Raw genomic sequence first — 144,179 nt, 5'->3', positions numbered from 1 at the left:
TTTGTAGGGAACAGACTCCAGCTTCCATGACCTTCCCTGAGTTCCAAAGGGTGAATTCAAATAGTTGTCAATCAGGGAAGGAAGGGGATGCAGAGACAAGGGAGGAGCAGTCAAGAAACAATAGTGCAGCCTTGGGGCAGGTTCCTGGTTCCACCTCAAGGAATACACATAATATCTTTGAGCTCTTCTGCAGAACTAAACCCCCAACAAATGGAAGATGTTAATTACTTGATGAAGCATTCTCCATTCCAGAGAGAAGGTCACCGTTTGATAACCTTGAGAACCACAGAAGCTCATCAGGAGACCATCTGAGGCCAGATTAAAGGAGTGCAGGCCCTGCACACACCCTGATTCTTATCAGCAACCCTGCCCTTGAACCACTGCTATAAAACTCCTCACTAAATTCCTCTGGGTTGGGACATAGATTTTAAGGGGCATAAGCCTGCTGTGTCCCCCTCTGCCTGGCAAAGCAATAAAGCTATTCATTTCTACTTCACCCCAAACTCTGTCTCTGAGATTGAATTCAGCACCAGTGCACAGAGACCGAGTTTCGGCATCATTAACAACAACTTGGTACTTATATTCAGAATGGCCATTGGGCAGTCAGCCATTGAATTCTCTCATTTTATAGAGTGTTTAACTGGTTTATTCAAGTTGATACAGAGATTTGTGGCAGGTCAGAATTTGGGTTCCCAGATCCTTATACCCAAACTCTTTCCATCACTTTCTATTGCTTCTTAATGCTTTGCATATGTACTTATTTGTTTTTCTCCCAGACCCTCGGCTAAAATTGTATCTCATCATATGGTGTGATTAAGAAGAAATGGGCTTTGATTCAGATAGCCTGAGTCTGAGTCTGGCCTCATGAGATCACCAGCCTTCAGTTTCTTCATCTGTAATGTAGAGCTAATGTCACATTCGCCTCACTGTGTTTTAGTTTGTTTTTGTTTTTGTTTGTTTGTTTTATGTGAGGATGCACGCAAAGCACATTGCAATGCTTTAAAAAAGTCAAGCCCATACCAAGAATTCCACAGATGTTGGCATGATTGTTGTGTTGGCACTTGTATTACTCTGCACAGTGTATTACGGCATCATGGTCAAGAATGAGGGCTTTGAGATTCAAACCAAGTGTCATCCCTTTCATATACGGAAATGCAGGCAAGAGTTATCATAAAGAGTTATTAACATTTAAGTCTTATTAACACATGGAACAAATGAGTAAATTAAGGTTTGCAATAGTCACCATGCTCACTATTGGGAACTTGTTACCCATGCCTGCAATGACTGTGTTATTCTGCACTTGAAGTCTCCAGTCAAGATCTAGAGCTGATTGGTCACCACCCCTCTCCTAAATCTCTGCAAATAACTATCGATTTGGGATAGACACTGCTTCCCAGGTGCAAGAAGCACATTGCCCTAACCTTTATGAATAAATGTTTTATAAACAAAAGTAACAAATGTTGAATGTGCCAAGGTAACAGCCAGCACCCAAGGAAACTAAACTGAGGGAGGTACAAGGAAGGAGGAGGGGTGAGCTTTGCTATTCAGAATCTGGAAGGATTCTGCGTAACACAGCCTCCTTCTCCATTACACTTTTCCCGGCCAAAATATTTTTTCATCGGCAAAATGATGCTGAAAATTCCACAGTTGTGGCTAGGAGTCTGTATGGTATTGTCACAAATCCATGTGATAATCCAAATTCCCAAAGCATACTCTGTACGAATAAAAGAATTTGTCAAAGGACCATAGTAGTGCCATATAGACCTCTCAAAAGTGAGTATTTTGCAAATATCTGAAGAATCAAATGAAAAAATCAGAAGTTTCCCTCATTTGATCTGTTAGCAATAAGAACTCATCTTTACAGTGACCTCATCCTAAGCACCTGGCAGTAACTAGCTGTTTAGATCCTGATTCACAATTCCATGAGGGGGGTATTATTATTAGCCCATTTTTTAGATGAGAAAATTGAGTCAAGGAGAGGTTAAGCAATATGCCAGTTCCAGTAAATGGTAGAGGCAGGTTTTGCTCCTGAGTACAAACCCTAGTCTCCTGAGTCTGGGCTCTATCACCTCTTGTTATGCTCTGTGAGGCAGTAAACTGTAAAATCCAGGAGATCCTTTGCAACTGATACATTTCTTCATTGGCTGATTTCTGATGGGTCCTCTGAAAAGAATGTCACTATCAAGGTCATAGTCCATCAGAAAATATCTATTTTCCTCAAAGACCAGCACTGAATCGAATTGTTGGGGGTAAGACAAAGACAACACAGCTATTAAAAATGAGTCCCAGATTCCCTTTTGCCTCCCTAATTCCTTAACTTTCAGACAATATATTCCAGACTCTCAAAATTACTCCAAAAGAGCAAAAGGAACTAAAGAGCAAAATCAGGGGGAAAAAGATATTGTTTGAGCACTTTGACTTAAGAAAAAAATAAAAAGCTTTCAAATTCATTTTCTGGACCTGAGATGTTAAGATTCTTTCCCAATCAGCACCACATCTAATAAAACAAAATTAGTGTCACCCCCCGGAAGAGCTCATTACCTCTCCTCCTCTTGACATGTCAGGAAGGAGTTTTCTTCCCCAATGCCAGCTGTTTCAGAAGCCTGGGGCCTTCTTCACCTCTAGGAACGTTAGCTTTAACCTTTCAATCTCATTGATTTAATCATATAACCATGTAATTAAATTCCAATAGTCAAGTTTCAAGGGCAGGGAGGCGAGGGCTGGGCAGTTCCATTTAGCCCAAGCAGATGGCAGACACTGCTCTTGGAACAGTGTGCTCAGATTGCATGTTGCCAGCATTTGTGTTGAGTCCCTATTAAACACAGGCAACAAAAAAGTAGAGTCTGCCTGCTTAAAGAATGAAAGCCTCTTCACCTGCTTCCGTGAGATAAGGTGCAATGTATTTTTAATGTACACTTTTATCTCTCCTTGGCAGTCAGATGGTTTCCACGTGATAGCCAAACCATCAGGTGAGCAAAGCTAATGGGTCTGATTTGTAGACAGCATATGGATCCCTAGCTTCAAATTAACGCATTCTTTCTTCTTCTGTTGCCTGAAGCTTTTCAAATGTTGAGGAAGAGCTTTCAGGATTGAGTTTAAAGACGCTTCTACAATTTAACTGTTGTTAATAGCCAGGTGTTATTTCAACATCTGGTTGAAGTCTGTTTTATGATTTTACCAAGAAGACATCAGCAACATCTCCAACCTTGTTGCATTAATGATGTGTTGATGTGGACAGAGTAAAGCTGGAGTTTCCATACACTGCAGGTAAATCTGTAAATCAGTACAAACTGTTGAAAGAATATGATAATATGAAATAAAATTTTAAAGCTATTCATGCATTTGCCCAACTTTCCCAATTTTTCAAAGTGTACAGGCAAAAAGATGTGCATGTTACCTTATACATTGTACTAGAAAAAATTAATCTGAATATCCTTCATTTGACCACTGATTAAGTAATTGTTGGTACATCAATAAGATAAAATATTATGTTCACGAAGTAAATTTTATGAATACGTGTTGTTCAAGTGGGAATCAAATCTGTTTAAGTGGATTATCCCAACTTAATTTTTTTAAACAATATACAGACAGATGTGAAAATGGTGACATTAGTCAGCTTTGGCTAATGAGACATGGGTAATTTTTATTTTGTACCTTATATGCTCTTCAGATTTTCAACAACAAATATATATTATAGTTACATGCAGAGGAAATCTGATTTACATATTAATCACATGAAATTTTCATGGCTGTCTGAAATCTATGCTATTATTCATAGAAAGATCACAAACCGAAAAGCCAGTCTCTTCATTGCAGCCATCCCATCAGAAACTCATCAGGATAATATTTGGCACAAACATAAATGTCAAGGTACTTTTTTTACTAGTTTTAATTTTAATGTTCCTTGCATTAAGTGAAATTGTTCTAATTTTCATCAGATGACTTTGAAAAACCAGACAATAAATGACACTGAATCAGTTAATATCAAGTTAACATTAATATGAGACGAGAGATAAAATTTTAGAATCATACTCTCAGTATCATGAAAAACATAGGTACAGTTTCTTTGTTCTTTTATTTAGAAGAAAAATAGGCATTAATTTTCCATTTCCCTCATTCATTTTTTAGAAAGTTTACTACTCAGATCAATCCTCATGTCTCTCTAAAAGCAACACACAGAGAAGGATTCACACATATGCACATATTCTCAGAATGTCCCTGCAACACAGGCCAGGGATGGAGCTTAGAAGAGCACAGAGGTTAAGTGACTCAATCAAAGTTACTGTGTGGCTGAACTCTTAATAAAGCCCAGGTCTCCGTATCTCAGGATGGGCTCTCTACTAGGTGGCTTTGGTAAGGGGAACACAGCATACTTGGATCAGAGTTTCTTTCATGTGTTTCTAGGAAAAGGCAGCAAGTTTGAGTAGCATTGTGGGGAATACTAATAAGTCCCCCAGCAGAAGCATTTTTAGCTTTGCTAGAGGTTTTCCTGAAATCACCAAAGGATACAGTTAAATTGAGATTCTGGGCATCACTTGAGCGGAAGTTTGGTTTAAATGACTTAATGGAACATCCTCTGTGATGGGTCACAGAATCTCTGGATATTCTTCACCCAGGCATGACTAGCCAAATGGCACTCCATTGATGCTACCAGACGATTTGTCAACTAGGATGATCAAGTTGGTAGCTTTCCAAGTTACATCTGTTCCCTAGCAAAACTGTTCTGTGGGTAGGGTTACGATTTTTTTTTTTTAACAACGTTTAAAACCTTCCGCTTGTATATGTGACTCAGGAAATGTCTCCAGCCTATCTATGCAAGTCCTCAAGTGGATCACCATTGAAAATGTTTATTTTTAAAATTGTGTTTTGAGTTCAGATGCATCACTGTAAATGTCTGGAACGCATTTGCTGTTTTCTCTCTTGTAGGTAATGACTGTTATCACAGCGATTGCATGTCAACTGACTTAGGTTAAAATCTTGACTTTCTCCTAATTGTTCTCATGTAGTTAAAGGCAAATTCCATTCACAGCAGGAAATATGACATACCTGAAACAGGCCAAATCAAAGGGCTAAAAGTTCCACAGCTTCAGAGGTAAGTGATTTTAGGGTGTTGTTATGTTGATTAATGTCCTAAGAATATTCTTAATCTCTTTCCTTTGTTAAAAAAGTTGGGGAGATTTGTATACGAAAAACTGTTCAAAATAAAAACATCAAATTCATTGGTAATTTCTAGATTTTTGTAAATCACTAAATGTATTTTTATGCTTATAAGTTTAGCTATATATTCACTGTGAGCAACTAACTTGATATCACTCTTTTTGCCTTTTTTATGTTTTTGTTGAAGTATAGTTGATGTACAATATTAGATTAGTGTCAGATGTACAACATAGTGTAATTTGACATAACTTAACATGAACAAAAAGCCAAAATTTCAAATCTTACAATTGGCTCATTAATAGCCGAAGATTAAAGTTGTATAAAGTTGTATAAAGTTGAATAAAAGCCGTGATCTCTTCTTCAATTTTCTAAAAGTTTTATATTTTATTTGATTTATAGCCTAAAAATAAAGATGACTTTGTTGTTTAATCAGATGAAGAGCATTACAAGAAGAAAGTTCTCAGGAAATATTTTCTATAGCAACAAACAAAAAACTAAAACCCACTTCAAGATAGAAAATTAATTTTGCTTCTAAAAGAAAACTTGCTGTCTTGGTTATTCTTCAATGGAAAGGAAGTATGTCAGAAAATAGAACTTCTTTCCCAACAATCAGAAAAAAGCTTCTCCCCAATGTAAATCTTACTGCATATGAGAGCATCTAATAGTGCTATTTAAAGATTCACCAAATAATATTTTAGTTCAAATCACTGACATATTTTCTGAGCAAATACCGCTATGAAAACAGAAGTCTAATTGACTTTAAATTATGTTTATGAAGGAAGCTTCAGCAACATGAAACATACAAAACATGCAAAACAAAATATTATTTTTGTCCTCACGTATAAAAACTATTCTGTATTTATTTGTTCATTGCTTTCCTTATAAACAGCTGCTTTAATAAGAACTATCTAGAATATGTTTATGGTGTTGTTTTAAATCCCATATTTAATATAGAAATCTTTTTTTAAGATGTGTATATGTGAGCTTTCAGCCCTACTGAGAAAGTATATGTAAGTTGGCAGTTGATGAAGGACAATAACATATTTGAAATTCCTTTTATTACTTAGGACAAACAAGAAAGCATTGATTAATTTTAGTCAAATATGCACGCTGAGATTTTCAGGAAACCATTAAAAGAAATAGAAATAGAACATGTATCTTCCAAATCAGTTGAAGGAATAAAAGAACCTTCCTCATAAGAGACACAGTTTAAGCATAAGGACATAGAAAGACTAAAAATAAGAAGAAAATAAAATGAAAATATAAACCAAAAGAAAACCAATATAATTATGTTAATAATTATTATATAAAACATAATTTAAGGCAATAAAACAAAATGTCCCTCTGAGAAATTAAATGTCATATGTAATTACAAAAGGAGTGTCTCATCAACAAATATATAACTATTCTAAAATCTACTCATTGAATCACATAGTCAAAATTATGACACAATGTGCAATCTTTTAATACAGTATCCCAATAAGTGATAGACCAGGCAGGCAAAACAAAAGTCGTAAGAGATAAAAGGAGGCAATATTAGCTCAACATAATGGAGTTACATAGAATCCTGTAGACAATATTAGGAAAAGACACTTGTTGCAAGCAATTGACCAAATTACTAAGTCATAAAACAAATCACAACAAATAACGTAGAATTGATATACTCCAGGCTATGTTCTCCAACTTAAATGAAAATAAATCAGGAATAAGTAATTTGAAATATCTACAAAACAAAAAAAGTGAGACATTCCAAATAATTTATGGATCAAAGAAGACATATCAATCAAATTAGAAACATTTATGAGCTGAATGTTAATTTAAAATTACATATCAAAAGTGGAAAGAGGCACTAAATTAGTGCTTAGAGGGAAATATATAGCCTTATATTAAGAAAAAAGCTTTAAAAATTACTGCAGGGAATATAGCAAGCTAATTTTTACTATTCAGCATACAGAGGAACCAATAAGAAAAAATAAATAAACAAAATTCATGAATAGATAGTAAATATATGAAAAGAAGCTCAAACACAACAAGAAGGAGGGAAATGCAAATTAAAACCGAAAGGAGACAGCGTTTCCATTCCTAAGGTAGACAAACATTTAAATGTTTTAGAATAGGAAATATCAAGGATATGGAAATGAGAACTCATATATTACTGGTGGTAATTAAAATTTGTAGAAACACTTTAGAGAGCAATTCGGTAGTATCTACTAAAGCTAAAAATGAAAACTTAATGTTCAATCTAGCAATTCAAATCCTAGATATATGCCTAAGGAATTCTCATATATGATACAAGACATTAAAAAAATGTTCACTAAAAGAGGTTTTATGATACTAAAAAATGTAAAACAGCTAAAATGTTCATCAATATGCTGAAGTACAGTTTAAACTCATATATTTGTTAAGTGTTATATCTATATAGTAAAATACTATTCTGTATTGAAAATAAGTGAATTAAAAAAAATGGGTACTTTTCACAAATATGATACTGGGCACAAACAAGCAAAATGCAAAATGATTCATAGATTATAAAACCATCTATGTGTAAATTTAAAACATAAAATAGCACTATATGTTGTTTATTTATACACATGAACACGGCAAATATTTGAGAAAGGAAAGAGGCTAGTGTGATAGGTGGGCACAAAGGCTTCAACTATATTTATAATTTTTTTCTAATGAATAAAAGATCTGAAGCAAATTTAGAATACTATTTAGATCAAACCTAGTTGATGAGTACATTAGGCTTCCTGCTGTCACTCTCTTTACTTTCCTATGAGGAGAAATAATAATTTCCTAATAAAAAATAAAATAATGAAGAAATAATGAAATAAAGCAACAAACTGTGTGATCAACTAGGACAGAAATACTACATTCTTCCTCAGACTATGAGAAAATCCTCTACATGTGTATAAGGTATCTATTTTAAAATAAACAAATTATTGCCTCTGCCCAAAACATGGTCTCTTTGAAATCACTGACACAGTTTAAATAAAGATAAATGAAGAACTCAAAGTTGACACACAAAAATAATATGTTTCACTAAATTTTATAATGAGGGAAAGTATGGACAATATGAGAAATTTCATTATGAAAGAATTCATCTTAAAATCTTCTGCCTAAAACTAGTCTCATAGAAACAAGGTTCTGTTCTGAGCTTTTCATTTGTGGAGATCAGTCTGACACCATTCTTGCACATTATTCAAACAATCCAATACATTCTGTGCCACTGATAACAAGTGTGGTTAAGGAGTTCATCTGACAAAATATTTTGTACAATTTTGAATTAAGTTCTGCCTCGAGACACACATATCTGTCTTGGTTCCTGATTATCTTCTTGTTTTTAAAATTATTAAAGCACATAAACCAAAAGACCAATGGTTGCAAATAGAAGTTATAGCATCTGCGACAGATTTTGTCATCTGCTTCAGGCTAGTTCTTCTGATGAGCTATTAAATCATCAAAATTTGGGTCAAGTGATTTCTGTTCAAGTAAATTGTTACCCAAAATAAATACATTGGGGCTTGGAGGAAACTGTAGAATAGAAAATTAATAATTACTTTGTTTCCAGATTCTTACATTATGTCTAAAATATATATTTTTGCATTTACGATTCTGCAGCCAGACTTCAGGGCAATGTTAAGTCACGTTGAGGTATGTTGATAGGGACAGTACCAATTCTCCCCCAGAGATATGGGATTTCTCTCCACATCAGTTATGGAGCAATGTCTCTGGGCAAAATATACTGCATAGGTGCTACAAGTTCAAAGGAACTGGTAAGTTATAAAGAGAACTACAAATTCTGTACGTGCTTAGACACAGCTTAAAATCTATTCATTCAAAACTTTTCATCAAATTTTTAAAAATTTAGATCTTATTCGTGATAGCATCTCTCTATGATTAAACTTTAGACTGTCTCCTCTGAGCCCTACTTTTGAATAGGCCTCATCCTTGGGTCTTGTCCTAAAGCTTACCTATCTTAGTTGTAGGAAGGATCTTGCTGGTCTGTTTAGTGAGAATTTCTCAGCCTTGATATCTGACCTCCCTGGCCTGTGTATAAGAAGAATCCTATTAGGTTGGTTTAGCAAGAATCCCCCTACCCTGGACGTTTCCTTCTACTAATTTTTCATCACTAACCCCTCGCTCTGCTGCTTAGCTATAAATCCCTACTTGTCCTTGCTGTATTTGCAACTGAACGCTATTCTATGCTGAGGTGTCTTTTCCCTGAATGCAATAGTTTCTAAATCAAATCTGTTTTTACCACGTTAGTATCTGGCTCTGGTTCTCTTCAACAGTGCTTAGCACTGTGCTAAATTCTGATCAAAACAACTGTTGTTCCTACTTTCGTGGATCTTATCCTTTAATGGGAGATAGGCATTGAACACAGTCACAGACATAGATGACCTCTTAGAGTTGATATCCTTATTGTAGTTCTGAGGGCAATTAAGGATGCAGACAGAACTTCTTATCTGTAACTAGTCTGAGGTACAATTCAAGAAATAAAATCTGGGACTTCCCTGGTGGCGCAGTGGTTAAGAGTCCACCTGCCAATTCAGGGGACACAGGTTTGATCCGTGGTCCGGGAAGATCCCACATGCTGCAGAGCAACTAAGCCAATGTGCCACAACTACTGAGCCTGTGCTCTAGAGCCTGCAAGCCACAAGTACTGAGCCTGCGTGCCACAGCTACTGAAGCCCACACACCTAGAACCTGTGCTCCACAAGAGAAGCGACTACACTGAGAAGCCCGAACACTGCAACGAAGAGTAGCGCCTGCTCACCACAACTAGAGAAAGCCCGTGTGCAGCAGTGTAAACCCAACACAGCCAAAAATAAAAAAAAAAAATAAAATAATAAAATAAAAAAATAAATTGATAAAAAAATAAAATAAGATAAAATCTACCCTAGGTATTTAGGCAAGAAGGGAAATTATGTACTTGGAAAATTTTATGAAGAATTGAAGGATCAGAGAAAGGCAACTGCCAATGGAAGTATTAAGTTCAAGAGAGCGTCCCAGTGATTGTGCTCTGGGAATTACAAAAACACTGCTGTATTGCCAGCCACTAACCCCACCACTACTGCTCTTGACACTCATGTCTCAGTGAGCTTGCTAACAGAAATAGAAACATAAGGATGAGTTTATCTGATGGTGGAACAAAATTCCCATCTAGACGACTAGCGACAAAGGGGTCTGGAAATGCATTTTTAGACATATAATTTCTTTAGTACCCAGAAGAATATGGGAATGAATGCTGAGTGCCAATTGACTATATCCACTAGAATACACCCTTTGGCTACTCAGGACAGTGTCTTAAACTTAAAAGAAAAAAACAGCAATTTCAACATGCACCTGCCTGTCATACAGCAATTACCCCTTATACAAATAAACATAGGCTTATCCTCTCCCCAAATTTTATTAGTCACTGCATCTGTAGCTGAGTTATCATCATCCTTCAGCTCCAGTCATAATTCTGACCTATAGCCTGTAATTTGAGGGCCAAATTACAAGCATCATAATTTATATGAAATTGTAGGGGGAAATGAAAGAGGTAAAAAGGAAAGACAGGACATACACAGCAGAGCAAGGAAGAAAACAGTTGTTATTAATTCCTTATTCTGTAACTGGTCACAGGATCACAACTGTTGTTTGTGATGCCTTTTATCATCTTCCCATTCCATTGACTTTTGACCAGCACTGTGACTAGTCAGTGTTCTTTGCTCAGTAGGGGACCCAAATCCTCATTCCTGATGGTTCTTTACTCTTGGATCATTACTGTCCACTATTTAACATTTGAAAAAAAAGTTTGAAAGTAGTAAGAGGTGCTGCTAGAGGATGCCCTAGGTTCCAGACGTACAACTCCTTGTGTTTGTAGAAACAGTTCTATTTCTCCTTGATAATCAGGATCAATCATGCCAGCCAATGAAGTTAACGTCCTCATTGCCTATTGGTTCAGTGTCATGGAAACACCAAATTATCCAATAGTAACCTTAGAGTTCAAAGGAATCACTGTTGTGTCATCTTGGAGGGGAGGTGCTTCTCCTTTGAGTACTAAGACCTCTAAACCATCCAAGCCCAAAGTCATGTGCAGGTGGAGAGCTAAATATTGTGAATGGTCTTTAGATGAAAGATAAATGTCTCTTCTCCCAGTTCCATCTCTTGGTTTCAAGACATATACGTTGGTATGATTTGCATATGTCGTGTTGTTAGACAATATTCAGTTCTGTTGTAGGAAACACAAAAACTTATAAGATGTGTAAGTTAGTAACCTATGAGACAAACTAAACATAGACAAAGCAAGTATGTCTTATGTGTACTGAACATGGATATAAAGGAATGGTTAGACCAGAAGTCACCTAACATTCATAAAATACTAAATATACATGAGGCACCTGAGGCAGCAAGTATTCTTGACACACTAAATATATGTGAAGCATATGAGGTACTCAAAATTTACAAGATTGTGTATCAATTGAACAATAGTGACAATGATCCCAAACCCATGTTTCCTGTGGACCATAAATGCAAAGAAATCTATAGCTGCTCATCTAATAATTTGCGAGCTACAGCTTTATCCAGGTGTACATGTCCCTTGGCGTCCTAGATAGAGTATGTTGGCCCTGGACAACTTTCATATCTTAGGGACCTTCCCTTAAACCTCAACTCTGGTTCTCATAACCATGCTATCAGAGGGGAGGCTGAAGGCTAATCCATTCAAGAGGCAGAAACATAAATATGCTCAAGTGAAGATTAAATATTAGGGTCCATTCAGCCCACTGGCACCTTATTCTAAGGGCATTAACTGAACTCAGCCCTTTCCCGTTACTTCTCATCTTTTGTTTCAAATTGAATATGCCATCTGATTTGAGCATCTTATTTTGGTCTGTGAGTCTCTGTTCAATGACCTCTGGGAAGCTTAAGATAACTCCCCACATGACATTTAACTGTAGAAAAAAAAGTACCATGTATTGGTCACTAATTCAGATCATATACCCTATTATTGACGGACAGTGCCTTCAACCTCCAGGTGAATCTTCTCCCAAGTGGTGCTATAAGTGTGTCTTCATTGGTTCGTTACACGGTCTTAAAAGGCAAGTTGCTTCAGGCGGTTTGTAGCACATGCTACACAAGTGAATCCTATTGATCTGAGCCCATTTTTTAAAATTTGTGTCCTGTGAATCAATCCACTGTTCAAAAACAATGTTGTGTGGGTCACGTGATGATGTACCATTAAATAAATCAACAGATGCAGAAGCATGGTAACAAGAAAGCAAATCCATATGCAGAATAATTATCTTTCCTAAAATGAATAGATGCCCTTTCCATAATGGAAGGAATCCCATGTCATTATCTGTCATCAGATAGATTACTGGTCCCCCTGTGAATGGTGCAATGTGAGTATCAGCGTTTATCCCTGAGGCTGGCAGTTTGGATGCTCAGTATTGGCCATACCAAATAAGCCATGTTGTTAAATTTGTGTTGAACTTACATCCTTGCTGTCTTGATCTCTTTATTTGTGACTCCATTGAGAAAGCAAGGGAAGGTGGTTGGTAAAAACAAACAAACAAATGAAAATAAAACTCCTTGGCATTTATATAATGTGTCATTGTATTCATGTAATCATTGAGAGATTCCTCATCTAGGAATGTCTTCTAAAGAGAAATCACCTGGGACATTAATATCCACATAGGTTCTGTCAGTTCTGAAAGGTCCTTCCACATTCCTCTCCCCTATACCTCCTTATTATCAGTCCTCCAAATTGCATCCATACTTCTGGCAACCTTTGTTGCCAAGCAAAGTGAGCAAACAGATATGCCACTCACAGATCTATCTGCACACTTGGAAGATTTCTCTTCTCTATAGTTTTTCCGGGAAATAGGATGATTGAAGTGGAAATGCAGCAAAATAAAGTCCATTGAGAAGGTAAAAAATTGTTCAAGTGACAAATTTGAGCTTTCAGCCAATCTTACGTATTCTGTTTCTGCTTGCTGTAGGCGGTTTGTTGTCCAAGCTCAAATTTGTGGTGGGTTGAGCAAAAAACATGACAATTATGGTTGCATAACCACTGAAGGGGTCCAATGGTCAAGTGTTTGGCCTTTCCCAGCATCTATTAGCAAGGAAGGATGTTTTCTTTAAAAGGAGATTAATACTTTCAGGAAGAAGACATGATTTGGGGGTTTTTGTTTGTTTGTTTTTATTTTTTTAATTAATTAACTAATTTGTTACATTGTGTCTTCGTTGCTGCACACAGGCTTTCTCTAGCTGCAGCAAGTGGGGGCTACTCTTCATTGTGGTACACAGGCTCCTCATCGAGGTGGCTTCTCTTGCTGCGGAAAGGAAGAAGCAACATAATTAAACAGGGATGAGGAGGACTCTACTGGCAAGGGAGGTTCAGTGGATTTGAGCATTCAGTATGGTTACAATAGTCTAAATCCATTTAATGTTCCCCTTCAAATTTGTTGAGTTCTCGATCTTTCCCCACAGATGCAATAACTTTCACATAGGAGACCTGGTGAGGCTGTGATTCAGTCCACATCACAGTTTAACAATAAACAAGATCAGACTACACTGTGTGCCATTTTTTTGGCCAACAGCAGCCCTAAAGCTACAAGATATAAAAGACTGTGGGAGGTGGTCATGAACACTGCTTGGGCTCCTGACTTGCCTTGAGCAAAGTATTTAAAACTCTGAGTTTGTTGTTTTCTTTCTCTACAGTCTTCAGGCCAGTCAGAGAGAACCAGGCTACCTTACAATTATTTTATTTATATTCCCATCATAAAAGTCTATTGAAGAAATCACAAAACCTAGGCTTTCATAGGTACTTCATTCCAGGTGACCTCAGGTAATAATTGGAGTAGCTTTTTATTTTTTTTCACTGTAAGCCGAGAATTAGCAGTGTTTCATTACTCACTGATAGGGTTGTCTCCTCTTTCGTACTCAACCAAGTTAGGCAATTCCAAATTTATATCCATCTGTAAGTAGGTCTGCAACCAGTTTTGGAATCAAATATTTTATCTGACAGGATAAAATTAAGAAATGGAAATGATTCCAGCTATTTTAAGCAAGAGAGGATTTAATACAAATATTAGGTGTGTACAAAATCAGTGAAAGAGCCTGGGGATGCAGGGGTGGGGGAAGAAATCCAGGGCCATTTCTTAAACTATTACATCCAAGGACATTCTGCTGTAGCCTTTATTCAGAAAGCAAGCTCTCCTGCAACTACCTCTTGACCTCAGTGAAGTTAGTGACCAGACACTGGAACACTGATTATGGCTACCTTGCGTGACTTGTACCTGAGCCCAAACATTACAAGGCAGATAGTTTTGACTTCACTTCTGCCTTGAAAATTTTGTACACATGCTCATAACTGGTAGAGCCTAATTCACATATAGACCCCACCTACAAAGGAGTCCAGTAACTATGGTTGACTCCTTCCAGAAAGAAAAGTATCTAATAAATTGAGAGAGATGAATACCAAACGAATTAGCTATATTTAGGGCTTTGTTGAGGAAAGTTGACTTTCACAGCTTGTCACCGCACCATTAAGGACCGCATTCCCTTCTTTTATCCTTTGAGGGTTTTATGTCCTTTAAAAGCTCTTTCTGTTTTTAGTTTTCACTTTAGTGGGTTTCAGCAGAAATAAATCATAGACTAAATACATTGTGGGAAGGATTAGAATTGCCACCCACGTTATAGAGAACTGCACTAGACGTCGTATGCTTTACGTGTATTTAAACTCATTCAGAGCACTTACACCAAATCTACCAGGAATTTGGCTAGCTGTTTAAACAACTTGCCCAAGGTCACATGGTTAGTAAGAAGCCAGGTCAGGATTTCCATACCTTAGCTGTGCTGTAGAAAATCCTAAGGTGAGATCTACACTTTAGAATTGTTCACACTAATTCTCTTAAGCTATTTGTGAGAGAGAATAGGCGACAGTTTCTAATGAGGTGTTTGCCAGGTCGTTTAAGTAGTTTGTTATGTTCTAATCAAGGGGCTTAAATCTATTTGTGGAGATGCTAGACTCTAATAGAAAAGACTGAACCTGACCAGTGAGAATCCAGAACATGTATAAAGATGTAGTAATATTCACAAAGCACATTTATTAAAAAGTAGGAAATTTATGGCAACCAATGTTTCTGTAATGGCCAAGACCTTAATAAGAGAACTTAATCTCTATTATTATTACTAATGAATTCTGCTTCCTCTAATTTGCTCCTGGAGAGAAATCTCTTCATGGTTTTCCCCAGGATTAAACAAAACAAAAACTCAAGATATCTAATACTTGCTATATATACTTTGGTGACTAAATTTTACTTCCCAAGGGAATCTGGGTCATGATCTGCCTTAAAAACTCATAATTGCATGATTCTAAATGTAGTCAGCAGGACGGCTGCATCATTAATCCACGGAGTGCCTTGCTATCCTGATAAAATATATAGTTTTGAAAATAAAGTGCTCAGGTTGGTCATTTTTAAATGTCCTTGGCTTTAACTGCAGAGTGGTCCACCACACACCTCCTACAATGGGCTTTAGTTATCTCATCTTTAAAATGAGTGATGTACTTCATGATGCAAGAGTCAATAAATATGAATTTTCAACACACTCTAATTCTAGCTAAAATCAATGATAAGAAAACTCAGAAGCTCTCTGATAGGGTTGAGACACACCATTCACTGCTACCATTCTTTGGGCACATTAGAAAACAAATAGCCAAAAGTGAATCACAAGTCTCAGAATTACTGTTGGGGTCCCTTCTTCTATTGGGTTGGCCAGAAAGTGCCTTTGGTTTGTAAGTAAAAATAAAAGACACATGTTTCATTTTCACCAAGAACTTTATTGGACAACATTATTCACCCTTTTGTTCCACTATCGTCTGCCATTTCTCAGGCAACTTCATAATTCCATCTTCCCAAAACTTTTTATCTTTTTGAGCAAAGAACTGTTCCAGGTGCCTTTTACAATCTTCCAGGAATTGAAGTTTTTTCCATTAAGAGAATTTTGCAAAGACCATAATAAATGGAAATCCAAAGGTGCAATGTCTAGTGAATGTGGCAGATGAATCAGAACTTCCCAGCCAAGCTGTCACAGTTTTTGCCTGGTCATCAAAGAAACATGCGGTCTTGTGGTATCCTGATGGAAGATTATGTGTTTTCTTTTGACTAATTTTGGACGCTTTTTGTTGAGTGCCTCTTTCAGTTGGTCTAATTGGGGGCAGCACTTGTTGGAATAAATCATTTGGTTTTCTGGAAGGAGCTCATAATAGAGGACTCCCTTTCAATCCCACCATTTATGCAACATCACCTTCTTTGGATGAAGACCGGACTTTGGTGTGGTTGGTGGTGGTTCGTTTCACTTGCCCCACGGTCTCTTCCATTCCACATTATTGTACAGTATCCACTTTCCATCACCATTCACAATTTGTTTTAAAAATGGAATGTTTTCTTACGTTTGAGTAGAGAATTGCACGCAGAAATATGACCAGGAAGGTGTTTTTCGCTTAAATTTAGCGGAACCCAAACATCATAGCAATTAACATAACCAAGCTGGTGCAAGTGATTGTCAGCACTTGATTTGGATGTTTTGAATATGTCGGCTATCTCAGCATGGTATAATGTTGATTGTTCTCAATTAATGTCTCAATTTGATCACTATCAACTTCAAGCTGTCTGCCCAACCGCAGAGCATCGTCCAGCGAGAAATCTCCAGCACAAAACTTCACAAACCACTTTGGACACATTCGATCAGTCACAGCACCTTCTCCATATACTGCACAAATCTTTTTTTTTTTCTTTTTGCGTTTCAATTGTGTTTTTACCTTTCTTGAAATAATAAAGCATAATAGGCTGAATAGGTTGCTTTTGTTCTTCCATCTTCAATATTAAAATGGCTACACAAAAACTCACCAATTTTGATGAGTCTTTTTTTAAATGCACGCTATGATAGCTGTCACATGCAATCTAATAAAATTGTTTTGAATGAAGTTAAAGACAGCTAAGTGCTGTTAGAGCCATCTTATGGGAAAAACGGAACGAACCTTTTGGCCAACCCAATACTTGCGTTACAGAAAGTAAATGTGGTACCTTGAATACCTGATGGCCTTTAATACTCATCTTCTTTTTGCCCATGTGGGTAAACTGCTTTCAAGAAGAGCTGCTTAGTTCAAAAGTATAAACCATTTCAGAAAGAGAATTCAGTACGCTCTTACTCCTGTCAAGATTTTGTCAATTTAACCAGAAGCCATGTTCATAAGCAACTTGCTATCTGGTTAACTGAATTTGTCAAGGAGTATTGGGACTGGAAGAAGGAAACAGGAAAACAGTAAATGAGTGGTGCCATTTTCCCAGCATCCAGCCAATGATTGAGAAAATCTGGGGGATCCTACAGGGATTATTAAAATAATTGCATCATAAGAGAAAATTGTTACAGAGTAGGGCTGCTTACTTTGGGAATTCTTTTGGTTTCATTTCCGTTTTTATCTACCCACAGGAGACACTTATTTTAACACAACAATCATTTTGTCTTTTTCTTAGACATTTTTATTTTCATATAGAATTGATATACTTGGTTTCACTTGGCTTCAAAGAATTGAATGTCAACTATTTTTGATTTTTGTACTTTGTGTTTTTAAATTTTCACTTTTAAGATATATTAGGGTTATTTCCTTAGAAATTTGATAATGGTCAGAGAAGGGGAAATGTCAATTCCAGATTAATCAAAATAGGTTTGCCGTAAACATGCAGTAAAATTTGGGTCTTCTTCATGTACATCATTTAAATGCATAATAGTCAGAGGTTATAACATAAAGTTACTTTTACTTCATGTTGTTCAACAAGTAAGGAACACCTTTAAGCTCAGTCTCACACCTTCTTAAAATGATAATCCTATGTGTGGTAAAATTTAATCCTACATGTGGTAAAATTTAAACCTTGAGCAGAATTGTGAAGTAGGCTATGGTAGGTTGGGTTTCCAGGGAACGATGCAAGATTAGCATGCAAGAGGCTTATTTGTAAGGGTTCTTGAAATTGACAGCTGTGTAAAGGATGGAAAAGAAGGAAGGAGAGGGTAGAGGGAGAAGTGAAGCTGTAATGAAATCTTTTTTTTTTTAATTACTTTTTTTAAAGAACTTTTATTGAGATACAGTTAACAGAGAATAAACTGCATATATGTAGAGTGTACAATTTGGTATCCCATTCTCCCAGTTCATTCCCACCAACCCTCCCCACTTTCCCCACTTGGTGTCCATATGTTTGTTCTCTACATCTGTGTCTCTATTTCTGCCTTGCAAACTGGTTGATTTCTACCATTTTTCTATAGTCCGCATATATGTGTTAATATATGATATTTGTTTTTCTCTTTCTGACTCACTTCACTATGTATGACAGTCTCTAGGTCCATCCATGTCTCTATAAATGTCCCAGTTTCATTGCTCTTTACGGCTGAGTAATATTCCATTGTATATATGTACCACATCTTCTTTATCCATTCATCTGCTGATGGACATTTAGGCTGCTTCCATGACCTGGCTATTGTAAATAGTGCTGCAATGAACATTGGAGTGCATGTGTCTTTTTGAATGATGGTGTTCTCTGGGTATATGCCCAGCAGTGGGATTGCTGGGTCATGTGGTAGTTCTATTTTTAGTTTTGCAAGGAACCTCCTTACTGTTCTCCATATCAATTTACATTCCCACCAGCAATGCAAGAGCCTTCCCTTTTCTCCACACCCTCTTCAGCATTTACTGTTTGTAGATTTTCTGATGATGCCCATTCTAACCGATGTGAGGTGATACCTCATTGTCGTTTTGATTTGCATTTCTCTAATACTTAGTGATGTTGAGCAGCTTATCATGTGCCTTTTGGCCATCCATATGTCTTCTTTGGAGAAATGCCTATTTAGGTCTTCTGCCCATTTTTTGATTGGGTTGTTTGCTTTTTTTGATATTGAGCTGGATGAACTGTTTATATATTTTGGAGATTAATCCTTTGTCTGTTTATTTGTTTGCAAATATTTTCTCCCATTCTGAGGGTTGTCTTATCTTGCTTATAGTTTCCTTTGCTGTGCAGAAGGTTTGAAGTTACATTAGGTCCCACTTATTTATTTTTGTTTTTATTTCCATTACTCTAGGGGGTGGATCAAAAAAGATCTTGCTGTTATTTACGTCAAAGAATGTTCTTCCTATGTTTTCCTCTAGGAGTTTCATAGTGTCTAGCCTTACATTTAGGTCTTTAATCCATTTTGAATTTATTTTTGTGTATTGTGTTAAGGAATGATCTAATCATTCTTTTACATGTAGCTGTTCAGTTTTCCCAGCACCACTTATTGAAGAGGCTTCCTTTTCTCCATTGTATATCCTTGCCTCCTTTGTCGTAGATTAGTTGACCATAGTTTATCTCTGGGCTTTCTATCCTGTTCCATTGATCTATATTTCTGTTTTTGTGCCAGTACCATACTGTCTTGATCACTGTAGCCTTGTAGTATAGCCTGAAGTCAGGAAGCCTGATTTCACCAACTCCATCTTTCCTTCTCAAGATTGCTTTGGCTATTTGGGGTCTTTTGTGCTTCCATACAAATCGTAAAATGTCTTTTTCTAGTTCGGTGAAAAATGCCATTGGTAATTTGATAGGGATTGCATTGAATCTGCAAATTGCTTTGGGTAGTATAGTCATTTTCACAATGTTGATTCTTCTAATCCAAGAACATGGTATGTCCCTCCATCTGTTTGTGTCTTCTTTGATTTCTTTTGTTAGTGTCTAATAGTTTTCTGAGAACAGGATTTTTACCTCCTTGATTAATTTATTCTTAGGTATTTCATTCTTTTTGTTGCAATGGTGAATGGGATTGTTTCCTTAATTTCTCTTTAGGATCTTTCATTGTTCATGCATAGAAGTGCAAGAGATTTCTGTGTGTTAATTTTGTATCCTGCAACTTGACCAAATTCATTGATGAGCTCAAGTAGTTTTCTGGTGGCATCTTTAGGATTTTCTATGTATAATATGATGTCATCTGTGAACAGTGACAGTTTTACTTCTTCTTTTCCAATTTGGAGTCCTTTTATTTGTTTTTCTTCTCTCATTGCTGTGGCAAGGACTTCCAAAACTATGTTGAATAGTAGTGGTGAGAGTGGACATCCTTGTCTTATTCTTGATCTTAGAGGGAATGCTTTCAGTTTTTCACCATTGAAAATGATGTTTGCTGTGGGTTTGTGGTATATGGCCTTTATTATGTTGAGGTAGGTTCCCTCTATGCCCACCTTCTGGAGAGTTTTTATCGTAAATGGGTGTTGGATTGTGTCAAAAGCTTTTTCTGCATCTATTGAGATGATCATGTGGTTTTATCCTTTAATTTATTAATATGGTGTATCACATTGATTGATTTGTGTACATTGAAGAATCCTTGCATTCCAGGGATAAACCCCACTTGATCATGGTGTATGATCCTTTTAATATGTTGTTGGATTCTGTTGGCTAGTATTTTGTTGAGGATTTTTGCATCTAAATTCATCAGTGATATTTGTCTGTAGTTTTCTTTTTTTGTGATATCTTTGTCTGGTTTTGGTATCAGGGTGAAGGTGGCCTCATAAAATGAGTTTGGGTGTGTTCCTTCCTCTGCAATGTTTTGGAAGAGTTTGAGCAGGATGGGTGTTAGCTCTTCTCTAAATGTTTGATAAAATTCACCTGTGAAACAATCTGGTCCTGGAGTTTTGTTTGTTGGGAGATTTTTAATCATAGTTTCAATTTCATTTCTTGTGATTGGTCTGTTCATATTTTCCATTTCTTCCTGATTTAGTCTTGGAAGTTTATACCTTTCTAAGAATCTTTCCATTTCATCCAGTGTGTCCATTTTATTGACACATTGTTGCTTGTAGTAATCTCTTATGATGCTTTTTATTTCTGCGGTGTCTGTTGTAACTTCTCCTGTTTCATTTCTAATTTTATTGATTTGAGTCCTCTCACTCTTTTTCTTAATGAGTATTGCTAGAGGTTTATCAATTTTATTTGTCTTCTCAAACAACCAGATTTTAGTTTTATTGATTTTTGCTACTGTTTTCTTTGTTTCTATTTCATTTATTTCTGCTCTGATTTTTATGATTTCTCTCTGTCTACTAACTTTGGGTTTTGTGTGCTCTTCTTTCTCTAGTTTATTTAGGTGTGAGGTTAGATTGTTTATTTGGGATGTTTCTTGTTTCTTGAGGTAGGATTGTATCGCTATAAACTTCCCTCTTAGAACTGCCTTTGCTGCATCCCATAGGTTTTTGATTGTTGTGTTTTCATTGTCATTTGTCTCTCGGTATTTTTTGATTTCCTCTTTGATAGTTTCAGTGATCTGTTGGTTATTTAGTAGCATATAGTTTAGCCTCCATGTGTTTCTGCTTTTTACAGTTTTTTTCCTGTAATTGATTTCTAATCTCATAGCATTATAGTCAGAAAAGATGCTTGATATGATTTCAATTTTCTTAAATTTACCAAGGCTTGATTTATGACCCAATATGTGATCTATCCTGAAGAATGTTCCATGTGCACTTGAGAAGAACGTGTAATCTGCTGTTTTAGGATGTAATGTCCTGTAGATGTCTATTAAATCAAGCTGATTTATGGTGTCATTTAAAGCTTGTGTTTCCTTATTAATTTTCTGTCTGGATGATCTGTCCATTGGTGTAAGTGGGGTGTTAAAGTCCCCCACTATTATTGTGTTACTGTCAATTTCCTCTTTCACAGTTGTTAGCATTTGTCTTATGTATGGAGGTGCTCCTGTATTGGGTGCATATATATCTTTAATTGTTATCTCTTCTTCTTGGATTGATCTTTATGTAGTGTCCTTTCTTGTCTCTTGTAACATTTTTTATTTTAAAATCTATTTTATCTGATATGAGTTCTGCTACTCCAGCTTTCTTTTGATTTCCATTTGCATGTTATATCTTTTCCCATCCCCTCACTTTCAGTCTGTATGTGTGCCTAGGTCTGAAGTGGATCTCTTGTAGACAGCATATATATGGCTCTTGTTTTTTTTATCCATTCAGCCACTCTGTGTCTTTTGGTTGGAGAATTTAGTCCATTTACATTCAAGGTAATTATCGATATGTATGTTCCTATTTCCATTTCTTAATTGTTTTATTTATGTTTTTGTAGGTCCTTTTCTTCTCTTCTGTTTCCCGCTTAGAGAAGTTCCTTTAGCATTTGTTGTAGGGCTGGTTTGGTGGTGCTGAATTCTCTTAGCTGTTGCTTCTCTGTAAAGCTTTTGATTTCTCTGTCAAATCTGAATGAGATCCTTGCTGGGTAGAGCATTCTTGGTTGTAGTTTCTTCCCTCTCATCACTTTAAATATATCATGCCACTCCCTTCTGGCTTGCAGGGTTTCTGCTGAGAAATCAGCTGTTAACCTGATGGGAGTTCCCTTGTATGTTATTTGTCATTTTTCCCTTGTTGCTTTTAACAACTTTCCTCTGTCTTTAATTTTTGTCCATTTGACTACTATATGTCTTGGCATGTTTCTCCTTGGGTTGATCTTGCTTGGGGCTCTCTGTGCTTCCTGGACTTGGGTAGCTATTTCGTTTCCCATGTTAGGGAAGTTTTCAACTATAATCTCTTCCAATATTTTCTCAGGTCCTTTCTCTCTCTTGTCTCCTTCTAGGACCCCCATAATGTGAATGTAGGTGCATTTATCATTGTCCCAGAGGTCTCTTAGGCTGTCTTCAGTTCATTTCATTCTTTTTTCCTTATTCTTTTCTGCATAAGTGATTATCACCATTCTGTCTTCCAGGTCATTTATTTGCCCTTCTGCCTCAGTTAATCTGCTGTTGGTTCCTTCTAGTGTATTTTTCATTTTAGTTATTGTGTTGCATATCTCTGTTTGTTTGTTCTTTCATTCTTCTAGGTCTTTGGTAAACTTTTCTTGCAACTTTTTTTTTTTTTTATTATTATTATTTTTTGGGGGGTACACCAAGGTCAATCATCTGTTTTCATACACATATCCCTGTATTCCCTCCCTTCCTTGATCCCCCCCCCGAGTCCCCCCCACCCTCCCCGCCCCAGTCCTCTAAGGCATCTTCCATCCTCGAGTTGGACTCCCTTTGTTATACAACAACTTCCCACTGACTATCTATTTTACAGTTGGCAGTATATATATGTCTGTGCTACTCTCTTGCTTCATCTCAGTTTCCCCTTCACCCCCCGCCCCCTCCCATACCTCGAGTTCTCCAGTCCATTCTCTGTATCCACGTCCTTGTTCTTGTCACTGAGTTCATCAGTACCACTTTTAGATTCCGTATATGTGAGTTAGCATACAATATTTGTCTTTCTCTTTCTGACTTACTTCACTCTGTATGACAGATTGTAGTTCTATCCACCTCATTACATATAGCTCCATCTCATCCCTTTTTATAGCTGAGTAATATTCCATTGTGTATATATGCCACATCTTCTTTATCCATTCATTTGTTGATGGGCATTTAGGTTGCTTCCATGTCCTGGCTATTGTAAATAGTGCTTTCTTGCAACTTTTTGATCTTTGCATCCAGTCTTTTTTCAAAGTCCTGGATCATCTTCACTATTATTCTTCTGAATTCTTTTTCTGGAAGGGTACCTATCTCCTCTTCATTTAGTTGTTTTTCTGGGGTTTTATCTTGTCCCTTCATCTGGTACAAAGTCTTTTGCTTTTCATTTTTTCTATCTTTCTATGGCTGTGGTTTTCAGTTCCACAAGAGGAAATACTGCTGATACTGCTTGATACTGCTGTCTGCCCTCTTGTGGAGGAAGCTATCTAGGAGGCTCATGGGTACTTCCTGATGGGAGGGACTGATGGTGGGTAGGGCTGGGTGGGCAGAGCTCAGTAAGACTTTAATCTGCTTGTCTGCCAATGGGTGGGTCTGTGTTACCACCTTGTTGGTTGTTTGGCCTAAGGCTACCCAGCACTGGAGTCCACAGGCTCTTTGGTGGGGCTAATGGCAGACTCTGGGAGGGCTCACACCAATGAACACTTCCCAGAACCCCTGCCACCAGTGCCCCCATCTCCTCAGTGAGCCACAGCTGCCCCCTACCTCTTCAGGCAACCCTCCAACACCAGCAGGTAAGTCTGGTTCAATCTCCTGTGGGGTCACTGCTCCTTCCCCCTAGGTCCTGGTGAGCACACTTTTTTGTGTGCCCTCCAAGAGTGGAGTCTCTTTTTCCTCCAGTCCTGTGGAGGTCCTACAATCAAATCCTGCTGGCTGATTCTCTGGGGATTCCTCCTCCTGTTGCTGGACCCCCAGGTTGGGAAGCCTGACATGAGGCTCAGGACCCTCACTTTAGTGAGTGGACTTCTGCGGTATAAGTGTTCTCCAGCTTGTGAGTCACCCACCCAGCATTTATGGGATTTGATTTTAACGCGATTGCACCCCTCCTACCATCTCATTGCAGCTTCTCCTTTGTCTCTAGATGTGTGGTGTCTTTTTTGGTGAGTTCCAGTGTCTTTCTGTTCGTGATTGTTCAGCAATTAGTTGTAATTCTGGTGCTCTTGCCAGAGGGAGTGAGTGCATGTCCTCCTACTTCACCATCTTGATCCTCTTACAATGAAATCTTAAATGAATCCTAAACTGAGTCTGCAGCCCATGTGTGAGAAGATGTGGCCCTTCAGAGCTGATCCAATTTGCGGTAAGATGCCCAAAACTTCATATCCCCGTGGCTACCTGTCATCAGGTAAAGGTGACCTGGAGAAGAGGATGGAAGTGAATATTCTCTCTTCAGACTCAAGCTTTCTACCAATAGCATTAAAGCACTTCCTGGAGTGCCAGCCACACAGGCATACCTTGCTCTCCTTAATGTTGCTCTCAAATTTGGGATCCCTCCTGATGGCTATCTATTTTAGGGGCCACTGCTCCAAACTCTTCCATTTCTCCATTCTCTATCCACACTCAATTGTCTCATCACATCCTCTACTATTAATTATTACGTTGGGATATGACATGCATTCCCAACCCCCCTCATAATGGCTAGTCAACACGTTACTTCTTGAAAACCTTGGTACTCATTTTGGTAATGATGCTTGGAATCAAGGAAATGAAGACACTGGTGGCAACTCCAAGCAGAGTGGAGAATGACAGAACAAAGAGTAAGAACAACAGGGAATTTAAACTGTTTTTAAATGACATAACTATGGGGGTGAATACTGGTAAACCTTACTGTTATGCTGTTGGGAGATTATATCATGAAACATTTTCACATGTTCCTCACCAGCTCTCCCAGAGACATCCACAGAAATGCCAAAGGAAATGAATATGTCTTAAATCTTAATTTAATTCAAGCAGTAGGTGAACATACCCAAAGTACAGCAGGATTGGTGGATCCTCACTGAAACCTGCATTACTCCTGGACACATGAGAAGCATCTCTCTCTATCTGAGGATCTCATGGGAGGACAGATGGTGAGTACTCATTACAGGAGTGCAGGAAAGCACTTAGTTCTACCAGAAGTGATAGTAAAGGATAGGAAAGAGGCCAGAAGTGACAGGAAGAGGTTGGATGCGGTTAACACAGCTAAGTGACTGCTGTGAACTAGGCACTCTGTTGGCAACTTTAAATGAATACTCACACCAACACTATGGTAGATGTTTTTATTATACCATTTAAAGATAAGAAAGCAAATATTAAAGAGGTTAGTTATTTGGCTAGGGAACACAGCTGGTAAGTGAATGAACTAATCGGAACTCCAAAGCCAATGCTGTTTCCACCATCTCATACTCATGTGCCATGGGGATTTTTAACAACTTTTAATAACAGCAGTTCAACTTTCTAGTACTTGGAGTGTTAATATTTTAAACTACTTGTTAATGCTTTTAATAACTTCCTGGTCGAGATGTAAATTTTCACATATTTTCTAAACTAACCCTATTTATTTTAACTTGTACCCGTGCCACAAATGATTTCTATGTTCAAATGTGTTTATTCTTATGCCCATAAAACATGTTGCTTCTTTTACCCTAAAAAGAAAAAAACTGTACACCACACCACAATTTCCTTTCCTGCACTTTGGTTGTTTTTCTATAAAACATATATCTTTATGGTTTTTATTTTGTTTTGTGTGTGTGTGTGTTTGCCTGTTAAAATGTTGGTAATGTTGCATAAACATTTTATTTGTGTCTTTCTTGTACTGTTTTTTGTTTGTTTGGTTTTTGTTGTTATTTTTTTTTACTTTTAAGGTTACATTAGCTTTTAAAAAAAACACTTTATACTAATTCTTTCATTAGTAAAATCTATCTTTATTAAAATAAATGATTTCAAAAACATGCCTCAATTTTTGAATTTCCCTGACTATGGAAAATTAGTTAAGATTAGTATGTTTTTCCTTGGGGTGACTTCATCTTTGACTTATTTATATTTATGCACCATTAGGGATGTTCCTGAATTGGTAGGTAGAATTGCAATGTTCAAAAAAAAAAATACTATTAAATAATCTTCTAATATTTACTTTGGTAAATTCTTTTTTAAATGCTATTTTGGTCCTTTATAAAGGTAGCATTGTGCTTACCTAACATCAAAAAATAATTATTTTACTAATTTGGTTATATTTTATTAAATTCCCTTTCTAGAATTAATGGACTTTTAAAATTTCATAACAAAGAGCTAGTGAATGAGAATCATAAATAACAGTTTGTAAAAAAAGTGAACAAATAGAGATGCCTCAACCTGAGTCCCAAGGATGACTTTCCAACTATACAATTAAAAGTCATTCATTTAAAATATCAATCATTAGTCTGTTATAAATTATTGGGAAATCTGCATTATATAACATCTTTGATAAAACAATATATACGTATTAAATTCAGGTTATGGTGTAATCAAATGAAACTAATGTTTACTGGCAGGAATTCTTAGCAACCACTTCAAGGTTAAACATTTTGAAATTAACATCCCATTGTTTTTTGTTAAGCAGTGGTTTTATAAATATATTGAAGGTCCTAAAAAGATGTAATATCTAATTATTCTAAATGCTTGTCCTTTACTTTTTTTAGACTGTAAGTATACTTTTTCAAGGTTTAAAGATAAGAAGTGGCAGAGTCAGTACTAGAATCTGTTCTATTTCCTCTAAAATAAACCATATCTATCAATCATCATTTTCCTGGGTATTCTTCTCACAATTTCCTACTGAATATTTAAAGTTTAACAGCTATTACATAAAAGGCCTGCAAAGATATAAGAAGCATTCGATATTTTAAGAAATAATCTTGCTTTATACAATTGTTATTGTAGGGAAATCTATCTTTGATACTTTTTATTGAAATTAAGTTTTTTATAAATGTGTCTACTTAGTAATATTGCTTGAATTCCCCTGTTTTGAAGGAAAATTGAATCAATAAGAATGAGCTTTGTTCCACTTTCTTCTCTTTCTATTCATTTGCCATTTTTCAGCAATAATAGTTATGAATGAATCCCTGTCACTGCACTGAACACTGGAAATAAATGATCTCATTGGCTCCTCGTAAGTTTTAGCACCCCATTTCACATATGAGGAAACTGAGGCTCAGGGACATTAAATAAAATCACACAGATGCAAAGTGGAGAGTTATTTATGATCCCACAACTCCTGCTTTTAATGGTTGTGCATGTTGCTTCCCAAGGATATTGAGTTTACTATCATTATAGCTAATGGGGGACATGTCACTCTTTATGATACAGTTAAGGAAACTGAGTGAATGCTGCCTGTTTTTCTAGTCCATGTACATCTTTCTAAAATTTATGAGAAAATAGGACTCAAAGCAGCCCAATTAAATAGCACTAGACTTCATGGAAAATTAACAAGGACGAAATAGAATTTAAAGTTTAAAGAACTTAAGAAATCAACCAAACTTTGATGCTTTCAAACATAAGAAACAAGTCAGAGAGATGAATGGTTTTAACCAAGATGCAAGGGAGACCTGAGCTATGTAGCCCAACTTTTGGACATTAATGCCATACATTTCCAGAAAGTAAGTGGCATTTATTGAGCACTTGGTACGTGTCAAGCATGATGCTATATTGCTGCTGAAGTAAGTTTTGTAACTACCCTTTGTACAGATGAGGAAATTGAAGCATAAACATGTCCAAGGCCCAAGATTAGTAAGGGTTGCAGCAAGGATGAATCTAGCTCTAGGTAGCTTTGAACTCAGATTGAATTACTCTTTCAGTAATTTAGCTCCCCACCCAATAGACTGTACAGAACCTGCTGGTCTCTGTGAGATGTGATTGACCTCCATTACAAAGCAACAGGTTTTCCCTTACTCGAGATACGCCTCAGGAGCATCCTGTATTCCAACGAACCAGGGTTGCTATGTAAAATATTTAATAATAGAAAGAGCTGTGGGCCGATATGTTGAACAGAAGAGTAATTGGCTGTAGACCATGGGAATGGTAATATTGACTTACAGCTACCAAATAATTGTCCTGAAACCAATTAAACTCTGTAGTCAAGGACTAGCATAGAAAGTATTCTTTTTCTCTTAGCATCCGAATATCTGATCTCTGTATTTATTGATCAAGGAAAGGTGGGATTAAAAGGAAAATAATGCTAATATAGACCCCAGTGAGTGAGCTGCTTTGAGACTATTTTAACTACCACGAACAGAAAGTATACAGAAGGAAAAAAAAAAACATGACCCAGCTGAAGAGGATGCATGTTTCTTAATTACAACTAGATTACAAAATCAAGAATGGTATTGATTGCATAAAGGAACTATGTGACAGCTGGTAGACTATCGCATCTGCATTGCAGGGCCGTTAAAACACTCTTCCATTTGGTTGCTACCATCCCCAACATCGATCAAGCTTAGATGTAGATGCCACAGTTTTTTGTCTAGTAGAATGAAATAAAACTACGTCATTTAACATTATAGATTTTTGAAACAGTTATTACCTTGATTTTTTTAATGTTTCAACTTCCCAATGTCTTCTGAACACTCATTCTGATACTCACCCATTTGATACGTTTCCTGAATTAATTTTCAGCAGTCACCATGCCTGCGTGGCCTTTGCAGATACGAGAGGAAATAGCTATGCTACAAAGAAGTCTATTCTCTTTCCATTCATCTGTACTGTTTCATGGATCCCACTCACCATGAGAAAAAGGACCTGGTATTGTTTGTGTTACCCTATGGGATCTCACTTTCCCCAGCTCTTCCAGAAAAAAAGAAGAGGGAAAATGAAAAACTCCCTGTCAAACTGGAATTGAAAATGGTTGTACACAGTGATGGTGAATTTTGGATGCTAACTACCTTTAAATAGATGATTCCTACATCTAATTCTGATCTTAATTCTTAAGAAGCTTGGTTTCATCATATAAAGTTGGCAAAATGTCACCCTGTGCTTATGAATTGGGTTTGCCTGAAAAATACATGGTGCTTAAGGTCATTTGTTCAGTCCCAGATAATGCATTAACTGCTATACATGCCTTCAATTCTGTGAGCCACCATATGTGTTAGTCTTCACTGTTTCCATTTAAGGTAAAAGAAACTGATGAGCCTAAAATGTAGGTTATTAACAAGGCTGATTAGCAGGTCAATGGCAAAGGCAGGTTTCCAAAATGTCAGCCTGATTCAAGTTTGAAAAACCACCACTCTCTACTGCATCCTTCTTTATGGGAATATCATTTCTAGGAGAGACTATTTATTCTCATGGTAATAAACAAGATAATACAGTGTGAACCTTTAAATGATATATGCCGTATTTTTTATATAGGATATGACACAGTGAATAATGACTGTCCCTTTTGATATTGCTGATGGAAACTAACAAACAAAAAATCTACCTCTGCTTTTTACATGTGAAGAATTCATTTTGACTAGCAAACTGCCAAAATGTTTTACTTTGACTTTGCGTCTCTCCATACATTCAGTACTTTTCATGGTGGTGACATTTTGTTGCAAGACAATATTTGAAGATAGCTCTTTATATGCCTTTTGCAAGCTGGCTCAGTTTTGAGGTTGTGTGTAAAAGATAAAAGTGATATTCTTCAAACCATTTAAATAGTTCTCTTAGCCTTCCCGATGGGTATAAAGATATCCTGAGTCCATCTCAAGCTTTCAAATCAGATAAATGCATGGCTATCACATAATCACAAAACAAAGTTTCTGTAAAAAATAGTAATGGGTAACCAAGAGATGGTAAAGAAAATGTATGTTTTGTTTTTGAGCAAAGCTTATTCTGCATAATTCACAATTCTACAGCTCTTTCTGGGGCTTTGAAAAAAATCATCCAGCCACAAGAGATTGACAGGGTAGCTGTTATCTGAGGTGCTGCTGTGTATGGAGAGCTGATCCCACAGGGAGCCTGAGGTCACCGTGGGGCCCTTTGTGCCCCAATCACACTTTCCCCAAAAGCACATACAAGGCACCTGCCAGAGGCTGGACACCATGCTCAACACTGAATGAGATACAACAGTTGACAGAATATGTGCTCTGTCTCTCCCAGAGTATAGGCATGAAACAGACCTATGAAAAATTACAATATATAAGTGCCACAAACAAAAGTATTTTAAAGTTAGATTAACTGCACAGAGAGGTCAGATCATTAACAGATATGATTCAAGAAGCTTTCCAAGTGTTGGGGGGTGGTGTGTGCATTTGAATTGTATCTTGAATTGTCAACCAGACAAGGAGCTTTGGATCTCTTAGAGATAGACTGAAAGATTTTCATTCATTTTCTAATTTAAAATATATACCTAACCTAGAGCACATAATGAATGGGAAAGAAATACTAGTAAGGAATACCAGGCAGCAATGTGTAGTAGGACATGTATGTCACACAAGGAGTTTTATTTCTCTCTTAAAGTAAGAATAACAGAACATTCTGAAATTGAGAGTGTCACACCAGGCACGTTTTATAGATTATCCCTCGTCCCACGGTGTGTAGACAAGGCTGCAGTGGGAACAGACTGAAGGAAGCATCTTAACCATGTCAGGGTTAGGAAACTGAGAGAAGAAAACACATTTGAGAGAGTGTGTAAGTGCCGGAACTAGGATTGTTAGCTGATTATTTAAATATCAGTGTGTGAGCCCTCCAAGAAGTCAAAGAGGGGGGAATAGCCTAAGCTGTGAGTTAAATACCAGCAGCTTCCAGGAAAGATTTTTGATGATGCAAAGTTAAGTCTCTTGAAAAACTGTCTTACTTAGCACCAAAACTTACCAGGCTTCAGGGAATATTTGCTGAATGAAAACAAAACTAAACTACCCAAACCAGAAAATTTAACAGATTCTCTGCTCCAGCATATTTTCATATTTGATTAGGAAAAGATAGACCCATTCTGGAGGTTTATTATGTCAAATGATAAGAATCCCCCTAAGGGTATCCTGAAATGTTCATCTAGTTTAGACTTCATACCAAGACCACGGACAAATGGGATCATCTGTTGGTGTGTGCTACAGCGACATCCAGTTTGGAGTTTAACATTAAAAATTCTTTATCCTTAACTTTCTGTATAACTAATGAGATAAAGCTTGTATAATACCCTCTGAAGCACCCATTCTGTATCTGTGCTATGAAAAAATGTATAAATCCTGAAGCCGGTTTGCTAACACCCTAATCACTTCTGACATATAAGCATCTTCAGCAGGATCTACAAAATATTTAGAGCAACCTCTCAAGTATGAAACAAATTCATTACTAAAAATAACCCGACTCAAGTTTTTTTAATAGTTCTCTCAGCTCACCCTGTGGATATACATAGAGCTTGATTCCATCTGAAGCTTTCAAATCAAATCAATGTGCAGGCACCAAGTCATCACAAAACCAGAATTACTATTAAAATATAGGAACGGATGACCAAGGGTGTTCAAAGATATAGATATTTTGAGGTTTGTGAAAATATTCCCTTGATTTGTCACAAACAATAATCAATGGATGTATTCACTTGGTGTAGTTGTGGTAAATCCACCATTGAAAAATCCTAAACACTAAAAATTTGTCCGGAAGGCTAGTCAGTCTTGAGGCCAGTCAATTAATTAAGAGGCAAGAAAACAGTTAAGAGGAGTCCATGGAGTCAGGTGCCATTGTGATTATTATTTTGGATTGATTTCCATTCTGGCGCTCAATGGGAATTTAAGAGGTTGCCTGTGTAATTACCAAAAACAATTCCAAAATTTTTAATTACTTGGTGTAAATCTGAAAATTTAATTCAATTGAATTCTGATTTTATCAAGGCATTCTCACTTTGTTTCATCTATTAAACACCAAGATCATCTAATATCTTTCTCTCTAAATATCTTATAAACTTGATGAATTATCAAATTAACCAATAGGTATGTATCTCTCTTTTGTTATCTTAGATATCCGTTGAGTTTAATGAGAGAATGTAAAGCTATTACATGGGCTCTGAGGCACTGGAATGTGTTAGAAAACAAGTTTATTACACAATCTGTGGGCTTCTTAGCAGCAGAGTCAAATTTTTCTCTGAATCCCCAGCAGAACCTAACAAAGTACTCTGTAAAAAGCAGATGAAAAGTAAATATATTGGGTGAACAAACTTCTTTAGGAACACGATGCAGCTGAAAATATACTTGATTTGGCTAAGACTGTATTTTATTCTTCTATGAAACCTCTGAACTCAGACCAGTGCCTGGGACATAGTAGACATTGTTTCATAAACTCTTTTGAATGAACGGTATTCCTTGACTAAGGGTTTGGTGTCCATAGAGTACAGTCTGTAACTCTTGGCAAAAGTAACCAAGAATTCGTAGACTCATTGAACATAAAATCTCCCAAATGTAATATGAATCACCTGTTACAACTGTCTTTCATAGTTAATTCTCCAACAGAGAGTCTGTAAGTCATTAATACCAGTAACTGAAGTATCATCATTTTATTTCCTGATTCGGTCTCTTGTCAAATACATGATTAGTAAAGTGGCCAAGAGGGGTTAGACAAAGGGGTTCTGGAAAATCAGGAGGTGTGTCCCGGATTGAACTTGAGCATATGAATAAATACATTTTCATGAAAGCTTACTGAAAGTATGGGTGAATGAGCTATAAGCAATTCTGAAGTAGAAAATACCGCGAGATTTCTTTAGGAGAACTGACATTTAAAACCAATAGTGTATATTATGAAATAGGGGAAAAGACTATTCTGATGATGTAACTACATTGGTATTTATCTATATTCTAAACTACACATTTCACAAACACAAAATAATATGTTCCATGTATGTGTGCATATTTAAAAGATATTCATAGCAACACACAACTCAGTCAGGAAGTAGAAAAAAACATGAAGATTTCATGTAAACCCCTCATACAAAAAGAGTAAATGGCCTTAAAACACAGAAGTTGTCTTCAAGGGAAGAGAAAGTGTAAAAACCCTATTACCTCCTTCATTCCAGCCATGGTCCTGCATCGGGAAGCGTCCCTTATTTTTCTTTGACATGAACCAAGCAAGGATGAGCAGTATCCCAATGAACTTACTCAGATAAACACAATATGGTTTCTTTTTAAAATAAGCCTTTACTGAATATATCAACAAGGTACTGTATAGTGTAGAGTGAAGTTTGTAGTTAACAAAGTGTGCGACACGGTAGGTCTCAGAGGATGTGTGATGCAGAATCTTCCAGCCCCTTGCAGTCCCTTGTCAGCAAGAACGCACTACATAGAAACCAGAAGCAAATCAACATACGGCTCAAACAATAAAAAATCATCAGGATTAACTTTCAGTGAATATAAACTGGTCCTACGAGGGATGCACAGAAGCGACGACTTCACCCTGCCTCAGAAAGGTTTTATGTCTTACATCCCATGAATGTCTTTACAATTACCCCAGTGTGTGGTGTGTATGTGTGTGTGTGTACACAAGTGTACGTTTTTTACTTGTCAAAAAATGCCTGTTTGGATGGCCTTGCTTTGTGCTCTTCTGGTAGGTGTGCCACTAGAAAAAGAAAAAACAAACTATAGCAAAAGAATGTGAATTTTTTGTTATAACAATAGTATCCCACATGTACAGAACTTTCTCCCTACAATCAGTGACAAGCATCCCCTATTGTCAGCAATTGTCTTTCGACCCCACTGAAGAAATTAGAGAAGGATGTAAACTACTGCTTCCTACAGTAGTATTTTGACTTAAAAAAAAGAGCATCAGGCGAGGTTGGACAAGACGAATAATGAAGAGGAGTGTTTTGGTTTTTTTCCTGTGTGCATCACTTTCTCTTTGGGGCTCTCTTTTCTGCTCTGCTTTCCCATAAAGTTGGAAAAGTAACTCATGAGCAAAACCATGCTCCTCAAGTTCTAACATGAAACAATGACTCCTCGTGATAGGGTAGAGAAAAATACTAGAAGTAAGAAGTGACGGAAATTTATCACTTCACTGTCAAAAGCTGCAAAGGATTCTGCAAGAGAGATTAGCTGACCAAGCCATCTGCTCCCTGCGGAGGACAGCAACTATATCGCTTTCTGCCTGGAATGGATGCTCTGCTCACAACATGGAGAGCTTGTCCTCCTCAGAGGGGAAGGAAGTTCTGACTCCTGTGAAATGATTAGGACCATTATGATCTAGTAGGAAATGGAGCCGTAAGATTAGCTATTTCATTCATCCTTCTTAGCAGACTGGTCACGTTATACTTTTCTTTTTTTTTTTTTAATCTCAGGGAAAACATCCAATACATCTTCAACAAACATCCAGATAACTAGAAATTGCATGATTTCTCACAGGGTAGAATGTTTTCCACTTCTCACATAAGAAAACTAGGCAGGAGGACACCCTTTTCCTCTCTACTTTTAATTATCCCATGCGATAGGCTAAGGGCGTCTCCCTGTTCAAACATATCTCCCCAAATAAGTAGGTATTCATGACAACCCTGGGTGTGAATAATGGTCAATAATATCTGTGTGCTCATGGCTACACCTTTTTCTTTTAGAATTTCCTCTGCAGAGTGACAGTTACCCAGCTCTGAAAGTAGACACATAGCATCTGAAATCACTTCGCTTGGTCATCCAGCATCAAGCTCTTTATAAGCCGGTGTGTATGGCTTTGCTCATGGTCTTGTCCTGCACCTTCAACTTTGACCCTTGACTAATCTCAAAATGCATAATAATGTATGAGCCCAAGAGAGGTCCAAGATACAGAGTTGATGTATCAGCAAAAATGCCATTCAAAGCACAATCCACCACTGATGGTTGTTACAGATTCCATGATGTGCTTTCTATCCTGGGGTAGATGAGAAACCCAGGTATACCATTACAAATAGGAGACTGATCTCAGTTTTAGCAGTCTCTGTCATGTTGTGCACAAGCTCAGAATTAAGCCCATAACTAGATTCTATCTCCTCAGGAATGTCTTCTAGCAAAGGAACCATTTCGGATCATCCTAATCATTTCACATTACCAGGTCTCCGTTGTAGGACTTAAGCCCCAAGTCATTCTGTGAATCTCATAAGACATTATAGAAACCTCTTTAACCTTGGTCTTCTTGGCTCAAAGCAAAGACATTTGTTTCAAGCAGCCAAATATCCCGCTGAAGGTTAAACAAAATACAAATAAATGAGAATGATTATTTTGTGGATAAAAGGAAAAAACCCTCAAAAATCAAAGTACCATCATTGGAACATATAGTTTTATCTACACAGCCAAGGAGAAAAGGACAGTGGAAGGGAATTACCAGTTAAATACACAAAACCCCATGTCACGGTCCTGCATTTCCAATAGCATACTGCTACAGTGATCACTTTCACAGATTGTCATATCCCTTCACTATGTGGACCTAGCTTTAAAAAAAGCAACAGTCAAAACGAGCTAGCGATCAGACTAAAATGAAAACCAAAGTCATTTTAGAATTAATTCAAATTAATTCGTAGTTAATTTCAGCTCGACTGACTGCACAGTTTCGGTTCTTGTGTCTATAACATTATAACTTCAGTTATATTTTCTGCTTATTCTGAGGGACAAAGAAGGTTAAAACATACGAGTTGGGGATATATTATTAAAGAAAATAAAGCTCTTACTATAAAGAAAAACTTGCATAGCATTTTATACCTAAACTCTTACAAAGAAGACACATCACAGTTCTATTTTATTAAAAGAGGGACAGAAAAAGAGAAAGCAAAATGATTGTGACATTAACTTCATAGGTTCCTAAAATAATGGCCAGTGATCAAGGAAACATGCAACACAGAGTGAAATGCCTAAATTTGATTTTAAAAAGAATTTTCAAGGGTGTATTTTTAAGATAATGTATGTATGTGATCGATAGCCCTTCTACATCTAAGGGATGGAAAGGAGTACATTATACATGCTTTCTGAAGATGGACGTTGCTTCAAAAAAATATCTAGAATTAAGCCTGGACATTCTTCTCTTCTCCATGCCCTCTGCTCTATGCCCTGCTCTGCCAAGATTAGGGGAACAAGCCTTCCCTCTCCAACTTGTTCATTTTTCATCTGTTATCCTGTTAATATAAGATTGATTATCCCTCCACAATTTCGAAAGAAGAGGAACATCCACGATTGAAAAGGAATAAATGAAATTTAAAAAATGGAAGAGGATCAAAGTCAGTTCAAGGTGGAAACTTGGTATTGCTTTTTTAAAAAATTCGTTATTTTGCCAGCTTTGATGTGTCCTTACAGAATTATTGGCAGGGACAATTAGTATACATTTTAAAGTGTACATGGATATTTTGTGCAGCCAAGACTGGCATCCATAATTTTCGTTTGAATTTTGAGCAGAGGGGGAGCAACAAATGTAGCATCAACAGCTAATTACGAAAATATACATGAGGTGATTGGAAGACAGGAATTTCTGAGGGGATAAAGGTATTAATTCAAGCTATTTCAACATGATACTAACAAAGTTGGTTGATATAGTATAACAGAACCACTGATCACTTGCTTTTGTCTAAATGGTATCAATAATTTTTAAATAACAAGTTTAGTATATTCCAAACATTGATCCCTTGTTGGTCTAAATATCATGTTGACATAGCTGCAGTGAATCTACCCAAATAGTTCTCATTATCAAAAATAATTCCATTCAATATAATTCTTCCCATTATTTTATTAGCCTCTTCTAAAAAAGTATTCTAGAATATATCTCTGTTGAATGTGATTCAACCTGATGTGTAATTTGAACAGTAACGCTTTTAAAGGGAGTTTTCTTGCTGGGACATCCTACCTACCCCCCGAAGATGACTGAAATCAGACTCAGATCTGTAACTGTTTCACATAGGGCCAGGGAAGCCTGAAGAGTGATTTTCAAGTTCCCAGTCAGAAAGCCAACCCCTGGGTTTGAAAGTCTTTTCAAATCTCGTCTCATTTTCGTGATTCTGCCAGGATGGGTTAACTTATCTCACAGGAACTGACTTCCTCGAGAGATGTTTGCTGCATTTCTTCCTTTGGGTCAAATCAGGGTGATTACCTCCTTTCTCATATTCTAGAAGTTTTCACTTTTCTTCCAGAAGCAGGAAGTATAGAAATAGCATGAAGATATCTGGGGGCATTTCTTGTTCTACACCTATTAGTTATTCTACCCTGATGAGTACATTTTAGCCTGCCATTTCATCTGACCACCAACTCTAGGAAAGGAATTTGTTCTGACGCTTTCAACAGCAAAGTCGTGAATTGCATCAGGAGGAAGAATCACTCTTTCACCTTGGCGTTGGGTTCTCATTGTACAACCCTGTACAGTACTTCAGCAACTATTTTTTTTTTAGATTTAAAAAGCAAAGAGTTACAAAACTGTTTGTAATTAACTTGGAATAGAAAAGATAGCACTTTTTTTAAATCCCATTATATAGTACACCGTATAAATTACAGAGTATTCAAATGCACAAATGCATCTGTGTAACATTTATCAAATGTAATTTGCGTGTCTTTATGTGCACACACGTGTGTGTTCTCGAGAGTCTTACTGTCCGCCTTTGTAATGCTGGACCTCTGGCTGTCACGTATGGCAGTGCTCCAGGTCTGGCACACTGCTGTTGCAGTATCGCATGTTGTTGGGGATATGGCAGTCTGTGTAATTAATGCCCCCATTTGGGGTGTAAATGGGCTGCAGTCTGAAATCTCCTTTAAGGAGCTGATCGTTATTTAAGGAGACGATCTGAAAGCTGGTTTCTGTCATCTCCAGGATGGAATTGTCCTTTTTGGTGCCCGCCTCGCAATAGTCATCTTTCCGCCGTCCTCGGTTGTATTTCCACTTCTGGGAGGTGTAGCGCCCCTTTTTGTGCATGTGCCAGCAAAAGACACTGAGCAGGACCACGAGCACAAATATCACTGCGCCCCCGATCAGGCCCGCCAACAGAAAAGGGGAGCCCATGCTGTGGGAAGTCGTCTGCTCGTGGCTGGAAGCCGTGTTGCTACCATTGTTCATATAGGAGGCATGGGTGGTGGCCTCAGAACAAATGGTGTCTTCTACAGCGCGGTAGTTAAATGCATCCAGTGGCACTAAACAAATCCGATACGTGGATCTGGGCTCTAAATTCACCAGGCTCAGATGCTGCTTCTCACCACTGACAATGCGCTCCTGCACGATGCCCCCTACCAAGCTGTGGCCCATTTTCACCCACGTGAGTTTGTACGCCATCACAGTAAAGAGAGAGAGCCAGCTGACTTGAATGGAGGTGTCATTCACAAAATGGATAGAGAGTTGGATCCGTTCAGAAAGGGGCGGGGTCACTCTTTCTCTGCCATCCCAGTCGGGAATCGTGGGGAGTTTCGATGCCATGGGAGTTAGAGGCGTATAGCTTCTGCTACGGGTTGGGCCAGAGACTGTGGGGGGCTGAGTCGTGGGAGAAGCTGAACTTGGGGCTGGGGTGAAGAGAGGCAGCCCGGGGGTGGTGGTGGGACAGGACAACAGATTCATATTCAACTCCCGGACCGCCATCCCCCGGACTTGTTCAGGACCTTGGCACATGAAACCTCGCACGTTGAGAGATGAGGGTATGTGTTTGAGCCATTCCGTGACCCATTTAATACTGCAGTCACAGAACCAAGGGTTATTCCGAGCAGTGAGCTGCTTCAGGTTGGAGAGGTTATCGAAGACCCCTTGAGTCAACATGCGCAGCTGGTTGTTGGATATATCCAGCCGTTCCAGCTTCCGGAGATTCGAGAAGGCTGTCAGAGGGATGTGGTTGATCTGGTTGTCCTGCAGGTAGAGCCTGATCAGATGTGTACCTGGAAGATCAGGAGGGGGGTGGGACAGCGAATTCCGGACGATGGAAAATTCCTTTAGTTTGGTGAGGTGGCTGAAGGTGCCCTCGGCAATGCCCTTGTTGGTCAGGAGGTTTCCGTCCACAATCAGACGCTCCAAGCTCGTGAGGTTCTGAAAGGCCATGTCTGAGATGACGGCAATTCGATTCTCATCCACTCTCAGCTCTTGCAGGTCCACGGGAAGCCCCACAGGCACACTGCTCAGGTGATTCTTGGATAGAAACAACAATTTGAGGCTAATAGCCTCCCGGAAGGCCCCGTCTTCCACCCCCACGGTGGATATCGAGTTGTCATCCAGGTGGAGCTCTTCAAGCTTCAAGAGCTGGGCCAGGGCTGCCCGTGAAATGGTCTGAATGTTGTTTTCCTGCAGATGGAGAACTCGGACATTCTTGGGAAGGTTCATGGGGAACTCATCCAGTTGGTTGCCGTAAAGGTAGACGGTGTGCACAGACTGTACGTTGTGCAGTTCTGCAGGAAACCCAGCATTATTAATTTGGTTGTTGTGGAGGTAGAGTACAGTGACGCCCTCCGGGATCCCAAGAGGCACTGAGGTCAAGCTTCGCTCGTTACAGTAGACAAAGTTCCTGTCACAGCGACACACGCTAGGGCACGCCAGGAGTTTTGACACTTGGGAGTAGAGCCCCAGGGAAATGAGAAGCCAAGATTTCAGGAAAAAAGCCCCCTGGCCGGGCCCTTTTGTGGTCTGTAGGCCCATTTCTGAAGTACAGAAATAAAACACAATGTGGTAGGGAAAAGAAAAAGAAAAACAAAATAAAACAGAGAGCAAAACCAAAATGATTGAATGGGGTTCTGTTAAAGTCCAGAAGTCCAACTAGAGGAAAAGTCCCAAAGGCCAAGGTCAGAGAATCTTCCTGCAGTCTCTGGTCTGATCAGCCTGTGTTGCCCTCTCGGCTACTGTCCTCCATGTGCAAAAAAATTTCAATAGGGAGAACTTTCCACCCAGGCAACAAGTGAAGCCAAGTTATCAGCGGTCAACAGGGGCCCAATGGGGCAAGCGGAATCCCTTCTTCTGTGGTTGGTCAGGTCAGTGTAGATCAGCCTATGAACTTCTTGGTTAAGCTCAATCTGCAATCTGTTGTAGGAAAGTAGAGAGAAAAGAAGCAGTTAAGGGTAGTGAATGGATTAAGGGCTGATCTGACTGTAGGCTTTTCAAGAATGCTGTGATTGGGACTAAATGCCCAGAGGCAGGGAGTTGACATTAACTGATATGTTGAATAATAATAATTCAGTTGAAGAGGTATTCAAGAAATGAAAATGATTCAATTATCTTTATCATCAAAAGAAAACCATATTGTTACCTCTCACTATCAATAATCACACTGTGAATTTTACATCACAGTCAGTGTCTTCTCTCAGAGATCTATTTGCATATCCAAACAGAGTCACAAGAGGCCCAGGGCTGAATCCACTGAATCAATGATGACCATTTACAATGCAACTGGTCACAGTTGTATTTCCAGATGAAATGAGTGACTGAGCAAAGAATACAATTTAAGGGGAAAAAAAAATATGAAACCCTTTCCAGTTACAAACAAATGCAAAATGAGAACTGATAGTTATTTAGAAAGATGCATCCTTTTGACCTGACACTGTGATGAAGCAGTTTAAAGGTGATGCACAGAAACATAGGTCAAGGCAGAGAGAAGACTTCTCTTTTCTTCCCCACTCCCCCCCTCCTCTCATCTCTAACTGCCTCCCAAATAGCTGACACTTGAGTTACCCACTGGAATGACCAAACTCCAATCCATGATACATTTCCACTTATCCCCTCTTTGGAGACCTCCAGGTACAGATGAGACACACCACTGTGACTCCTCTGAGAGTTGACAAGCTCATGACTGGGAATAAATTATTTTCCAACAACTCAACTTCCTCCCATCTGTGAGTGTTTTACTGCCTTTAGAAAAGGACTTTCAGCAAACTGAAATATTAGAAGACACAATTGGGGAAATAAAGGCAATCTACAGATAGTAATCAAAACTTCTTGCTCCAGAACTGTTCCATCTATTTTTAGATGACAGAGGTAAAGAAGTTAATTGAAAGGTGCCAGATTTGATTTCCCTACAAAATAAGCTAACATGACAGGACCTGGCAAGCTAGAAGTCTCTTAATTCTCACTAATACACAGAGATTGAAACAACTTATATCTAAAGCACAGAGGAACTATTTGAAATTGTTCCCTTAGCTATCTTTAGAAACATAATTAAAAAAGAAAAAACACTGTAACTGCTATTTGTGTCCAGAATATTGTAAATGTGTTCTACAATTTAAAAGATTGTGAGTCACCTAAAAAATGGCTTTGATGACCAGAAACAGTAATAGTCACTTTTTTTTTTATTGTTCAGAAAACTTAAAAAAAAAAAAGGAGGGGGTATAGAGAGTCTATTTCCAGGTAAAACAGAGGGATGTGGTACTTTATTAAAAATAGGCATTATTTAATTTGTTAAAAATTACAAATACATGTTTTATCACATGGAACAGGAGCCATCCCCTCTAGCAAAAATCTCCCTATACGCTTAAAGAATAATTTATAATAAAACTAAGGGTATTGCAGGAAAAGTGAATTTAATGCCATGAGCTTGAAGCCATCCTTAGATCAGGTTTCAAATCCTCAAACCATCTCAATGTTCCTTAATAGCCTGCTACTCAAGTGTGATCCCTGGTTCAATAGCATGAACCTGACCTGGGAAGTTGCTGGAAACACAGAATTTGCACATTAGCAAGAGCCTAGGGGTGCACATTAAAATTTGAGAAACACTGCCCTAAACACAGTGCCATCTTATTTAATCGTTTGAATGTTTTAATTTATTAAATGTAAAATAAATTCAAGAGCATATCAAATGATTCATTTGAGAAGAATAAAAGCATAAGGCATACTAATGACTTTTGTCCCCAGGAGATGGTCTCAAATTACATCTTATATGTAAATGACATCTTTCGGTAGAGTAGCACAATGACTAAATATGTCACTTGGCTTCAACAGACCCCTGAATGGTTGAACTTGGTGTACCCCCAAAAAAATAATAAATAAATAAATAAAATTAAAAAAAAAATAGACCCCTGAAAAAAGTATGTCTGAATGAGAAGCACTAATATCCAGTAGGAATTTAAAGGGTTATTTGTAGTCAGAGAGGCCCACTTTCACAAAACATGATTTGTTTAAGGACAAAAATCTGTTCGGTGCTCTTAACATTTACTCTTCAAAAGAGGTAGGTGAGACTAAAAGAACAGACTCTAACTCATTTTTGAGTATTCCACAGGAATCCTTAAAGTGTCATAGTAGCAAATAATGAACAGAATTTTCCAAGGGAGAAAAACAGCTGCCCAGGGTCTTTAAATTCCTATGTAAAAAGAATAGATGCTTCTTAATTGCATGTATAAGCCAAGTTTTAAGACCCTAGAAACAACTAACCAATGCTTGAGGATGATAGAATTTGTTTAGAAACTTTATCAGGGAATAACCTCAAGCCAATAAAGACTGGAAGCTAACAAAGTACCCAAGGATGGACCTGGAGACTGTCACCGTCACTGTGCATCCAAATTGCAAATCTTCCACTTACCTTAACTGTGTCCTCTGTAAGGATAGAAAAAGCCCTACCAGCCAACCCTTTGCCCCAGGCCTTGCTCTCTGGTAGGTGTGCTTTACTTATGACTGGTTCTTGTATAATGACATAAGAAGAGGATGTGGTCCTGAAGAAAGCTCCTAATGGGATTACATGTGGCAAACTGTCACTGTTTATCCACCTCATCAGGAGAAAAGTCCCATCTAGATCACAGTGTGTTGATCAGCTATGACAAGTTCAATGTTGAATGAAAACAAACTCTCAGGGTTTTCTTAGTGCTTCTTGGGAATCCCACAAAATAACTGTGCATGGTAGACTTGTTCTAATTCTTGGATCAACAGCAGCCTACATATTATGTCATCCAGTAGACTGTATCTTTGTTCAAATTAGTGCAAATGTAAAATTGGAACCACCTAGGCAATAATGACTTTTGCAAATTTAAGTAGGCTAAAATCTCCATATTTTCAGCTGTGATTCCTACTAATTACTAAGGGGAGAAATCCCTTGAGACCCTAAGATGGAGACTGTATTTATAGAGAATGTAGTACAGTATAATGGTCAAAAGCACAGTCCCTGAGTTCTCATCCCACCTCTGGCACTTAGGAGCTGGATAAGTTACTTAACCTTTTAAGTCTTAGTCTTCTTATCTGAAAAATGAGGATAAAATAGGTCCTAACTCAACAGAACTGTTGAGAGGATTAAATGGGATAATATTTGTGAAAAGTTATATGGTGCCTGACACACAGCAGGGACGTAATAATTAAAACCGTTATTCTCTGTGTCCGAAGAGGTGAACTCCAAAATGTAGAGTAAAATAAAATCGCCTTTGACCAGCCAAGTTCTCTGTGATAACACCTACTCCCGGATTTCTCAACACCAGCACTATTCAAATTTTGAGGCAGATAATTCTTTTGTTGTGGAGCTGCTGTGAGCATACAAAGATGTCTTCAGACATTGCCACAGATATGTCCTCTGGGGAGGCAAAATGCCCCCAGTTAAGAACCACTGACCTACCCCATCTTACAAATACCTTAGAAGGTTAGTATTTTTATTCTGATTTTATAGAGGAAATTAAAGGTACGTTTCTAATAAACAGAGCCTAAAAGTGCTTCGTGCCATGGACACCAAAAAAGCATGAAAAAGCAATGTGTTTTTTATTCATCTATTCAGCTAGTATTTATTGGGCACTAGAATGAGGGTACCGCCATGCAGAGCTGATACGGTTTCTGACTTTGTGAGTCTTAAAAGTATAATGAAGGGAGAGAAATGAATAAGCAGGGAATTACGGTACTGTGTAAAGATCTCCAACCTCAGGGCATCAGGGAATTACGGCACCAGGTAAAAAGCTCAAATTTAGTCCATGGGGTATCAGGAAAAACACAGCATGGGAAGGTTTGTCTACATGAGGATCTGAAGGATAGGAAGGTGCGAGCCAGGGAAAAGATTCCAGAAGTTCTGCGCATGGACGGCTGTCATGTGGATGAAGAGGTGAAAGCCAGCCCAGCTCAGAGAAGGAACAAAACTTTGATTGCACAGCACTTTCCCAACTCTTTATCTGCTTCCCATGGAGACAGTCCTGTTTCTAGAAGTTAATAAACAAACTCATGTTTCAAAATCATTAGCCATTTCACTTATAAGTCTCTACAGGTTAGGAACAAAAAGATCTTGCTTTACAAGATAAATTTCAAATATTGAGAGCAAAAATTGTGGGTTTTTATTTCTTCTCTCTTTCCTATTTGTTTGAATACCACATTGAATATGTCTCCCCTCTAGGAAATGAGAGATTATGAAGAATGGCTTAATGGAAGATGCTAGGTAAAAACAGACATTTTCATTTTAAGCAGAAAACACAGTTTCAAAAGCCTGAGTGTAAAGCAACATGCAACAAATGCTCTTTGGAGACAGCAAGAACCTGACCCTGCCTGTCTGTTAAAGATAACAGTAACAGCGGCAGTTATGCCAGTTACTTTAACTCTTTTTATAGGAACTGAGACTCAAAAGATATAAATCATGGAAAAGCTTTCCACAAAGTGTTTCTCTCCTTGTGTTGCCTAAAAAGTTTTTTTTTAAATTAATTCCAGGATCTTGCATTCCATGAGCGCTTACTAAACTCAGACTATAAAAATCATAGTAAAGAAAATAGGGATTGTCAATAAGCACTGCCTATTGCATAGTATAATGGCACCAGGACCAACCTAATAAAATCTTAATGGTTTCGGCATTGGCTGGATAGTGCCAAGACAGCACACTGCCTGAAGTGATACAAGTGGAAAAGCTAACTTGACGAGGGATTCTCCTAGAAAAGTTTCCCTGGATACATCGGATTTAGAGCTTCTGGAGTTAAGTCTGTGTTTCAAACCACACGTACACAGGTGCAGAATCCATAGGCCCAACTATACTGCAAATGTCTCTATTAGAATCTGGAAACACTAAAGCAATTTATAGATCTTGTGCACATTTCCACATTCCTCGAGATGGGTTATAAATACTGTTCCTACAACAATCAGGAGAGTTCTGTAGTTAACGGGCCAAGATGGGGGGCTAAGCAGAGGAATTTAAGGAAAAATATAACAATAGCTACCCCCTAACTTGAAATCATTTTCCATCTCATTCACTGAAGCTCAATCGAGCCCCTTGAAGTTTTTCTCATTAGACAAATATTTTTCTTTGCTAAAAGAGAGAACGAGAGAAGGGAAGAGGGAAAAAAGGAGGGAAGGCGGGAAGGAAAGAAAGGAAACACTTTATTTAAATAGCTGACAATTTTCTGGCTCCAGTCAGTCTAGAATTGAAAACATTAAAATTAGACCCAAAAAAAAGAAGAAGAGAATCTATTCTCCTGACAAGCATAAAATTCTCTAACACATTTGAAGGGTTGTTCTCACATGGTTTCCAATGCAGTTGGTTTAAATAATAGGGATAAGTTTAGAACAAGTTACAATGTTACAAACTCAAATGCAAAAACTTTGAGGACACCTTTATTACTGCCATACGCTGCTCTCAATCCACTAGGGAGCTCCCACTGACCGTTCCCTGGGTTCACATAAATCTGCATCATCTAAGACTGCAAGGCTGAGTCTTTCCTGAATTTAATAAGCCCAGTGCTGAAGAGACACTCTTAGAGAAGAATTTTATTGAGACAGCACCAACAGGATTAAAAAAAAGAAAAGAATATGGCTCACAAAGGATGGCATCCCCTACAGCTCATATCTATACCCTTTTCAACCCATTTCAAAGGGAATTAGTCATTCATATATTCATGCATTCATTCATTTGCTCAGAAACTGAGCACCTCATGGTTCAGGCATAGGAAATAGCTGATTTGCTAGACTCTTAACTTTGGGAGAGATTTTCCCATCATCCCATCCCCAAGGGTCATCAAAGACACTTGGGGAAGGTGGTGAAACATTAAGGTTTCTGCATCCCCCCCACCCCTGCAGATTCTGGTTCGATTGGTCTTCAAAGAAGGCAGGGCAGGTACATTTTGTCAACTTTCCCCAGATGGGTCTGATGATCAGCTACTTTAGGGTCCCACTACCCAGACACTCACTAATCAGGAACAACTGGTCCTTCTTGCTACTGGATCAAACCAATAAGTGAGAGGTGGAGGTGCTGCGTGGGGGCATGGAAAGAGCAAAGGGTTTCAAGTCAGAATTTAGTCTGACATAAGCTCAGCCACTCAAACAGCATGACAATGGACACTTCACTTAACCTCTCTGAATATCACTTTTTTTTATCTCAAAAGGGGATAATAATCCACGCTCATGTTGGGAAGACTAGATACAATGCCTATAAAGTAATTAAAAGCACCAAGTAGGAACTCAATAAATTGTGATTTAAGAGAGGTAGAAGGCTTCCCTGGTGGCACAGTGGTGAAGAATTCACCTGTGAACGAAGGGGACACAGGTTTGAGCCCTACTGCAGGAAGATCCCACATGCCGCGGAGCAACTAAGCCCATGAGCCACAACTATTGAACCCATGTGCTGCAACTACTGAAGTCCACGCGCCTAGAGCCCGTGCTCCACAACAAGAGAAGCCATGGCAACGAGGAGCCTGCGCACCACAACGGAGAGTAGCCTCCCCCCCACCACAACTAAAAGAAAGCCTGAGTGCAGCAATGAAGACCCAACAGAGCCAATAAATACATAATTTTTTTTTTTTTAAAAGAAAGAGGTAGAGATTGTGTAATGAGAAAGAGCTGGGCTCTGGGGACAGTTGGCCTGGACAGCTTAGTTACTTACTAGCTGTGATAACTTGGGCACATTACTTCATCTCCCTATGCCCCAGTTAACTCATATGCAAAATGGGGAAAATGATAGTATTAATCTCTCATGCTTGTTGTAGGATTATAAATCACTTAGAATATCATCTAACACGTGGAAAACATACATTCATTGTGTCATTCTTGCTATTAGCATTTTAAAAGAAATAACAAAAAGCCCCCTATTCCAGGGAGATTTTGTCCCTTATTTAATAGAGAGGTTATTCCTTTGTTCATCAAATTTTATTTTCCTCTGACTTTCATTCCCTATTTTTATCATAGTTCTTTCCTTTGGGGATATATACATACACCTTCCCATCCATTAACCCTGCAAACATGGAGACATTTATTTGGTCTCTGAGATCTTTTCCTTTCCTGTGTATATGTCCCTTTTCTTTCATTTGCTCCAGAATCTTAGCAATGCTGATTCCTTCATTGGCAATGACTTTCTTAATATGTGTTGCTCTGAATGGAAAATAAGACTCATAATGGTCTGATCAGCACCAAGTACAGGTCAGCGAATACTCAGGGAACGCCCATGCCCTGCCAGGCATGGAGCTGAGAACTAGAAAGACAACTATGACATGGCTCTTGGTACTCAGTAAAGGTTCATGTCATATCAAGTCACTTTTTGCATAAAGCTCTTTATAATTTCAAAGATTTTTAATATGTTTCATTTCATCTAATCCCACAACATCCCATAGGAGATATTTATATCAACCTCAAATGAAGTCCACAGAGACGAAATAATTTGCCTGAAGCCACATAGAGGGTATGGATGGAAGACAGTATTATAAATTTTCTGCATGAAAATACAAGTTTCAGGTATATTTTTATGAATGGTGTTAGTTACACTGGTATTAAAACCAACACCCACTATCCTGAAAAAGCTAAAGCCCTTCCCCACTGCTCAAATTTTCAAAACTAACAGCAGCCTGGCATTTAAACTGGGTAACACTTCAAAGCTGGACTGGTGCAGAAGTAAAAGGTAATTACACCAGGGGGCCCATTATCTGCTCTGCCCACGTGACTCCAGGACTTGGCAGGAATGGGACATCCAGGGCTGCCCAGCTGATGGGCAACAGCAAGGTGCGACGGATTGGAGGCGTCCAAAGGATTTGATGGCTACTGGTAAGTTGGTAGCAAGACAGACAACGAAGTCTCCTTTCCTCCTTCATATCCAATCATCCCAAGTTTGCTGCCACCGCATTCTACAGCTTGGGAAGGTCTTTATGTGTGGCCACTGGAGGAAAAGATGTTGAAAAGATAAACTAATTGCCAACTGTCTGACATATGGCCACCTTATGTATACCAATTAACTGAAAAATTGTAGGTGTCGTGAGTTCCTTGAATTCCAAGTGAAAAAAACCTGTAGGAAGTGGGATCATTGAGCTACCAAGCAGTAATTTTAGGGAAAATCTTCCTACATCTGCTTTTCCTCTACAAGAAACTGTGTTCAGGCGATCCCACAAGAGCATGTGACACCAGGCAGTCTAAAAGGTTTTCTCTTCTCTCTTCCACTCTACAACTCAAACATGTAGCACTCATTCTAAAAATGTGCGTTCCTTTCCGTGCTGTCCCCCAGCCTGCCATGCGCCGGAGTGCAATCTGCCAGCACTGACTTGGAGCAGCGGAGGAGAGAATGAGAATTCACCCTCTTTTCCTTTCTTTTTCAGAAGGCAAGCTGTGCAGGGCTAGAACAGAAGATTCGAGCTTAATATTTAAAACCATTCTTGATAATTCAAGAGAAGGAATAAACAAGTAACTATACTCACATTATTCACCACTAGGTTTCTGTACATTTCCAACTTGAGTTTAGATTCAACTACATATTCAAATATCTATTGAGGGCTAGCCACTACTAGTCTTGTGAAATACCTACAGACCTATGAGAAATGCCATTATTATTCCTAATTTACAAATGAGAAAACAAGCTTGGAGAAATCTGTGACTTCTACCAGTTCAAACAGTAGCATATCCTAGAAATAGAATCGCAACTCAATTTTCCCAGCTAACAAACAATCAGTGCTCTTCCCACTACACCACATTTCTCTCCTTATCAGTTTAGGGTATACAGTCTCTCACGTCAAAAACTTCTCTGCTAACACCCCAGGTTCTCTTGCCCTCTATTCTTTCACTACACCCATCAAGCAAACGCTTCCCGCCCAATCACAAGCCCTGTCTCCCCTGTGCCTACCTGAGTTTCAGATTCCCACTAAAGAAAGTCACCTAACAGCATAGGCAAGGTCTACTTTATTTTTTTTTTTTAATTTTTATTTTTTTTATCTATGGCTGCATCAGGCCTTAGTTGTGGCACGCGGGATCTTGGTTGCAGCGCGAGGCCTTCTCTCTGGTTGCAGTACCTGGGCTTCTCTCTAGTTGTGGCAGATGGGTTTTCTCTTCTCTAGTTGTGACATGCAGGCTCCAGGGCATGTGGGCTCTGTGGTTTGCAGCACGTGGGCTCTCTAGTTGAGGCACACGAGCTCAGTAGTTGTGGCTTATGGGCTTAGTTGCCCAGTGACACGTGGGATCTCAGTTCCCTGACCAGGAATCGAACCCATGTCCCCTGCATTGAAAGGCAGATTCGTTACCCCTGGACCACCAGGGAAGTCCCAGACTGGGTCTACTTTAAATAAGAAATTCCCAACCTAAAGTAAGACCCCACCCCATCTAGCAATTTTATTGTACTTCTCTGGAAAGTACCCTCTCCCATTCTCCTCAAAGATGGCGTTAACCTTCACTCTCCTTCCAAACCCTTTTCCCTCACTCTCAGTAGACAGCCTGACTTTAATCTGAAGATAAGCAGAAGGCATCAGACAGGATCACCCACGCCTTTCTGTTGCCAAACATACGAGTCTACCTTTATGTCACCCACTTTCTTTTCCCTAAAGGTTGATCGCATCATCTCCTCCTTGAAGCCCTTGCCCTACAGGACTCTAGAGGATAACTATCTCCTCCTTCCCTGTGTGCACAATCTCTCCCTCTCAAACTGGATCTATGTTTAAACATTCCCTAATATTTTCCACTAAAAAAATCCCCTTGACCCACAAGCCCCCTTCCAGCTATTCCCACATTTCTCTCCTTTTAGCCAAATTCCCCAAAGAATAGTCCATCATCAATATCTCTGTTTTCTCAACTCCCATCCATCTCATACCATCACATTCCACACTGGCTCTTGCCCTACTGTCCCACAAGCTTCTCTCCTAATGTTAACAATCAGCCCCAGGTCGGCAAATCCAAAGGGCTTTCTTTAGCTTGTCTTCTTAATCTCACAGCATCATTTAGACTTGGGCATGCCCTTACTGAAACATCCTCATTCCTTGATTGCTATGACAGCTGCTGGTTTTCTTACTATTTCTTTTGCTATTTCCTATTCTGCAGGTTCTCCCTCTTCAATGTAGCCATTCAGTGTGAGTCCCATAAGCCTGGGTCCAGGCACGCTTCTTCTCTTCCCCTTGTAATGGCATCCAAGCCTTAAGCTTAAATGATCATATTTACAAATGATGCTGGAGAGGGTGTGGAGAGAAGGGAAACTTCCTACACTGTTGGTGGGAATGTCAATTGGTGCAGCCACTATGGAGAACAGTATGGAGGTTCCTCAAAAAACTAAAATAGAACTACCATGTGATCCTGCAGTCCCACTCCTGGGCATGTATCTGGAGAAAACCATAATTTGAAAGCATACATGCACCCCAGTGTTCCTTGAAACACTTCTTAAAATAGCCAGGGCATGGAAGCAACCTAAATGTCCATTGACAGAGGAAAGATAAAGAATATGTGTACATATATATAATGAAATATTACTCAGCCATAAAAAAGAACAAAATATAATGCCATTTGCAGCAACATGGATGGACCTAGAGATTATCATACTAAGGGAAGTAAGTCAGACAGAGAAAACAAATATCATATGATATCACTCATATGTGGAATCTAATTTAAAAACAAGATACAAATGAACTCATTTACAAAACAGAAACAGACTTACAGATATCAAAAACAAACTTATGGTTACCGAAGGGGAAATGTGGTGGCGGAGGGATGAATAAGGAGGTTGGGATTAACATACATGCACTACTATATATAAGATATATAACCAATAAGGACTTACTATTGAGGGAACTCCACTCAATATTCTGTGATAACCTATATGAGAATAGAATCCAAAAAAGAAGGAATATATGTGTATGTAGAACTGAATCACCTTGCTGTGCACCTAAAACTAACACAACATCGTAAGTCAACTGAACTCCAATAAAATTTTTAAAAAATGATCATGTATGCAAATGAGTCATAAACTCAATCTCCATCCTAGACTGACCTCTCAGCTCCTCACCTGTACACCCAAACACCCACCTCACTTATTTCAATGTTTCAAGAGCACTTCCAACGTAGCATTTACAGTTTTAGATACTTTAAAAGAAACTTACGTACATGGGCTCATAATAAAATAGTGCATTTTATATTGTTATTATCCCCATAGAGGGAAGGGAGGCTCCAAGTTAAATAGCCTCTCCAAGGCGGATGAGTGGAGAAGTGACACGGATAGACTTGAACTCTGGTGCGGTCTGCAGGGCCTTGCTCCTAAGCTGTGTTCTGTCTCCCTGTAAACTCCACACAGCCAGGGGCTGGTCTGCTTGTGCTCACTATTGCCTCCCCAGAGCCCAGAGCAGCACGTGGCAGGCATTCAAGAAGTGTTTGTAGAATAAATGGACGAATCAAAGAATGACCTTCAGATGATTACTCTGTTTGAAGAGGCAGTCTGTAAAAACGCTTTGACATCTTCAATCTGAGGCCCCATAAGGAATCACTGAGATGATATTTCACAACAGGTTTCAAGGGTTTTACGCTGCACTAACCTAGCTGGAGTGATTGACGGATAAATAGCCCCCAAATGCAAAGGAACTAGATGACCTTAGGAAAAGACACAGAACACGCAAGTGGAAAATAATTGTAATTACTACGGCACTGTGCTTATTTTACAAAACAACATCAAATTCTGTGCTCTTCTTCAGCAAGAGTACTACTCACATAAGATCAGTCTGATCTATTACTACAAACTCCGTTTGAGGAAAGGCACGTCGGATCACGCTAGATACCTAACACCTCAATTCAAAAATGGTGATGACGTTATGGTCTACGGCAAATATGTGTTTGTGTTCATATATACCAACAGCTTCGAAATATTTACATACATTCAGTGTAACGGTTCAACTGCGTTTTAATTGCACATGACTTTACCACTCCGCATAGTTACAATCAACACAAAATAAGCCACTATCTTTGAGAGCTGCAAAAACGCTGATGAAAAAAATAAGTTGAACCCCAAAATATAAAAATGGCCTATTTTCCCACCAAAATACTGCACCCCATTTATAAGAGACATAATGAAACAGAAAATCTTGTGTCTCCTTCACAAGGAGAATACAGATTTCAGGCCATGATATTGATTAGGTGTGTGAAATGAAATTACATAGTGTGTATTTCCAGATGAGTTATCTGGTTTTGAGTCTAAAAAAATGAAAAATTCATTGCTTAAGGCTATTTCAGTATGATAGGGATGGCTCTGAATGTAAATGTTACAAAATTTCCTCACTGAATAAAGAGGCTTTACAATGCACCTTCTCATCGTCAGGACACCTGTCATGCAGAAGTGTCAGGCTGTGTTCAGGGGACTATTTCTGGATTTGGAGGATGAGAAGGGACAAGAAACAGGAGAAAGAAGATTATTCCTTATCCTTGACCCTCTCCTTCTCTCAAGGACATTCTCCCCTGCCCTGACCCTGGAACACGTGCAGGTTGAGGTTAAGATTACATCAAGTGATATCTAAGACATAAAATAAAACCTCAGATGAGAGCCATCAGTACCATATCCAGTATAGCTACACAGTTCAGATAAGGAACGATTCAAAGGAAAATAATAACACACACACACACACAACAGATTTCAAAAGCTACCTTTAAAAAATCTATACTGGTGGCCTCTCTCATTTGAATGAATTTTGAAATACGTTCCCCCAATCCTGAGGAATTTAAACATATGAGAAGATCCTTTTATAGGTTTATACACAGTCAGAGCCCTGCTTTCATTTATGAACTCTGCAGGTTTCCAACTTCACCCCACATGCAAAAAAATTGTATCCTCTTAAGTATTGAATATATGTTGCCAATCAATTCCAACCACTTAAGTTTTTGTTAAGGGGAAAAAAAAAAAAATCTTCCACCAAAAAAAAAAAAAAATCAGGAGAACACAATAACATTTTTTTCTTTTATTTCTTTTCTTTTTTCTTTTTAAGAAAAAAGGAAAGCAAGCTACAGTCTGACTTAGTCCATGTCACCCAGGCCCATGTGCACATAGCTGGCAGCAGGGGGAGGCAACACAGCTGTAAGATGATCCCAGTCTCACACACACACACACACACACACACACACACACACACTCGAGTCACATGAAAAGAAATTTTTGACTGCTGTTTCACCTTTGTGTCAGCTACTTTATGGTTGTTCAGAAAAGAGTTCCCACCTTCACTTGTAAATAAAACTAAAAACTCAAGTATTAGAGAGTAATGTACAGTTTGGGATGATAAAGCAGATTTTAAAGACTGAGGTTAATGAGGGGAGCATCATATGTTTGAAATGAGATCGGATTACTCATTCCTTCCTTAGCTACATTTTCACACTTGACTGAAATGCAGGGCCCCCTGGTCCTTGGGAGTACTGTGGTGGGTCTAGCAAGATTTAACTTCTAAAGTATCACGTCTAAATGGCAGGCCTGCTCTCTTAGACAAAACACTCAAGAAACAGATCAAGGAAAAAGACTTGCGGGTGGGCAGCTGCTTAATGTGACACAGTTTCCCAACGGACCTCTGTTTCCTCAAAACCCTTTTTACACCAGTTCCCTGACACTTACAGTTCATAATTATAAACCAATCTCTTTGGACCAGAATGCTACCCTCTCTAGAAATCCAAATATCCTTGGCAGACATTCTAAATCAAGTGAAGTGTATCAGACTTCCTCCTAAAGCTAGTGTTTCTCATTCCTTCATTCATTCTTCAAACAAGTGTTGAGTGGCTACTTTGTGCCAGCCACAGTGTGAGGCCCTTGGGATATGAAGATGAGCAAGACAAAGTCCCTACTGTCGGGAAAGTGATCTGTTTCGAAAGCAGGACAGAAAAGAAATATCAAATAACAACTACAAACTTGAGAATGGAAATGATGACTACAGGAACAGTGTCATGAAGGACACAGAGAAGTACGATAGAGAGTATTGAGAGGCTGTGAGTGTGGGTTTAAATATGGCATGCATGGCATCATGGAGGATGCGATGCCCAAAGGATGAGTATGGGGGAGCTGGGACAAGGGAGGGCAGTGCATGGGAGGAGAGAGGCCAACACAATAGTCCAGGTCTTAGCAAGAGCAGGCCCAAAGGTAGAAGGGAAGCAGAATCTGATCTTTTCCGGGAACTGAAAGACCAATGTGGCTGGGGATGTTTTGTGAGGGATGGGGTGAGTGGAGAGGCTGAGGGTTCGGATGGGCCTGGACACACAAGGCCTTGAGGTTTTGGTAAACCAGTTGGATTTTATCCTAAAGACAATGAGAAGGCTGCAATTAATGGACTAGAGCTGGGAGGGTATGGTGAGGGATGGTAAAGATGAAAAGGGATGACCTGAATCTGTACAGCAGAGAATTGAAGGAAGTTTACTGCGAGGGGAAGTAAAACAGGAAATTGTATCAAGAAGAGGAAAAGCACCTCCAAACTTCTGTCTGAATTGTCTCTTCAAATGTCTTGTTTCAGACAGCTTTCCAAATACCATCCCCTCTCCCATTTTCTCATCTGTCTTAAACTCTCTTTGAAAATAGATACTGTATAAATAATAAATAAATAAAAGAAATACGGTTTTGCCTAATGAATCTTGAGGACAAAGTAAGGTACCGATGCTACGTAAAGACAGCCAGGTAATTAATTAGAAAGCTCTCCCCCCTTCCATGGTGAGCACTGAAGCCTGTCACCCTGCTTAGCATAATATCCCTTCCACTGGGAAAGGCACAGACCACCCACTGTTCCCAAGCAAGTAAATTGGTCCTTACCTATAAATTATTCTATGTGGTGAAAAAACACATTAGCTTTTTTTTTCTGAAGCTATAAGCAGAGCCTGGCAAACCACCATAGATAATTTTGAAGAAGTGGCTTTTCCTGACCCTATTGACTTGAAGGTGGCTACTGCTGTCCAGGGTTTGGCAGGGCTGCATCATTCATGAGAGGCCAGGCTGGCTCACCTGAGTGCAGGGGTGGCACCACTGACCTGGCTCCCTGCAGGGGAAGTGGGCACCCCTCCAGGGAGCCTATGCAATTTCTGCTTTACCTGAAGTCTGCTTACAGGTTTCTAGATCTGAATCTGAGTTGGTCTTTGCAGGGACTCAGGGGTGCAGAAACTGTAGGTGTTTAGTGTCAGGACATAATGACGTGAATTCCCAGGTGAAAAAAACCACCTCCATCAGCTCCCTTTGAACGTGGCTAACCCCTGACCCTGGTGGCTTTCGCAGAACGTTCTGCCCCTCTGACTCTTCAAGGAAGTCAGAGTATGGAGATAATCTCAAAACTAGTACAAGGTCCTGAAGGAGTTGAAACTGATCACAACACCGCCCTCAGAGCAAGACCTGCACCCGCCCATCAGGACAAGGGGTGCATAGGGCCAAACAGCGTGACTGTCTGAAGACCTTACAGCCTCTTCTTAGCTATGCTCTTTGTACCCAAGGTCCATAATTTCCTGCCCCAAACCTTCTCCCAGGGCCTGGGTGGGCTTCTCTGCTGGGTCTGTCCTCCCGAGGTTCTGACACCTCTAGGTGTCACCTGTTTATCTGGGGGGAGGAGAGTGCAGACCTGGTGTGCGTGGGCAAAGACCCTTGTGGTTCAGGATGGACCCCTTGTGGGAAGAGAAGAGGCTTGGGATCAGCTCTCTCTGTGCCGCTACTTTCCCTGCAGCACTGGTGGAGTCAGACTTCAAAAGTCAAGCCTGCCTGGCCTTCTAGGACATTCTGAAAGGCAGATCAGTCATGGTAGGAGGACTGTATACACTTTATAAAACAATTTGCTAATCAGATGAATTACTTCTTAGAGATTAGCTCCGCGCTGGCCTCTCTCTAACCCTTGCTCAAGGGTCTACGAATGTTTGGGGCACACTTGCTGATGGCAGGAGCTCTTCACATGATGAGAGGACCTTCCTCCATGAAGAGAAGAGTGGTGTATAGTTATTGAATAAATATGAACATCCCCTTGGGATTTTATTTCCTAAGCATATCCTCAGGGTGAAAGAAATATAAAAATGCTAAGAAACTTATTAATAACTCACAAGTATTGCTAGAATTGCCAATTCTGCAAACAGTAAAAATATAAATAAAAACTTATTTATTGGGACTTTCTTGGTGCTTTAGTGGTAAAGAATCCGTCGTGCAACACAGAACACAGGGGACGCGGGTTTGATCCCTGGTTGGGGAGCTAAGATCCCACATACCGCAGGGCAACTAAGCCCACATGTCACAACTGCTGAGCCCACATGCCGCAACTAGAGAGCCCACGTGGCACAATTAAAACCCGATGCACCCAAAAACAAAAACAAACAAAAAATGGTATTTATTCATTCATTCATTTACTATTGAATGCACACTACCCAACAGATAGTGGATTTTTATGAACTGAGTTGTGTCCCTTAAAATGTCGAAGTCCTAATTCCCAGAACCACACAATGTGACCATATTTGGACAGAGTCTTTTAAAGAGGTATTAAGGTAAAATGAGGTCATTAGGGTGGGCCCTGACCCAATATGACTGGTATCCTTGTAAGAAGAGGAGATTATAGGACACAGAAACACACAGAAGGAAGACCATCTGATGACATAGGTAGAAAACAGCCACCTACAAGCCAGGAAGGGAGGCCTCAGAACCCTGCTGATATCTTGATTTTGCACTTCTAACCTCCAGAACTATGAAAAAATAGATTTCTGTTGTTTAAGCCACCCAGCATGTGGTACTTTGTTATGGCAGCCGGAGCAAGCTAACACTGAGATACGCTCAGGTCAATAATTCACAACACAGCAGAAAAGAAGGATATGCCGCAACTGATCATAAGACAGGGTGATTAAGCACAGCTCACCGACATCTAACTCTCAGAGCAAGACTGAAAGCAAACTTGTTTGTAAACGAGGAATGTTCTTCTTCTAGGCGTACACTTTAAACCTAATTTCAGCTTCCAGGCCTCCCCATAAGGATTTCTCATTCTTGGAGCTGAAAACGTTCTTTTCCCAGGTGCCTTGGTCATATCCCCAGCAGTTCCAAGAATCCACCCACCTTCCACTTTTCAGACCAATAACTAATGACTCCGTATATTCAATGGCAATCCATTAACAAAGTGCTTATTTTAGGAGGGAAACATCAACAGGATAAGAGAGCATCACTCCCAGGTCAAACCTTGCTCAACCCCACATTATAAAGAGTCAACCCCACTCTAACATGGTACCCTAATGCCTTGGGTTGGGGGAGAACACATCATCTGAAATACAGTAGATTACACACTCTCAACCAGGGCAATGTTTTCCCCAGAGGGTGAGAAAATTGGTTTTAAGAAAGGAGAAGAAAACCTCAGAAATTATGATAGTTTATGATCCTCCAAGTTGCCACAGGACGTAAGCAGATATACAGCATATCTATGGTATTAAAATGTTATCAGGGAAAGAGATATTTAGGGAAAAAAATCAAAGCAATCTCCTTAGGGGAACAATGATGATAAAAAGTTTGAGAGACACACTCATAGACTACCAAACAAGGAAATAAGAATAGTAATAGCGAACATGTACTGAGTGCCACCTGAAACTGTGAAATGCACAATCCCATGTGCTTGAGATCTGCCAGCTCATTAAATTTTCCTGGCAAGCCTGCAAGGCAAGTATTATTATTATATTACTATTGTAAGTGGCATAGAAACTGAGGCGTATGTGGTTTAAGTCATTTTCCCAAGATTACACAGCTCAAGTATATGGCAGCTGGGATATCTGTGGCAGAAAGTTTCTGCCCAATATTCCACTTAATCAATATACCAGAAAGGTCTATGGTCTCACGTTCTCATGAAATGCACTGACCGCCACCCAGCACGTACTGGGCGTTAGCAGCTGCTCAGGTAATCTTCCGGCACCTCCGCACGTGTGCTCTTGTCCATCAGGCCCTTACCAAGAGTTCCAAACCATATTATGCCAACTATACTTTAAAAACAACTTACTGAAAAAAAAATATATATTCTTTTTTCAGATTCTTTTTCCTTATAGGTTATTAAAAAATGGGAAGCTACTACAGAGCACAAGGAGATCAGCTTGATGCTTTGTGAAGACCTATGGGTGTGATATAGGGAGGTTGGGAGGGAGGCTCAAGAGGGAGGGCATATGAGGATATATGTATACATGTGGCTAATTCACTTTGTTGTACAGCAGAAACTGACACAATACTGTAAAGCAATTATACTCCAATAAAGATAAAAAAATAAAATTTTTAAAAAACGAGTATAGTTCCCTTGTTTGTTGGTTACCTATTTTATATACAGTAGTGTGTATATGTTAATCCCAACCTCCTAATTCATACTCCCACTTCCGCTATTTCTTTTTTGTAAATAAGTTCAGTTGTATATTTTTTTTTAGATTCTACACATAAGCGATATCCGATGATATTTATCTTTCTCTGTCTGACTTACTTCACTTAGTATGATAATCTCCAGATCCATCCATGTTGCTGCAAATGGCATTATTTCATTCTTTTTATGGCTGAGTAATATTCCATTGTATTTTTATATCACATCTTCTTTATGCATTCATCTGTTGACAAACATTTAGGTTGCCTCCATGTCATGGCTATTGTAAATAGTGCTGCTTTGAACATTGGGGTGCATATGTCTTTTTGAATTAGAATTTTCGTCTTTTCCAGATACGTGTCCAGGAATGGGATTCCTGAATTATATGGTAGCTCTATTTTTAGTTTTTCAAGAACCCTCCACATTGTTCTCCACATTGCCGGCATCAATTTACATTCCCAACAGTGCAGGACGATTCCTTTTTCCCCACACCCTCTTCAGGATTTATTATTTGTAGATTTTTGATGATCACATCCTGACTGGAGTGAGGTTAAATACCTCATTGCAGTTTTGATCTGCATTTCTCTAATAATTAGTGATTATGCCAAAAATACTTTCATAATTATATAAGAATACATATTTTGTAATGCAATAAAATAGGGAAACAAAAAAGGAGTTACGCATTGTATGAAAATTGCTTGAATGCCTTAGAAACGTTCACAAAAGACAAGTCAGTTAAAATTTCTGGCAAATCAGGGGACATGTGGGTAAGGAAAGGGCAGAATCTTAAAAATCTGGAATGATTCTACACTCAGATTACTCTCTGAGTGCCTACATGTTTTTATTCCAGTATAAGAAAGCAAACTGGAAATCAGAGTTGATGCACTTGGGGAAGGAAAATAATATTAATTCATTCAGTGGATCCACATACAGGCAGTAACTTGGGTTCCACATCAAAAGATTGGCAAATTAGTGTCCATTTAAACAGTTTTTTGTGTATCACTTATTAAATATTTTTAGAACTTCTTAATTTAACTGAAATTAGTGTCCCAATTATGTCTGATATTAGATAATTTGTACACTATACACATTTTCAAATGCAAAACATGGTTCTGTTAGCCCTAAAACCTGGAAAATCTGTGACTTATTACTGAGGCAAACACTTAAGTAGAAGTGCTGAGCTCCATCCAATGGAGAGAATTACTATTACCAAAGTAAATGATGCTCCCTATTTCCAACTATATTTGCAAGTCATTGAAAGAATAAGGTAGCTGAGAGAAAACAAAACAAGGGGCTTCCTAAATGGTCCTTCCTTTTTTTTTTTAATTGGAGAATAATTGCTTTACACTCTTGTACCAGTTTTTGAGGTACACAAAGGTCAATCATCTGTATTTATACACATATCCCCGTATTCCCTCCCTCCCTCGACTCCCCCCCCCCACTTCCCTGTTTCAGTCCTCTAAGACATCATCCATCATCGAATTGAACTCCCTTTGTTACACAGCAACTTCCCACTGGCTATCTATTTTACATCTGGTAGTATATATATGTCTGTGCTACTCTCTCACTTCGTCTCAGCTTCCCCTTCACCCCCCGCCCCCCCAAAACTCGAGTTCTCCAGTCCATTCTCTCCATCTGCATCCTTATTCTTGTCTTGTCACTGAGTTCATCAGTACCATTTTTAGATTCCATATATATGAATTAGCATACAATATTTGTCTTTCTCTTTCTGGCTTACTTCACTCTGCATGACAGACTCTAGGTCTATCCACCTCATTACATATAGCTCTATCTCATTCTTTTTATAGCTGAGTAATATTCCATTGTATACACATGCCACATCTTCTTTATCCATTCATCTGTTGATGGGCATTTAGGTTGCTTCCATGTCCTGGCTATTGTAAATAGTGCTGCCATAAACATTATGGTACATGTCTCTTTGGGGATTATGGTTTTCAGTGGGTATATGCTCAGTAGTGGGATTACTGGATCATATGGTAGTTCTATTCTTAGTTTTTTAAGGAAACTCCAAACTGTTTTCCAAAGTGGCTGTACCAACTTACATTCCCACCAACAGTGCAGGAGAGTCCCCTTTTCTCCACATCCTCTCCAACATTTGCTGTTTCCAGATTTTGTGATGATGGCCATTCTGATCAGTGTGAGGTGATACCTCATTGTGGCTTTGGCTTGCATTTCTCTGATAATTAGTGATGTTGAACATCTTTTCATGTGTTTGTTGGCCATCAGTATGTCTTCTTTGGAGAAATGTCTATTTAGGCCTTCCACCCATTTCTGGATTAAATAAACCTGCCTAAGGAGGCAAATGATCTGTATGCAGAAAACTTTAGGACACTGATGAAAGAAATCAAAGACGACACAAACCGATGGAAGGACATACCATGTTCCTGGATTGGAAGAATCAGCATAATGAAAATGACTGTACTACCCAAAGCAATTTACAGATTCAATGCAATCCCGATCAAATTACCAATGGCATTTTTCACAGAACTAGAGCAAGAAATCTTACGATTTGTATGGAAACGCAAAAGACCCCGAATAGCCAAAGCAATCTTGAGAAGGAAAAATGGAGTTGGTGGAATCAGGCTTCCTGACTTCAAACTATACTACAAGGCCATAGTGATCAAGACAGTATGATAGTGGCACAAAAATAGAAAGGAAGATCAATCAATGGAATAGAATAGAGAACTCAGAGGTAAGCCCAAACACATATGGGCACCTTATCTTTGACAAAGGAGGCAAGGATATACAATGGAAAAAAGACAGCCTCTTCACTAAGTGGTGCTGGGAAAATTGGACAGCTACATGTAAAAGAATGAAATTAGAACACTTCCTAACACCATACGCAAAAATAAACTCAGAATGGATTAAAGACCTAAACGTAAGGCGAGACACTATAAAACTCCTAGAGGAAAACATAGGCAGAACACTCTATGACATCCATCAAAGCAAGATCCTTTTTGACCCATCTCCTAGAATCATGGAAATAAAATCAAGAATAAACAAACGGGACCTCATGAAACTTAAAAGCTTTTGCACAGTGGAAGAAATCATAAACAAGACAAGAAGGCAACCCTCAGAATGGGAAAAAATAGTTGCCAACGAAACAACGGACAAAAGATTAACCTCCAAAATATACAAGCAGCTCATGCAGCTTAATACTAAATGGTCCTTCTTGACAAAAGAGAGTTAGAGACAGATACAGCCATGTAGAGATAGTGACAGAGACAGAGAGATGTGACACAGAGACAGAGAGATTGAGATTTTAATTGAATTGGAAAGGAGGCCAGGGATAATATCAAAGGAAAAGATGAAAAAGCACAGTTAAAGTCTTTCATACCCAGGCACTTCTGACTACCTGAATTATTTATTAGGTGCACTGAAGTTAGGCCCCAAAAGGGCTATGAATTTTTAGTAGTGACTTCTTTGTGACCTGTGATGATTCTGAACCTTCCGTGCCAAAGAGTCACGTCTTCACTAATCAGCACCGACAGCCAGAAGAGGCTGAGAGGGCCACTGTGGTCTTCCCATTTTCTTTCCTAACCCCCCTCATCCTACCCCTCTGTGCACACACAGCAGGAAAGAACAATTTCTTTCCATTTTCTAAGCCCTCTTTGAAGGTATTTCTCTAGGACTGCTCTGAACTGCAGCTATTTAGAGCAATTTAGTGTATCTGCATCCTTTTATTCCCTCTACCATTAGTCCAATTTCAAAAACAGTAAGAACAAAAAAAATTCTTCTCAGTTTTAAAAACAATCCTTAGGCTTATTTATCTTGCTTCTGATGTTTTGCTTTGTTTTTTTTTCTTTTTTTCTTTTTGGTGGAGCTTTCCATCTCTGGCTCAATTTCTTCGCCCACAGTAATTTGTGCAAACAAATGCTGCCCAAGGCAATCATTAATCCTTAAAGGGTGACCTACTGTGCATAACAATGTTCAAAGACTTGGGCTTGGTTGTGAGAGGTCAAGAGAAGTCAAAGATATGATGTGAGTCCTTGAAAAATGTCCATTATAGTTGCATAAGTAAAATATACACATTAGAGAGGATTATCTGGTAGCAGGTAAACATGTGAAATATACATGAAATAAGGTATAAGTGAAGGAGGATCTGAGTAAGAGTTTGGAAATCATGACTTTACTCCTAAACATTCCACTAATACGGGCATATCACTAACTTCTCTGGGCCATGCCGTCATACATCTTTATGGAAAAGGATGGATTCCATTACATCTAAGCTCCTTTCTTCCAGCCCATCCCACCCCCAAAAAAATCAACCAAAAACTCCACAAAAAATCTTTTCAAAAGCTAATAAGACAGGGTAGGATGAATTTAGGTAGGACTGACTTTTCTTGAGTTCATAGAAATATATTGAAGAAAGTGATAGATGTGGGTTTCAGTACGTTTTAACATCGTTAAAACGGTCCCGACAAAATACAATGAAAAGTCACCTTTTGTTACCCAGAAATCTGTACAATTCTAATCTCTGATCCCTTCTCCATTCTTTATTCAGGTCTCAATTACTTGCCAAGATTTGACAAAAAAGAAAAGGGAAGAAAAAATAAAGAGGGAACCCCTTCATCTTCTACCAGAAGTTGTTTATCAGTCCTTATCTAGTCCTCAGCAGAAAGCATCACTCATCAAGAAGCAATAAGACAAGGACATTTTTTAATATGCTGGTTTTGAGCTTATCAGTTATCCCAGTCAATGCCATTATTCTAGAAGGAATTATGACACAAGTCTTTTTTTTCTCCTCCTTAATATTCAATGCCCAGAACCTCAACTTTCCTCTTTCCTACTGATACAAGCAAAGGGGCCTCCATCTACTCTTCTCTGGCATTTACCTCATTGGAGCAACAGTAGCAGATACCAAGGGAGCACGTACTAAGTGAAGGGCTCCATACTAAGTGCCCTCAGGGAATTCAGAAATGAATCAGTTCAAGTCCTTGCCTGAGTGTTACTTAGGAGACAGGAAGACAAGGAAGATGGATAAATGAATAATTGAAGGCAGAAGCTCATAAATGCCATAACTAGAGGTATCAACAGAATTATAACCAGACAGAAAAGAAAGGGAATATTTGATTGGGAATATCTGAAAGACTTGAAAAGAAAGTGATTTGAGATTAGCTCCATTTCTAAGTCCCTGTTGAGCTGTAAAGAAGAAAAACCACCTCACAATCCCCAGTGCCCCCCAAATAAACCCAAGCACAGAGATAATCATTAATCTGGGGTTATGACAGATTTTTCGCTGCAACAGATCTTTAAAACAGTTATCAGTTTTATTCTAAACAGGAAAGAAGGGTCCACACACAGAACTCACATGCATCAAAGGATATGCCATCCACATATGACATTCTAGCAACTCATTTCCCTATAAATAATTTGCCAGATATATTCAGCTACAGGGCAAATAATGTGATGTGAAGGTAAAGTTCCTAAAACGCAATTACGCCCACCCTTTCTATTTCACTCTCCGTAATAATTGGAGCTTTTGCCAAATCACAGTTTTCTGTACTGAATGTAGAGCCCCACTAAGCTACTCTCACTTTGAAAACTCTAACTTGGCTTTGAACAAACCCTGACAAAGACAAAGACAGCACAGAAAATGATCAATCCTGATTTCTCCAGTTTGTTCTCTGAACCACAGGGTGTGGTAATGAAATCCGAAACGCCATCTCCCTTCCAGTGGAGGAGGCGGGCAGGCAGAAGAGCTGGGAGGGGACCAGGAATGATTCCACAATGGTAACTCCAAATCTGAGCCCAGAGATTAACGCAAGGTTGTTTTAACAAGATGGTTAACGTTGAGAAACTGGAATAGATGTATCATTAATTGAAAAGACAGCTTTGTAGGAGCCAGCAAAGAAAATAATGCAGTTATGTATACATTTTCGTATAACATATATGTAAAATTTTATATGCATTTGCAGGATGAGTGTGTGTATGTATATAAACACAGAATACATTTATACCCATAAAATACTTTTCACTACCCTTTACTGTAAATGAGTATTTCGTGACAAATTTCAGATATGGTTTTAAAAAAACTGTCTATTGCAGAAAAGGCCCTCCTCCAAACAGACCAACAAGCAGTGTTTGTCATAGACAATGCACTCTTCTACCTGAACTCCCAGAGCAACTCTCTGCATAGCCTGGTATGCAGAACACTCCATGGTGGACTCAAGGATACATCTCCCATTGCTGCATGCTGTATGCCAGATACAGGGCAATCCTTCTGCTAGCACTGTTTCTCAGCCATTCACATCTCTGTGGTTTTAGCAATAATAATGATAGTCGTCAAAAAACTAATATTGGGCTTCCCTGGTGGCACAGTGGTTAAGAATCTGCCTGCCAATGAAGGGGACACGAGTTCGATCCCTGGTCCGGGAAGATCCCACATGCTGTGGAGCAACTAAGCCTGTGAACCACAACTACTGAGCCTTTGCTCTAGAGCCCATGAGCCACAACTATTGAGCCCACGTGCCACAACTACTGAAGCCCGTGCGCCTAGAGCCCAAGCTCCGCAACAAGAGAAGCCACCTCAATGAGAAGCCTGCGCAATTCAACGAAGAGTAGTCCCTGCTCACCACAACTAGAGAAAGCCCACATGCAGCAACAAAGACCCAACACAGCCAATAAATAAATGAATAAATTTATAAAAACAACAAAAACTAATATTTGTGTAGAATTTAAAATTTACAAAGTACTCCCACACATCTCATTTGATCTCCACTACATCTCTACAAGGCAAGTCTGTCATTGGTCCCATTTTGTAAATGGCAGAACTGAGGCTCAGACAGTTTCCAAAATTTGCTCAAACTTATCTAGGTAGTGGGTAGCAACGCTGGGGTTTAAGTCCAAGTGTTCTAATTCCAGAGTTGTGCTCTTTCCTTTGGGATGGGAAGAGCTTTAGAGCTTTTCTCCCCAGGCCATTAATCCACTGCAGCCTGCCATTCTGCAGCTGCTAGAGCGGCCTGCTGCGCCTTCTATTATCCAGACGCCTGCAGTCTCTCTGGGGAATTGGTGATGTGGGGCATATTTTAGTCCAGGAAGCCTGGCTGTGCTCCAGGACCTCTTTATTAGGATCACGCTGTGTCACTTAAAGTTCAAGAGGGCTTCTAAGCAACGCTGACAAAATGGCTCAACAATGGTCTGTAAGAGTCCATGCAAGTTCAACCCAGCCTTGATAGGTCTGGGCTGCCAGGTCACTGCCTGCCCTTGGCCGTTTTCCATCAGTGAGTCTCTTGCACATTTTGCTTCCCTCCAATCTCATCCTATACTCTCTCCAGCACTTCTGCCTCTGTCCCTGCATCCTCACCACCTTCCTGAGCCTTAGCGCCACCTGACCATGAGCTGAACCTTCTCCTTTCTGAGGTTAATCCATGTCCTTCATCCAATCTCCTTCTCACCCTCCTGCCTACCATAGGACATGGTTTCCATTTGTTTGAGAACATGCTTTTCTAAATTTATAAAATTAGGGTAATATCTATCTCTCTAGTTTGATAAAAGGGGGAGAGTTTTAAATCAGTCATTTAACAAACATCTACTAAGCATCTAGAGTGGATGAGGCAATATACAGAACGATGCGTATGTCAAAGACTTGATCTCAAACTAGATCTTCTCTGATGACAAAGATGATCAGGTCTCCACTACTCAAAAAACTCAGTCCCAGCTCTGGAAGTCCCCCAAACTCCCACTCCATCTTTCTCCTTGCATTCTTGTAAATTATATTATCTCTATTTCTTAGCCTCTGGATCTTTATAATTCAGCTTACACTATCCTGAAATACTATTGAAACTTCTCTCTAAAAAGTCCCCATTACGATTTCATAATATAAAGTCTAATAGTCTCTTCCAATCTTCCTTCACCCTGACTTTTCTACAAGGAATGCTACTCCTGACCACTCTTCCTTTCCTTAAACTCTCCCCTTCATCAGTTTCTCTGATATCCCATCAGTCTTCCTATTACTTTTCTGACCCCATTTGTTTTCTTCCCAACCCATAAATGTGGACAGTCCTTACAGTTCTGTCTTCATTCACCTTCTCTTCGATGCACGATGAAATGTTATTGCTTTGATCGTGTAAAGCTGGATCCCAAATCTTCAACCCAATTCCAACACCTGAGGAGAAATTCAGTCCTACATTTCCATACACATGGACATTGCCAGCATTACATCCATCTGGAACTTCAAGCCAACTCTCTCAGGATCTTCTTCTGATTTCTTCACTTTGACCAATCGCATCAGCATCATCTTAGTCACTCACAGTACAGAGGTCACCACTGTCCCCTACTTCTTCCTAACTTACCACCCAAATGAGTCACTGATGAGGTCAAGTCTTATTTTAAAACTCCCTCTTCAGATGTTTACTGCTAACCTCATAAATAAGCTACATTGAACTTGCCTCCTATCTCCTTGTCCCCAGTTTCTCTTTTCTAGTCACCCTCAACTACTTACAGATGAATATCCTGAAAGTATTATTGTATTGCCCTACTCAAAACTTTATTTCTACTGCCTGTGAGGATCCTGTCATTTAAACCTTTCCATAGCTGGATGCAGTCTTTTTATTTGGGTCTTGGCTTTAAATCCCAGATTTACCACTTCCCGGCTGTGTGACCTTGGGGAAGTTACTTAACTTCCTGTGATCTGGTTTCCTCATTTGTAAAATACTCATGTATTTGTTAACTCACTGATAAAAGAAAGCAAGAATGAATGAATGAATAATTAAACTGAATGTCTAAAGTGCAACTTAAGAAGGAGGAATTAATTTTGTTGTGCATGGCATCATTAGACTTATTTGATAATTTTTCAACTTTAATTAATACTTTAATTTTGTTGGTCCATTGTGGTACAGAGGGAAACACATAAACTTTACAGTTAGAGAAATGAGTGTTCAATTCCTAAATATTCTATTGGTACCTGGATGACATTGTGAAAGTCATTTAACTTCACTGAGTCACAGTTTTCTCCTGGTACACAGGAATAACAATACCAACCCTACAGAATTACTTTCAGAATTAGGAATACCAATGCATTGTATCTATGGTAGCTACTAAGACTAGTCTGAGAATGCTCAAAGGAGGGGTATCCAGAACATGGCCATCTGTGACACTGGAAAATATTTTTAGACCATGGAGTCAGGCGTTTTTCATGGAGTCAAAAACTTTTTGCATTTATCATCTGCATTTAAAACAAAGAAACCAACCCATTTCCTTATTTTTTCCTAATGCATAGCTGCATCAAATTTGATGTATATTACTAAATCTATTACTCAGCACTACTTTTTAGTGAGAGGCTGTCTAAATAGACAAGAGAGATAAAGCCATGGATTCCAGAGACTTGGCTCTTTGCCTAAATTTTGTCACTAACTAGATGCGTGGCCTTGGGGAAGTCATTTCATTTTCTAGGCTTGAGTAGTAAAACCATAACAGGAAGAGGGTTTTTATAATACCTAATGGCTCTTTCAGCTCGAAAATCCCATGTGTCCCTCGGATGGCTTGCCACCCATTGGCAACTGAGAAATGGTTTTAAGATTTGAAGGATTTCTCAGAGCATCTAAATGTTCTCAGCAGAAGCCAAGGCTAAGGATGAACAGAGTGGACATAAAGTGTTGATGAGGAAGACAAAGAAGACTGGGTTTCCTGATTCTGCTTCCAGTATCTGGTTTTTAGTAAGTATCACCTGTGCACTGCAACCAAAAATCACCTGAAAATCTAAGGAAGTTTAGAATTCCAGTAGAATATCTTTACTCAGTTAAGAAACTTGTTTAGGTTCAGGATGAACAAATGTAGTCAGACAGACTTGTGGGTCTGCACACTTTCTCTGCTGTTAACGAGCTGTAGGCAAATATTCAGTAAATCATTTAACTTCTCTAATCCACAATTTCCTTTCAGCATGGTTGTAAAGATTAAATAAAGGCATTTATGCAAAGCTTTTACTTAGTAAATGGCCTGAATGGAGTAAGTGCTTAATAAATGGTAATCAATATTTTCATCACTTGACTTAGACGGTATCTATAAGAAGTAACTAAATTACAGTAACTAAATGAAACAACTAAACAGAAATAGTGACTAGTGTAGAGAAGCCATTAAAGAGAGTCTAAAACTCAAGAGATCAAAGGCTTATTTCCCAACTGTAGACAATTATGTTTATGACTGTAAATAAGTCCGTTTAGCTGGTATAAAAAAATGCCACCAGCGCATACTACCTCTGTAGTCCCACAGAACAGTCACATCCTATCAGTATATAATTTTAAGCCACACATCTTACTGTGTAATTCACCAACACCTGTGAATTTCTTCAGAAGTGACTAAAGTGTAGAGAAGCATGGTGTCTTTGTGAATAAACTGGACTTCTCACGAGTTGTGTAAACCCCTAAATATCCTAAAGTTGGCTGCATTTTGGTATTGCCAACATTCAGTTTTAACTATGAAAACAGTGCAATTTAAGAAAAAATAACCCCATAGGCTTTTGTCATTTAGCTGGGAATGACAGCCAGCAAAATCTGACAGGACAAATAAAGAAAACAAACATTCAATGGCACCTCCAAGTCTTTGCCCATAAAGAGATCAAATATCTCCAAATGACTCACCTCATTTACTCAAGTATTTCTCTCAGTTAATAGGAGACTATGTACTGAGTACTATATATATCATTGTAGTTCATGCCTAAATAGCTAATATTTCTCTTCATCTTTCTTTCATGCCCTGACACATTTTCTCTCATTTTCCAGCTCCTTGAACTACATTTTTCCTTATTATATTTTAATTGACTTTTCATATTAAATTTTACTGGAAAGGATGATTTGAGTTCAAAAGCACCAGGCATCACACCTTTTGAGCAAAGCCTTATGTCATATTTAATTTGATCCAAACTTCGATAGCAAATTTTGGTTTTCCTCTTTATTTTTTTTTTCCTATCCACACAATACAATATAATAAAGGCATGGCTAATAATAATAAAGAGGGAAGAAATAGTTTCTGTCATTCAAACACTCTGACTTCACCTTGAGTTTCACACTAGTGAAACGCCATCATTTTTAAATGTTTGCTTGCTTTCTGAGAATCAAATCATTAAAGCCATATGCTATCTCCCAGCTTGGCATTCTCATTACCATTTAAAGTGTGCTTAAAATCAATTGAAAGTCAGCACATCACATAACAAGGCCCAGCTAACATGTTCTGATCTGTGCAGCTGCATGGTAACTGCTCGCCTATGAAGCATCCGAATTCTCCCAGGTACCATGGTGAGAGGCAGAAAGAGCTTCAACAGTGAAAATGTTTAAAAGAAAAATAAAACAAAAGAAAATCTTCCAAAGATGACAGGCTCAGTTACTTCAGAATTTCTTAAACTGAAGTTCTTTTATCTACTTCTGCATTGGACAAATCCAGAAAATAAATTCTCACATTAAAGTCCTTTTCCACTTAAGAAAAAAAAAGTTGCTTCAAAAAAAGCCTGCCTCGTGTTCCTATCTGATCTCTAGTTTGGTCCATGGCTCCACAAGGCATAAACATGACAAATAGCAAACAAATGTGGTGGAGCATCTCAAAAAAGAAAAGAAAAACGAAAGAAAAAAAAAACTACATGAAAAGTGCGTGTCCAAATGCTTTACTATTTGCAGAGATGTCTGATTCGTTTGAGGATTCTTGTGAAGATGAGGGCTGGTGGTTATTTAACTGACCCCACCTAAATCTGTGAAGATAGGTTCTATGTCAGTCTCCAGATCTGGAAGAGAAGATAACCTGTGAAAACAAACCACGGCGAAAGTTCAGAGGAGTCTGTTTCCTGGCCCCTGGGTGAGATGCGGCCTCACTGCCCTGTGCAGGGAGAGACTGTTTGTTTGTTGGATGCCAGTATTTTAAAAGGCCCTTCCTGAACAGTCAAAAAATGAACTGTAATTTCCTGAGAGAGGCAGCAGCCACAAGCCTGTCCAAAGATGAATGAAAAAAAGCCCAGTCCCGACAGCAGAAATCTCAAAGCCCTCCAAATCCTCCCCAGGGGACTTACAGAAGTTGACTCCAAGCGACAGACCAAGCAAGGAACATGCTCACTCCTTGCCATTCAACTGAATCATTCTAAGGCACCAAGAGAATATATATGTGAAGACAGGAAAATACAGTAAGACAGATATGGCCTAGTTGTCCCACTGGGCCTGTTACTTGATATTGAGAACTTATCACCCTTAGAAATAGCTATGGGTTTCACTTCCAGGCCTTTCTATATTAGGACTTCAAAGAAAATTTGGAATATTAATCCTGTTGATGCTATTTGAACATGGTAGGCACTTATACCTTGGATAGCAGTAGGACATTAATTCCTAAGCTCTTTTCACATAGACTTCAAAAGGTTCTTTCTTCCCTATCTTTGAAAGGAATCCATGAGTTCTCCCAGCTCTCTGCATATACACATACAGAAATAAATAAGCATGAATATATACTCACTTTGTGTCTACCAACTATGGACACGTTCTCAAGGCCAAGAACCTTGTCAGACATTTCTTTACATCTTATCACTAATCCTTACAAAACCTGTGCAGGTTATTATTTGTAATTCATTATTGAGAGTTTTTTTTTTAAATCTAAATTTAATTAAAGTGAAATAATTTGCTCAAATTCACACAGGTTATAAACATCAGCTCTTGAACCTAAGATGATGTGAGCACTAAATCCCAGGGTCATTCTGACAGATCACAGGTATCCCCTGTTAGGTAATGACTGATGCTGTGTATGGAACTACAGAGAAAGCTGCAGTTCTTATCAGAATTACATGAAAACTGAGTGGGAGGACAGAATCCAATGTGTCAAAAGATAAAAGCCTCCTGTATGTTTACCAACTGAAAATGACTGAGATGGGGACAACTCTTTTTTTTTTTTTTTTTTCTAAATTGGTACTAAGTACAATATCTCTACCAGAAGCAAGTTATTTTTTATCTTTTATTGTTTATTTTTTGGCCTTGCCCCCAATGACTAGGGATCGAACCTGTGCCCCTTGCAGTGGAAGTGCAGGGTCTTAACCCCTGGACCCCCAGGGAAGTCCTGGGGATAACTCTTAAGGTTCAAGTTCTTTCAGAGCTCAGAGAGGGCATTCCCAAATGTTTACTGAGCACCTACTAAGGTAAGAGGGATTGAGGGTGTGTGGTGCAATTTTAAATAAGGCATTTGAGCTGAGACTTGCAGGAGGGAAGGAGCTGGGCACAAGGACGCCTGAAGGAAGCAATTCAAGACAGCTCTGCACACACACACACACACACACACAGAGCCATACTCCAAAGACACACATTCACACACACTCCATACCATACGCAACACATCCTCAATCCTCCCCAGATCCGTCATCTCGGCCCCCATTTCTCCCCCTTTCCCTCCACTGAGGACAAACTTGAAATACAGACAGAACCTGAGCAAGACCCTTGCACCCATGTACAGTCACTCCACCACGACACGCATTTCCAATCTCCTGCAAAAAGTGTCACTTCCTTGTGCAGACTGTACTCTCCTAAAGGTCAAGCCCCTGCCTCTTGACGTACTTAGGGCGTGTTTGCGAAATCTTTTCTCCTGTTATTCCTGCTACCTCCTCAAGTCAGATGGTTTGTTCCCTGTGTCTTCTCCTTTCCAAAGACATCTCCCCTGGGTTTATTGTTATTCTAAGTTAGAAATCAATACCATCCCAGTTTTAGGGCTTATTAGTATTAGGAGACCCCTTCCAATTAAGATAAACTTTTATTGGAAAACACATTCTTATCTGAAGAAAAGCCCTGGGATCCAAAGGAAAGAAGCTGCGCGCGCAGATGGGGACAGACAGTGGGGCTGGTGCTTGGGCAGGGCGTCCAGCCCGTGGCATCTCCTGCCTCCAGCCACACGTCATGCTCTCAACCACAGAAAGAGGCTTGTGTTAATCACGTGACACAGAACCTCGTCTACTTTTCATGCGGCTGACGAATGACCTAGGTCTACCAACTGCAATTTGAATTTTCTAGAAAAACTGTATTGAGGAGCTTAAATCTAGGGTTGGTTCATTCACATATTCAGAAGACCACAACTGGAGGAGACTGGAAACCTCATTACTGTTGAAAATCTAAATTTTAACTTAGGTAACTTATTTTAGGTAAAAAACAATGGTGGCCATTCACTTACCGATAAAAGTTTCATTACTAGTTTGCCTAATATTATTTAAATAATCATATCTCTGTAGTACATACTTAACATTGAATATTGTTTTTAGACGAATGGGAAAACAAATTAACAGATACCTGTGACTGGAATGTTCTAAATAAGCAGACAAATGATAGGATCCACAGTATATAAAGTGAGTAGAAATTTTTAAAATATTATTTAAAAAAATCAGATGTTGAGACGTTTTAATGCCCAGAACCAGGTGTAAAATAATTTCAACTTGAGAAAAAAACAAAACAAAAAAATGCAGGTATACTAAGAGCCGTGTAAATGATGCTAAACAACCGAAAGAAGCAGTTAAGGGTTTGGAATGCCATAAAGAGTTCACAATCTATAAAATATCATTGATTGGTTCCCAGGTAGACTCTAAAGACACACCAGTACCCCTCAGTTCTGATCCCCAGAAAGTATATACATGGCACATTGAAAATCCTCCTGGCACCTACTGATTTTGACTAAACACATTTTTAATCTTATCAAATCAACAAGGTTTCACCTGTACTTAAAAAGAAATTATATGAAAGGTATGACAAGCCTTAAACTAACCTACCAGCTATGCAGCCAGGAGATGAGGTGCAGAAAAAGAGCTTGAATGTCATGAGGAAGAAACAACCATGAGCTTCACGGAGTGCCAAAAGCAGCACAGAATAGGAGCACACAGACATCACAGAAAAATTCAGAAATTTTAGGAAAAGTCTTTATAACTCATTGATTAAGCATTTGAAAGCTGCACTCAAACGAATGAAAAGTTAATCCAGAGATAGTATATAGACATCTAGTCAAGTACTCTTTTTCTCCTTCTGAAGAAACGTTTCTTCTAAATGTTCTTAAAGGAACATAGTATAACCCAGTGGCAATTATGTAGCATAAAAGGAAAAGAAAATGGTACCCATATCCAGATACGTATTGAGATTTAGTGTAAAGTAGATGAAGATGTACTTTGTGTATTTTCCACCCACTGATTTGAAAATATTATGCAAAATATCTATGTATTTGAAAACGGTATGGAATGACTACAAAGAAAGCCTTGTGCTTGTGGGACAGCAATGCAGCATGTTCTGCATGGCTGAAGGCCCCACAGCACTCTGCACAGCAACCTGGATGAACAGGTGCAGACAGAATTCACGTGGTTACGTTTTTTGATTGAGCAAGTAATACCAATACTTCTTTGTACACACCAGATTCCGTTTATTTTCAGAGCTGATGCACTTTTATCACCGAAGGGAAAAGGACGTACCAGTTCTTCTTACCTGATACAGAAGGAAGGGAGGGAGGAGGTCTCCATTTACTGTGTGTCCCACAATTAGCGGTCCAATCGCTATCTGATTGGGTGAGAAACCAGGGATATGACCATAGGGATGTAAAGAGCAGGAAAAAAGGAGGAGCCACCTCTATCCTTCTCTAGAGTTCTCTCCTTCCTTTTCTATTTTGTCTTCCATCATCATAGAATATATTGATTAACACTAAGAAATAAGACAGTCATCTTTATCCGATCCTTTTTTGTTTGTTGTTGTTAAAAAAACAGTCATAAAAGGTTTTTGTTTGCTTTGTGTCACATCTGTTTTTAATGACCCATCGCAGACAGGGTGAAATCAACTACAACGTAGAGAAATATTTAATTTGACACTTTAAAAATCAATTGGCGATTTACTTTGCTACTTCAATTTACTGGAGTGAGCCATTCATTTCTTGACTGTTATATGTGTTTAAACCACAAAGATGAATGCATATTAAATTTATATAGCATTCTATGTAAGTATAATGCCCCTTTATTTTCCACACCCAGAAGAGTCAGGGCTTAGCTCATGAAATATTTATTAAGCAATAAAAATGCTATATATATTCAGCAAACAAAACTCTACCTCATTTATAAAGTAGGTACCTATGCACACCTGTAACTCAATAAATCAAAAGCAATTAAAAAGAATTGCATTTAGTTGCCTGCTAACCTAGATTTATAAAGACTTGTTTTATTCTCAGCTAACTGTTTTATGTGCTACTAACTGGCAAAAAACAATTTGATGGCTATTTTGGAGGCCTGAGGTGACAGGATTTCTAATGACTGAAGCATTCACCTAGGTTACCTTTTAGGAGCTACTGGAACCTGCCCCATAAATTCCCCGAGCAAGGGGTAGGGCTGTGGCCTGTTCCCTTCCTGTGCATCTTCAGATCTTCAGAGTCCAAGCACTTTTCCACTGCAGACTTTCTGACCTAGAGAATAAATTTCCACAGGACAAGGCACTTCAAACGCACTGACACCGGAAGAAAGCAAGATGTGTTCTCAGCTTCTGTGAAATGAAAGTTGACACCAACATCAAGACACCACTGATGTGTGCTTTTACTACCTTTTTCCAAAATAGTTTTGTATTTACCCAAATCCTCAGCTACAAGAAAGCCTGAGAAAACCAAAACGAACCATGGCTTGGGAAAGGTATACGTGGCTACCTCTGGGCTTCCTTCCTGTAGTATTTTACGTATTAATGGCTGACCAAAGGACTATTTCATCTTGAAAGCTATCTTAATGAATGATACTTTTATTTTTCAAAAGTTATATTTACTTTTCAATGAACTGGATGTCTTAGAGTTCTTTTCAAAGTGTTCTGCAGTTAACACACCACTCTCCAAAGTGAAAAGTAAGAGGCCTTGTGATAGAAGAATGGTTCTCATCTTTTCAAAAAGAGAAAAGAGGAAACACAAATGATTCAGCGACTTGCTCAAGGCCCCTCAGGCATTCAGAGGAAATCGATAGAAGGCTCACTCTGAACACATAACGACTCGTACCTCAAACACACATTCAGCAAGGGACTGAAACAGATGAGCTGCGTAGTTCTTCGGGCATGCTGCTATGTGTATGCTATTGCCTTCGCAAGGCAAAGACCCTACACCATTTTAAACTGACTACACCCACAAAGAGAATAGAAAGGTGTTTGTCAATGTACTTATTAGGTCATCATCAAGATGAAGAAGCGGACATTAAGAGCTAAGGGCTAAATCTCTAAGCTCAGAAGAAAGAGAGAGAGAGGAAGAGAAAGAGACAAGAAAAGCTGATAGCTGTAGCTACGTGCTATATACATGAACAGGGAGCAGCAGAACAGTAACAAGAAGGAAAGGAATTAGTCCAAGACATTCCCAAGCTCTGCTACATAACTAGTACAGCGGTTCTCAGTGGGACAATTTTGTCCCTCTCCCCAGGGGACATTTGGCAATACTGGAGACTTTTTATTAGTCACGGCTGAGGGTGCTACGGCATCTAGTGGGAGGAGACCATTGATGAGACCATGGGTGTTGCCGAATCTCCTATAAGGCAGAGTGCAGCTCCCCCCAACAAAGAGCTATTCAGTTCAAACTCTCGATCGTGCTGCAGTGGAGAAACCCTGAACTAGTGATATGACACTGAACAAGTTATTGAACTTTTAGAAATACAAACCTCTTCATCTATATAATACTATTAGTAATACAGCAGTCCCTACCTTGAAGGATGGGCAAGGTACTGCAAGAGGTCATTCAAGCCAAGTACTTCATCTCATGACTGGAATGCTTATAGAACCAGAAGTATTTTTAATATTTTTATTAATAATAAAGCCCATGTCTTTCACTTAACAGCACATGAAGAAAGGAAAATATATAAGAAGGCACCAGAATAATGACACATTTTAAGCTTACGATAGTATTAAAAAATAAAATTCACAATCAAACAGTCACATTTGGTTCAGTCTAGAATATTTTAATCTAATCCCATTCCCACCAATAAAAAGAAAGCTAAAAAAAAGCAACGTCCCAGATCATTCCTCATCATTTACCGTGTGAGTCTCTTCCAGAGACTTCCCTAAAAGGATGATTAAGACAATGCAGCCCTACAGTTCTGTGGGTAGTGTTTCATCAGGAGAAATTTATGCTAAAAGGGGATACTTAAAATTATTATCATTTTAATATTGTCTTTGAAATACAAGCTTTTATTCCAAGAATGATTTTTTATTTCAAGCCTTAAGGGTTTTGATTTCATTCTTTTGAACTGTCAACTGTGACCACATCTAAAGAGACAGTTTGCATTTGCCTGCTGAACCTGTGGTAGGGTTTGAGTCACAGCAAAGCGTTCACTTAAAAAAAAAATTCCACAGTCAAGTCCTTTAATTTGTTGAAATAGAACTTGAGCAAGTTCTACTTAAAATGCCCTAAGAATCGAATATGTTTTTCTGCTTTAGGTGGTGAAAAGGGGCCAGAAACCACAAGATTATATATCAAATGAGCAAACAAAACAAATCTGGAAAATCTCGGACAGCAGAAGTAGCTGTTCCTAAGGAATTCTTTGGAACCGTTGGCACACTGGTGTCTGCTGTCGGTGACAATTAGAGTGACCAAGATAAGCTGTTTTTTTTTTCATTCCTTAGCCAGCTACAAACTAGATGACCAAGCAGTTTCAAGGCTAAAATCTTTTTATGCCCATGTCCTGAAATGCTGAAAGAATGTAAGTGTGGTTTTGTTTGAATATCATTTTGAAAACAAAGTCAAACTGAGCTTCCGCATTTGATGGTAAAACTGGAAATTACAACACCTTTTCTAACACATAACCCAAGGGCCAAATATCAAGTAAGATATTGTTTATATAAAATAGTATAGATTTCCTTGTAGCCAAACTAGAGAATACTCATCTATAAAGGAAAACCAACTCAAAACCAAAAACAAAATCCTCTACTATTTTAACATGCACATGCTAGGAATTTCTTTGATTCACCTAAACTCCATGAGAACCAGCTTACCTTCCTATGCTGATCTTTTGAATTTGAACATTTTTCTTCCGACTTCGAGAAATATCATGGCCCCACCATATAAATGATGGAATCATTACTAAATTGATTCCATGTCTACCATGCTCATGAGAACTTGCCTGAGTGGTGTTCTAGCTTTAACTGTTTAAAAAATTTTTAACTTTGACATACATATAGAATGAAACACCATATTTTCAATTCCTAAACTGTGAGTTTTACCAAGATTGTAAAATGATCATTTGGGGCATTATTTCATTTATTAAAAAAAAAAATTATTTACTGTGGAAAGAACACTTAGCAAGATTACCCTCAACAAATTTTTAAGTGTATAATACAGGATTGTTAATGTAGGCACAATGTGGTAAAACAGATCTCTAGAACTTATTCATCTTGCATAACTAAACCTTCATGCTCCTTAATCAATCATTATTTCTTATTCCAGCATTATCAGTGCAATAAGCAGAAGATAAAAGCTCATGCTCCACAGCCCCTGGGATGAAGATGGGCTCCATTGTTACAGGCTGTGTGACGTGTGGGCAAGTTACTTAACCACTCTGTGCCTCATTTTTCTCTTCTGTAAAAAGAATTAAATAAATCATATATGTGTATATGTTAATACACACATATATAACATGTAACATATATGGGTGGGTATACATGTATTAACCACGTATGTGTGTGGCATGTAGAATCAATGCCAAGAAGACAAATGACATAAAAATATTTGCAATACTTATCACTGACTACCAGCAAAGCTGAAGCATCGGTACTCCTGAAGACCATCAAGAAAGGAAAATGTGTATGAGTTTATGTTCTCATTCTAAAATGAAGAAAATAAAACTCACCCGTCCTTGATCTCATCAAACCCTATCCTGCAGAATGCAGAACTCTAAATAGCATATTAACATGATAGTTAATAAAATACCCATCATATATGCTCTCATGCCTATATAACACACATGCACACACATGCAATGATTCTTTCTGTGTACTGAGATCATAATTGCTGGTTATTTTACTCTTTAACTTTGGATTTTCCAAATTATCTACAAATAAACTCACCCTACATTTGTAATCAGAAATAAAAAGGTTCTCATTTTTCAAATGGGGATAATTTTGGAATTCTCATTAGAACTGAAAACTATCGAGCCCCCCTGAGGTGGGGAAGGCTGGATTAGCAGACTGATAATACAAAGACTTCCCTGAAAAATGACACCTGGGATGAACCAAGTGGGACAAAGAAATGTAAGAGAAATAAAACGTTTCAGTAACATCTTGCTCTTTGAACCCAGATGACACTCACCTCACTCAGACCTGAGGAGGGGTGGCTTGAAAAGGCTCAGGGGCTGGAGACCAGATAATGTGACAAGCACTGTCTACCTCAATCTCACCTCCACCTCGTAGGGAGCTATGCAGACCACCACTTTACAAATATGGACACCAGGGTTCAAGGTCGGCGGCCATGGTAGAATGCCACATTTCCCAGCTCTAAGTTACATATCTTTTCACGATGCCACAGAGACCCTCGTCCACCTCTTGCCTTTCCTCCGCCCTCTCATATCTTTACTCATCGACCCTACCATACTCCCCCTTCAAGCCCACCCTCTTCCCTGCTTTTTTGGATGCGGCCCCATTTGCGATGAAAAGTCAGCGGGGGTACAAAAGCCTCATACAGCTCCCACACAGAAAGCCTGACTAAGGTAGGGCCCGTGATGCCTGGACCCACCAGTATTCTCGCAGACGTGCAGCTGCCGGCATGCACACCGCCTCTGCAAAGCTCATAAAGCAGCTTTCAGCACCACTCAGAACCCTGTGTCAGTGGGCATCTGCGGCGGAGGCCAGCTCTCGCACAGCAAGTGATTCTCTGCTGAACCCAGGCAGGACTGCCCAGGACCCCAGAGAAGAATGTCTGTCCTCTGTGGCTCTGGAGGGCATATTGTCATGGCCCGAAAGACAGGAAGGGGAGAGAGAGCTGCAGAAATGTCTAAGGAAGAGCCTCCAAGTCTGACTGTTTCCAGTCACCCAACCTAGGCTCAGAATGTCTACTGCTTGACAGAAATGCAGAATTAAGACCTCATTAAAAAATGACTTTTATGGCTTTAACTGGCCCCCACATTTCTCTCTTCTATACCTTTCAGCATATATTTTTCGTGTAATTTCTCCTGCTAATTATTTAAAGAAGGAAATGAGTGCAATGCCTAAGTCATTGCTATAAGGCCTGGTATGTGCTCATACTATTCCTAAAAGGCATTTCCGAGTCCTGTGCAAACATTAATCAACTCCTGCATTTTACGAAGCAAGTAGCTAAGACACTCTAGTTCACCAGTGCTTAAATAGCGAGGTTAGGACAATAGAGCTGTTTAATTGTGGAGCCTTCCTAAAACGGAAAGCGAACAGGTAAGAGAAAAGGGAGCCCATATTCCCTGAGGGATAAATAAATAAATCCTATCACAGGGATAAAGACAGACCAGGGAGCCACAGAAGCCCATGGATAACAAAAAAACTAGTGCCAATCACCTCCTATTCTTAAAACATCCATATACCCACTGTCAGATTCTGATTAGCTTAAGAAAGGCCCATTTTTCTCTTCCTTCTCACTGATTTTCAGGAGGTACAGATCAGTACAATCAATATGCAGCATGCATGTTATATAAAGTAAGTTATATTTTCTTCCTTGCACAATGCCTTGAGGAAATAGTCTTTAAGTGAGCCACAAGCTCTGATCTTGACTTTATCCCGTAGGAGCCCTTGGATGTGCTCGGAGGCTCTCCCCACGACATCTACTGCCTGATTCCGGGTGTACCTAGGGATTCAAGCCACTGTGGCCAAAATGGGCGTGTTCTGCTCCCATAATTCATTGCTTTACCCCACATGTGAATTCTGTTCATGGGACAGAGTGCCCCTCAGCTGCTCCCTGGATTAACTCCTTGATTGCTGCTATTGGGGAACCCTGCCCACACCAGTTTACCAGCAGCAAGGATTTCAAATGGGTTAAAAGTGTTTCCTTAAGTTTTGATCTAACAAAATGGATGAACCTGATCTATCCTTTCTTGTGACCTCTGCTTCTTTACATAGTATGACAGTGTAAAAATTTAAATGAATCAAAATTAATTAAAAATAAATCAATGTACCTGAAGTACTTACTATTGGAAGGATTGGAACAGTCTAACCTTCAGAGTTGATCTCTCCCAGTAATTTTCAGAATCTTGTAGAGATTATCTTTCAAAGATTTTTCTGCACACAGTTCCTAGAGCCCTAACTCTCCACAAGGACAATTTCATTCCTCTCATGGGAATTTTCTCTAGGTTCTTTCTCTTCAGATGGGTTCTACTTTAGATAAGGGTCAGGAGAGGCGAGTGGGCAGCAAGCTTAGCTTTAACCTCCCAAGTTGTGCAGTGAAACAATGTGCAATTGTTATTCTGAAAAACTATGCAGAATATTACAGAAATACATAGTTAAGCAATAAAACTGATCAACATACACAGAACTCTATAAAAGGATGCCCTTTTTCATAGCTACTACTTAACAACTCTCAAAATTAGATGTTTCCATCCCAAGTCAATAATAAAAACAGCTAGACTTTATTGAGCACTTTCTTTGCAGGACAACTTTATGCATGATTATTGCATGTAATCTCCACAGTGACTGCATAAGATAGGCCGAACTATCATCCCCCATTATACATAGCACAGTAATGATTATAACAACAACAACTGCTATGATTTATCTACTCGGTGCCTAACTACGTGCTAGACACTTTACTTAAGATGTCTTCATTTCACGTGGGCAGTTGCATTATGAACCTGGTTCTCTAGTTACTCCCATTGTACCGATGAAGAAACTGAGCCCACAGAGGTTAAGTAATTAACCAAGATCAACACGAGTAAGTGCCCGCATTTCACCCCAGACTGGACTCATTCTCGACTTCTTAACCACTTTGCTCTACTGCCTCAAACAGGAATTACAATGAAAATCAATGAGTGAGGTTGAGGAAGACATCTACGAGTCTTTGAGCAAATAGTTTCCACCTCCTCCTTAGGGCTGCAACTCAAGCTTTCTGTCACTTTCACTGAGGTTCCTAAATCAAAACAAATTATGATTACCCATTACACACACACACACACACGTCACATAGTCATAAGGCGTATGTATCAAAATAATACTCATCTTGCTGTTGAACAGAATATCAAAACTCCACTTGCTTTGCCTTACCACCAGCCTGTAGATCTAAGAGCAGGACCTAAATACACCTTGAACCAGGCAAATCACACAGACAATGGGATGGTAGATTTTATTAAGTAAATATCTTCTGTTGTTAGAGATAAGTAACTCCTTCTTTAAGCTTCATAAGAACATGGCAGAAAGGCTTCTTTTGTACAATTTAAAGACATGAAAACTCGGATGCAGAAAAATAACAATCACACATATATTTAAGATTAGTTCTTCCTCCAGTGCTGGTGTTCTTTCCACTAACAGACCATATCAATAATGCTCCCTTGACACCACCCCTCCAAGAAAAAGAAACCAGCCAGTGTAAACAATGAACTCCATGAAAAGAGAAGCCCACCCCCTCAATGTAGGAAAATACCTGAGTTGAAGTCAAACTGCATCTGTGTTCACAGGTACAGCTGTCATCCATAGCCAAGACTTCATCCCCTTCAAAGGCTATGACCCAAGTTGAAATGAAATGACAGAATTATACTTGTCACACATCCTAACTGTGGACAAGACAATATGGAGAAATAACACTGCAGAATGACCTCAAATATGAGACCTTTCTTCACTCAAGTGAAACATGGCAAAGGAACTTCTGGACACCATCCTCAAACCCGCTCCCCCCCAAAAAAAACCCCACACATTTTTAATAAAAATAAAGAATTTTATTACTTAAAATCTAGTTCTTCAAATGCAAAAATAATAGATACTGTAAAACAAATGTTATAAAATATATGTAATGCCACCACTGCACAGGGAAGAATGTTTAGCATTTTGCTCGAGAAGAAAATGTAAGTCTTCATCCTGGGGTCAAACCTCAATGCTAACGTTACTGGACTCATGACTGTGAATGCCCGTGAGGACTGACCGGGTCTCTGAACCAAAGGAAGGGAACAACCGTCATTTTGTTCCAAGAAGTGGAGACGTGATAGAATTTTCTAAACCGTTTGAACTAGGACTCAATGGTACTGTCAAACTATTGTTTTTCTTTCTTTGACCACAAAATATAGAGGCTGGTCTTCTCCAGGGGTAAGTGGCATCCTGTAATAAGCCATGTAAAGCTACCGACTTGTCATTCAGGGCACTGCTTGCTTTCTTCTAGAATCTTGGAACACCCCACGACGGCTGCCACCTCCGGACCATCTCCAAACAAGTGGCAAGCTGATTTGCATAAACCTCATTTCTAGTTTATTCATCCCTGGCCCAAATCTAGATCAGAATGTTTAATATCATCCCCGCTGTGGGAGGGCTCGTGAATTTAAAAGCCATTCGTGGTGAACGATGCGATGGCCTGGGTTCCAGAGTTGGGTTTATATTTGAAATTAAAAGCAGAAACAAGAGAAAGCCTGTTGCAAAATACAGAGCGTGAAAAACAAAAGGACCAGCTAAAAAGTATAAACGTGGCTGAAACCAGAAACCATTGCTGAGGTCTTCCATTTCTACGGGTGAGCTAGCAAGTCACCATTTAGGGATGCCTAAGATGACATCAGGTACTTTATTTGCATTTCCACATTTAATCATTTTTCACTCCCTGATATACAAGGACAGAGCTAGAGGAAAAAGAAATTCAAAAGGTAGGAGGTTTTTTCAACATTAAACATTCTCTAAATAGCAGAAGCAAGATTCAAACATAGTAGTGTCTGCCTGTAACCCCATTTTTTCACCCACCACCCCAGCTCACCTCCCTTCTCCTGACCCCTTGTTTTCTGACATGAACCCAAAATACAACAGAAAAGTATCATAGTACGTGTAGACAAAAATTTCAGTGATTCACTCAGCATTTGAATGTTTTCTTCTCCTTGGACACTAATCAGACTGAGACAAACTGTTAACTTAAACTAAACTCCATTTAGGCTTCTGATCCAGATTTTGAGGTGTGTGTGAATGTTTGTTACTGAAAATAAATAGGCTCTATGTTATAATAAACATACACATACATACATGAACACATATTTCTTGAGCAAACACAATCCCATTAGAAGGAGAAAACAAAACCACTCATGAAAACCCTGCAAAAATCCTGCAACACCAACAGCATCTTCCCTGGCTCATTAATTCTGGCCCAAATGCACTACTGTCAGGCAAATCAGGCACACTGTCCAGCAGACACCCACCTGCTATTAGGCTGAATGTGCCTGGCATCTTGACATTCTATTGATTCCAATCCAAAGCTTATGTAAAAAAGGCAGCTCAGAGTCCAAAAGGAATTTTAGCCACAAATACTTTGGGAAAAATCCAAACAACTAAAAACAGAATGAAAGACAAGATGCAAATCTGAGTGACAAAATTGAGACAACCCAGACCAGACTGGTAGATGCTCAAGGACAAATCTACAAACGACGCAGGCCTCCCCTTTTGATAACTACTGATTTTAAGAAATCTCGATCATCTACACATTGAATGACCGCCCTCTACGAATCTGGACTATCACTACTGGTGCATATATCCACAAAAAGATTCGTTATTACTCCAGAGGTGTTGCTTTCAAAGAGGACTGTCAATTTCTGCCCGCTAGAGTCCTGTACATACGCAACAGAAATTTGCTGTACCATAAATACGATTCTGATAATGACAAAGGCTCTTTTAAGCAGTTCAGATGAACTAGAAACGATACAAAGTGCTTAAGAATATTATATTCTTTAATCTTCAGAACACCCCAATGAGCTAAGACTTTTATTTCCATTTTACAGATAAGGAAAATTGAGGTTCTGAGAGGTAACTTTCTCCAGGTAGCTGGAAAATGAGATACTAAAGAAGAGAGAGCATCAGGATTCATTTGTAAATTTTCTGACACCTCCCAGCCTTCCTCCACTCCCGAAATAACCAAAGCCTAAATGGGATGGGTGTGCGTCCAATTTCCAAGTCCTGGCACTAGTGGCTTTAGTGGCAGCTGCTTGTTACAGTCAACTTTGCATAAACAGGCTGGCTCTGGTGGTGTTCTCTGAAACCAGAATAATTCTGTCTTTACTTTAGCCAAGAGAAGACACACATTTCAAAATAAAAGTAAATATATATTTTAAAAAGGAGGCCAAGGAGAAACCTGTAATCCCACTGAGTAACATGGATTTCAGCCGGACCCCACTCCTCTCCTCCACCCACCTCCCCCTAACATTGGCCACTTCACAGCCCCCTCTGACTTCAAAGGCAGCTCCAGGGGGAAAAGCAGCACAAGGTCCATGAGGGCCAGCTGGAAGGGGGACCGTATCCCTAGGGAAGGGTGGAGGAAGAGTAGAGATTCACTGCCGAGGCCGGTCAGCTCAAAGAAAAGAATTCAAAGTGTTGCCAAAAGCTGATTTCTATCAGGACTGCCAGGGCAGATCAGAAGGTATGAGCTTCCAACTGGGAGAGATGTGTTTCTGCTGCTCGGATCTCAGGTTTGCAAGATGATCCCAGGTTTCTGAGTGCCAGGCTGGATTTGAGGAGCACGGGTAGCCATCCAGATGTCAATTAGATTCAATTTATCCCCACCATGACAAGGCAGCAGTATTGCACGTGCCAATAAAGCTGTCTGTGACCCTGAGCATTTCTATAATTTGAAGCAATACTCTTTTAAAAGAATGCTCCTGAATTGAGCTGTATAAACTAAATATGTGAAATAACCAAAAAGTTCCTTAAACACTCCTCAGCCCCCATTTCCCCCCACTTTGCTGCATTTATTTTTCATTTTTTGTCCATGATAGGGGATGGAGACCCTGTCTGGAAGTCAGGCCAGCGCAACCTCTCTTTCTGCTTGGCCTCTGATTTACAAGGTGACTTCTTTAGAGACAGCCACTTAGCTGTCTATTCTTGGTTTATCATCCATCGGTTCTCATTGTTACTGCGGCCATTATTATTCAAAATGATTATGGACTTCTAAAGATGTTCTCATCTAATAATAATGTTTGCAATATGCTTTTACACTGCCTAGTTAACGTAACGTGCCTGTGATTTTTGTTCTGGCACAAGTCACAAAAGCTGCTGCAGTGGAATGTTTAGTAGCTTTCTGGATGATTACATGTAGAACTGGGGGAGAAAAAACAGGTGCCGATATATGTATTTTTTAAACAAACTGGGTATTCTTTTGTGCACAGATGACAACAAAACAGGCATCACCATATGCAACATTAAAAATATCTGGCCCTTTCCTCCTCAACTCAGTGTGACAAACTCTCTAAGGGCCGTGATTGCCATTTGCTGAATAAGGGCCCAAGTCTGTCCTTGACCGTCTCACTCAAGTCCTGTTGACAGCAGGGGAAGTAGAACAGGCATACTGAAGGCAGGGCATGGTCCTCAGAGGCCAATAAACTGAAAAATAGTATACTAGCTAGAAAGCAGAATCTTGAAGCGGAGCACGGCTGCAGGAAATTAATAAAAAATCTGTACATCTCTTTTTAAATGCAGCAGCAGTGGGCTGTGACTAGAATCTACCTCTTCATGTATGCCCTTAACTCCCCTTAATGCGGACGGGAGTTCTGTAACAGCATCACAGGAGAAAATGGATTCATACATCATTTAAAATGAATCATTTCACTTCCTCTCCTCCATTTTTATACATATTGACAAAATATAAAAATACATTTAAAAAATCAATTCAGCTTTGTAGTTTTCTATACCAATAGCAAGAGGAGACATCAGAATTACGAGATTCCATACCCTTTGAATAATTATTTAAATAGGTTACCCACAATGGCATTCCACAGGCCTCAGATTCGCCAACCCAAAATGAAAAACAGGCAATGCGTTACAAACCGCTCCTTATTTATTTTGAGATTTGAATTTCCATTTTATTTTTAACAAGAGCTTCACAGTTCGCTGACAAATGTCCTGAGCTATATTTAGAGGAATAACAGTATTTAAGATCAGGAGCACACATGCACAGAGTTGGTTTTTCACTTTTTCTAAACAGAAATACAAAACATGTGGGCATTGTGTGAATTTCATGTCAAGGATTTGGTCTGGCCATCAGAATTTCTGCTCCTCTCTGAGCACCGTGTGTCAATGCTCTTGGAGGTGTATCTGCAGTGCTTCTGAGAGGTGCCTATAATGCCTTTTCTCTGATGCAACAGAATATTTCTACCATCAAGCAAGCAATTAGTTTTAATATGGAGAGCTGCAAATCTGAAATGCATTTGAAAACAAAATCAACAAATGACTTGCTAGCCTACTCGCAAAAGGTACAGGCAGTTTGTATTGCTATTGCTTTAGGAATTAGATTTTCAGAAGTTGGAAAACACAGTCTTTGGCTTTCCTTGAAAGAATGCTAGAGGCAGTATGCTGATTATTTTTCAAAGGAGGAAAAGCAGGTGTTGAAAGCTTTTAATAACATGTAAAATTCTGCGTTTGCAAGCACGGAACACAAAACAATGATAATGTTTTAGCACTTTATAAATGCAAGGCACTCTCTCTACTGTTTGGAGACAGCAAATACTTTTAGACAAATTATAACATCCCTGCCTCTACGCCCAAATAGAGGAAAACAGCCAAATACTTTGAGGCATCAGAAGATAACCATGGGGATGAAAATACATATCTTTTGTGACAAAAGGAAAATAAGAAAACACATATAATTAAAATAGCAGCATACCGGAAAGAAATCTGAATAACTGAGGGTTTGGTCATAAGTTTCTGAGATTGCCTCTGACAACCAGAGTTTCAAACATAGCACAGACTGCAAGTAAAGAAAGATCATTTTATCTCAAGATTGGTCACTGGTGAACTCAATGGTAGATTATCAATCAGAGGAAGTGCAAAGTGTAAACATACAAGGTCATGAATAATCTCTTAAAGCCTTAGTGCAATAAGCATCCTTCCCAGTTCTAGAATATGCCCTCACAAATAGCTTTACAGGCAAGAGAGAATGAAAGTTTAATGAAATTAAAAGCCATGTCCCTCCCAGACATTGTGCCAAGCACTTAACATATATTCCTCGCTTTAATCTTCTGGGTAGCCCAGCCAAGGAGATAGTATTATCACTTCTTTACAGATGAACAATTTGACACTCAGAAGTGAAGGCAGCGGCACTATGGCTGGAAGGTGGCTCTCCTGGAAGAAAGGGGGCCCCGTTCTGTCTTCCCTCCTGCACCCTCTCCCTCTCTGCAGCTCTTAAAGAGGCTTGAAATTGCTACTGCAGGTTGTTCACTCATTAGCCCATCCACCCCGTGGGAAGAAGCACAGTCTGGGTCAGGTTTTTCAATACTTGCTATGAACAATTTTGGTTCAGAGCCTCAGGGAGCCAAACTGGTCGTCTCTCCTTAGTCCGCTTACCTCCCCTTAGCAAGGGATTATCGTTGTGGGGCCCGATGTGCCCATCCCAGAGCAGAGAACTTTCATTTTCCCATTTCCAACCTAACTTATACACATTTACAAAAAAGGTGAGTCAATGTGAGGACACTTTCCTTTCTTGAGCTGCAGAACCCCTTAATCCATTCCAAAACAATGTTTTGAGGGGGAAACAGAGGTATTGGTAGATATTTGTTGAGCTTGAAGAAATACTTCAGTAAGAACAAACTGGCATCAGCTCTAGAAAATGGGAAGTGGGGTTCTAAGTCACAGAATCCATTGTTCCACCCACATACACGCCAATCCGAGGTACCCAGAAGTATCAGATGCAGACATTCAATATTTATCTAGAACCTGTTTTAGACATAAGGACTGTGTAGGATGATCTGGGTCCAGGTTGCAAGATCTCAGTGAGATGGTAAAAGCCCAGGAGTAAAGGCTGAGGATAAAGAACCTTCAGATGATGAAGGTTGGGTCCAGACTGCTGAACTATTTCCTTGGCAATCACAACCACCTATTTCAGGCTCTGTGCTAGTATGGCCATATTCATAAGACAAGTGTGCCCATTATGTGTATCTGAAAACTTATTAAATTAAAGCCAAAGTGAAAATATTTGCTGACCTAATGACCACAAGTCTCTTCTGCTGAAGCAGTCTATACTAAGTATGGGTGGTACCCAGAGATCAATTTCCATGAAAAAAGAATCCTGGTGTTGTTGGCCATGACCTGGTCTGCTCCTGAACAATAGCCAAGGCCTTTGTTTCCTGCCTTATTCAGTATGTCTGGGGTAAATTTTTTCCAAAAGAGACTAAAGAGATGCAATTCACAAACAGTGGAAAAGTATTCCATTTGGAAGAATAACTATCTGGGAAGACAATAAATTGGTCAACGGGGAGATCTCAGATTCCTCACAAGTCTCATCAAAATAAAGTTCTGAAATTTAGGAGATGGTAGTTGTATCCACACGAGAAACGTTGGGACACATTTCCACATGAAGTGATGGCTTAATAGAGCAGCGTGGTTAGATTCCTTTGCACTCTAGAAAAAAAAGGCTTCAATTTATTTCAGGAATAAAAGTGAATGCAGCACTGGCAAAATACAGCATAAAGGGAAGAATACAAGCGAAGGATTTAAAAAAAGGCGGCTTCAAATTTCCTTCTAATACAATGATTCTCCAAAGGTTCAAGATACAAGTTAACAGGCAGTACCAAAGCCTCCGCAAACCTCTCTTTGTCTAGAGTTCCTTTTTGACCCCTTGGTATTAACATTTGTAAAAGAACCAAGACTGCCTTGGCTTTCTGTAGCCTGAAAGATTTGCCACGTGAAAAAAACATGATACAAATAGTGCATGCAACTATGCATGCAAAACAAATGTTCACTGCTTATCAGAAAATCAAATTTAACCGGGCATCCCGTATCTGTATTTACTACATCTATTAACCCTATAATAGAACAACCAAGCAGTCATGAACAAATTTTGAATGAACTATTTTTGAGCTGGTTAATGGTGCAAACAGAGGTCCTTAATCACTAGTGTGCTTCATGCTTTCCTGGGAAGATCTTTGAAAATGCAGACTCCTGGGACTTTCCCCTAAAGATCAGTTCTCCTATGGGCCAAACATCACTGTGTTTACAAGTTCCCAGGTGAATCTTGATGCACACATATTTGAGAATGACTGTTTTAACTGAGACTAATAAAAATAAATAAGGAAGACACAATAAGCCAGATTTCCTTGGTGGCTCAAATCACTCCATTAGGCCTTTCAAGGTGGCTCAGATGTCCTAAAACTTAACATAGTGTTAACTTGAGAATGTCAAAAGGAGATAATGTGAACCCAAATACTGGTTAAGAAAATATTGTCACGGACCACTTCATTACCCACATTAGGACACTGAGGGAAAATCACTCACTCTAAATTAGCAACCCAGAAGCACAACCAAGAATGGAATCTCTGACACCTGATGCCAGAATTCACCCCGTGCTGTCATTTCTAAACAATTCCTCCTTACATCCTGTTTCTTGAACAGCTGAAAGAGTTGGCACACCCAACAGAAGGAGCTGAGACATTCTTCTACCCTTAGCTAATGTGCGAACTCCTATACCACCATGTAACTGTCCAATCACAGTATAACATAACGACATCCACATCTGAATCAGGAATTATCTCAACAATGAGAGCTATGTCTTCATTGTATCAGTAAATGCTAACACAGCATTAAAAGTGAGTAAAGAAAAATCAAATTGTTTTTCACTGAAAATAAAGCTCAATTAGTTTCTGCTTCCAAGGATATGCTGCATGTGTGTGTGTGTGACTTGTAAACAGACAGGAATGATGGAGGAGGGAGTGTTCCTTTCTCTTACCATCAGCAGAATTTCTTCCCTGGGACATACTGGCCATTTACACTAGCTCCCCACACTTCCTTCCATTTACAATACATAAAAACTTCCCTCCCAGGGAGGCTACGTTTGACAACTCTGGGTTGCTAACTATGAGGTCCTAATAACCAAGAGGATGACTCAGCCAAAGAAAGATGCTAACATGGAAACTGTGGCAAATCAGTAATTAGAATGGCCAAGAACTGGAAAGCCAGAACCGAAGCCTGGGTCTGTAGGCAGCAGGGAGTCAGCAGAGTGAAAAGTAGGGATCAGAGCTCTCTTTGAGAGTTACTCAGACTTGCGTTCAAATCCGTATTCCATCTTGACTGGTCCTGAGACCTTGGGCCGGTCACTCAAATTCTCTGTGCCCCTCAGTCATCTGGAAAATGTAAGTAACAGCAGCTAATTCAAAGAGCTCCTGTGAGGAAGAAATAAATTAGTGTGTGAAGTACCTACCCCAGGACAAGGCACATGTTCACTGCATGGGAAGAATAAGAAAGAAGAGTGTACATTTCTGTGGCACTATGACTCAGCCCATCACCATGTATTTGCCAGCACTCAGGCACAGACTCTGTGCCTGCTACATGCAGGACAAATGTGCAATAAAAGAATATCAAAACTACTTACTGTCTGCACACAGCTGTCTTATAATCCACGTACCAATATATGCTTAATAACAGCCCCTGCCATGAACAAGCGACCCAATTAACTGATTAGATAATACAAAACACTCTAAGACACGCTGCCCTGCCCCCCATGTCTTGGTTGAGGAAATAACACGTACCTGCTGGAGAAGTTAATGAAAATGATGGTTGAATAATAACAACAAAAGGACAACATAAAAGTACAAAGAACAGTAGATGAATCACTGATGAGCAGTCAGGCAAGTGGTGTAACTGATAACGCAGCCCAGAAGCTCAGAGGAAAAGGGAACTGCCCGGAGCGAAAGCAGTCTGGGAATTCTTCATGGAAGATAAGCCACTTGAAATTGGCCTTGAAAGAAGAGGAGGATTTAGATAAGCAGAGAAGAGGAAATCCTAGGTTTATGATACAAGGAAAGTTACCGAAATGAGAAAACACAGGGCCACCTGATGACTTAGGGATATACAGAACATTATCCATGCTGTTTGCAGCACTGAATGCCGGGCACAGAAGTGGGACCATTGCTACACAGGCCTGTGGGTCCCAACATTCTATTGTTTGTCTCACCACTATATAGCTGTCAGTAACAGTGATCATTCTCAAGGCTTCACTCAAAAATACTTGGGGTTACCTAGATAAGACTGATTGCAGATTATGTAAAGTCCTAGTAAATTGGCACTAGCATCCCTCCCCCACTTCAAACACACACACACACACACACACACAACCCCCACACACATTTCCATTTCACTGACTGCAAATCAATGGTCCCTTGATACATGTTTTACATGGCTGCCTTGGGATCAGAGCCTCTAAGAGCTTTGGTAAGCCAAATCAAGAGACACTTGATAAGGAAAGAAGGTGCTGTCTGTGTTCTTCAAACATCAAGGGCACTGAGTCAGAGAAGGAGTGTCCCTCTACGGCTCTGCCCAGTGTGCTCATCCCAGCCCACCTTGTTACAATTTCTCCCACTCCACCATGGTAAGAAAGTCAAGGAAATATTCAATATCAGATGAATAATAATTACCTTTGATTCTCTTTTTTGGAATCAGTCTTTGATACAGCTTTTACACATCTCAATGGAAGGGAAGAGCCCAGAGATTAGATAAACTATTTCTCCATTCTTATGCCCACAACTACCGCCCCCTCCACTGGGTTATACTTTTTAAACTGCCAATTATAAACCATTAAACTGAAATGTCATAATAGGCACTATTTGACCACTTAATATTTCAATATCCTCCTTACCCCATAATGTTCTTTATAGTTTGTTAAAGCTTCTGAAACTAATGTATAATAGAGTGATAATTTTCATTTTAAAAGAAATTCTAGAAATATAAAAATGTCACAGCAGATCCAAATATAGATACATTACAGGTGACCCTAAGCTGTCATCATGTTGACTCTTAAAAATCATGCACTCTTCTGAGAAAAATCTTAGCATATAGGATCCTGTGATGAAATAAAAGTATGTCCATTTTAAATACTTCATCCTTGAGCAAATCAGATGAAGAAAAGCCCTGGGTTCCAAATCCTTAGGATGTCACCAGGGCCCAAGATACACTGTAATCACCTTATACCACCCAAGTCTAGTACCACTGAGAACCATAAACAGATACTTTCTTAAAAGATAAGTCTTACAAATACTTGAAGCAACAAATGCCTTAAAATCACAACTCTTGATTCATTGTAGACTTCAATGAAAATTAGTATAATGGAATATATTAAGATACCAGAGCTGTTTTCAAGGAAATAATGAAAATTTAAGAGAAAACCCACAAGCATAAAAATTCCTTAAAACCATGCACTTCATTCTTTGCTCTTTCAGTAACTGTATAAATTAGAGCAGATCTGTGCAATGTTTTTTTTAAAAAAAAAAAAAAACTCTAAATGTAAATTCATTTAGCTGCTTCCAATACTGTGGTCAGGTTGAGGTAAGAAAGTACAACTATGAATCCCAATGCCTAAAATGAAAAGACTTCAGTTATTACATGTCCAATTTTGTATGTGTCTAGTCAGTTATTTACAATAGCCTCACACAGATTCTAACCTGGAGTTGGAATTTGAAACCTACAAAAACCAAGGGCTTTCACCTTCAATATTCAACACAAACTTGCCATTGGAACGAAAGAACATCTTTGAAGAAGTCAAGGTATAATTTGGGACAAAAATGACAACTCTACTCTCCTGGGTGATGGCTGTCAATACTGGAAGCTGGAGAATGGTGATGGTGGTGATACACAGACTTCTGTGGTGTGAAAGCTTGTCACTTTCGGTTCCTGACTTTCTCCTAAGGTTGAAAGATGATATGCCCATTTGGACAAAGCCTGTTTAAAGAATATGGTAGTAGATGAAATGGACATACCAACATCCTATCAGTGCCACTAAGATTCTCTGTCACATTTAATTAGCATGATCCCAAAATTGAACTGGCCAAAACTTTTAAAAGAAAACATCTTGGTAATGACAGCACTTGTGATGATTTTATCGCTAATGTAAAATCCTTCCAAAGGCACAGAAAAGAAAAAAAAAAAAAGCTTTAATAACATTATTTCAAGATTGGTATCCTGCCATTGTCTCACTGGTGTCCAGCAAGATAAATGTATTTTTTAGTAGCTCTGATAAAATCAAAACAAACTGTGGTAACCAAAGTGCTCAGTGACAAAATAAACCTCATCTGAAATTCTTAAAACACACTCTTTACTGTGACTGTCTGAAGAATTTTATGAGAACTCTAAAGCACACTCACAATTGTCCTGGTTCCTACTGGTTCTTAGTCTCTAACATTTATCCCTAAGGGCCCATTTAAATGCATCCAAGTGTGCTGTTCGCTGCAGGAAATGATCTCTTCCTCCTGCTGCCCTTGCACTGCTCTGATCCACAGTCCCAGCACAGAGGACAGGGTTCCACTCCTCGATGCCCCTGGAGCCATTTCCTGATCAACTCAGGGAACCAGAGGAGCTCGTTTTTGTCCTTCCCTCCATCCCAGGCTAGAAACCTGCATTGACATGGGTCTCCTTAACAACAGATGGTCATCTGTCAAGGATGTGGGGTAATGACACAGCTGCTTTAGGCAGACATAGCTAGAGGAAATCCAAGAACACTGCCCAAGAACAAAACGATAACCTCCTCTAGTGGCTAAAGTGCCTTCCTTTTGTCCCGCAGAGCTCTCAATAGTTTGTCACAATGTCCAAAAGGTCCACCATGAAGAGTCCTCCTTTTTCCTTGAAAGGTTGTGGTTGCTAGGCAATTCCTGTCACAAAGTTACTACTTAGCACAATAGAGTTTACTCATCAATTAGTATCACAGCTGGAATTTCTAAGATAAAAGACTGACCTGCAGATCTTTAAGACATTAAGATAAGAGGGGATGGAAAGAATGAGAAGCAGAGAGAGGTGGTTAAATATATACCAGGCACTGTGCTCGACATACATACCATGTCCATTAACCTCGGAAGTCATTAGAGGCTTCTCCATTTTACAGACAATGAAAATGGATTTCGAGAGATCAAATAATTAAGAGGAGAAAGGTAAAGAGCCCAAGAATACGAGGAGGGAGCAGCCTAGGTGGGGATCCACAGTGAGGTGTCCTCATTCACTGAGGGGGAAGGAGCAGGATTAGCATACTGGATCCCTGAGGAAGTTCACGGACACAAAGACAAAAGAAACAGCAGGTAAACTAAGTGTGAAGCTCAACTACCATCTTTTGTGCCATTTGACCCAGAGGTGCTCCAAGCTTCCTGAACATGAGCACATTTTTAAGGAAAATCCCCACCTACATTATAAAAAGAAGGAACATTAAATTCAGTTGGAAATACACCTATTGATGACCACTGTCTTGGTACTAATGCCTCCCTCACAAATGGTTCTTAAGGTTTTCCAATCATCTTTTAATTTCAGCATTCATCCTCCTTACAATAACCCTTTCCATTGTCCAAACAAGGCAGAGAAATGCTTTGCATTCAGTAAGAAACTGAGTGACCAGCCTAGGGCAGACCTGGAACAAAAACCGTGTTTTCTGCCTCAAAGATCCATATTCCTTCCTCAGAACCCTCCTTCCCCAAGTCAGCGAGGTTCTACGAACAGAGTTGTGCTTACTGCCTTCTCACTTCTTTGTCTTTACTTGTCCCATGATGAAATAGGGAAAGGGGCAAATTCTCAAAGAACACACCATGAGGAGGACAGAGATGGTTAATATCCAAGTAAGTAGTAAGACTCCTTGCTCTACAGAGGAACTGTACAAGCCTTCTGCAACCCACCTGCTGGGAGGAGGGTAAGCCATGCTGTTCATGGAATTTAACGGAGCTGAATGTTCCCCTGATCTCTACAGGAAAACAAAATTACTTATAAGTCCTTTGCCCTGTGCTAAACCCCATTCTAAGCACTTTACAGATACTAAGTCATTCAAGTCTCACAACAACCCTATGAATAGGAATTGCGATTGTCCGCATTATACAGAGAAAGATATGGAGGCAGAGTGATGAAGGACCTTCCCCGACCCGCTAGATACATAAGCCACAAAGCCAAGGTATGAGCCCAGGTGGTGAGTCTGGCTCTGGAATCCATGCTCTTAAACCATACAACATGGCAATAGGGCAAACACGCATATGACATACACACAGTGTACGTCTTCCGAGAAAGTTCCATTTGGGTCTAACAGAGGAAGAGTATGGAAGGAGCTCCGAGGTTCCAAACCTTTGGAGTTTCTGTTATATGCCGGCAGCATGCCAGTGATGGGAATACCACGATGTTCAAGGCACTGCCCAGGTGCCCATGGGGTTCCGAGGGGATGTGTCAAACGTGGCGGGTGACCTGGGCTGGCTGCAATCACTTCTGCAAAGATCAAATCCACTATCCTGCTCCCAAATGATGGATGTATTTGCACACACCTTCTCTAGCTCCTTTGTAAAAGACTACCACTGAGCAAGGCATCAACATATTTTTCATTCAAGTAGGTTCCAACAGATGTGTCCTTCCTCCAACTTTTAACGCACTGCTTCAGTCATGAGCAATTCTGGCGACCTGTAGAATCTATTTTCATAACTTTTTAGTCTCAACACAAATATTAATACTGTTGAAAGTTCTGCACTGTATTATCCTTCATCTGGCAGAAACGGACTGTTTTTTTATCATGACTAATTCACAAACGACCAAACTGAAAAATATTTACACTAGCTTCATTCCTGGGAAGCTGATACACTGAAGGGGTCTGTTCCTTTTTAGTCATGCCAAAGATTTGAGAGGATGCAACACTGCAACTGTTTTTCAGCCACCAGATGACTTTTTTTCTCCCTGCAACTAGGCCAGGAGTATAAACCCTGAAGAGCCTACCATACATATTTGGACCAGCTACTGAACAGTACTAAGTATTGCATTTGCCCAAGTGCCTCCACCAAAATAGCAGCAGAAATCCCCATCTTAAACACACACACACACACACACACACACAATCATGGGAGTGGTGAGGATGGTTCTTTAGGATTAGACTTGAAAATTTACCAACAATTATATTATCTTATGGGTTGAAAAATCAAAATGATCCTCCAGATTTCTTTACAAAGCCAATTTATTCTTGAAGAACCACCCCAACTTCAGCCTTGAATGTAGTAGTAATGTGTGGTATTCACTCAGTGAGTACCATCGTCCTGACCCATGAGTGAGTGGCTCATCAAGGTGCCTAAGGCCACAATACTTTGATTTTTTTTCCCTCTATTACATCTAGAGATTATTGCTTGTTGAATCGTGTGCACTCTTCAGGGCCCTCAACCAGAGTGAACTGGGCAAGTGCCAACAGGAAAGTGGATGTCTGTCCAGGTACATCCTACTTTGTCCTCCAATCTCCACTGTGTGAATCATCAAGATAATTCACGAGAAAATAACTGCTGGCATAGTAGCATTTGCAAATGTCCCTACACTTGTCATTTTACTATGCTGGTTTATCTGTCAGCATGGCCTAGATCTGGCAGAAAGCAGAGACCCATCTTTTTTATTCTAATGATTCGGGGTGGGGGAGAATCTTACAAAAATGGATGCACTTTGCTTATTCATCCTCCGGAGGACTAACAAAGCAATGGCTTTTCTCCCATAAGATATGGCCTGTCGGTAGGCATTTTGTAATAAATTCCATTACAGGTTCTAAACCTTCCCAAGGCCCCATGGATTCAATAGGTAGGAATACATCAGTGTCACACGTCAAGTACATTTTCCCTTGTGACTTGCAACAGCTCTTTCAATACAGGAGTTTTTTTATGCCATTTCCAAGTGTCTTTTAAGCATGGCAACCCAAAATCACAATCTTTTTTTAAAAAGCTAACAACCTGTATTTTAAAACCAATAACCTGAGTACGAGGACCCTCAAGCATATACATCTTACTATAGCTCTGTGTGTTTGGTTTCTGAAATCATTTGAAAATTTAAAAAGGAAACAAATTCGGTCACTAGCCATGAATGTACTGGAGCAATGGTGATATTCCTATTAATCAGATTAAGAAACTATCCGGGTTCCAGATGCTGTATAACACTCCAAACAGCTCCATTAAAGTCATTATTTTTACACCCAGTGCATTAAAACAACTGCAGAATCCCCTTGTCTCATACCCACATTTTAACTGAAAATGGATGTGACAGATTTCTTATGAGAAAAGTAATAGCACACAAGTGACATTATGACAAAAGCTATTTTTATGACTCCATTCATCCTGGGAATATTAATATCACTACTCTTATGCAAAAACATATGACACCATGGACTGAATGCCATTTGGGTCAGGAAGAATTTTGCTATCCTCATCCCGATAAAAACAAAAACAAAATGGTTTTTAAAGTAGGGTATTCCATTTCCTTTTTCCTAAGATCCCTGAAAGAAATGGAAATGATAGAAATGGAAGTCTAGTTTAAAACAAGACTTTAGGATTTCTATGGCTTTGTACCTTGAATGTTCTATAAAACATCTTATAAATTCTGTTCCTAAGACTGGTATAGCTCATAACTCCATAATACTTTTCCTACTGTCGTAGAAATAGTGAGACAGAAACAAGATAAAACCAGTGATCATATGATAAATATCTTACCTCCTTCTTACTCTGAAACAACCAGTGTACATTCAAAATTTCCCTTTCAATATCATATAAATTCGTTGGAACCCAACAATTCAGGGGTTTGAATTCTCTTTCATATTGAGGAAGCAAAATTTTAAAGTCCCAAAGACTTGATTGAATTATAAAATTAAACTGTTTGCTTTCTGGTAAGACCAGGGATGCAACTGACAGCGAATTCATGGCTATGCAGGAAATATGAGGAGAACAACTTCGTGAACCAAAAGGAAATAGATTTAAATGGGTTTTATTGTACAAACTTAAGACAGGACAAGATAAACCACAGGAAAAATGTCTTAATGTATGAACTACCCCATAGAATCGGAATAATCATAACCACTAGGACTCACATGTGTAATAGTCTTCAACTTGCAAATCACTTTTAGATAGAATCTCACACCTGATCACCACAAAAAACCTTTGAGTTCAGCACTATTATAATGTTTGTCATATAGATGAAAAAGTTGATTTGCAGAGCTGCACAGTTTAAGAACTATTACATTAAATTACATATCATTTGTTTCAATCACGATAGGTACAGTAGTATTTTTCTGCGATAGTGTTAACCACGCTTACAAAAGACACAGAAAATGGTTCATATTACAGAACCTTACTTACAAATACTTTCTTTTCGTGCTACCTATGAGTCTAATGGAACATTCAGAAAACCAGCCCTTTTTTGCCAAAGTCAAAATGTCTTCACGTAGATTTTACATAAATACATTTCGAGTGGTCTTGGTTGGCACTCTTAATTACCTAAATATATGTCTAACTCAGGTTGTTAGTTATGGTTTTTGTTTGTTGAATTTTTGATTGTCCTGCATCTCTCTAAGATAGTTAATTTGTACTAAAATGAGGGAAACCAATGTTCCTTTTAATACTCCCAAATGGGTTTAATACTCACCAAAGGGTTAAAAAAATCACTAAAGCTTCTAAACCTATCCATCAAACTCAAGCAATACAAAGTCATCAACCAAATCAATCCATGAGACACGAAAAAAAAAAAAGTCATTTGGCTACAATATTCTCCATATACAGGCAGAAAAGAGCAGGTTGCCAAGTGCCACTTTGGTTTTCCACCATGTAAATACTGAAAACAGCACACTGAAGAGTGAACCCCCCTGCCTGCCCTGTACTTCCCTTGATAACATCATCTTATGATCAACTGAAGGAAAGGGATCAATGTCCTGATGTCCAGCTATCCATTCAGGTGTCAAACGTAGGAGTACTTTTTTTAAGGGCCTTTTCATGCTGGGACTTTTACCTGTATCAACACTGTCTTCCTTTCAACTCCAGTATCTTCATTGAGATTTAGAGTCAACTATCATCTATGACGTTACATATAAATATCAGATACATCCTCCACCTTGAAGGAAATACATGTAATATTTCATATTTTTCGAGAGAGAAGTCCAACTCTCTCTGTTTTTGTTTCTCTTTCCCAAGATCATATAAAGTACTAGGATTTGGAGGTAACAGAAAATCTGAATGATGTCAGTCACAAAAGAAGTACCCTTGGGAAGCATTCAAGGAATGTGGCATTTGTTAAATGGCATAGACTTTGGAGTCACATTGAGCAGGTCCCATTCCAATCTCATCACTTCCTGGTTGTGTGGCCCTGGTAACTGCTGTGATGTTACTTCTGTGTAACTGTAATTATGAAATAATTCATATTCCATAAGTCTTCTGTAATGGTTACATTGAGTAAGGCAACAGTGTTCAGAAAACCATAATTCTCAAAAAATGGTATGTGTTTCTCTTAAGAACTAGATGTCCTATAGATGTTTCTAGCTATCTAACTTTATTTAAGAAAAAAAATATAAAAACACATTTCTTTATTACTAATCTTTATATTGAACGCAGTGACAACAGTCTTCAAAAACGCAAAACAAGAAGCCCAGGTTCTAGTTCACACAGCTTCTCAGTGACCTCTGGGTCTCTGGGACTCAAAGCTTTGTCTCTCCTTGCCAGGTTCTGTTACAATGCATTGATTTTTCCTCACAGTATAAAATTTCCTTTGTTTAATTTCATTGGGCCATTTCCCCTGGGTCACTCTGACTGATCATGTTCCTTGTTGTTTATACTGTTCAACCATCAATAGATTTCATTTTGAAGAACATGATGCAATCATGTGATGGCATTCTTTCCTGTTATTGAACTGTTGTTGCCTAAAGAACAGGAAAATAATTGATGCCCATAAGCATCACACTCTTTATGACAATTATGAACTAAATCAGAGATCTTGCATTTTGAATAAAGAAAAAAAATGTTGGAGTAGGGTTGAGAGTTGGGAACTAGCCTCAAGTAGCTGACATTATACACCCATCTACTCTCTCCCCCTCTCCGATATTTATATCATCTCATCTGATTCTCAGAACAAGGCCATGAGTTAGTATTATCACCTCAGGTTACAGAGGAGGAGACTATATTTCCAGAAAGTCAAATAACCTGCCTCACAGCCAAAAAAACGGTAAAGATTGCACTCAAACTTGGTCTTCTTGATGTCAACTGCCATACGTCCTCCGTGGAAAATCCAGAAATCATATTAAAAATTTACATTGTTTACATTACATTCCAATTTCTTTTGGTTTGAATTTCAGAAATATCCATATCTAAGTGAAATGAAATGTCCCTTTGGAAACCTGAATCAGATGGACTCAAGATGCGTGCAGTAACTTTCAGAAGGAAATGATGCCTTTCCTCCCATGAACACTTTTTCCCAGTTGTTCAGTAGCTGCTCCAAGCATTCCATTTCAGAAACTATCTGCATTTAGTCCAAGGCCTTACTTATAGTTTTAAAATGTAAATACTTTCAGAGAACGAACACGGAGCATTGGTGTCAGTCATATTCACTGTAGTGGCAACGAGTTCCAACTTTTCTTGAGACCAGTTTTATTGGTAAGAGAGCTTGAGGACAGAAAAGAAATATGGCGACAGAAGTGTCCTACAGAAGTGAGGATGGGGAGCTCTGGAACTGTCGGGCACTAAAGCCAAACAACAGCCACAAAATACAAACACAACAAGAGCCACAACCCGCAACAATTTTGTAGTTTTACCCAAGGCTGGGGTTGTCTTAAAGAACTAATGATTTTCAGGGCTATATTATTATACATTTTAAAATAAGGGAAATTTGCCATTCTACTTGGAAAGGCTTCTGGTGTGATTCTATGTGATCTCACTCCTACTTTATCACTGCATACTAGGCGGCCTATCTGCAGCTTTACTTGTTGTCAACAACATCATCTGCTGTAATAACTGGAAGAGAATTTCCACACAGGCAAGAGCCATGTATCAGGATGCCTTGTCTTCTACCTGCCAGGGTTCTGTGAGTGTTCTAGTATATTTCCAGCACTCATTCTGCACAATTCATCATCTACCAGATGGCACCATTAAGCAAGCGTCTCTGGTAGTCAGTCTCTGAAAACGAGGGCAAAGAAATGCAGAATAAAATTCCGTTGACTAGAAGAAAACACATCCTATTCCTTACAGTAATGTTGACAATGGCTGACAAATTCCTAGCGGATATAATCTCACAGAACATGCATGGTAACGTTTTACAACAACATAAACTGAGATTGTAAGATACCTTGATAAATAGCTACTTTCTCACCCCAGGCTGTGCACTTCCCTCTCCAGACACGCACAGCTCCCATTACCATCCAACAGCCAGGGGAGAATTACATACTGCTCAGGAGATGGCTTCTGAAACGGTGAGGAGATGTTAAAAAGCTGCACTGAAATCACAGGGTGGTGGAGCAGAAGTAGGTTAGACAGAATGTAATATCACCTTTGCAGGCAAAGAAATATCCACTGTGCATCAGAAAGGTAATGGGGAAAAAAAAACTGTAGTGTTCCACGCACTGACAGTGAGCTGTTAACAAGGTAAAATGACCAAATATTGGTGCAATCTGGAGCTTGCATTTTCTGGTTTGGGAATTATGATAATGTCACAGGTTATCGTTATAATTAGGAGAGTAATTAAAGTAGTGGAGTAATTGCTCTTCTGCATTTTTTTCATAGTCAAAAAGATCTAATTGTAGAAAAAAAAGGAGAGAAAAGAACATTCTTCATTTACTTTTTAAAATTTCTCACAAGCATCTCAGAACTCAAGAGCAAGCAGACTAGTCACACTGCACCTAGCACCTTTCAATTTTCTTCCCTTGAATCACTTTTTTTTTTCAGCTGTTACAAATTACTTGTCACATAGCATGGATTCTACGTGTGAAGGCTGTCTTTATTAGGAGTCAGTTTTTGGTGTGTGATATCATTTCTAAATCTGATAGGTTAAGATGTTTTTCTCCTTCGTGCTTCCTGATCCTGGACTTAGTTTCAAGTAATCGTATGTTCACATTGTCTCACCTAAAAAATGAGGAAAAACAAAATTGTTTCACATGGGTGGGTACAGAGCCACATCCGGTAGACAAGTAAAACTTTAGAAAGAAAGAACTAAACCCACGCATCCCTGAAGAGTCAGAGCTAGGACTTGTCTGTCTGTCTGTCTGTCTAGCAGAAACACTTTGAAGTACGGAAATGAGGAAGCAGCATGGAGAGATTTGCTGAAATTCCGGGGGAGAAGGGAGCAGCTCTGGCAGAGATGCAAGAATGTCAACATTTTTGCTCAAATCCTATGGGCTTCTTGAGACAGATAAAAAGCCCTGTCCATCCGACATGAATTGAGAATGATGGAGACAGGCTGCTGATGCCAGGGGAAGCCCAGGGTCTGAGATCTAACCTATAACCTGACATCTAACCTCAGGGTGGCAAAGGGCAGCACAGACCTGGGGAAGAGTGGTGAGTCCCAAGAACATCCCTGGAGGGAAACTGAGCCACATGATCCTGAGCAAGTGACAGCACTTCTGGGAGCCTCCCCTTTCTTACCTGGAAAATAATGATCCTATTCCTCTAACTCGTTGAGCTGCTAAGAGGTGAAAAGAAAAAAAATGTGTAAAAAGACTTTATAAACAACGTCTACATTACATGTACTCATACGTACATACATTACACATATATGTATATATACATACATTACACAGCATATATAATCTTTATTATATGCAACTATGGTTTAGCCCCCTGGCTCCCTTCCCTCTGGGCAGTGTATTCAAAGGACAGCTGAACTACCTGGAAACAAAAGAACTCATATTCATTTCCGTGTAAATTTAGCCCCAAAGTGATTACTTACTTTGCCCGGGAGACCTCACACTGCTTATCTGCTGAGCTAATTCCTGTTCCTTTGTCAAGGATCAGTTTAAAGGTTACACCCTTGTGGAGCCTTCCCAGACTCCTAGAGGGAAAATGAGCCCCACTTCTATTCTGCCTCCAGACCTCTGCAGACCTCCCACCATCCCAGCCTGCCCTCTTGTCCATCCACCACCAGACTGTGAACAGCTTGAGACAAGGGCTGAGTCCCCTGCATCTCTGTACTGCTAGGATGAGCACATGCTCAAAAAGCATGTGTCAGCTAGGCTGAGTAACAAATTCTTCAGCAGGAGTAACTATGACAGTTATATATGTGTGTACATGTGTATGCATATTCATGTGTACATATCTGTGTATGCATGTGCTTTTACGTGTATTTATCTGGCTGCATAAATATATTTTAAATACAGGTTTCTTTGATGAGGACACTAAACTCCTAGGAAGCCACTAGACACCCACATTACCAGATCCAGAGAAAGTGATGGGAATAACTATTTCCTTTATTTCATATTACCTTATTCCTTAAATGTGATTAACTCCTGTGGCAATAGCAGCATCACAGTGATCACTCTAGAGAAACACTACCCAATCTACAGGATGCAAAAGCACTGGAAAAACAAAACGTTGACCTGGAAGGGAATCATGTAGCAGGAACTCACCGATGAATAAACACCTTGACTCTGATGCTACGGCTGCTATTTATCTGAGCAACTGCATCTTCCCCTCTTTCTTGTGATGTGATTTTAAACTGAAAGCATTAGGTAGCAAGGAGCACTGTAATTAAAGCTTCAAACAGAAAATGACTGAAGAAACACTGAAAAAGTCTTCTGCTTTGAAAGTGCATTTCAATTCTGCCTGTGTCTCTAGAAGAAAAATGCTTCTGACAGTCTATATTTTACCCCTATTTCATTTAATAATGCATATTGACATTTATACAGGAACATCGGCCATTGCTCTACTTCTCATTTTAAATCAGCTAAGTACCTGCCCATTCCCTTGACTCCAATCCCCTCCCTCTAAACACCCAGTTTGTTTTCTCTGTTCGTTCTCATTTACTTACTTTTTAAATTAATTTTTGAAGCAAGGATATATGTTTCAGGGTGAAAACACTAATTCCCTAAAAGACCTGAAAACAACTCTGGGGCCAAAGGAGAGCCCCTTGCCTCTTGTTCTGCTTACAAAATGACAAAGTCATAACCCAACTGAACATACACACACACACACACACACACACACACACACACACACACACACCCCTTCTGGGTCTGTGTAGGGACATTAAGTAGCCCATCTCCATTTTGAAAATCCAGGTACCCTACTAATAATACCTCATAGTCATAATGCTGTAAACTTAAGGAAGAAATCATTTAAGCAAATTCATTCATCACTTGATTCAATACTCGGTTAGGAGCTATGGAGGTATTTCAAGATAAATATGATACAAACCTTGCTCTCAACGAATCAGCAAAGTAGTAACAGAACTACCTCATAAAAATGCTTTAAAAAAGAACACTCTAAATTAGTTATGGCTTTAAGCTTCCCATCAAGTAAGAGGGTCTGTGTTTTTTTAGGGGGTTTATCGCTTAGAAAACAGGAAGAGTTAAAGTCATTTACAAGGTCAATTATAAAAGGTAGAGAAATTGTGCTAGTAAAGCATTATTCATAAGGAATACTGACAGTTATTAGTTTAATGTGCATATACTACATGCCAGGCACTGTTTTGAGAACACTGTATTAACTCATTTAATCCTCTCAAAAGTTTTATGCAGTAGACATTATCTCCATGCTCTAGTTGAGAAAATTAAGGCCCAGAGAGACAAGTAACCTACCGAAGGCAACCAAGTTCAAGGAAGAAGAGGGATCTGAAACCTAAGGAGTCTGCCTCCAGGACTAACTTAATCATTTTCTACAAGTGCCTCTAAGCATAGGCACACACCTGCCAAGGAAAGCATATGCAGCATACAGGGTTGAAAATGGATCTTCTCCAAGGAACATGTGTGGTCCCCAGACCAAGCTCAGGCTATGATTCCATTTTTAAAGCTACGATATTTTTAGCAATAGAATTTTATCACTAACTTTTTAAAATTAATAGTGCACTACTTGTAGGTGAATTTAGGGAAGGAAAACAGGGTATTTGGGATATAGGATAGAGCTTGTCAAAAGGTAAGTTAAATATCTAAAATGAAGCTCTTACCAATAAAATTAGTATACCATGCACACACCTATGTACACTTAATTTTCAACCACCCAGTGGGCATTCTCTTAGAATAGCGAATACTGCGGATGAAATCCATAGAGCTGTCTCTAGGATACGAAACTTTAAAAAAATTATAAACGTCCAGACAGCACTGCTTATCATTGCTTTAATTTTAAGAGAATCACCTGTATATTCCAGACAATTTTACATAAGTACAAATCTTCTCTATTCACAAGACTGAATTTATCAACTTAATAGTGAATTTCTTAATTACATGCCGTCTATATTGTATTAACATCTCATTGCTAGAAAGTAAAAACATGCATATATCTTTAAGCTTATTTCTTCTGCTAATTATTAAAAGTATTAATAGTCATCACTTTTCTAATTTTTAATAGTTGGGTTTCTTCCCATTTTCTTCTCTCCTTACGAGGTTCATTTTAAGATTTTGGATAGGGAAGAGATATGAGGGTGAGTCAAAAATTATCCACACTCTGGCTGTAGAATTTATGGAAGTTTTAATATAACCAGAATGTGGATAATTTTTGACTCACCCTTGTAGTTATGTTGTTCACCTGCAGCATCTCATAGGAATTTAAGTATATTCTGACATACGGACTAGTTCATTTCTGAAGGTACAGCACAATTATGAGGGCTGCTAACCTCCTTTGGCCCCATAGCTCAAGATCCGAATCTACTGCAAACTCTGACGTGAAAAGACTTCAATACCTCACCACTCTTAGATTTTTCCCTCCCTCCCTTTCAATAAAGATAGCTTTTACACAAAGAGTAAAATCAAATTTCTAACTAGTATACCAAGTCTCTAAGGACCACAATTACATTACCAGAATGATGCCTATCTCCATTAGAAAGGCATTATTAGATGATGTTACAGGTCTTTAATCCATATCAGTGTGTTCTGCGGGTGTGATGTATACCCGATGGGTGAGAGCGTGTGAAGCTGATGCAGTACAGAGCACCACCTCTGACTGCAGGACAGCGAGCCACCTTAAGGGAAAAAGGACCTCAGAATCAGACTTCAGCAGCCATCCAGTCGTGATGTAGAACTCTTTTCTTAACTTGGCCGAGTCGATTGAAATTCATAACAGCAGCTCTCTGTCTTTAAATTCAGAAAGGAATGGCAAAAGAAACATAACCATCCCTCGGATTAGTTAAACACCACACGCATATTCACAATGCTGATTGTTTGGTCATAGTCAATGAATTAAATTTTACGAATAATGAATCAGGTAGAAATATCACAATTTTAAGAGGGGAAGAGTCTCAACCCAATTAGGTGACTTGAATTCATTGTCAGCTCTAACTGGAAAGTCAGGATTCAGTTAAGGAAAGAGGTGGAGGATTCGAAATAGGTATTCAAACCACATAGAAGCGGTCTGATAAAACCTCAGGTCATCTGTATGCCACTGGCAAGCTTTGAAAAAAATGAAAATGTAGTACATCCTGGACTGTATCTCTTAGGTGCACTAATATATCAGGAAATGAAGGACATAATACTTCCACTCTGTAGGAAGGGCGTCTGTACCCTGACAAATGTTTATCTTCTACAATGTCTTTTTTGCAAGATGACAGTTTATTAAATCCCACAGGAAGAACACTAAATTAGCACTTAGAAGTTTCTGGTATTTGGGATTTCAATAAATATTTGCTGATCTCTGGCTCAATCATGAATCTTTTTTCACTTAAAAGTATGTGGTGTCTTGCACAGCATAGTGAAGCCCTCTAATAAGTTCAGCTCTTTGAAAAAGAAAAACATAAAATGGTTCCCCCTTTCTTCTATTTTTTTTTTTTTTTTTGTGTGTGTGCCACATGACATCTGGGATCTTAGTTCCCAGACCAGGGATCGAAACCGGGCCTCTTGTGTTAGAAGTGCGGAGTCTTAACCATTGGACTGCCAGGGAAGCATCCCTACTCTCTTCCTGCCCTTTCTTCTACCTGAGAATGAAAACCAGAAGGAAGGCTTGGCTTTCTGTCCCCCATGAGATTTTCTTTTCAATTGAAATGCTCAAAATCACGTTTGAAAATATCTGCCCTACCTTATAAGCTGATGAATATAAAACTGGATCAAGCACATAGGCAGAGCTGTGTTTTAATGCACTTCAAAAGTCCTCTGTTATGCTGTGTCTTCAATAGGACAAAACGGCTCTATCCATTTCCCAAAATTACAATGCAGATCCACCACCAACAAAACTTCTTATAAATACCTATTGGAGGTAAGCTAAAATCATCTTTATTTTTTACCTTCTCTCTCAATTTTTGCTTCCTTCCTCCTCCCTCTCTCACCCCTTTACACCACAAATATTTGTTAAATTCCTATTATATCCCTGATCAGCGCTGGAATCTGAGGATAAAAGTATGATTCAGGCAGCCGTCGTCCCAAAGGGTTCAACAAGGGACCCTTAGATGGTCTCAGTGGCAGAGCCCGCTGAGGGAGAGAAGAGACAGCACGTGGATCATCACACACAAGCATTTAAAAGTCGGCCACCACTAAACACCCTGTTTGCATCCTTAAGAAGATTGTATCATCACATCTCCTCCTGATTTCATGTTTTGTGGCCAATAAACCTTTATCACTGCAATACCCACTGCATCCTTTTGCTCTCTCTGAATGCTGCAAAGGAGAATGGATGTGCATTTTGTAACAATGACCAATGCAGATACCTGTACACTCTTACCCAAATCAAAAGAAAAGAGCTAACAGGTGGAAGGTGGCTTCTCTCTCTGTATCCCATGCCTTATTTACTATCTGTGGTGCCTGAAAGTATTTAATTTACAAAAAATCCCCTAGTTAAAATGTAATGTGAGAGTCCCAGCCTGAGCACTGCATCCAGAAATGCCATTCCCCCTGCAGTGTCTTCTAAAACTAGATCCTAGAGGTTAGGCTGATAAAATTTTCAGGGACATAATACAGTGGCAGAAGCATCAGATATATGAGCAACAAGACTCATTAGTTACAGCAGTGCAGGCCTCTTGGAAGGATTTCTGGAATCGCTCCCTCACATCAAAGGTTTCATGATCAGCCTTCTAAATCGCTCCATAAACCAAAAGGTCTCTGTGTCTTACATGTCTGCACCAGGAAATTCCATGCTATGGCAGAATCATCAACAGTATCTTCGTGAAATATTGGCTGAGCTCCTAGAGGGAGCGAGAGGGACCACAGCCCTCACTGAAGAGGCCTGTGGGATGTTCCTCTGTGATCATCTGCCCTTGGTAACTTTGAAAAGCATGACTTGGGCTGTTGGGTCAATAACTCAGGGACACATTAATGTCTACTGCTTTTCCAAAACATCAGTGATACCTGCCTTACCTTTTTTTGAATAAGCCATGCTGGAAGACTTGTTAATATTTATTGAGCACATAACTGCACCAGATACTGTGCTAAACGCTCCACATGTATTACCTCATTTAATCCTCTTGGCTTTTTTTTTAAAATAAAAACATATTTAATAGACTTGCAAATACAGAAAAACATATGCAAATAATATTAGTGGTTATTACCAGTATTTGGCATTACACATGACTTATATTTTCCTTTCTGTAATTCTTAGTGTTTACTTTGTTTTCTAGTTTACTGGATGTTGCCACTGCTATATCAATTTCTTTTTCTTTGGCATATTTCTGTTTTACTGTTGTTGTTGATGGTGGAGTTTTGGTTGCTGTCTATTTGTTTGCTCTGTTAATTTCTCCTTGTGTGGTATAATCTTCCATTATTTTATTTTAGAACTTCAGGTATAGTTTTTTAATAGGGGTGAGATGTCTCTTATAAATAGCATAATATTCATTTATTTCCTTTATCAACTCTGAGAATCTCTGACTAATGTGTGAATTAAATCTACTCACATTTATTTCAATGACATATTTATTTTTCCTTTTTACTAACATGCTTTTTCTTTGGTTTGTTATTGGTTTGGGGGGGTTTGTTTTTTTTTCTTTTTTTAAAATTCATTGTATCGAAGTATAGTTGATTTATAATGTGTTAATTTCTGCTGTGCAGCTAAGCGATTCAGTTATACATACATTCTTTTTCATATTCTTTTACATTATGGCTTATCACAGGATATTGAATATAGTTTCTTGTGCTAAACAGTAGGGACTTGTTGTTTATCCTCACGGTAACTTTTTAAAGGAGGTTTTAATTTTGCTATCCCCACTGCACAGATGAGAAAGGTGAGGCTTATAGAGATTAAGTACCTTGCCAGGGTGCCAGAGCTGTGAAGCAGTGAAGGCAGCTACAAGCCCAAGCAGACAAGATCCAGAGCCTAGCTCCTAATCACTAATGCTGGCTCCCTAGATTGTGAGAATTAGAGATTTACCAGAACTGCGCAGTCTAAAACAGATGAAGAAACTGAGGCTCAAGACAGTTGAGTAATTTGACAAAAATCAAAGATTTTTTTTTAGAGACAGAATAAAAACAGAATTCAGACCTTCTGCCCACCAGCCTATTGATCCTTTTATGATCCCACACTGCTTGTCCAGTCCAATTCATGGCACCAATTGTTGATAAGATGACTTTTTGATACACAGCCTCACAAAACAGAAATGGGCATGACCTTCCCCACTTCATCCTCCTCTCTGGGAATCTTTGAGATAGCAATAATTGCACATTATTATAACTGCACATAAATCTACCTACTACAGGAGATAGGAAAGCAAAATGATATAACCAAACTGAAAGCTTTAAGAAATAAAATAGGAATTACTAAAATGGAAAGGATCATGAAAAACAGTTCCCATCTTCAAGTTTCCATTTTACAGCATGCTTTCTCTCTAGTAATAATCAAATCAAATCTTTAGTTATTCCATTAGGGTCCAGTGCAATCCTAAATAAAATGAATGTTTTAGGGATTTCAAGGAAGAACATACACATGAATTCATTCATGCATGCACTCATCTACATCCATTAAAGGACTTAAGATATAGTGGTAATTAGCACTAACAACAGACTAATATCCTACCATGCATAATATTTTGCATAGCTTATTTCACTTAATCGTTATAAGAACTCTATAAAATATGAACATCTTCATTTTATACAGGAGGTTGAGGTAAAATTTATAATTTGTCTCAAGTGTCACAGGTGGGTAGTAGTAGAGCTGGTATTCAAACCCACTCAGACCCACCTAATTCCAACACTGAACAATCACTCTACCTGGAGTCATGTTTAGATGTGCCCATGACCACAAGATACTTCCCCTCCTAACCCCTCCCATTAAACAGGACACGTGGAGGTGACACCAGAGCATCTACTGCTATCACTTGGGCTCGAGAGAGTTAAATCACAGAGTGACATGAAAAAAGGCAAACATTGCATTTTTTAATGAATTCTCAATTACTATCCATTGGAGAAGCCTAACAGCTACTGTAGGCATAAAAGGAGATTCTAGAATATTATCTCTACCAGTGGTATGTCCATGCTCTTCTTAAACTTCCATCCTACCTCCATTTCCTAATTTTTCCAAACAATCCTGTTCCTTCAATTATGGCCTAATGGTCCCTCTTCACCACATTTCACAGATACCAACTAGCACTCCTCCATCAGCAATGTGCTCTAAATCTTGAAGCGAGAAGGAAATGTGGGACATGAAGTTTCAATCCTTTCATTTTCTTGCTAGCAGTTCTGATAAAAAGGTGGAGTCACAATCACAGCCAAGCTACCATTAAATGAAATGAGAGATTTCTCTCCATGTTTCATTATTTACAAGTCTCTCTGTAACTTAAGGATGAATAACCATCTGAATACTCATTTCTTCAGGAATGTGCTATGTATTTTCATAGAAATCCCATTAATAATCTAGAAATAAGACACATGAAACGAGAGGGGGCAGTAACAAGCCAGCTTGTTTGCATGCCTGTCATAGGAGACCAAATTTAAGAAGCCATCAGGATGGGAGTCTCCTAGATAGCTTCCTCCACAAGAGGGCAGACAGTAGTATTAAGCAGTATCAGCAGTATTTCGTCTTGTGGAACTGAAAACCACAGCCACAGAAAGATAGAGAAAATGAAAAAGCAGAGAACTTTGTATCAGATGAAGGGACAGGATAAAAACCCAGAAAAACAACTAAATGAAGAGGAGATAGGCACCCTTCCAGAAAAAGAATTCAGAAGAAAGATGGTGAAGATGATCCAGGACTTTGAAAAAAGACTGGATGCAAAGATTGAAAAGTTTACCAAAGACCTAGAAGAATGAAAGAACAAGCAAACAGAGATATGCAACACAATAACTGAAATGAAAAATACACTAGAAGGAACCAATAGCAGATTAACTGAGGCAGAAGGGCGAATAAGTGACCTGGAAGAAAGAATGGTGAAAATCACTGATGTGGAAAAGAATAAGGAAAAAAGAATGAGAAGAACTGAAGACAGCCTAAGAGACCTCTGGGACAATGTTGAACGGACCAACATTCGCATTGTAGGGGTCCCAGAAGGAGAAGAGAGAGAGAAAGGACCCCAGAAAATATTGGAAGAGATTATAGTTGAAAACTTCCCTAACATGGGAAACAAAATAGCTACCCAAGTCCAGGAAGTGCAGAGAGTCCCAGGCAGGATAAACCTAAGGAGACACATGCCAAGACATATAGGAGTCAAATGGACAAAAATTAAAGACAGAGAAATGTTATTAAAAGCAACAAGGCAAAAATGACAAATAACATACAAGGGAACTCCCATCAGGTTAACAGCTGATTTCTCAGCAGAAACTCTGCAAGCCAGAAGGGAGTGGCACGATATATTTAAAGTGATGAAAGGGAAGAACCTACAACCAAGAATGCTCTACCCAGCAAGCATCTCATTCAGATTCGATGGAGAAATCAAAAGCTTTACAGACAAGCAACAGCTAAGAGAATTCAGCACCACCAAATCAGCCCTACAACAAGTGCTAAAGGAACTTCTCTAAGCGGGAAACATAAGAGAAGAAAAGGACCTACAAAAACAAAACAAAACAATTAAGAAAATGGTAATAGGAACATATATATGGATAATTACCTTGAATGTAACTGGATTAAATGCACCAACCAAAAGACAGACTGGCTGAATGGATACAAAACCAAGACCTATATATATGCTGTCTACCAGAGACCCACTTCAGACCTAGGGACACATACAGACGGAAAGTGAGGGGATGGAAAAAGATATTCCATGCAAATGAAAATCAAAAGAAAGCTGGAGTAGCAATACTCATATCAGATAAAATAGACTTTAAAATAAAAAATGTTACAACAGACAAGAAAGGACATTACATAAAGATCAAGGGATCCATCCAAGAAGAGGAGATAACAATTATAAATATATATGCACCCAATATAGGAGCACCTCAATACATAAGGCAAATGCTAACAACTATGAAAGAGGAAATGCAAGGCAGAAATAGAGACACAGATGTAGAGAACAAACACATGGACACCAAGTGGGGAAAGTGGGGAGGGTTGGGGGGGATGAATTGGGAGATCAGGATACCAAATTGTACACTCTAAATATATGCTGTTTATTGTCCGTTAAAAAAAAAAAAAAGAAGAAGCCATCAGGATAATTATTCATGTTACCCGAAAAATCGCTAATGAAGGAAATGCTACAATTTCCCCATGAAACCCCTTCCAAATTTCCAAAGTATTTTATATGAGACGATCAAGATTTCCACACGAAGAAAAATATATCAAGGGTAAGCTTGAATATTGGTTTGTTAAGGGTAAAAAAAAAAATCATGTCGTTATAGATCCTTCTTTATCTGCTAACATGTGTTTCCAGACTGCAGACAAACCTTTAAACCAAAATCTAAGTGAAGCTGAAACAACATTGACTTTTTAGCAGAAAATAAGTCTATGAATATAATTCTGCACGGTTGTGGGGTTTTGATATGAAAAACACCTTCATAACTCTGGATGGCACTAATATTATGCAGAAAAAAGAAAACATATTCATTAGCCAATTATAATTACATTGGTCATTCATGCTAAATGAAATGTGTCTCACATCCCATCACATTTTCCACAATGTGGTCTGCAATAAAATTATTTACGTGATTTGCCTTTTTTTGCTTCCGTCTCTGTAACAGCTTCCATTTTGTTGTTTACCTGTTTCTTATTGGACGTTCCCTAGCATTCTTAAAGAGTTAATGCTCCTTCTTAGAAGCTCTTACTTGAGAATTTCACCTGGTGGAAACACTCACAGCATCCTCCCCACAGAATATATTATGAGCGTTGCTGTTTTCATGTTTATAGTGACAAGCTAAAATTTAGTAGAAAAATTCTTTTTTCTTGCCTGTTGATAAGTCAGACTCCTCTGTGGGCAGTTGTTTTTAAGAGCACTCTCTTTGGGTAATTCCTTTCTAATAATTCATGATACCCACTGTTTTTGAGATAAGACTGCTGAAAAGATTTCTTTTTTTCCCAGAAAGCAAAGTGATTTTAAGAGTTCTTCAACAGTGAGTGTCCTAATTGAGACAGAGTGGTAACTATTTCTAAGATGTCGTTTCCTCTTCTGGACCCCAGACATAAATACTATCATGGAGAAACTGGGCATGAGGCATGGTGGCCCCACAGAGAGATCTTGTAGGGAAACACTGACACAGTATTACAGAATTGCCTTATCTATGCAGGAAAAGAACAGGCATTTATAAACCACAGCACTCACGTTATTCCAAGTTGGAGTGCAAAAGGGAAGAGAGCTAATGCTTGCTAGTACTTGATGTCTGTCAGGCATTACTAATCTATTTGTCACAGTGATCCTAAGAGATGTGTATTATTTTTCATCTATTTAAAAACTGAGGAAGTAGACACAAAGATGAAGAAACACGCTCAGGTTACCTTAGCTGGCTGAACCAGATTCAAATCCATCCATCTGAATCCAAACTCCAAGGCCTTCCCACTACCCCCACCCTCTGTCGTTAAACGCAGCTCCCTTTTTGAAAGAATATAATTATGGAGATAATAAAAAGCATGTGATTGTTGTATTTTTCAAAGCATCCAGATGTCTTCAAAGATTCCAGCAAGCTGGAGTCTATGGTTTTGCAATATAGCAAGCATCTCTTTCAGTATAAACCAGCACACCACTAATTTTCGCTATCAAGCCTCAGTTATAAGAATCCAATTCAACATAATCAAGTCTAATGCCTCTGATTATTTCTATTTGCTCTTGCCTAGAGGCCTGGAAAGACTACAGATTTTACAAATATAAACAGAGGGTTCATGATGCTGGTGGAATGTTCTACCTTCCTGTTTTCAAAGCAAGAGTGCACTGCCTTGACAAAGTGTTCTGCAGAGGGAACAAAGGAAGCTTCTATTAGATACCTTTAAAATTCAAATCCCTAAGAGTTATTTCTGCAAACTTTATTAATATTAATTTGCTCAATATTTAAAATGATAGGAAGTAGTATATGTTGAGGGAATGAGATTTGTGCTGTAAATTTCAGAGGTAGGTTGGAGTCAGATACCTGAATTCAGTTTAACCCCTCAAACATTCATTGGGCAAGGCCTTAACCTTAAATAAGCTCACAGACAATGGCCATAAAGCACTAGGTAAAATTTTACACCACAATGAGATTATGATAAAGATAAAAGTGAAGGCTCACCCTAAATTTAGTTCAGAAGAGAAGATTAAGTTTCTTAGGGAAGATAAAGGAAAGCCACGGAAAGAATGCCCTTGAATGTCAAGCTTAAAAGTTTAGACTTGACCCTGTGAATAATGAAAAGTAGTATCATCAGCATGAAAATGAGGAAGAGTAGCTATGGTGTGCAGATCAGAGGAGGAAAGTCCTACCTGGGTTGAACTGCAATAGAGTCAAAGTAAAAGGGCAAGAAGGACAGAATTTTTGAAAGATGCATAAAACTAGTGATAGAACAGTTGAAAATGAGTAAAAGGGAGTCATCAAAGATGATTCAAAGTAGTGGTTCTAGACAGTGTATCTTGTTTAATAAAGAAATATGAATTAAACAGAATGGGACTGTGTTTAAAATGATTCGCTCATTGTAAAACATACCAACATTGAAGTCCAACAGAAAATCCAAGTGAGTTCACCACTTGGAGACGAGAGGGAAGAGTGACCTTGGGTCACAGGCTGATCCTTTACAGATGCACGTGCTCCAAAGAGACCAGGCAGCCAGTTCCAGCAAGACTGACACTGGTATGTTTCAGTTTCTTTCACGTGGCCTGATCACTTTTCAGTTGTAAACTCCAGAGATGAAATGTTTTGGTTCCACCCAATTCAGCCACTGTCATAGATAGAAATAACACAGAATTCAACAGAGGGCCAAAGAGCGCTGCTGTTTTCATGTGGTCCTGGAGCTGGGGAGCCACTCACTAAATTGTCACCACGCCTGCACAGAGCCTGCCTTCAGAAACCACCCCATCCATGAGCCCATCCAGACTACCCCAACTCAGAAATCATCTTACACTGCCCCATCCACAGTAGTCTCATGACAGATGATGGGCGCATGGCGACCAAAGAACAGAGAAACAACAGCAGCCATGGTCTAGCTGCATAAAGGGAAATGAAAGAATTAAGCAATGGATCACTCAGTTTAGACAGAATTAAGAATATTTATACAGAACTAGGAAGGACAAATGATTGCAGGGCCTTAATTACAATCCCCAAATTCATAAAACGCAACGAGAATACATGCAGAGATGAGGACATCAGCAGAAAGCAAAAAGGGAGGGATAGTCAAAAATCAAATTCGACTGGGTGAAGACTTGTAAGCACTGGGCTTATGCTCAAATTATCAGCGTGGAACAGCCTTTCCCACCTCTGGCTCCTTTTTTCACCCAACAGGATCTACTGCCTGAGCAATTACACAGATTTAGAAAAGGAGAGAATGATCTATTTATAACACAGTCAATTCTCCATCATTACCAGACTCTCTCAGAAGCCTCTCGCCCTCTGCTATTATTTGCCCTCTGGTCATTCCATTGTCCATTAACACATCCACAGGGAAAACGAGGTGCATCTCCAATCAATCCATCTAACTATTCATTAGTAGCACTGGGAAAGGGTAAAGACAAGAAATGGAGAGTGTGCTCTCCAATACCTGGCTCCTTAATCACCAGGAACTTACCCACAGACTTTCATTAGTGCTGAAAATATGCTAGAAGCTGTCACACTTTATATTCCAATTAATGACTCTTCTATTTTCCCATTTTACAGAAATACAGTGACAGACTCAAGAACTGCTTTCACTCAAAAATGGCAAAGAGCAAATAATGACTTCTTAGATAGTTACCTATTAAAAAGTCAAATATGGAAAGCTGGACCACACGCTGCCTACTGGACAATCACCCCGGAATTTGATCTTAAGGCATGGAAAAATAAATTCAGAGTGGATTTTGGAAATTACCCAGTGCTCACCTGTCCTATAAAACAAATTAACTGCAGCTACAAAATAAGATAAGCAATCTGATGCAATTCTCTCTACTTCAGTTTCCCTGTGTATAAAATGGGCTTATTAGCAGTATTTCTTTTTTTTTTTTCCCTTTGGTATTTCTAAACAGAACCTCTTATTCAGGGTTTTTGTGAATATTTAAACGTGATAATATACATGAACTGCATTAGCAGCATCCTAAATGAACTGTATAATCAATACAATCACCACTGTTAATTATTACTACGACTACTACTACGACTACTATTATTATTATTAATCCCCCTAGATGAGAATGTGGCCTTACTGATATCCAGCATGATTCAAGAATCAGGAAAGCATATTGTTTCTAAACAGCCCCATAAATTAACGCTGTAAGATCCTTGGGGGGAGGGGGGGTGTGATTCGCCCCTAGAACTCAACAGAGTGCTTTATCAAAAGTCATCTCAGGTCATCCACAGGTCACCTATTGGCATAGAAAGTGTTGCCAGTAGATAGCCCAGAGGGGACCAAGGGATAAGGTGGGGCATAGCAAAATGTGCTCTACCATCTTGTACTCTTTTTAGCCACTGAAAATTTTGCTAAAAAAGGGTAAGGAGGGACCAGAATGTGTTTATATGTGCTTGCGTACTCCCTACCTGCAAGCAAGTCCCTTCTCTCCATCAATCAATAATCTACCATAAAAGCAGCAAGGTGTTAGAATTGTCTCTTGGCCAACAAGAAGAACTTGAAGTCCAACTTCTGTCACCACTGTGATGGCATTAAAACATGCAAGTTTAGAATTTATTGTAATCTTTGCATGCTCTTTTTTGCATTCAATGTACAAATCATGAGGACAAGGGTGGATCCCGCTTTGTGGAGACAAGAGTGACTAAGGAGCTATGATTCCTAGCCTTCTTTTCTCCTCTCTGAAGGGCCCTCATTCCTCAGTTGTCTCCATCAGGAAATAATGTGCCTAAGATAAAATAAACAAAATATAAATGAAGAGCAACAACATGAAAAAGAGAGCAAATGCATAACACTGTCACAAGTTCTTTGCTTTGCCCTCTTTAACTCTGCCAAGAAAGAGACACAAAGTTAACGCGATGAGTTGAATTTCTCATTTTATGGAAACCACAGCTGCGTGAACATCTACTTAACTGATGGTTTCACTCGGTGCCAAGAAAGATATTTCATCAAGCAAAATTATTCCTTCTTTAAACAGATCTTCTAGTGTGGCATCTGAAATTGCCTCATGTGAGGTTTGGAGAGCTTGATGCTGATCAGGGTTGGATTAACCAGGAGGTTTTTGCCTGACAAACCTGCTTAGAGTAAGGCAGAATGGTGGTGGTTGTATTTTTTCCCCATTGAGCAACCAATCCATAGGAATGAAAATGCACTTCTGAGGAAGCAGGCCCTAGCACCAGATCATGGATCTTCTTGTTTTCCAGGACTGTCCAGCACAATTACGTGCTTACTCATTCAATTACATCTACGCAGAACCTGGGGCATTGAGCACTATTGTTAGTACCAGGGAGACAGGATGAATGAACCAAGGTTTTTGGAGTCTACTGGGAGAGACAGACATGTGAACAGACGTGTTTCAATACAACATCAACAGGGAACTAATAAAGGGACAAACAAAATGCCCTAGAAGCCCAGAGAAAGGAATGACTAATTTTGACTGGGAGGGAATGTGCCATTCCTGTGTGTCTTAAAGGAAAAGAGTTTGCCAAATGGAGAGTGAGCAGCTAATATTCTATGTACAGGGTAAGCCGCGTGGGGAGGTCTAAGTATCAAGAGGCCTGGCCTTACCATCTTTGGAGCAGGGGTACTGAGGATGAGTGGGTGCTGGAGAACGAGGTCTGAGTGATGATTTAACACCCAGACTGTCATGGATCTCACATGTCATGATAAAGAGTTTGGATGGCCTTTACCCAGGGAAGACAAGGAATCCAAACCATAGGTGACTAGTAATACGATGTGATTTGCTCTTTTAGGGAATTAACTCTGGGGACACCAAGAACGATGTACAGATACAGATACATGGTGAAGAAACCACACAGGAGATGGTGGCTACCAAGAGTGAAACCAGCCTTGACATCTGGTCCCTCAGAAGGTTCCCCTAGAAGAGTTGGGTTAAACGGAGCAATATTTCCTATGTAGCAAAATATATAGAAAAAATACTTTTAGAAATTCACAAGTGACTCTAAACCAGACAATTAGAAAACCACTGAGTCTCTGGGTCAGAAAAAAACCTGAAAATTATCAGGTAGTGATCTCTAATCCTGGAAACTTTTGAACATCCACATTCCCAGGCTTCATCACAGACTTAATAAATCAGGATCTCCAGGCCTCAGGCCCAGGAACCTGGATTTTTAACCAGCTTCTCCAGTTCGCTCAGATGGATAAGTCAAGTCTGGAAAAGGGCGACTCTAGGTCAACGCACCAGATTGCTCAGTGAGTAGGGACGAGGCCTTCTTTGAAAGAGTATCCCAAATGCTCAGAACAAAACTTAGCATGGTGCCTAGCACATGGTAAAAAATCAACATTTGTCAAATCCCCAGCTACAAGCTTGTGACTTGAACTGATGTCTGCTTTGCATTCCTTCGGGACTAGGAGATTATGAGAATTGAGCTTTAAATTCCATTGCTGTCAGCACTATTGGACTGGTTCCTTACCTATTTGGGTAAAAAAAATATTTTAAACCATTTCCCAAAGAATTTTAATCTCTCTTACATGTTCTAAAGTAGCAAAATAAGGTCTTATTGTTTTATGTTGGGTGGAATGTTGGTGCAGAAGCTACTTACTAAGATGTGGAGAGCTTGCAGAGTATACTCTAGTGCCTGCTTCTCTCTGCTCCAATGTGATTGATTATATGTATATATGTTGCACATACATGATGTGATTTTAACAGGAAAATCTTCTGTGTTTCCAAACTTGGAAGTTGGGGGTCCTTAACATCTTCTTAAATATAATCTTCATACATCAATTTACAGATTCATAGTGTTAAAAAAAGAGAACCAAGTCTCAATTGTTCAGTAGAATGTAAAAATTATACTATATATACATGTAATCATAATGATAAATGAAAAATAACCTCAGCATTGTGTATTTTGACCAGTGCCTCTGAGTGGTGTTCAGGAGTGTCTGACACAGAGGCAGTAAGAAGCTCCTTTACTTAAATTAATTGAAAATGGCTTTCTGAAAGAAATATTTCCACACGGAAATGATAACTCAAGAGCACCATTCCCATTCGAACATCTATCATTATACAAGCAAGGTATAATCATTCTATAAGCACAGGATAAGCAATATATAAACAAAGCAATGATTTACATGTTAATCTTCTACAATAAAATATTTTCTTGACTCTGCCCAAGAGTCATGTGTGAGATGAATTGTGTGAAGCAAGTGTTTAAAATGCATCCTGATAGAAATCTCTGTAGACTGCAAGAGACATCCTCACCACGGCTCACTGTGTCCAGGGTCACAGTCTAGACATGGGACTTGTGGCAGCTGCAGGTACTGTCACCGTGGAGGGGTGCATGGAGGTGAGTGGGGTGGTGTACCAAAGGCTATGCTTTCAGTGACCAAAAAACTACAACTTAGGCAAGACCCAGCTGACACCACTTCCTGATTCCCCAAACTGAGACAGGCCTCTTTTGGGCCTTCTGTCCCTTCTCTCTGTGCCCTCTCAATACCAACAGCCCACATCACACCCCGCTATCTATGAGCTCATTCCGCCACTGTTCAGAGGGCCCTTTCCTTCACCGTCCCCTCTGCGCTCCGTTACATGCACAAATAACGACATTTTCTTTTGCAGAGGAAGGTGTATCCTGTTAGTGAACAAGTCCAAGGGGTCAAAAGCCTTCTTTGGGATTCCATGGAAATGCAAAGGTATTTGTAGAGCAGGGAGAGGAACATAATGGAATCATTACCATTTCAGAGTGAGAAGGCTCTGCAGTCAGCATTTATTAAGCCTCTGCTGTGTGCCAGACAGGCAGACGTTTTACATAACTATCTCAATCCTCAGAAGAACAGCTTTGTGACTAGAAAGAATTTCCTTCCATTTTTCCATTTGAGGAGGCAAAGACTAAAAGATATTTTTTAGATATGCCCAAGTTTACAAAATGAACAAGGAACAGAGCCAGCATTAGAACCTGAGACTCTCTCTCCCCAAAAGTAAAGCTCTTTTCATTAACACCATATTCTCCGGCCACCGTCTTCAATCATGTGTGAAACTGCCATGCATTCAGGTTTTATGTCTTCCTCTCTCCCCAGTGGCCTGGGGAGCCCCAGCAGAGAGGTCCTGCTTTGCCTATGTTTGCCTTTCCAGTCTTACCCCAGGCCTGGTACATGGCAAGAGGCAACAATCATCTCCTGAATGTATGAGAAAAAGCTTCCTTCAGCATCTGATGTGTACCTTCTGCCTCTACAAGAACATCTCCTTCGTGAGTACCATGCCACTCACACAAAAGTATAGTCCCCGCACAGCAATGTGTGTTTTTATCGATTTAGAGTTTCCCTCGGATCTACGTGGAAAAGAAAATCTCCACTTAAAAATAATTTGAGTTATCTCATTATTCTATTATATTAGGGACATCTGGGCTCATTTAGCACCACCTAGCATGAGGGTGAAGTAGTACTCCCATGCCATTGTATCAAAGCCTTAGATTTGTGTGTGCACTTCAAAGGTGCACACAAACATATACTAGCTCTCCACACACATTCCCACAGATTCTTCTCATTTTATTAGCAGAACTCTTCAGAGTAGTAGCAAACATTCTTTCTTCAAATATATCATTTGGCATTGCCAGAACAAAAGGCATTCGGATTAATTTTTCCAAACTATGAAAGTAATTTGTCATGTAAAAATATAGTTCTACGGCCAAGTCCTTTGCAATGCACTATTAAAATACTAATCGACTTAAAAAAGAAAAAAGCAAGTGTCAGAACTCTGGCAAACAGAAAATCCAGAACTGAAAAGGTTAGATCCAGACGGTCATACAATCAAATCACTGATAGGAATATCCTCTTCTGATCAAGAAGCATGACCTAATCATACGTTTTATAAATACACACTTCGCATACGTGTGTGTTTTCTGCAGGCTTCCATTAAGTAACTTTAAAACAATTAAAACTTAACCTTTACAAAGGCCTGTGTGTATACAAATCAGGGAAGTAAAATAAACACGCTCAACTCTTGGAACATTTAAAATCAAAAGCGTCTCCGATTTTACAATTATAAAAATGCAACTGAACAAAATATGAAGAAATCAGTCGTGAAAGACTGTCCCACAAGGGCTTTGTGACACTCACAAGTCAAAATAAGACCAAGCATTGGAGATTCTGTTGTTTCTCACTAAATGAGGTCATTTACTGGTAATGGACCCAGGAGGCTTCCAAACTACTGAAAAGACAGTCTTTTGCACTGGCCTGCCTTATTTTGCGAAACAAAAGTCTGAAAAATCATCATATATTCTAGTAATGACTGTGTTTTTATAAAAGGTTAACTTGGATGGCTAAAGTATAAAGCCAGCCAAAAAGAAATAGCCTTACTTCAGGGAATGTTGATGGTTCCTTCCCAAAGGATTCTCAGTGGAGTCTGTTTGTGATAAATTCAGTTTCCAACATCAAGCCAAGCTGTCAAGGAAGGAAAGTTTGGCCCTTGTGCTCAACTCAGAATACTTGCATCAAAAGAGAGAGACCTCACAGAAGGAGATAAGAACCATTAAACACAGGGAGGGAGAGATGCTAAGGATCACTAGACACTTTACTGGTTGGGTATCCCAGACACTCACAAAAACTAAAGCTCCTGGAGGGCAGGACACTCTGTCTTATTTACCCTTCTATTTACAGAAAACCTAGAACTATCCTAGCACCTGGCAGTCCTGTAGTGATAAATGTTATCAATTTGAATAATTCCTCTTTATGGGAATATAACACTGAATTATTATCAAGGTATTTTCACACACATTAATCTTATCTGACCCCACAACAACCCTGTTGAACTCTGCAGAGAGGAAATTAAGTCTCCAGAAGATGAAGTAATTTGTCCAAGGTCATCAATGTAGAAAGGAGTGTACTGACATGAGAATGCAGGTTTCCTTTCTATAAATACATCTTTTCTTTCCTCCAAAACAACCTCCCTGTTTCTCATTCCCCATCACATTAAGAGTCCCAAATCACAAAGCCGATCTCATAACACTACCCTCATCCTAACAGGCAAATATGCATCTTGTCTAACGGGGGAGAGATACTGAAATGCTATTTTTAAGTCTAAATATTTACGTGATTACAAGATTTTTGTTTTTAAGGTCTGAATTTAAAAAATCCAATTCTGATCATTTTGGGTGGGTTAGTAAAGAAGGAAACTTCTAACCTGTATCAGAGAATTCAACTTTAATTAAATGTAAAACTCATTATTTTGCATAAAGCAAAGTTTAAAGGAGGAGTCTGTGCAGCCTTAGGTAGCCTTCAACTTCCTTCTGGCTCCTGTCACCCAATGAGAAGCCAGGAGAGTGGGGCTTTCTCAGACCAACTCTCAGAAGAAGCAGTTGTGAGGAATAAATGAAATCCTGTATGTGAGAACTGGAAAACATAACAGAGGAGGGGGATAAATGATGTAGATGAATGTGTTTTAAAATCAGTGTCAGCCCTCAGGACCTACACAGAATCTTCTGGAATCTCTATGGCAGGTGCTTGTCCAATCTACTCCCTAACCTTCACTGCCTTTTTATCTAATACCCATGAGGAATACTACAAGTCCCTGCATCATTTCCTTCTTCAAAATATTCGAGTCTAAGCTCTGGAGCAAAGTGGGAGAGAAAACTATCACGGAGGCTATTTTGACACTGGATTTTCATGAAAGTGACACCCACGGGCAGCTGGGGCTAAGAGTGACACTAGCACGTGGGCCTATTTCAGGACTGATATGAGTCTAATGTTTTCCATTCAGCTCTATGACCTCTGTTGACTTCAATGGACCATATATTTGTGAACCAATTTTAGGAGTCGCTGCTCGTTCACTCCCTGTGGAAGGAGGTTTCAGTGTTCTGAGGCCTAATAGCATGGATGAGCTTAGAGACCTGATATTTTTCGATGGGTTTCAATCCAAAAGCCCTCAGGTTCTTAAAAGGTTCAGCTGGAAGATTCTTTTATCTGTGTCTTGAAAGCTCTAATAAAGAGAACTGAAATAGAGCACGTGACCTGTGAACTGAGGGCAACAGAGAATCTTTTGCCAAGTTTCTTGCACACTCCCTTAAAAGCAACCTGGGGAGAAAGTGAGAAAAACTGCCCAGTTCTAATGAGCACTGAACGGGTAAGCACATCAGAGATTTATTTTGTGAATGCCTCAAAAAACTGCTGAGGTCTTCAACCACTAAACTGCCGGAAAAATCTGTGCCCTTATTGAGTACCCGCAGAATAACTGATCGGTATTTGAGAATCATGAATGTGGCCTTTTGACGTCCCAAGTTATACAACGATATTTTCTTTGACCTTCCCTTGTGACAAATCTGTAAAAACGACACTGCTTTGTTCGGACGACACGTGGTGCTGCACGCTTCTGCAGAAACACATCCCACATGAAATTAAGTTAGAGGTAGTATTTGAAAAATAAATAAATAGCAGAGTTCCGATTCACTGCAAATGATACAGGAGGCCAGTAAGTGGGAAGCCTGCAAGAGAAGGACTTCTTTTAGAAAGATGTTTTGCAGGACTTTTTCTGCATCATTAACTCTTCTGGAATCCTGAACATAACATGATGAATTTCCCCAAAAAAGTAGCTACTGTTTAATTTTGAATCTCTTCAAAGAGCCACAGCAGAAAGAATCAAAGAAAACCAAAAAGACCAGTAGATGAGAAATTCGCCAAGGGAGAAAAAAAAAAACCCATGAAGGTTCTAACAGATTTTGACCATGTACTGAAAATACTGATTATTTTGCTAATACAGTGTTTTACTGTTTCATGCAACTGAAATAAGTCTCTGTATTCATCGGAACACAGGATATTTTTATTACAATATTTGTGTCATAGCCCTTTAAAAAGAAACATATTTCAAACTTTGAAAAGAATCTCTGTCTTAAAATGGTCCTTGATGTGTACCTGTGTATGTTTTACTATAAACAGATATTTAATTGGAGGTCACATTGCTGAAAGGAGTAAAAAGATACTGATAGCCTTACTCCTATCCCCAACATGTAGTTTTAAAAGAAAAATATAACTTAAAAGAAAAAAAAAGCAATTTGGAGGGTGGGGAAAAGTAAGAAAGTTGGGGTATTACAATAGTTTAATACTACTACTAATAATAATTGGCCTTTTTAAATGTCTTTGGCATAAAACTTGCCCAAGGGAAAAGAAAGCCTCCTAAAAATTCTATATTCCCAAATACCAGGAGATCAAAAACCATCTGGAAAATGTCAGATAATGGTATCCGCCCACCTAAGAAAGTCAGTAAACTTTGTCTTCAATTACCATTTAGGATAATCAACTGAAATGGAAATTTTGATTTGCAAATGCTCAGAAGACAAAGCTGGATTAGGAATCAGATTTTAAAAGTCGCCTTAAAAGACCATCTGTTTATAGACACCCTTCTTACACCCCACCTCGCCCTTGATCTGGACCACAAGTTCATAGTAGAAGCACAGCTGAATTTAAAGACATAAACGCACTGCTACTATGAAGTCGAGTTCCCACATATATGTTCTGGGCTTGTCTCAAGTTTCCCTTGTTATGTAAGCACTTCGGGGCAATAAAATTTCACTAACACCCAGCAGTATTGTGAGTCTCAAAATATTAGCCTACCTGACTGTACAATCCTTTTATTGGCAGTGGATAGCACTGGTGTTTTATTTATGTTTACCACATTGTCAATGCTATATGGAAAACCATTTAGTAGCCTATTAGCCTGTAACATTTTTATTACCACTGTTAAATATCATTACCCATACTGAACTCTGTATCAGAAAAATCAAGTTCGAAAATCTAAATACTCAGAAAGAACTACAGGACTGTTGGGTCCCCCTCCACACATGTAAAGTGTAGACTCTGATGAGAAGAAAGAAAAACAATGTGTTCACTTTTCACAGATAGAGGTCACTAATGGCCTGAATTTGAATCACTGTGGCAGAAACCACAAAGTTATTAAAGTAATCTAGTGCAAAATGAACTTGAATTGAAATTAAAGATACCAAAAGATGGTTATCCAGAAAGGTCTGACCTGAATAGAAATAAAATTACATCACCTTGACCTTTTTTGAATCTTCTAAGCAGCGCAAAACCAAAAGTCGCCGGGCACCCTTGCTGTTTTTTAACTTCAGACACTGAGGACCGCAGAGTGGCAATTCTTCCTTGTAGAGTACAAAGCTGAAGCGTCAGACAGATCAGATGTTCACACTGGTTCTCTATAGAATAAGGATTCTGCACTTGCACATACTTGAGCATTTCTTGAAACTACAGCTTCAAACTGGGAAGATATAGGGTTGCTTTCGGGAGAGATGTCTAAATCCTAAATCAAACTCTCCAGCAGGCCAGAATATAAATGTAACGAGTATCAGAGGAGGTTCAAATTAGATCCAGGCAGTCAAAGTCAAACTCGGATAGGATCACATTATCTGAAATCTAGCATAAAGGGAAAACCATGCCTGGTTTGGGGAACCCAAGGCAGCCCTGCATGGTGTCATTTGGAAATCTACTCTCTTCTGTTAAAAGCATCCCCTGGAATTTCTAAAACTGCAGTGAAACAACTGAAGTGTTAAGACATGGGCATTTAAAAAAAAAAACAAAAAGCAAAAAAACAGCATTCCTTCCATGCTAGGTTTGTAATAGGTCTGCTACAGTATGGCTAGCTCAATTCTTTTTACAATTTCTTGTACCTACTGCCAGAGACATAGAATAATGTTTGAAATTTCATCTTCCAACCTCCTCCAGTCACAGATACTTGCAACTCAACATGACAGTATGGTGTTGCACTGTCACCTATGATTATTAAAAATCTGTAAATGATTTAACCCTATCCTGTTTGGGGCTTCTGATGAGGGGAGGAAGAAAAGTTGTATTTGGGGGACTAGTGACATTGGGGGGAAATAAGCAACTTTTCATGGTATGCGTGAAAGAGTGATTACCCAGAGACTGATTTTCATCTAATATGGTGGCCTGTCGATCTCACACATCTGGTGCATGTTGCTCGGAGATTTAAAAAAAAAGAAAGTCCAGTTCTAACACTTAAGATACTGACCTAAAATTTTACGTTCATACTGATTCATGCTGCAACCACCAGATACATCCCTGGACAAATGCCAGCCTGCATTCTATTTACCTCAAAATGTTTGGGGGATCCTTTCACTGGAGATGTAATAAGGTCATACCGCTTAAGTCCACAGACATATCCGTCCCGCTACGGAAGGTAGCCTTCTTATTAGCTTTTGGTTGGGAGAAGTTAGACATAATAAATTTAACAATAAGCCTGTGAGCGAGTGGACATGCCCAAAGCTCCCTGACCCTGGGTGATTAAAGAGTCTCCCAGCTGAGTGGGGAGCAACAGCTCGCATTTAGAAGAGGCTTTGCATAGCAAATGGCAGCATGTAAAGAAATCTAATCAGCACCTTGCACTCCTGCGGGAGCATTTACACGGATTTGTGCCTTGCACTTGATTAGCTTACCTTAAGCTTTACAAGAGATTCCCTCCACTAAAACTAATCAAAAGCTCTTGAAGACTTATTTCCATTTACAAGAGAAGGCACGATGAGTTTCCACGATGAGAATAAATAATGATCATAATAAAGATGATTGAGCAGCAAACGCTGAGCTGCTTCGAAACTGAAAACTCCACTCGGGGAAAGGGGACGTTGGGGAGTTGGGGCTGGAACCTTTTTGCTCTTGGAGTGAAACGCAGGAGCTATTTTATTAGCGTAAGAAAGGCCGCTGCTCAGGAAATGTGACGGTCTTCTCTCCGATGCCCCCGCCTTAGTGCACACACGCGACCATTCACTCCCCCCACGCCACAGTGCATCAGGCCACCGAGGAAAACCGGCCTCTCCGCAACACCACTAACCCCCCAAACACACACACACGATCACTGCAGATTCACACCACCAATGGTTAACATGTTTCATCTCACCCTTCAATCAAAATGTGACTTCGAAAGTTCCTATTTTATGACGCCAGAAGGTGAATGGAAGGAGGGAGGGCGGGCTCTGGGGATGTTAAAAGGGGGAAGGATAAATTTTCCCCTTTGCTTGAAATTTTCAACCCCCCCCCCCATTTGCTTTCCTGCACCAGCTAAACGGTGCGAACGAGAGTGGGTTCTTATCATTTTTAAAAGATACTAAATAAGGGTGAGAGAGTGGGAGGGTGAAGGTGGGAGTGAGTGAAATCTACGCATCATTTCCCTGGATTGAAGAATACCAAAAGCCACTGAATAAACATTCTAAATTTCCCCCGAGCTACAAGATGAGGCACCAGCTGGGGCCGAGGGCTCCCATCCATTCCCGGGGGAGATTCGCCTCTCTGCACAGCTGCCCACCCGGCGCAGAGAAGCGCCTCGGATCCCGCTAACGTTCCAGTAGATCCTCCCTGTGCTAGGTGCCCATTCTCGGGATCCTTGAACTTCGCCTCCCTCTTACTTTCAGCAAGATGTGGCGAGCTTCTGGGAAAGCGCTAGGAGGGAGCAGGAGACCAGCGGACCGGCAGCGAAGGAGAGGGTTGGGGGGTGTGCGTTACCTGCGAAGGTTCTTGAGGTCTCCTTCCAGCCCCGGTAGTAATTCCGCTCAGCGCCGCGTCCTCCCCCAGATCCAAACTTTTGTTCAGTCCTCCGGGTGGTGGCGGCGGCGACGGTGGCGGCTGCCGGAGCCCGGCCCTGTCGCCCGCAGCGTCGGGGCGCCGGGGTGCGGAGGCCGGAGCCTCAGAGCGGCGCGCGCCTCCCCGCAGCCGGCCGGCGCCGGGGCGCCCCGCTCGCCTCGCTCGCTCTCGCCTTCCTCCCCTACGGAGCCGCGGCATCGTCTTCCCCCGTCCTCCGCCACCTCCGCCTCCAGGGCTCGGGCATGCCACTTTCTCTCGGCTCCGGCCGCCGCGGCCCCCGCCTCCTCTCCTCCCCTGACTCCCCCTCTCCGCCTCGGCCGAGCCCACGAGTCCCAAAAGAAGGCGGGGGAGCGGGGAAGGCGGCGGAGAGCGGCCCCGCAGCGCCGGGGCTCCACGAAGACTGGGGACCCCGGGGGGCGGCCGGAGAGCCGGGCGGGCGCGCCTCCGACGCCTGTGCGGCGACCGCGCGGAGCCCGGCGTGGGGCGCTGCGCGGGGTGCGCGGGGGCGGCCGCGGGTCTTGCTCCGAGTGCCGCGCCGGCCCGGCGTGGATGCGGAGGCTGCTCTGACCTTACTGCCGCCTCAATCCAGCCCGGTCCGGCTAATGTAGGCGCCGCGGCCCCCACCCCCACCCCTCCTGACACCCCCGGGAGGTGTTTACAGTAATGAATTCGCGGGATCGCCTCCGCCGCTCCCGCGCTCCTCCTCTGCCTCCGTCCCTCGCGCTCTGGCGCGCTCCCCTCCTCGAGTCCTCTTTCTCTCCCTCCCTCCCCTACTCCCACCCTCTTGGAGTCCCTCCCACATTTCTGGTTTAAAGAATGCTTGGGAGGCGCGGCTGTAACCCAAAGCTTTCCAAGAGGCAAAATCGGACGCGGCTTTTAACCCTGTCCTCCCTGAAGAGAGTTGCAGAGCGAGCGCCTTGGCTAACAGCGCGATGCCACCCTGACCATGCACGCCTTCCCCCCAACCCTACCCTGCATCCTCCCACCCCCAACTCTGAAGGCTAGTGCCACCATCTGAGCGCCAAAAGTTGATTTCCCCCTGCCCGCCCGGGGTTGTACTTCTAAGCCACAGGATCTATTAGACACTGAGAAAGGATCGAAACGTGAGATTAAAGGGTAAAAATATAGCAAGTCTCTCAACCAAGATGGCGTAATTTCAAAAGCAGGCAACCTTGGTGATTTGTCCCCCCCCCCGCCCCCATCCCATCACTAGTTCCCTAATCCTGGATCTTCTTCAATAACTTAATAGGGAAAATAATCCGAAGTTTAATATAATTATTTTAAACAACCCATTTTCTTCCTTCACCCTGGCCGCAGGAAAGAGCGTTGTTCCCTTGCCCCATAGATTACAATGAACAACCAAATTCAGCTTCAGAGATTTAGGAAACAGGTTTGACAGCGAAAAAAGGCCTGATTTGCATACAGGCTACGTTTCCACTTCTCAATCTCTTTGCAAAGGTTAAAGAGTAATGTCAGAAAACCAGGTGCACGTCTCTTTCTGGGAAAAGAAAAAAAAAAAGCTCTGGTTTTCTTCTCTCATTTCATTGCCGCTCCCCCTGTCTCCAGTAAGTTGCTGTCATGTTTTAACAAGTCCGGAGACAGGCTGAATCTGAATCTGAACAGAAGAGGGAGAGCGAGTTCGCGCCAAGCGCTGGGCTGCGCTGAGACGGGCCGTCGGTGGGGCCAGGCGAGAAGCAACCAGCGAGCTAGAAACTAGCTTAGGACCAACTCCCTAGGGATCCGCTCGGTTATCGCAGCAGAAGTGTTAGGCAGGGGCGGTGGCTACAACCAGCTCGGGATTTCTCCGTCCTCAGTTCAAAGTCTGAGTCATTTGGCACCACTTTCCTAATTGTTTTTATTTCCTTCGCATCCCTGTTGTGTCTACCGCCTTCACGTTTTTTGAGCGCCTAAATCGTGTTAAGCAGACTTGGAGAAACTCCCGATTTGCTTCCCAAGCACAAACCACGCAAGGAACCACCCAGACGCACGCCCGAGACGCACGCTGGCACACGCGCGCACACACACGCACACACGACCCCGGGTCGTGCCCGCGGGTGGATTCTCCTGTTGCATTATGAGAAGGTGGATAGGAAAATGCTTTGACTTAAAGATACAAAGCCGCTCTTCTCCAGAAACTCAGTATGTGACTAATACATACCGCGGGAGAGGAATGGGTCGGGGGGAGGGGTGCGGCGGGGAGGCTGGGGGAATTAATTGGACCAGGACTGACAGTGAGTGCCATCTTGCTGGGAGGTGCCAGGAGCAGAGCGCCAGGGACGACCGCAGCGGTGGCCTCCGCCTCCACCAGCAGCTGCCGCCTTCAGGAGCCCCGAGCGCTCCAGGAGTTTACCTGGCATCAAGTGTGGGTCCAACCCGTCCCAGTCACCCTCAGTCACCCTCTTTCCGTAATCTTCCTTTCCCTGGTTAGTGCCCCGACCTCAACTGGCAGCCTTGATCTTGGGCCTGATTTCAAACGAGAAGAGACCGAGCCAGCGCTGAAAGCGCGGGGACGAGCCTGGGACTGGTCAGCGTGGCGGAGGGATCTTTCCAGGCGGCTCTCAACCCTCCCTGGGACGCTGTGGCAGCTGGCGAGGCTCCACTCACGCGCTCCTCGCTGTCGCCTCGCCCCTAAACGCAGTGCTGGGAGGCGTTATCCACCCCCTCGCGGCGCCCCACGCACGCGGAGCTGGGAACGCAATCCCAGTTCAGCCTGGTGGGCTCCTCCCGCCTTCACCGTCACCACTGGCGCGCCTAGAAGACACGCTGACCGGAGCTCAGGGCCAGGCCATTGAAAGACTTGGTTTGGGGAAAACTAACCCTTTCCCCAACTCGAAGGAAAACGAACCAGCACCCTCCGCATCTTCTTAGCCTCTAACGGATCCCCGGTTGCGGGCAGGGGGGCGGGCTGGTGGCTTTAGACGCAACTGCTTGATAATAAAGCTGGTGACATTAACAGCAGATGAAGTGGGCGCAAGGGTGGGGGACTAGGGGATTGTTACTCTCGGAAGTTAGCATTCATTCTGGGGAAGTGAGAGGTTGGATTTAGGCAAACGTAGTGAATCTAGAAACCCCAATTTAGGATCGATGCTCCCAGCGGGCTAGCTAATTTGAGTTTTGACCCAGAGCTCAGTTACAAAACTCCTTAGAGGAGGTAAATTCGACCTGCAATTAGATTTCCTTTCCCTAAAATCGGGGGAGAGTTAAGCAATCTCTTCTTTCTGTGGATGAAAGATAAAGCCTAAAACATCCCACCCCAATGATCACCCCTAGCTGATTTAAAAGAATAATCCCCCTTAAGAGAGCGCGTGGTGCTCGTAAAGCGGCAGCCAGGTCGGTTACTGGAAACTCCACCTGGTGCCTCAGCCCCTTTACCTGGCGGCCGCGGCTCCTCTCTGTGGGCTCATCCGAATCCGACAGGGTCGGGGAGGTGGAAAGGGAAGAAGCTGGCTCGGCAGCAGCGGGGCTCCCGGGGCATGGTATTATTTTAGGGGTCTCCGCCAAGGTCCCTCCTGCCCATCGTTGAGAACTGCCAACCTGATCCCTCGGCCGGGTGAGCACGGCGGCGGGCGCGGAGCTGCCACCTCGCCGCTGCTTGACGCACGGGACGGAGGGCCAGAGACGCACCCGGGGCTGGAGTTGCGAAGCGCCTGGCGCGGAGATCGCGGCCACTGCTATTATCTCCGAGCCCCCGTTCCTCTTCGGTGACAGTGGAAGATGCCAAACTCGCAAGTGACGGCGACAGGTTTCGAACGTACAACTAACTACAAGGTACCCAGCCTGAGTCTGTAAGCTGCTTTTCCCCTCCCCCGCCTCTCCCTCCTACCAGGGAGGGAACTAACTTAACCCTGTGTGCGCCCTGCACTCCCTGGAGAAGCTGTAATCGACTAGGAAACCGCAGGCGGCGGCTCCTGGGGAGAGAGCTTTGTTCACGTGCGATTCCAGTGGGTGTGTTGCTGTCTGGGGGCACTCGCGTGGCAAGACGCCAGTGGCAGGTTTCCAGCGCCAGACTCCGCCATGGGAAGCAGCCCTAGCGTTTCATCCGGACCAGACCCAGCCCTCGGAATCTATTTTTTGCCTACAGTTACTAGATTTATTGAAGTTGCCAGCGAAGTTGGGTTTTATTCCTTTTTTCTCCCCCCACCCTCCGGACCCCCGGATTACTTCCTTTCCTAGACGGTGCTTTTGAAGTTGTGGAACTCTCTCCTCCTTCTAACTCTAGCTTTTAACTGTTTCGCGTGTGCGAGACGAATTGGTGAAGGCACCCACTCACTCACGCCAAATTTAAATGAAACCGCAAGGAAAGTTGCCTTCCAGCTACCCACCACCCAGTGTCTGCAGAAGCCAAGCCAAATATAATAATCTTATATTCAAATAAGATTAAGAGACAGGAAGATAGGGAGGATGAGGGATTTTTGAAATGTGAATGCGGAAATAGGTGAGAGGCTGGGGTGGGGAGGACAGAGAGGAGAAGGGGGGTGGGTCTCAGAATAGAAAAAAACAGGAGAAACACAAACAAGAATGACGATGCAGAAAAAGTCCCAACATTGAAAGCAGCAGATTAACTTTAAAAGCCTGGATTTTAATAAGCATTATTTCTCCAGAGAGAGAAAGGGAATGTGAATATGAGCCTCCGCCTTGGCCACCCAGATGCTTTGCATTCTGTAAACATCTTCGACTAAGTGCTCTGGACTCCCAAGAAGTTAACTGGAGTTGGAGGCGAGTCATCTCCTGGACTCACAATGGAAGCTTAGACAAGAACAAACTGACAGCAGAGCGCCTCTGCTGTCACCGTCATACCCCAAAGAGCCAGAACGTCGCCCAGAGCGCAAACTCAAACGTCTTCAACCGATTCCTTCTTTCTCCATCTCCGTCTGGAACTAAAGAAAGAAAGACCGAGCCTTTAAAAATCATTCAGAGAGTAACACTTGAACCTTGCGGAACCTGGGTTATTTTAAATAGAGAAAATGTTTAAATAGAGAAAATCCACCGGATAGATGCTCTAATTTCTCTCTGCTACATAATGGCCATTTCAAATGCCTCTCTGAGCCAGGCCAGCTCACGGAGTCAATGGGAACGCTGTTTCCAGCCCTCCGGGTGCATAATTCCGTTGTAAATCCTTCTAGTTTGCCAAGGTGGCAGCAAAGCATAGGGATAGCTCCTCAGGCTGCAGAATCAACAAGGGAGACCACATTTTAGGGCACATATTCATCTACCTGCTTTTAAACATCCAGTTTCGTGTGTGTACGGTGTGCATAAGAATCTACACGAGGTTCTTCCTTTGAAAACTTGATGTGAAATAACAGTATAATTATTATATCTTTAAGAACACAGTTTTTTTTTTTTTTTTAAGGGAAAACAGAACCTGTTAAGGTTTTGCTTTCTCATTTATGCTCCCGGAAAATGAATAAGACTGTGAAAGGGAGAGGGGGTGATTGCAGACGTACAGAATTTGTATATTAGATTATTGCTGTTTCTTAAGTATAAGAAGAGAATGTCATGTGAATATACTCCCTATTAAAGACGATTGGTGCAATTATTTAATCAGGGCAAGGAAGATAAAGTATGGAAAATATCACACCAAATGTATGAACAGAATCACTGTAACAAATTTCTTAGGCACATAACCCATGGGTCAGCTCTAGAAATGTGTGATGGTGGGGCCAGAGGAAGCAAAAGAATAGTTAATGTGGTTCAGGGGAACAGAGCACCATAATTTTGCAGACTCACAAAACCGTGATAATTAGGTTACTTTGTTTTTATAGGGAAACTATCACTAATACATAAGGGTAGAGAAGGAGAGAAACAAAAACAAATCTGTTAGCTTCAAAAACCAGAAAGTCAGCTTAGTTATGCTTAGGACTTCAATCTTCAATGGACTTTGCAATTGAAATTTGACTGCCATCTCAAATCCTTTAGCACCCCCTCTCCATGTTTCTTGTGCCCCTCTCCATCTGCACATGTACCCTGGCTTTTCTTTCTAAGACTTGGTGAAAGTAAAAGTAACATAAGATTTGAATTCACAAGATCATGGTTTAAGCCCAAGGCACTAAAAATTTTGATGCTGGGTAAGTTCAGCTTCAAGCCACTGTTTAGTCATTTATGAAATGGACATAAAAATACTTGTTCTACCAGCATTATAATACTGTTGAATCATGAGTCAATGTTTGTGGAAGTGCTTTAGAAATTCTAGTTGTTGTTATTGCTAATGGTATTATCATTACATCACACAGTCACTGCCTTCAAAACATAGGAAAATTACATCAATCTAAACATAGTTTCCCCTAATGTTATCATCTTACATTACCTTGGCACATTTATCAAAAGGAAGAAACCAACACTGACTGTTACATTGCTACTAACTAAACTCCAGACTTTATTCCTATTTTGTCAGTTTTTCCATGAACATCCTTTTTCTGTTTCTGGATCTCATCTAGGGTACATTGCCCTTAGCCATCATACCTCCTGTGCTCTGTGACAGTTTCTCAGTCTTTCACAGTTTTTCACGACCCTGAGAGTTTGTAATGAGTGATGGTCAGGTATTTTGTCTCTCAGTTTGGGTTTGTTTGATGTTTTCTAATGACTAGACCCCAGATTAGACTCTAATTATGGGTTTGGGGGTGGAATGTCATTCTCATCACATCATATCAGGTGGCACAAGATATCAGCATGACATCATTGATGAAAAAGTCATCACTCCTTAAAGTATTGTGTGCAAGTTTTCTCCATTTCCATACTCTATTGTTTGGAAATGAATTACGAGTCCTTGCCCATCCTCATGAATTTCGAATTTTTAAAAGAACAAAATAAGTATTTAGGGCAGTTCATAAACATCCCAAATATCAAATTCATCCAGAAATAATCTCCCAGGAAATTCCCCCTGTATTCTATGTCCTTAGAAAAGTGTTCAATGATCTCCTCTTGAGTATATATTTTTAACGCATCTTTAATTACTCCCTGTTTACAGTCCCCAAACCCAGTCATCCTCCAAATCCTGTTCTTTTCTAATGTCCCTTTCCTTTCCCATCCAAACCAATGTCACATGTGGTTGGTTCAGAATTCCATCTTCCCTATGGAAAATGACATTCAACTTCTTACTCCTCTCTTTTTTTTCGATGGTTTTCTGATAGTATGGTGTTCACTTCATCCCCCCCTCAAAGCCATGGTAGTTATCTTCTCATTTGTCTCTGGAATAGATCTAAGTGTCTCAAAGAATTGAGTTGGTGTTACTTTTCTGTTCTCCTCGTAAATACTCAAAGTACATGTGTTGACTTCATGAGTTGATGCCTCCAGCAGGTGGAGAGAAATGCATTCTTTCTTCTTTTCATTTTTCTCATAAGTATAAAATACGTCTAATGTGTGACGCGCTGTTTGTGAGTGTGGCTTGATTCATGATTCGGCAACATTGAAATGAACACCCTTCTGATTTTGAAACACCATGCTACAGTCTGTGGTTCACCCACTCATCCAACAGACGTTTTTAGAAAACACAAAGCAAGTAGCAGAAGAACACTGAAGAGACTCAGTTCCAGTCTTGTCAAAACTCTCAGTCTAGTGGAGACACATAGACAACTATACATTCATTAGGTAAATATAACAATTTAGGTGTATGTGAAGTAGTTCAGTTCCCTGAAACAGATTCTGTCTAGACGGAAGACCTCATCCAAGTGATGAGGAGGATCTTTTGACAAGGTATTGAATTTAGAGGGGACTTTGCTGTTTTATTTTATATCAAACCTTCTGCATGCAGCAGCCCCAGGTACCAGCGAGATCTGCCCCCTCCCCCGGCTTATGGGAAGCTCTTTGGGCTCAGAATTGGGAAATCAGTGTGGAAGTAGTTGCTTGAATATCCATTTCTCCAAGCCTTGGTTTCTTTGACTTTCCATGCAGGTTACAAGATCATTCTGCGTGAACAAAAACAGAAGGTACCTACTGACAGGAAACAAAAGCAAGTTAAACTATGGAGATTTCCTCTTACATAAACCTGCCATTTGTTAAGCAGCTGCTCTCTGTTCCAAAGGGAAGGTGGCAAAAAACCTGAAGCAAAAACTCTCCAACAGCAGTGGGAAAAAATAAGCGAGGGAAAAGCCTTTTTAACAAGGGTATAGGACTGATGTAAAGATCTAAGCCTTTTTAAGAAGAGGTGAAAGATCTACCTAGGGGTTTATTCAAACCTGGTCACAACCATTGTAGAAAATGTTACTGAGCCTTCCATATCTGATGGTAGTACTGATGAAGACAGAGGTAGCATTTTAATCTGAGGAAATAATTGAATGAGTTTATAAGATTCTGAATTGGAATATATATTTGTATACATTTATATATACATATACATATTTTTATATATATAAAACTTCCCAATGCACTATATATATATATGTGTGTATATATATATATGCATACACATATATGTATACTTCCTACTGTCTATTAATATATTAGAAACATAAAATTGCATTCTTTAAAAGGTCAGAGACAGTTTTCAAGACTGATTTCCTTTATGAGAATAAATATCCTATCAGTTAAATTTTGTGTAATTTCAAGAGCCCTGAACTTGGATTTGGAAAATGGTGTCATACTTCAAGCCACCACCACGTTATCCAGGAAATCAGTTAACTTCAGGAAGCCTCAGTTTCTCTTCTGTCAAATAAATAAAACCAAAACTATCTTCCAGAGTAGATATATAGAGAATAAATGAGGTGAGTTGTTTTAAAGCTCTAAAATAAGAATAAATTCTATTTATATAATTATAGTGTTTTCCAGGACATAATTTAATTTAATGTGAGATATATTTTACTCTGTATAACCTTAAGCCATGGGTTTTACTTGTAGTTTTTGCTTTTCTGGTAGCCTTGTCTCAGAGCCTCAATGTACAGAGCTGTTAAGTTTCTGCAGAGTTGCTCTGAATAATACTTTCTGGTACCACTGTTTGCTACTAAGTTTTGAACTACTCAAAAAATAAACTTTCTCAGCCTAGGGAATTCTTAGCTTATCTTCTCACTGTTTCATTAAAAAAAATTCATATAAAATCCTGTTGGCCAATTTTCTTCCGAAGTTTCTCCACTTAGCTAATAGAGGTAAACTAAACTTTTTCAAGTGATTCTTTTATTTGTTTAGTTTTTGTTTTGTTTTGTTTTGTTTTTTTGTTTGTTTTTATCTTATGGTTGGGTTATTTCAATACTTGAGTTTTCTGGATTTACTCATCTCATTTGCTTATTCAGTTGAAACAACTTGGATTTCATGTTTCCCCTTTTTCACTTGAAACATTTTTGAAAGATAAAATTAACAATAAAATTTGATAATAAAAAATTTAAAGAAATAGTTCCTCACAGATAGAAAGCTAAAAACATTCATATATCATGAATGTAAGTGGGTTTAGTAGCATTTGGTTTTCACTCTTTATCAATAACAGAGGCAGAAGTGAAATTCTGCTTCCTGAAAACTGAAGAGCCATTGTGGTTCACCAGTCTGTTGTGTAGGTCGACAAAGGCCATGGGGCTCTTTTCTCTAAAGAAGTCATTAAGACCTTGAGTTTGAAAGGTCTTCCCATTCCTTGGCATTTTGGAGAGATGTCTAGTGAATCCCAAACACATATCAAACCACAAAAAGACCTAAATTGTTCTGTTCTTGGACTATGTATTTTTATTTTTAAGGATTCTGCTATGTTTTCATGTTTATATAGTGGGGTTTCCTCTCCCTTTCACTTTAATGCTTTATAAATGGAATAGTGTTAGATTACTAAGTGCAGCAGAAATAAGAATATGGATTATAGATCAGGGTTGGTAGAAAGTCAAGCAGTCCACATAAAGAATACCTTCATTTCTTGAGCCTTTATCCCTCACAGCATTTCTAAATTAATTATTTTATCTGAGAGCTGCCCACCTCACACACACGTCCCAGGTCACAGACCAGCGAAGAAGCTAGTAATACATGCTAGGTCTCGAGAAGCCTGTCCAGAGTTTAACCCACAGCCCTGCAGTACATTTTATTCTCTCATCAGCAGGGAATTTTTTCTTGTCACTTTGGATAAAACCAAAGATTATTTAAATTTTTTCCTAAATGCATATGAATTAAAAGCCAGATTCCTTTAAAGACACAGTGTATTCCTCACATGTCTGTCCTAAGCAGACAGGCTTAATAATTGCAGAAGTAAGCTTATAAAAGCTAAAGAAGCCTCAAGATCATTAGGGAAATGCAAATCAAAACCAAGTGAGATACCACTTCACTCCCACTATAATGGCAAAAAAAAAAAAAAGCAAAAAACTCCCTCAAAGCCTCACAATAACCAGTCTAGGTGAGAAAGAAGATACTTTACAAGCTTCATGCATTGCTGATGGAAATGTAAAATAGAACAACCACTTTGGAGAACAGTTTGGTGTGAAGGTTTCTTAAAAAGTTAAACATAAGTCTACCATATGACCCAGAAATTCCACTCAGCTATATCTAGCCAAGAGAAATGAAAACGTATATTCACAAAACACTTTCACATGAATGTCCTTAGCAGCATTATCTGTAATAACCCCAAGTTGGAAACAACCTAAATGTCCATCAACTGGTGAATGGATAGACAAATTGTGGCATAATTAAGCAATGGAACACGATTTGGCAACGAAAAGGAGCAAAGTAGGGATACCTGCTAAGGCGTGGATAAACCTCAAAAACATTTTGCTCAGTGAAATAAGTGAGACTCAAGATACCTCCTATTCTATGATTTAATTTACAGAAATATAGAGAAAAGGCAAAGTTTATGAAGACAGAGAGCAGATTAGTGGTTGCCAGGATGACGAGGAACTGGGAGAGGGAAGAAGAAATGGGGGGCTTCCCTAGTGGTACAGTGGTTAAGACTCTGCACTTCCACTGCAGGGGGCATGGGTTTAATCCCTGATTGAGGAACTAAGATCCCATATGCGGTGCAGCATGGCCAAATAAATAAATAAAATTAAATTAAGATTTAAAAAGAAAGAGAAGAAGAAATGGGGATTGGCAGTAAATGTACAAGAAGGATCATAATGCAGTGATGAACATATTCTAAAACTGATTTATGATGAAGGGATGCATAACTTGGTAAATTTACTAAAAATAATCACTGACTCGTACACTTGAAAAGAGTGAATTATGTGGTATGCAAATATGTCTCAATAAAATTAGTTTTTAAAAGCTCAGAGTGTTGATGTCAACATCAGGATATTTAATCTTGTAAATATTCTTGTTAGATCTTCATGCATCACCAATAAATAGGACTTGAATTATCTCAAGATTGATAAAGAAAGAACATGAGAGCATTAGAAATGGTAGACTAATATGCACGTTCCAACAGTTCTTTCTCTCTGCTTCTTCAAAACAGCAAGTCGTTTGCAATCTGAGTAAATCCACCCAATGTGATCCATTAAATTCAGAAGTAAAATAAACAAAATCCAGAGTGAAATAGCCTTTCCACTCCCTTCTCTGAAGAAAAAAGGGAGCATTTTAAAAATGTCTATGAATCACTAAGGGAAAACAAATTTTCTACTTTTGTATGAAGTTCTCTGCTTACTTGATTCCTTTGCCAAAAGATTCTTCTATTTTTACAACCCATAGTACATTTGTTTACTGTGGCTCAAAGAAACATGACGTTTTCTTTATAAAAATCTGTCTTTCATAATAGAATTACCAATTATTATAACATATCCCTTTAACAGTTTAATTCCTTCAGATATTCATCAATCAGGAATCTTCTGTCTCTCTGTCCAGTTACGGCAATATAAATATCATTTTGTGAGGATGTCAAATTTTTCTTTTTTCCGGCAAAACAAGAATGCATAAGACAGATGGGTTAAGAAGAAAGTCAGACACAGTATCAGTTGCCAAAGGAAAAAAAAATAAAATAAAGACAACATCTTGTCCATCAAGTAGCTCAGATCAAGAGTCTTTCTTTTCTCAAATGATGACAGCTCCAGAGCTGTGAGCAACCAGAAAATAAATAAGCAAAACCACTGAAGGTGTTTCTCCATGGTTTCCACTGTAATGTCTGGAATAGACAAACATGTTATTTTACTAGCAGGATTACCTGGGAAAAAAAAAAAGCTATAGCATACAAAGAAAAAAGAAGAAAATTGAATAAGGGCACGCCACGTCTGTTACGCTGGGATAAACTGTCATCATGCTTTTCTGGGTACTGCTGGTGAGCATGTTCAGGAAGAGTAATCTACCTTCAACAATATAAAAGGATCCAAAGGACAGATTTATAATCTTCACAAAAGGAGCTTCAGGACCACTGACAAAGTCACTCTCAGTTGAAAACGAGCCCTGATTGGTATTCTGCATTCATTTTTTTCAAACCGGAGTTTGCCCACTAGGTGTGGTGAAATCGAGTTTGGGTGCTCTCTAATGGCCTTTTTACAGCCAGGAAGACCTTGTTTTTCAGGCCTCGGGTAACTGTTGATAGAGGGAAGGAGGTTAGAACTGTGACTAGATTTGCAGGACCTGTAGGTCATCCATCACCCATTCACAACAGTATCCTAGATGGAAGAGAGATGAGAGTGAGCACATTTAATGAGGTGTGAGCTTTGAAGGGAGAGAAAAACACAAGTCTGAAGGTTTTGAGACCAGCTTCTTGAATTGACGCAATGTAAAATATTTAAAATATTTTATCATGAACATAAATCACATTTATTTTAAATTTTTCATATTATATACTCTCAGGCTTTAGAAAAAGACTAGGTTTTGAAGGTATTGAGACAATTTCTTAATTGGCTAAGTTCTTTGCCAATGACTTATAGTAGGTGCTTAAGTATAAGAGCAGGTTGCCATCTATTTGGAATAGAATCAGGCTGAGTTCTGGTATCAAATATGTTCCCAGCTAGCTGAGTATTTAGCAAAGCCACTCAATTTTCATAAGCCCCAGATGTCTCATCTCATAGGTGATAATAATTTCTGGCAAAGTTGCTGTACATCATTTTGTAAGCATAGAATAAAATGATAAATGTAAGAGGATCTCAGAGAAAAGCATTTCCCTAAGCAAAAGTCATTCTTATTAAAAATGAGAATGTTTCCTCTTTAACCCCTTAGTTTGCTTGAGGAGGAAAGCCAGGGTAAATCCTTTAGGAAATGATCAGTTTCTGGTTTACTTTTCTTATGTTATGAGGGGGATAAAAAGCTGATCTTTAGATGTGACAAGTACAAAGTCCTATGCTTGGCTTAGCGTTTGGAAAGCCTCATTAATCATGCTCCATTGTGTTATAGGTTCTGTAAACATTGCAAAAGCATAAAGCACATCCCTTCATTAGTGACATCTTTCCAACCTAACTCCAGGAAGCCTTTGAGATTTCCTCAAATGACTGGATTTCATTTCAGTCATTAGTTAACCCTGCCTGGTGGGTGACTATGAATCCCACCAGGCAGCAGTAAGGGGATATGTATTCAAACAGTACAAACGTGGCTTGTCCTAGTCACATCACCATTAAGAACAGTAGGGGGGTTTCCTTTCTCAGGACAAGTCAAATCATTTATGCGAATCCCATAATATTCCACATTATTTTTGCCTTTGGAAACTCATGCCGTAAAGTTATACTTAGAAAACAAATACTGACGATCCTTTTAATGGATATTTTGGGTGAGATTAAAAGGCAAGTGTTATTTCTTACAGATTTATACAGTGTATTGGCAAGGTCTTTTTTCAAATGAATGAGCTAGTATGAAACAATATAGAAAGTCAGGCCACCTTTTGGACTATGAATCAGAAAACGTTGGTACACACTAGGACTCATCTGCTCAAAGTTCCTTGTTATATTTTGGTTACATTTAGCTTCCAAAGTCTCTAAAATCATTTCATCTGTAAAGATTTTATTATTTATTTATAAATTAATATTTCATTAACAATTTCCTTCGTGGAAATGTTTTGAAGCACATTTATCAATTGGAATGTAGTTATTTTTAGCTATAATAGCAAAGATCCCAACAGAATTAATGCAAACAAGGCCATTTAAATAGCTCTGTGTGTGAAATTGTTACAGAAACATATCAATGTATACTTTAATGCTATCAAATTTGCAATTTAGTTGAAGAAGAGTATGTTCGGTCCCAATCTCCAAGTTGTTTTGGAAGGTCCACATATAGAAAATTGAGTAAAACCATTCACTTCTTGGCTTCTTTTCATGCGTTTGAACCCCTCCATTCATCTACACCCCAGGAAAAGCCAGGCTATGGTGGTTAGACATTGGTCTAATAAGGCAAATATTGGAGTTTATATAATAAGCAAGCTATTGTCTCTCTTTATAGATAACATGGAAAACTTTATGAGTCTTACAGTAGGATGATATTTTTCATAAGAAAAGACCATTTGACTAGATCTAAGATAATCTATAACCACAGCTCAAGATAGAAGATATTCCAGCAATAGGTCATAATTAATATGGTGTTTATGAAAAATGAATGACATATTTCCTATACCCATAACAGTGATTTTCTTCAGATTCCTCGGTGATCCTAACATCTCTCCTTCTCTATCTTCTAAATGTTTTTCCTCTTTCATATTAATACTTTGCATTATTTCAAAATAGTGAGATTTAAATGAAACAATTACTAAGAATGATAATGATTAATCAAAATGTATATTGAAAAATTACAGTGGGTAAGTTAGAATCATTAATAACAAGATAAATGGATGTGCTAATGTCAACATGCTTAAAATAATGGACTGAGCATTGTAAATTATAGCTGCGGAATTTTCTCTGGTCCTTGCATGTTATAATCCAGTAAATATGTCCAGTTATTCCATCATACTTTCTCATAGCTATAGCATATTACCTATGCAAATTTTGCTAATTTTCCCGACAAAAAAAATCTATATTCTTTCCACCATTCTTGGGCCTTGTCTATCTCTCTCTAAATTTGATTGTTCTCTTTGCACTTTTACAAACTTCATATGATAAGGTTGTTTTTTTTTTTTTTAAGCATATACATGGTATCCTTGTTTTATTGCTTAGGTTATTAAATACTTCTGAAACCCTGCTGTGTGCCAGGCACTGTATTTGATGCTGGCAAAGGTGGCAGCAAGAGGCAGATTACTGCAGAGGATTCTTGCAGACAAGTAAGTGAGATCATAGTGCAGTTGTGATAAGTGCTGTATGAGGTGAAGCATGAAGTTTTATAGAAAAGCATAGAAGAGACACCTAAGTCAGTCTTTCAGAGTCAAGTGTCCTTTCTGGTAGGATATGGAATATGACAAAAATGTAAAGTTGTTCACTTCGCTTGGAATATCTACTGTCGAGGAGAGGGAAAAGAGAAGACACAAAATTAATAACAGGGCTTGTAACTTGTGCTTAAAAAGTTGAGCTTCATACTAAAGGAAATGGGGAGTCATTGAAGGTTTTTAAATAAGTCATAAGATCATTTTTGTG

The 144,179-nt window shown here is 39.5% G+C and overlaps 1 protein-coding gene across 3 annotated transcripts; it reads right to left on the bottom strand.

The window, feature by feature from the left end:
• Window positions 1–32,561: 32,561 nt before the first annotated feature.
• Window positions 32,562–132,599, bottom strand: FLRT2 (fibronectin leucine rich transmembrane protein 2). Of its 3 annotated transcripts, XM_057732447.1 has the most exons (3): window positions 132,178–132,599; window positions 115,647–115,878; window positions 32,562–40,368 (listed from the first exon to the last, which is right to left on the bottom strand). In XM_057732447.1, the coding sequence occupies exon 3, from the start codon at window positions 39,988–39,990 to the stop codon at window positions 38,008–38,010; it is 1,983 nt and encodes a 660-aa protein (XP_057588430.1). In that variant the 5' UTR covers window positions 39,991–40,368; window positions 115,647–115,878; window positions 132,178–132,599; the 3' UTR covers window positions 32,562–38,007. The 3 variants fall into 3 exon arrangements, with proteins under 3 accessions (XP_057588430.1, XP_057588429.1, XP_057588431.1); XM_057732446.1 differs by lacking the exon at window positions 115,647–115,878; XM_057732448.1 differs by lacking the exons at window positions 115,647–115,878; window positions 132,178–132,599 and adding an exon at window positions 128,728–128,852.
• Between the last annotated feature and the right edge of the window lie 11,580 nt (window positions 132,600–144,179).

The sequence above is a fragment of the Hippopotamus amphibius genome, chromosome 4, assembly GCF_030028045.1.
Source record: "Hippopotamus amphibius kiboko isolate mHipAmp2 chromosome 4, mHipAmp2.hap2, whole genome shotgun sequence".
Classification (NCBI taxonomy): domain Eukaryota; kingdom Metazoa; phylum Chordata; class Mammalia; order Artiodactyla; family Hippopotamidae; genus Hippopotamus; species Hippopotamus amphibius.
Note: the sequence above shows the minus strand (reverse complement) of the source record. Positions and strands in the feature narration are given on the sequence as shown.

What these genes read in the sequence shown, in the direction of transcription:
- FLRT2 (XM_057732447.1), bottom strand. Translation starts at nt 39,990, where the DNA reads ATGGGCCTACAGACCACAAAAGGGCCCGGCCAGGGGGCTTTTTTCCTG.